Source organism: Polyodon spathula, chromosome 1 (assembly GCF_017654505.1).
Source record: "Polyodon spathula isolate WHYD16114869_AA chromosome 1, ASM1765450v1, whole genome shotgun sequence".
Classification (NCBI taxonomy): Eukaryota; Metazoa; Chordata; class Actinopteri; order Acipenseriformes; family Polyodontidae; genus Polyodon; species Polyodon spathula.
Genome location: NC_054534.1, coordinates 101770165 through 101914343, shown reverse-complemented (window position 1 = coordinate 101914343; position 144179 = coordinate 101770165). Strand labels below are relative to the sequence as shown.

The following is a 144179-nucleotide window of genomic DNA, read 5'->3' as shown; positions in this document are numbered from 1 at the left end:
CTGTTATGGATACCTCCTGTTACTACCCCTGATAACAAAGGATTATTAAAAAAAAAACTCTCACCTGATACTATTGCAGGTCTTGTGAGGAAGGGTCTGCGTGATTTAAAGACAGTCTTATTTGTGCTGCATGATTTAAAGCAGACTCATTTGTGCTGTGTCATGATGAAAATGGGCAGTAATATTTTACTTTAAAATGTAACGAATAAACCAAGAATTACAAGAAGTGTAACGAATCAAAACTGCACTTTCAATGGCAATGTTCAATTCAGCATCTGAAATTATCTTTTAATTAATGCATTTTTGGTTTTATTTTTTTATGTTTTAAGGGATTATTTTTTCTATGTTCAGGCAGCGGTGGAAGGATATTTAAAAATTACTAGTTAATTAAAACATTATTAGAGTATATCCCACACCCTGTCATGCCTTACTGCTTACCTAATAGAGGAAGTCAATATACATTAATATTGTGGCAGTGACACAACAATACAAAGGACTTGTGACTATATTGTGCTAATTGAACACTTGAACTTTTAAAGTAAAAATCTGAAGTTTCAGTGGATTATCTTTTGTTTAGAAAAGATCATCCCTTTTAGTCTGCCTATTAAAGATGGTCAATCAGGAGTTAATATTATATGACTTCTCTTCATCCTGGATTAAATCTAATTGATGGCGCTGCTATAACCATTATGGCGATATGGAAACGTGCAATTTTAAAGCCGCAACTATTATTTTTATTTTTTTAATTTGGCAGAAGAGGGGCAGCTCCCCTGCCTTAAACAGTTAGAATCAATTGCTGGTTTCCTCCCATATATGTCACAGTATGCCAGGATTTCATAAAAAAAAATGTTTACTGCCTTATTATCTCATACTAGATAAAGCTACCTCACAGCCACTTGTCTTCCCACCTCTCCTTGTTCATGGTCCAGCACTCCGGACATTTTGACAGGACGTTTGATTAATAGAATGGGATTCCACAGACCTATCTAACAAAGCTGGATTGCTATTCCCCTACATTTCACTTCATGTTATGTTATTTTATGTAATGTTTAATGCACTACAGAATGTCAGCCATAATTTCCATTGATCCCAGATGGAGGTATTTCATTTTTCCCGCAATAAATCCATATACAGTGTTTCAAAATCCACATGCTCTTTGCTTTGACATATTGATGTCTCCTCTGTCTTCCTGGTAGCCCGTTCCTTATTAAATTTAATGACCCTTGAAAAAGCAGAAGGGCTTATGAAAGCTAATAGCAGTAAAATGTAGAGAATGACGCCGTGGGGAAGGCTGTCATAAAAAGATTTCATAATCCCTTTTTCAACATTGGATACTTACCAGAATATCTATCAGTTTAACTACAATAACAAAAACCCTCACCTGTAATCTATTGTGCTCCTGTGTAAGAATTTTGAAGTCATCTAGTAATTAAATTCATATTTTCAGTTAAATAACAATCCCTATTCATGGAACCTTTAAGGACTGTTTTTTTAAGTGCTCTTTTTTGAAGAGTTGTGTGATAGGGGGTTGTGAGTAATTCACTGACGGATGTGGAGAGACGGGGAAGTTGGCGTGGAAAACAAAACATGCCTTGAAGATAGCGAGCGCTACCCCCACCCTACAAGTAGGTCCCACTGACATACCACTATGGGATTTAAAATCCATAAATGAACCCTTACTCCGTATAAGTGAAACCCTGATCCCATTTCCACACACGGTAGTCAGTGGTTTGGTTTCTTCACAAAGACTGGTTTCTTGTTATCCTGTCCTTGGCCGCAGTCCAGAGGTGTGTCAGCGGTTCCCTTCCTCGTGAGATGCTCAACCAATAACCAGCTGCTTTTCCCAGCAACCAAAACACAGCAGGTAGCAAGGTCAGACAAAGAAGCTGACTAATAAACAAAAACAAACCCAAACTCGCCCAACACAAATAAGCAAAACAAAAAGCTCACTTTTCATGTGCAGGGCCTCAGCCCAGCCATATACCATCCCCCTTAGAATGGCTTCCTCAGTCCATTTTATATCCAATCCCTACCCAAGTAAGCACACAGGTGAGAAGGAGGGAACGTTGGGGCTCAGTCAGCCTCGGTTGAAGACTAGATGGACAGGGCTGCTCTTAACCACTCAAGCACCCTTCCAGCCGTTTGTCTGCTAGTACTTTTCCAGTGGCATCAGCCCAAGTCTTTGTAAAATGGAGCTCACTTCAAATGGTTCAAACTGGAACTTTTTCCTGTCTGAAAAGGATCACATGGGCATAAAAACTTAGCAGCCCTTTCTCCCCCCAGTAGGGCTGGTGCCCTTCAGGCAGCAATTGAGGTACACTAACTGGTCATAGTGAAGAGGATTGCACTGAACACACCTGTGCTGTACTACAATGTGGATCAATAGAGACCTTTATGCCCAACTGCTATAAATACGACTACTGTTAGGAAGGGAAATAAACAACTTGCCATTAGCTTAACTATTACAAACATTGGCATAATGGAAAAATGAAAGACCAGAAAGAGACGCCCAACACAAATATTAAGTACAATTGCGAATGCAAGGTTACTCAAAAGAGCAGTAAATATTTAAGGTCGCTAACCAAAGAAGGGTAAATGAAAGCTCTCAGTGAACGTTAGCCCTGATATACTAGCAGTAGCTATGCCTGCTTCAAAGCATTGTTGTAAAAACTGTTAGGGAAAATGCACTTATATATCTTATGTGCACGTCATAATATTGGGCCCATATCATTAATCATATCATGAAAAGTTTCTCTTTAAACATATTTAAAATAAATACAAGGATATAAAGACTGACGCATTCTAATGCTAACTAATGAATTCAAAAACACTGGGGGCCAACCTCGACCAAGAATACAGTGTGCTTGCAACCCACAGTACTATATTTATACTGTCTGCTGTGCAACAGTGGGGTCATTTATTGAACCTCCTGGAACAAGGAGGGGATTCAGGGTTCTAGGAGAGCACAAGGAACTCTGCTTAAACTTGGAAATGTAATAAACTTACTTTTATACTTCTGAGGCAACTGATCCCTGCTTAGTAGCCATGACTGTCTAGAGGTTAGGAACAGAAAAACACATACCAAAAAAATGCCAGCTAATCAGTTTAATATTACAATTATTTTTTCTCTTGATGGTTTTCCTTTTTGAAAAATGCAAGTTTGAATACTGTTTGTAACTATCCTCCAGGGCTACTTTGTAAAGTAAACATGACATCTCTACAATGCCCCCCTGGTTAATAAATGTAATTTTTTTGACTATGTCGAAACTTGCTCGTCTGCTTTAACCTGAAGTTAATATCTGGAATTGTGGGGTTCACCAGGTAGAAGTGCAGCCATGTGGTGTGCAAGGTGAGTCATACACATAGGTTTGTGTCCTGGCTGCTCGAAGTAGCCAGGCTTCGCTGGCGATTCCAAAGGGAGCGTGGCATTGGCTCTGGCGCTACCGTGGGGTAGGGAGGCAAAACTCACAGAGACTGTTTCGCCTCATCATGCTACAGCGAACCCTGCCTGCAGGGCTGGCCCATGTCTTCCAGAGTTCGGTAGCTAGCTAACATCTGCTCTCGAGTTCCTTGGTGTAAAAGAGGAAGCTAACGCGTTGTGGGATCGGAGGACGCCCATTGAATCTTCAGTTCCCCTGAGCTGTGTGAGGAATTGCTGCAGTAAGGGGAAACATTATTGGGCATTTCAAATTGGGAGAAAATCAGTGTAAAATAATTGGACACACTAAAAAAACTGAAATATGTTGATTGCATAAGTATTCTGACCCATCAACTCAATATTTGGTGGAAGCACCTTTGGCAGCAATTACAGCAGCAAGTCTTTTTGGGGAAGTCTCTATCAACTTTGCTTCAGCTTGGTGCAATTTGTGCCCATTCTTCTTGGCAGATTTGCTCAGGCTCTCTCAAGTTGGGGATCACTTATGGACAGCAGTTTTCAAATCTTTCCATAGATTCTCAATTCAGATTCAAGTCAGGACTTTGACTGGGCCACTCAAGGACATTCACTTTCTTATTCTTAAGTCACTCCAATGTAGCTTTGACCTTGTGCTTTGGATCATTGTCGGGATAGTGTTGACTGGGAGATGTGCTGTGCTGGGTCTGCGCCAAACGTAACGCTTGGCATTTAGACCAAAAAGTTCCAATTTGGTCTTGTCTGACCACAACACCTTTTGCCACATTTTTGCATATTGCAAACTGCATGCAGGCTTTGAGATGGCTTATTTTTAGTAATGGCTTTCTTCTTGCCACCTTGCCATACAGGCTACTTTTGCGAAGTGTTCTGGATATAGTTGACTGATGCATATTTTCTCCCATCTCAGCCATTGAACTCTGTAGCTCTTTCAAAGTTGTCATTGGCCTCACAGTGGCATCCCTCTGCAGTTTCCTCCTTGCCTGGCTGCTCAGTTTGGAGGGACGGCCTGATCTAGGCAGTGTGTGGGTGATACAATGCACCTTCCATTTCTTGATGATTGAGTAGACTGTGCTCACAGGGGTATTCAGAGACTTCAATATTTTTTTACCCTTCTCCTGATCTTTGCTTTTCAATGAATTTATCCCTGACTTGCTTTGAAAGCTCCTTGGTCTTCATGGTTGAGTCTTTACTTGAAATTCACTGCGTGGCCAAGGAATCTCACAGAGGCAGATGTTTTTATTCCACTAATATTGCACACAGACAAAGGCTATTCAATTAATTGTTTGGCTCGTTAAGGTAATTGTGTGCACCTGAATTAATTTAGGTTTGCCAAAGCAAAGGGTTTGAATACTTATGCTGTCATGACTTTTCCATGTTTATTTCATATTAAATATCTATTTACTTCTTTCTTTTTGTTTTTGCTTTGAATGTGTGGAGTAGGTTGTGTATATAATACATATTAATTCCTATTTCAAAGTGTCATGACTGCAAGCTTTAAAGGAATAAAATGTGAAAACTTTGAGAGGGTATGAGTACTTTTGCAAGTATTATAGCAAACAATTGTGGTCCTGCATTTTGATATGATAGAAATGAAATGATTCCCTCATAATGCAGTGACATCATTGCTTCATAATAACCAGACACTATACTTCTCTACGATATTGACACCTGACTGATTTGTTAATTATATCTTCCTCATGAACCCCTCTGCTTATTTTATTAACATTCGCTCATTCGTTCATTCGCTCATTCGCTCTTGCCTTTTGCTTTTCTTAATATGCACAGCTTGCACTTACTTTGTGCTCTATATCTTCTGTGTGGTGACACATCTAATAACTCCAAAGTCCCAAGCTAATCCAAAGCAGCTGGCAATTAACAATAGCAACTTAGCTGAAGCTGATTTCCTGTGTACCTATCAAAAAGGTAGGATAGGCAAGCCTAAAAGGATGGCACGTTCTTGTGTGCGCTTTTCACATATTGTGTGATCAGTGTGTTCCAATAATGGGAAGCTGTACAATCATACTGTTATCCCACTTTAAATTAGTCGAAAGATCACAGCTTTGATACATGAATAGATTAAAATAGCACAGAATGAATGGCCCAGGATCTCTCCTTGTGGTCCAGCAGGACCCGTTCTCTAATGAGCTGAGGCCGCAGACATCAGTCAGGGGTCAGACAAGGTTTCCAATTGGAAACATAGTTGCAAAGGAGATGATGAGAAGAAATACTTTGTAAGCTGTTGGTGCACACAGAGGATTGCAGGTCATCGCCATTCATGTAGCACTTATTTAATATCTTCTGAACTATGCAAATTTCAGCATCAACCCACATGGCGTGCATAAGACTAAATGAACAGTGCTTGTTAAAGCACCATAGTTTAATTTTACCCTTTTCCTCCCTTATCCAAGGCGACTTATAGAGAATAGGATGTGTGAACTGTGCACCAGCTGCAGTGTCACTTACAACGTCTCACCGAAAAGATGGAGCACAAGGAGGTTAAGTGACCTGCTCAGGGTCACACACAGTGAGTAAGTAGCTAAGCTGGGTTTTGAACCAGGGACCTCCTGGTTACAAGCTGTGGACTTTAACCACTGGACCGAGTGGTGCTATTATGTGGAGAATGAGTAGATGCAATTGTATTTGTTTCTCATTGATTCTTCTGTTTTCCTGACCTTAGTATGTAATAAGATTGAAACAATTTGAGAGTTGGTTTCAGAGATTTACAGAGGTATGAAATGTGTTTCTGCTCTTCTACCTGTTTTCATTTGTTTTAGTTGGATATGTGTGACAGCCCTAGGCTCCATTGCTGTAATGTTTGCACCTCATTTTGAGTGACACATCACATATTTTCCCACAGGAAAGTAATTTTAAATAAGCACCCTGTGTATCTGTTAGCCTGGTGATGCAACTGTTGGAATGTGGTTAGTGATTCTTCACGTGCATGGCTTTCAAACTATGAAATAAGCCAGTGGTTCACATCGTTGAAAAGCACATGTTTAGACAAATCACAAAAGCTGTTTACACAGTCTAGTTCTTCCTTCATTGCTTTGGTCAAGAAGGTTTTCAGGGATATTTACTATGTGATTTACCTTGGTTAACCCTGGTTAACATATCCACAATTGCCTGTGCTTTCCCTGGTTTCACTAGGCTTTAGCTGTGCTTTATTACACTTTGCTATTATTTAAAAGTTTACAACAAGGTCCTAAATGACCACAAAACAAACCATTGACTCCCTCACCCAACAGATCAGTACCCCATCAAAATCCCACATAGCAAGCAACTGACCAACCCGTCCAAACATGCAACTACTGCTATTCTTACACATTTTCAGCCAGATTATTTTTCTGCTGTGTCATGCAATTCTTTCTTGTACTGATGTAATCTTTTTTTTTTTTTTTAAAGTGCAACACCTTGTCTAATAGATTTCTCTCACCCAGCTCAGTCTGGGCGTGCCTTGACAAACCCTTAGAGATTGTGCTTTTCAGAGATGTTTTAAACAAGGCTCACTTACATTGCTGCTTTTACTGGATTCAATGCTACTTACCTGGTTGTTTGCCCTCAATCACACACTGTCAATTGAACATTTGAGAAGCCAATGTCTATGAAGAAATGAACAGACAAGTGTAACATAAAGCTCCTATAAGGCATGGCTCTATATAACTGTGTTAGTTAATACTGTTTGTAGTAAATCATAGGCATTGAACAGAATAAAGCAGAGTTCATTCAATTGGATCATAGAGCAATATTTCTTCTCCTATTTACAGAGCCACATTGACCTTGTTTCCTGGTGTAGTTCTCTTTTCCAGTAATCCTTTCAACCATCCACTTATCTCTGAAGAAAATTATTTTCCCTCTAAAAAGGGTGCCACTAACACCATATTTTGCAACTTATGGCTTTCTGTTCTTTGTTTATTGAAAATGTAGTGTATAATTTTCGTTAAACCACTCTTCCCTTATTTTTTCCGACCACAAATTAATTTGCTCCGGATAAATGCAGTGAGGCCAATGCGAATCAAGGATATATAAAAATAAAACAGCAGAGAGGATGCATGTATTATTTACAGAAAAAAAAAAAACACGCCCCAGTGAAACAAAGAACCAATGAAAAGAAAATTCCTTCGGTCATACAACCAATAGTAAGACACTGTCGTACCAATACCTCACTGCAAACTATGGAAAGACACAACACAGTCACCATTTTAAATAAGAAAAAAATACCTTAAGCTACTCAATAGAAATGTTATATAATTCAAATATGTGAACAAACTGAAAATACCGAATTAATTTTTTCTAGTTTACCTGACATCTTTGACGTCCACTTCGCTCCCCCACTCATGAAGGTGAAGAGGCCACGGTTAAAATATCCTCTTTATTTACATTTTTCTTTTTTTTTTTATGTGTACCGTCCCAGAGACAGCTGTTAACCTTAAAAATGGCTATCATTGCGCGCTGCTATCTTGGAATGTTGATGAAAATTACATCACAGCCGGAACAATTCCTAGCAATTTTGCTTTCAAATCAGACCCTCTGTCACCCTCACAACAAGACTGCCAGGCAATTCAGTGGCAGCAATTGCCAGCAATTTTATTTCCTAGCATAAATTGGCATTTGACAATGTGCAGAGCTTTCATTGTCAAATTCATTGTATAAGGGGGTTTTGGGGAGTCAGAAAATAAGACATGCGCGGTTCGAGGGGTGTCTGAAGTATTACATAAACACCCCTGTTTATACACAGTTTTCAGCTGGGTTGGAGAGTAAGTCAGTAGAAGCCTTAATTTAAATCAATTTTGGTTTTCAATGGTGATGTGAAAGACAGAAAGCTCCCTATGAATCTCTTACTGTTTTGTGTAAGAGGGTGCTTTAAGCTAGTGTACATTTAACACAGTACAGTTCCACATTTATTCTCTTCACGGCTGCATTAAACAGAAGAGTTCTTACAGAAAGAAAACAGACTGCTAGTGTGTGTATCTGTTTTTTTTTTAATGCTTTGCAGAACTGTTTAATGTTTAATATCTTTTACAGATGGCCTTGGAATCATCTCACCAGAAGGGCTCAGTTTGTGCTGACAAAATGTGCTGCCCCCCCCGCCCCAACACTCAATAAGCACAGAGTGTAGTAAATCTGTCTCACTGAGATGTTGGCAGCCTCACCATACGCTGCTTGGGAAAATGAAACTTCACCTCACCGTCTTCCCTGAGTCGGGACCGGGTTGGCGGGCTTTATAGATTAAACTATGTTGGGATTGGGCATGGTTAATAAAGCCTGTTTGTCAAAACTCAAGTAGTTCGATCACTCCTTTGGGAAATCAAAAACTGGATATGTGACATTCACCTAATGAAGGGACAGTCACAAAAAACTCATGAAACTGTTCTAGACTAGCATAAGTAAGTTTAGAACAGATGCAGGTATACAAGATACATGTACACAAAATGTATTTAACACATCAAAACTAACTCTGAAGCAACATTCCTGAAAATGAGTTAACACTAGGCTGGCAGATGAGCTGCCATTCCCCACCCCAACCCCCACCCCCCTCTCTAGCTAGCCAATTACACACCAAAGATGGACTTGAATGCCCAAGGTAAAAATGTGTATCCCATATGTACTGTCAAATAAATAACCAAAAGCTTATGAAAAGATGGGTTCAAATGCTGAACTGGCATTCGTGCCACTGCAAGAGATTCTTTTATATCAGCAACAACTGTCAGATGATTTTAACGCAGGGATTTTAAAGCTTTACAGGGCTCATTCTGAAGGCAAAAGCAGCACCTTTTCTTAAAACTGTAATGGAATAAAACTAACAAGGAACAGCATTGTCTTTGCATAGTTTCCACTTCACAGTCATCCAGCTGTGAGTTAGAAACCCAAAAATATGTGGGTGGTCCTGGAAAGTCTAAGGGGTCTCAGGCTATCCAATCCATTTATTATTATTATTATTATTATTATTATTATTATTATTATTATTATTATTATTATTATTGTACAGAAGAAAACAAAATTAAATGCATGAGAAATAGAATATGTTCATAAGATGGAAATGTCTATAAATGTATTTTCAATTATTTAATGCATGTGTGCTGTCTACATATTTCAAAGGTCTACATTGCTACTGAATTACTTTTTATGTGCTCTGTCTATCAAAGGACTTGAGTTGTTTGCAAAACCTGAGCGTTTCTTCACCCTTTATCAACAGTTAAAAAGCTTTTAACCTCTTCTCACCATCAGGGGGCAGAATCTTTAGTGGCAGTGCATCATGGTCCTGATTTTGCTGCATTTCCCTAGGTTGTGCGACCCCAAGGCAAACTCTCCCTAATACTCTGCCATGCTTGCGGCTTTATCGGTACATGCCCTCGTGGCAAAACCTATAAACGCTTTGAATACAAATGTGGTGAGAATTAAGCAAGTGTACATAGTTACATATTTATATTTATCAATTCCTCACAGTGTTGCATTTAATTGGCAAATGCTTGAAGCATATTGAGGTTGATTACATATGAGATTTCCATATTCCTGCCAGAGTTTGGAATGGGATCCAGCAGTTAGCTGCTAAATCCCAATTGAACTGTTATTATTATTATTACTATTATTATATTATTATTATTATTATTATTATTATTATTATTATTATTATTATTATTATTATTGATTTATTTATTTAGCAGATGCTCTTATCCAGGGCGACTTACAAAATATCACCTTCCAAAATATCACATTATAAAATATTACAGTACAGAATATCACGTTGCAGAAAGAAACACCTTATCCTCAGCCTCTCGGCTCCTCAAGGCCAGGCCACCAGTAGTATTAATACTGATTCCTCTGGACCAGTTTTCCCTGCATCACCCTTACAGATGCCATCAAATTCATCAAGATGGCAGGCCACAGAGCTTGGCTTTCAAAGGCTGATATCACAGATGCCTTTAAAGTTATGCCAATTCATCCCTCCTTCCATCATCTATTTGGGATACCCTGGCAAGATCATATTTCTTCGCCACTCAACTCACTTTTGGCTGCTGCAGTAGGCTGAAAATCTTTGACACCCTGTCAGAAGCTTTATGCTGGATCCACCTAAACTGATACCATGTTCTTACTCCATCTCCTGGACGATTTCCTCCTCATGTCTCCCGCCTCTCATCCTCCAGACCAAAGCATTAACCCTTTGCGGTCCTATGTCGGACCAGTTCGATAGGAGCCGAATGAAGCCAAAAAAAAAAGGCAATACAGATAGCCCCATGCACCACAGAGATATCACGGACACAAACAAAGGAGATAGCTCTTCCGCATCCAGCGCTCAAAATATCACAGACTTTTTAGATGTTATAGTAATAAATTAATGACTTGGAGTTTAGTGATAAAACGAGGGATCAGGAGAGGATTTATCAGTATCCATGTCTATAAAGAGGTATGTGAAAAATACAGTGAACAAGGGGTGGGGCTTGGCTGGTGTACTGATGTCTTTTTGCCATGCAGTGCCTTCTAAACCTGTTTTACCTTGAAAAAAAAATTAAACAGCGCATGTAAAATAAACAGCCAGGCCTCCTTCTTTTGGGGGAGAAGTGAGTCTCACTCCACCGACCATCCGGGTCGGCCTCCTGCCCAAGTCACTGCCATCCCCGGTGGTTCCTGGCTGGTCAGAGGGGACCCCCGGCCACATCTGTACTTTTGCAGCTTATGCGCTAGCCTCATGGCGGCCACAACCTGCTATCACTCTCCCTAGTTTCTTTTCTAGTTCCGAGCACCTTTCTTGCCTCCTCTGAGGTAGGCCGAGTCCCCCACCCGCCAAGTTGGGCCCTGCATAGGGGGGTTCTCTTCCTTCATCTCTCCTATATGGACCAGAGACACTTTTCCCTAACTCGCCTCTTGTCCTGGCCCTTACTAGTCTCAAGCTGCCCAGCAACCAGTGGATGCTGCCTGACCCGGTCCTTTGAGTACAGGGACCTGTCCAGCCTGTCCTATGTCTAACACCATCGTCACTCAAGCATTAGCACGCTTCAAGCTCGCTGCCCCTCACGCCTTTCTTTACTCTCAAGCCCTCATAGGCACCCAGTGAATTAACAGTAAAACCCAGAGATGCAATCCAATGTATTTCAAATGATTTTGAAAAAACATATTTAAGTAATTTGATATCACACTTTTTAATTTACAAAAAAAGAAAAGAACATCTATTAAAGAAATAATAATAAATAAATAAATTTAAAAAAACTCTTTGACCATTCTATTTTTAAAAAAGCAGCCAATTAAATAAAGGGGGTCAAATATCGAGACTTGGGTTTTGGGTGTGTTTCTTCTGTGCTTTGTGGTAAGAACTGCTCCGAAGCCAGTGTTTCATTTGTTAATGCTTTGTACAGTGTACATTCCAGAACTTCAGCACATTCAAAGACGTCCCAGTCCCTTTTAAAGATTTAAATATGCCTTTCAAGTTCGCCATAAACTTTTATTGGGACAGAAAAAAGTATATATTTTTTTACCCATTCATTACAACAAAGATATCTTTGTATCAATCACATTTCACAGGCTGTCTATCCTTTTCAGGAGCTCCCTAAAAGTCTTTTCTTTTTTGTCTGACGTCGAAACAATAGGGTTAAAGGTTAGGTTCACAAACTGAGTATGATTCAGTTGTTTAACTCTTTAAATCTGATGCAAATAAGAGGCAAATAAGAGGCTTTCCCTCAAAGATAACAGCTGTATACAGCTACATAGTAGCTAAAAGCCATCAGAGGCCTTTTCCTTTTCTTGCAGCCTGTTGTCACGGTTACAGATTGATTTGTAGGTTGTCAATAGTCCTAAACATCAATGTTTGGTGGCACCCAGGGGGTGAAGGGGCTCAGATATGAAAACAAGATTTCCTAAAGTCTCAAAAAATTAACGAGACTTATGAGGAAACTATTTCTGTTTATTACTTTGTTTTACCAACATTTTTTTTTTTTTAAGTCTCTTATAAAATGTGAAAGATCTTTAATTAAAACAACTTAATTTTTTTTAGCAACAAAACAGGTCTCACTAAACAAAATGCTCCATCTAACTTGGACTACCTTGGGGGGAAAAAATCCAAACAACTACTTGCCTACATATAAATAAAAATAAGTAAATCACATGTTATTACTCTTTGTCACTATGAAACAACATTTATATCCATGTACTCTGAGTGCCCTTCAAGCAGGACTCTTGGATATGATTGAATGTGCTCCCTGCTGGATGCTAAGCAAATATAGATTTTTACATTCCCTGTGGAAGGGTGGTGGGTAATTCACTGACACAGGAGACAGACAGGTGAATTTGGCAACACCACACAGGTGCCCAGTTTTATTTCAGGGTGCTATTTTTTCTTTAATCCCGCAGAATACGCTGTATGTCCGTGGTCTGATTTACCAACGATGGTAAACCGAACCACGGGCATACCAAGCGATGGTACACAATACAGGCGCCCTTGCAGGTGCTTCGAAACAATAATTCAAAACAGAAGGCACAAAGAAACAGGGAAAATAAAACAGTAACAAAAACTACAAAGAAAAGGTGCTGCACTTTGCAGCGATATCGCGGTCGCCTCTGCCCGTGCGATCCGGATCACCATCCTACGCTGCCGGCTAACTAGCCTGCTCTGATATACTAATCAGGGGTCTGCCCAAGGGTTCCCCGCCCTCAATGTCTCGCTCTGAACCTCCGATTCTTTCTCTCCCACTGGTTCTCGGTCGTGGACCAGCGCTTCCGCACTCTCAGCACGTTTAACAGGGCAGACCTGAGGAAACAACAGAGCGTTAATTTATAGGGCTAACAATCTCCCAAAACTCGCCTCTCAGCCATTCAGAGAGGGGGAAAGTCCACACACCCACTTTCCCACCTCCCCGTGTCACTGCCATGACTCACAGGCGTTTGTTGGACGACTGCCGCCCTCTTCCTGCAGCCCTGTGAACACGCCAGCAGAGTCAGCACAGATCTCCCTGGCTACATTGCCCCAAATGGCCTCCTCTTGTTCATAAACATTAGTAAGCTAGTTGGGGGTACAGTTTAGTCAGTGATTGCATATATCTCAGGATACCGTGAATGTTTATCTTTTGCATCCAGCATCTTGCAAAACCCTTTCTGGCAATGAAAAGCACTTTATTGGATCTTGTTTTTCATTTTTAAGTGCTTGAACTGAATGAATTGTAAAACCCTGGCAAACCCTAGAACTTTTAGAGGAGGACTGGGAATTGGGTCATATGATTTAAAATAAAACATCCTGACCTTCACACACAAGCGGCTGATCATTGGCCAATTTGTGGTCAGTGTAATGACCTATTCTGTCCCCAATTCCCCAAAAGTTCTTCAACCATTAAAACCAGTGACAGCAACATTCGAACCATGGTTTAAATGACTACAATATTCTCCACTCATGTTTGAAGATTGTTGCTGGGAGGAGGGTTTAAATCACCTCCTGTATCTTTGCTGCTTTGTGCTTTAATTTGCCAAAAGTCATGTTTTTTTGAAAACCACAAAAAATGTTTTTTTGTTTTTGCAGTTAAGCAAATTAATTGGCATTGGATTGCAAACAGAACAACTTCTGGGTGTGGTGTCTAAATTATAGCCTATAGAGTGGAATACAAATCATCTTGGCCCATCTAGTCCAGGTCTTTGTTCCAACCATGTCCTTAATTAACTTCTCCAGATCCTAAACACGTTTATACCTGCTGGAAGAATATTTGCTTACCCCAATCCACAAACAAACATTCTACACAATACAAATGGGTCTGCACTGGTATTTTACTCTGCTTTATCACAGTATCTCACTTGCAAGGATTAATGTTATCCATATTAGTAGAACTTCACCTGACAAGGCTTGACGTGTTATAAATATTGGGCTACATTCTAAATGGTATTTACTTCAAGTCGTCATGTGCTCAATTGGTTTCTTAACGAAAAGAAAAAAAAACATCAAATGCAGTTCTAAAATGAACAAGAACAACATGTGATGGTTTACATTACATTTTTTATTTCTGGTTTGGTAACATTATTGGGAGCGTTTGTGCTAGTTTTTGCAGAAAAGAACTGTAGAAAAATTTGTAGAAAAGAACTTTGAACATGTAACGCATTGTTTTCACATCCATTTTAGCGCTGTATATTTCAAGTGTTTGCACTAGTTCACTACTGTTTGTGGAAAGGACATAAATCCAGGTGAATATTACGGGAACAAATAACTTTATGGAACTTAAGAGACTGTGAATAATATAACTTATTTGGTTTGTTCTAGTTATTAATAAACAGGTGTTTTTGTCCTTTTAAATAAATAGGAGTTAATTTAAGACTGCTGTGAACACTTTGAAAATATACTGTATGCCATGCATCTCCTCTTCATCGAATGCTAAAGAAACATCAGCATGTTTAAACCAAGTATAACCAAATGATATAAATTACCTTCATTAGTGGAATACCACTGCATCAAATTTGTGATTTTGGGGGTTGGTGGGATTCTTGTTGCTATGCCCAGCAGACGAGCCATACAAAATGCAAGCCCCAACAGACAACATTGGAGGCAATTAATGTCTTCTGTGTTATGCTGGGAACCTCCTTTCAACCTAGTAAAATAAATTGCTTTGTATAAAAAAAAAAAACTGACAATAGCCATTACCCTGGTAGCGAGAAAAATATTCTTAAAATAGAGTATCTCACATTCTGCCCATTGGCTTGGTAGATGGGGACCCTCCTATAATCCTATACAGGAACTCCATTTGTTCATGTGCTTGAGGGACATAGGTCCACGGATGAGTGAAATCCACGGATGAATGAGGTGTCGTTTGCGTGTGACTAGAATTCCTGAAGAAAATACAGACTAGTAATGTAAACCAAAGATGCGTTTACTGGAGAGGTATGCAATACAATATATTACAAAGACAGAAGAACCTTTTAAAATGAGTTTACTTTGACAGTGATACTCCTAGCAAAATCTTTTAAAAATGCGACCCACCTCCAACATTGTTTACATAGCTTTCGATGTTTTACCAGCATTGTTTTTATATTGGTCGGTTATATATATATATATATATATATATATATATATATATATATATATATATATATATATATATACATATAATATACAAAGCTAAAAGGCCATGAGGCATTTTGACTGGAATAAGTGGTTCAGCCCATCAGAGCTCACAATTCTCCTGTTAACTAAGTGTGTAGCAGCTAGAAACATCACAAGGGATTCTATTATTGCTCATTTATTCCACACGTTAATATTAAATAATGGCAGCTAAGTGTTGCTATTTTGCTGGGATTTCAAACAAAAAATACAACTATTATTTTTTTTAACCACTGATGTATAATTAAACTTGTTTTACATTTCAACAAAATATATGTACCAACAGAATTATTATTTTTTTCTTTCTGTAAACAGCTTTTTTTGAACAATTCACAACAGCAAGTCATTTTTTTGAATCTTGACAAAGTCCATCATAGTCTTTTGTTTCAGTGAGGCAAAATGTGTTGACTGGGATAAGGAGTACTAATTTTACAGAACCTTTCTGCTGTTTTTACCAAGACAAGAATCTCGCATCTGTAGAGCGGCTGTCATGGTGCCGTCTCTACAGCGTTTAGACAGATGCATGTGTCTTTATGTGTGTGGGGGTGTTTGTGAATAATGGTTTTATTTCAGAGATTAAACTAAAAAATAAAGAAATAAATAAAAAGATTAAACTGATCAGGGGACTGTGGATAATTGAAGTTGCAGGTGAATGGGGCCCAGGTAAATGAGGTTCTATTTATTTTGTCAATTACTTCTCCTTCCCTCATGGGAATTTCATCCTGTGAGTGTGTTTGTCTTTGACCTGAACCAAGGTGCCTGTAGTTCAATGGTTAGAGCACTAAGCTGCAGAAGACAGTGTTGGAGCATTGCAGCTGGCTCTTACTAGCATTCACTCCCGGGAATCCATTTACTAAAATGTAAGACCTGAGAACGGGTTAAGGCCGCAACAGCCTCAGAAATGTATTTTTTTACATTTCTTTTTCTAAATACTTTTGAAATTCTAACTTTCACTGAGGGTATCACATAAGAGAAACAATAAGAAATGAAACAGTGAAAAGTACAAACAACATAATGAAAATATGTTCCCAAATACAATCTTTAAAACCAGAGAAAGAAAGATTATCAAATTCCATCTTCATTCAATGATGGAATTTGCCACCTGTATTATGCAATACATTTCAGACTTTTTACAAACAAACTGGTAAATAAAACCACAAGTTATTCATTCAGGGCAGTTTTTGACTTGATTTGGGCTCCTTTCGGGGCACTTGGTGCTACTTGGAAATTTCTCAGAATATAAATAAGAGCCGAAACATACAAAACTATACAAATCAAGTGTGCTGATGTAGATGAGTACAGCAGGGTACTGTACAACAAAGACGTATCTGGGGAAAAAAGTTGTGAAAGTAAGTTAAAATATGACCATGTAATTGGAGATTGACATAATTGTTGTAGCGTTTCTTCAACAAAGTGCACCATTTCAGTTCAGGCACTGTCTGCACCAGTGTGTCTGTTCCAGCCTCTATTCACACTCTTCTCAATATGTCTGGTCTCAGCAATTACAATGATACAAAAGCATACAGATCTACCAGTCATTACATTTTCCAAATTACAGCACAATTAATGCATGCAATAAAATCCCTCCTTTTGTAAATGTTTACTGGGTGTGTTTTTTTTTTTACTGCCAAGATCATACTGGCTCGTTCCCCAATAAATAAACTTATGGGAGTACAATATTATTTACTTATTTGTTTACTCTTAAATGCAAACATATTTTGTGTTTTAATTTAAACTCCCAGCTGAATCAGAAACCTTGTTAGCTATAATGAATTATCTAATTATCTTTAGGAAAGATGCAACCTTATTAGTGTTAGAATTTTAATTTTGAAGGACAAAGCTCAATACACAGACAAGATACTCAAGTATCCTCAAGCTAATTGAACGATGTACTGTATTTCCACTGGGGCTAATAAACTGTATTTACAGCCCTTTCCACTTGTTAACAAGCACGCTGCATGAGCATTAACGCCTGAAAAGCTCAGTGTGGTGACTTTAAAATCGAACCGACTAATTGTGATTAGACAGCTTGGTCCCAGATGTCTCACACTTATATACGTATACAGTAAATGCAGTGACAGTGTCAGCACCTGGGATCTCAGTGTGTTGTACAACAATAGACAATAGTGCTGAAGATTGCAATCATTATTGCTTAGATTAGTTAAATACAGTACCAGTGCTGGGGTCCTAAATGTACCGGAACGCCACTAAAATATAGATTTTCATTGCATCGAATCAGACAGTTGTGCGGGACATCGGAGTCATGTGACTTAGCTTGCCTAGTAAAAGGCAAGTTCCTGCCCAGATACTCCACTGCTGCCTATAGAAAATAGTACATGGCTCGACTACGCAATTGTACAGTCTCACTAATCCTGTACAGGTTCCTGTTCAGATCAGTGATTTGTTCACAGTGCTGGTGGTAATCTGTGCCGCGTCCTTTATTTGTTTTATGTTTTTGATATTGCCATCAAAAATCAGTAACAACCATTTGAATAAAACATCATATCATAGGCATGCAGACAACACAGCAGGAAGCAATGGCAACTAATATATATTGTTGTAACACTTTAATTAGTGTCTCACCACACTATATATATATATATATATATATATATATATATATATATATATATATATATATATATATATATATAGTAACAATTATTTTGTATTCATTTTCAAATTTTCTCCGAATTTTGAAATGTCCAATTATTATTCAGCCTGGCTCATTTTGCTGCAACCCTAGAACTGACTCGGGAGAGACGAAGACGATCACTGGCGTCCTCCGAAACAAGTTCTGTCAGCTTTTTTTCACCCTGCAAGCCTGCCTTGCAGCCATATCCAGAACTTAGTGTCGGAGGAGCACACAGATCTGAATTGTGTACAGTCCGGCCTGCAGGCGCCCGGCCAGCAACAGGGGTCACTGGTGTGCGGTGAGCCAAAGACTCCCCAGCTGACCTAACCGTTACACCGTCCGGATAGCACTTGGCCAATTGTGCCACACCCTGGAAACTCACATCCATGGTCGGCAGTGGCATAGCTTGGATTCGAACCGGCAATCTCCTGCACTCTAGGTGGAGTACCTTTACCGGATGTGCCACTCCGGGATATGAAACCTTTCAAGTCTTAGGTCATCAGTAAGTACCCACTGAAGGGGGGCTGTCAAGGGCATGGATGAAAATCATTTTGCATGTCTCAGCCTGGTTCCTGACAAACAGCTTTCTCCTCTTAACAAAATCAAATCACAAGCTGCAATAACTGCTTGACACTGGGTTGCAAAGTGCATGAACACAGAAGCAAACACTGACCCCCACAGACAGTGGTCCTTCTGGGGCAGGGTTGAGAACCATTGGAGTAGTTGAACTTTCTTGGCCAGTTCTGTATCAACGCTTCTTCTGAGAACATTACCCCCCTTAAAATTCACAGTTATTATTAAAGCCAGCAGATACTGTTGTCTAGTCCAAGTATTTTTAAGGCAGTAAAATGCTGTATTTCTCTTTTTTAAAACAAATGTAATACTCTAACAATTTTATGTTTATATATACAGAACTCTATTTCCTGGTACAATGAGCTTGTCTCAGTTATGTGGGCCCCCTGTACGTATTATAAATTATTTTGTTCACATAGAGCTCTACAAAAATAAATACTTATACAAAAGCATATTGGTTAAATTCTGCAGCAACATGCAAATTGTCACCTGCAAATATACACGGTCATCTTCTCAGTTGTCATCCTGAAGTTGTGTTTGAGCGTCATACACCAGCACTGTAATTTACTCTTCAGCACAGCACTCCCCCATTCATCGGGACAACAATCAGCGAGTATTTAAACTCCAATTGAGTAAGCACACAGTTTAGCTTGGCCGTGGCCATCGCTATGTGAATAATGGGAGCCTGGAACAGGGGACATTGGAGCAGGGGCCCCCCAGTGAGGAGAGCAGAGGCTTTCCCCAGCGCATTCCTGTCTCCCTGGAGATGGAAATCGGGGGAAACGAAGGGAGGGATAGGTGTTTACAGAGAGGAAGAAAAATGGATTGAGTTGTGCTGAATTCTAAAGACAGGATCAGCCGACACAAGAAGGCTTTTGAGCAGTGGACGAGAGCTGGACTGGAGCCATCCTTGAGCAACGGTCGCCTGAAAATTAGCCTGATTGTCACCTGATTCTTTTTTTTCTCGCAGATTGCATGCTTAGCCTTGCAATGCAAACACTACTGCTGATGTCCTAATTAAGTATTTGTTGCCTCTCTCTCTCTCTCTCTCTCTCTCTCTCTCTCTCTATATATATATATATATATATATATATATATATATATATATATATATATATATATATATATATATATATTAAAAGGGAAGTTTGTGCCCTGTTTTTTGTTTTTTTGTTGTTTTCTTTAGACTCTCCATTTTTCTTATCAAACAAGCATTAGTTAGGTTTACAGTTGCCTGAGCAAAAACTGGAGCTAGAGAGAGGCGGGGTAAGGAATTTAGCATCCTGCTGTTGCCCGCTGAGACTCTTGTCTTGATACTTACTTTTGTGTTCCTTGTGTATTTACATTCCGCAACATACAGGGGTTCAATCTGTTCTTTATTTCCCTTCTTCTTGAGTTCGAGCCGAGTTGATAGGATTATGTCTCTGGATGGGAGGACTCTTTTTAGCTAGTTTTGTTTAGTTCTTGCGCTTCTTGCGAAGTACAATTTAAGTGCAGTGAACAAATAGTAAATTTGACTAAATAACTGGAGCGTGGTTACAGTGCAATTAAGCGCACTGTAGCTACAGTTAACTGCATTATCACTGCAGAGTGACTGCAGCACCCTCTCACTTTTACAACATTCTCCTTATTTGTCTGTTTTGGCCTCCTGTGTACGTAGGCAATAACACTCAACAGTGTGCCTGGCTGTGCTGAGATATAGGGGTGCCTCATATGACTTTACTTTAAAAATACATAAATAAATACTAGAAACAACCATGACCAGACCCCAGTTTGTACTCTTTGATAAAAGATGTGGACCTCTGGAATGTTTCTCCTTAATCTAAGGACTTTAATTTCCTGAAATTAACCAAGCCTTTTCTACACTATATGTTTGTTTGTGATATGTTTTGGGGGGGCGGGCGGGGGGGGGGGGGGGGGGGTGGGGTGAAGGGTAATTGTTTTGTCTTGCTATCACAATCACTTTACTGCGTCAAAGTAAAGGAACACCCTATTCCTACACAGTTCTGTCTAAATAAAAGTCCTCCTTCAACTTCATTGCATTTTTGTTTGGTGCTTCAATAATAGTACTGGTTGAGGAGTACTTTTATTTGGACAGACTCTTCTGTCTATGACATGGGAAACGAAAGATGTTCTCTGAAGAATTGTTGGGGTGGAGGGTGGTGGAGATTGATGCAATACATCATGCACAGGATGAAGCAACAAAAGCAAGTATTGACAGTGTAGTTCGCTAATGCCCAAGATCAATATACAGTAATGTTAATCACATTGTCAGTGGAGTTTAACAATGCTGGAACACCATCATAAAGTGCTATTAGCTGTCATTAAACTTCAGTTAAACTGCAATGTATTTACAGTCTTCATTGTTTTGTTCCAACAGTTGAAAGTTGTCCTCATTCACTTAATAGATGGCATAAAAACAAATAATCAACAATTATATTCCAACATAATTAAGAAATGACTGTGGAAGAAAAGCATGATTAGCCAAGGATGTAGTCCCCTTTTTGGCTAAATTCTCTTTTGGCTAATTGCTTTCTCCCCAGCTATCTCTATCCTCTTTCTCAACATAACCCTTCCCTGGTAACTTATTTCATATGGTCATTTTCATTAAAAAAATTGGTATTAGTATCCTAAACTGTATAATACCATATTGTTATTCCACTTTTGCCAACTAGAACCATTTGTCTGGATCATTAATCTGCACAAAACTCGGGGGCCATATATTGTATACTCACAAAGCATTACGTTATTGCTATTTTTCCTAGAATAATTCAAACTATGGTGGTAGAGTCAGACAGGTTTGTTGTTGCTCAGTTCTGCTCATAGAAACACCTGACAGCTTGGTTTTCAGTTGATGGGTTTGTGTGATGCAATATCCCATGGTAACCAGGCCACAGTTGATAGCTCATGTTTATTCTTCATTGCCCTTCCAGAATGTTGATGAACAGTGGTACAGTGCCTTAGACATGTACACTGTACATTTGAATAGTATAACAAACTTTCACATATTTTAGGTGTAATTTATACAAGCTGCATGTTATACATGAGGTTATGGTGTTGCATACCGCAGTGCTTTTGCTAGGGTAGTGTACAGGAGCTGTGCGTTATACAAAGGTTTAACACAAATGTAATCATACAGTATATCAACATATACGTTCCTAATAATTACAATAATACCTGGAAAGTGCTACACTTCACAGGGCATTGAGTCATTTGTTTTATTTATACATGTCTGGAATGAAAGGCTGCATTCACACTGGGTCCATTTCAGACAGACTTGGTCTGGTTTGTTTTGTTTGAAACAGTGTATCAATGCGCTTGCTGTTCACACTTATCTGCAAGCAAAGGGACCAAGTTCTTTTGGATGCGAACTAAAGTTGTTTTTTTGTTTTTTTGGTCCTTTTCCATTTTTCTTCAGGACCAAGTCTGTGTTCACAATGTAGTTTTCAAGTGAACTTGGTTCGTTTATATGGTGTGTGAAGCGAATTTTGGCAGGATGGCAGCTATTGATATATTTCTGGTTTTTTGATATAGCATGTTTTAGATTCTAACATATTGCTGTGGAAGAAAGCACTGAGGGAGCACTTTGCTAATTAAATACATGTATTGAATGCCTACACGACGAGAATAATGCATGGTTCTTCTAATGTCTGCATTAAATAAAGCAATTTAAGAAAAGATTGAATATATTTTAATATTTTTCTTAGTTCTGTCCAGTACAGCTTGGATTTTAGTATCTCTACCAAATTTCTATTAGACCTTCAGTTTCTCTCACTGACCAGATTTTCACAGTGAAAAACTGATGTTCATTTTCTCTTCAATTCACTAGCGCTGTAGCAACTCTGAAGCCGTTATAATAACAGTATATAATAACACAACAAATCATTATTTTCTTTAGATTGTGGCCAAGCTCTGATCCCACGAGCAGGAGCTTCTCACAGGTGGAGGTGGGACATGAAACCAGGACCCTCAGCTTTGAAGCATAGCACTAATACCACTGTACAAATGAACCGTTCTCCCTTGCAGGAGCACATATCAGGCTTATGTCATCATAGTTAGAATGCATCATCTACCAGCCCCGACCCCTACCCCCATGGATGCTACGATATTGTTATGTAGTCAACACATGTTAAATGTACAAAAAGCCAGATTTTAAAAATAGATCAGCTGTTACCATTTAAACATATAATCAGAACGATTAAACAAATAATCCATATAACTGTTAATTTTATTTTTGAATGGAACTACACAATCTAATACAGTACATTACTATGCTTGTAGAGCACACTGATGCAGTTTTGTACTTAATAGTAAAAAAAAAAACAATAGCAAATCCGGGACGATGAACAATTTTACTGTTTCTGACCGGGGCAACAAATAAGGCTGAAAATGTGACAATCGCAGTTTTCACAGGATTTCCCAAATGTAGTTCCCAAAGACATTTTACTTTTTTGCTCTACTTGTTTCCTCAGAATAGGAACTAAACTATGTGTAAAATGTTTACTTCCAAGTCAGATTACCTTGTATAGTTAATTTCTATGTGCAAAAGGACCGATTCCAGCAGTTGTTCACATTGAGGTTTAGCAAGCGAACGATGCGTTTGTTAAAATGGACTAAACCCTCTAAACAATACATTGGAATCAGAACATATTTTTTTATATACATACAGTTTATGCAATTTTAATCATGCTTTGTTTTTACTTTAGGAATACAGGGAGTTCATAGCCTGGTTCTGGTGTCAAAGAATGTATGTCGTCCCGTCCCGTGTCCACCACCCCCCCTGAATTTACCCAAGGAACCAATGTTCTTGAATATTTGTATTCCTTTTTTTTGTAACAAACGTCTATATCCAACCACTTTCAACTAAAACCTTAATTTTAAGAGCACTTTCAATAACCCCAACCCCACTCATACTATCCAGTCCCCCCTGACAGGTCCAGTCTCACCTACCATACTAGATGACAGCAGCAGCAAACCTTACCCCCATTTACTTGCATTACACATGAATCATTTACAGAAACACAGGATAAATAACAAATGTGCACGTAGAGGGGAACAAATGTTCGTTGGGGGGAACAAATGTTAGTTGGGAACCAATATTTGTTTACGCCACTACAAAATCTGTTTGCATTTGCTAATGGAAATGGGGTGTTGGGGTTACATCAGATTCCCTCCAGGTGAATGACTTCAAAAGAGCAAATACTAAAGCAAAAGAAATGTCATGATGAACGATGTCAAGGGGAACTGGCAAGGATGGTTCTTGCTGCAGGCTCTTGACAGCCCTATGCCACTGGAAAGGTATTTGTTCAAGTTGTCGAAGCAGGTTCTGTGAGGTTCTTTTCAAAGAGCTGGCAGGCGCATTACTCCTGTTTAAGGAGAGGCCTGTTGCTATAAATGAAAAAAGCACTCTGGGTTCAAATGATAATTGCTCATGAGTGAAACTTTGTTTCAAGTTTCTACAACGTGATGCTCCACTGACTAAAGATTAAAATCAATAACTTGTTTATTATTATTATTATTATTATTATTATTATTATTATTATTATTATTATTATTATTTTAATTTCTACATGCAGATGCTTTTCAATATCACTTCAGAAAACAGACAATAAGCAGAGCTGACTTTATGAGAAATTCACCACTACCCTGGCAACATTCACATTAAAACATGCAATAAATAAAACACATGCCAGTTTTGCTGTGGAAAATAATGCTAGGTATTGAATTGATTACAATAGTGTAGATTAAATCTCTTCATACCCCACATTGTAATAATGAAAAACCAAGGACCAAATGACTGCTCCTAATTGAACAACTGGTGCAGACATATCTTATAAATGGAGAGCACAGGGCACAGGGAGAGGGAGTTGGTGAGTGAACATTGTGTTGTTTGGTTGATATGTATAGTGATCAGTGAAGGTGAATGCCCAGCCTGACAGAAGTGTTTTTGTTTCATTGTTTACTTTGGCCCTTGAGCCCTTGTGTTTCTCTTTGGTTTGGGTTATTTTCGTGTAAACTTTTTATTTAGTTTATTTGTAAATTAACCTCGCGAATCAGCGCTTCTCTGTGTCTGAGTCTCCTTCCCTGCCGGTAACATCTGTGCCCACAGTGCTATCCTGTCACAACCACTCTCATCTGTCTGTTTTTGGAAGGGTTAAATAGAAAAAGTTAGTTTTATCTCTGTCATTCTGGTGCACTGTTATCAGTATAGCAGCACAGTATATACCATGAGAGAAACCACATCTGTTGAAATAGCAACACCGCCTTGTGACCTTTCTTTCGGCACTCCTCTGACATCTGACCTTGTGACCTCTACAGTAAGCTGGTAAAGAAGCAGGGATTGAGGGAAAGTAATTATCACCTGACACTGAAAGCGCCAGAGACTGTGTCCCTGTATCAACAGCTGTCCTGCTAGCACTAACAGCAACGCTTTCAAAAGCATGGTTTCTTTTTTTTTTTTTTTTTCTCCAGGCTGTTATTTTTTTTGTATTTTATTTTTTAAAATATTGCTAAAGAACCAAGTAATACTATTAAGCAATTTGCTAATAAGGGGGGTTCATCTGTGGAACTGTGAAGGAGTGTATGTTCCAGAATGGAAAGTGAGGTCTTAGGACCCTGGGGGTAATCTGTAAACTGTAGTCATCTTGGCTCAAACACAGTAGCCAGGATAAAGCCAACATGACTGCCACTTTTACTATAATGAGAAACACCTGGATGTTATTAATCATTTGCTATGTAAACTCACCTGGGGAAGGATAAGGGTAAGGGTGAAAAGCTCTGAATTGTCTGCCTTGGTTTTGAACTCTGTATTGGGGATTTTGTGCAATTGTACCTTTTCAGTGGAGAAAAAGGTCTTGGCCTTCTCCACTTGAGTTAGAGGCAGTTTCTTTATTTTTGTTATACTAGTACAGGCTTGAAAAGGAGCAAAGTTTTTGTTTACTTTTTTGTTTGTATTGTTCGTTGAAAGAAAGTAAAAGTGCTTCACCACTTTCTTCACTGATGCCTTTTTTAACCCAGTGTTTAGTTGGCTTCTATCCTGACTGGAGAGCCCAGAAGCCCACTAACCCACAGGAGTCATATTATCATTGGCAAATGCCTATTATTTCCTAAATGATTGTTGGACTAGCAAATCAAAGGGTTCTGCAAGCCTGAATAGCAACACTTTCAAATGCTTGGATTTTTTTTTTCTCTCTTTAAAAAACAAAAACAAAAAAACATGTTGTTAAAAAACCATATTACTATGAAAAATGCAATATCTGTTTAACAGTTGTGGTACAAAAATGTATATTATCTCAGGGGCACTATTTAAACGTGTTGCTGTTTATTTGATTTGATAAATGGTAAAAGTAATGTGTACTATGTTTAATATTTGTTAACAAACACTAAATCAATGTCTCTCTTGTGTAATGTTGTACTGCTCTTCGGGTTCCTTGACACCTCATTACAAATGTAAAGTGCCCCTGTTGCTCTCTGAAGCACATGGTGCTCAGGTGTCAATTGTGGCATGCTAGATTTGTTTTTAAATGTCTGTGGGAGCACAGTCAGGAGCAATGGGTACGAGTGCTCATGTCTGAACACAGTCAGGGACAGTGGGTACGAGTGCTCATGTCTGAACACAGTCAGGGACAGCGGGTACGAGTGCTCATGTCTGAACACAGTCAGGGACAGCGGGTACGAGTGCTCATGTCTGAACACAGTCAGGGACAGCGGGTACTAGTGCTCATGTCTGAACACAGTCAGGGACAGCGGGTACGAGTGCTCATGTCTGAACACAGTCAGGGACAGCGGGTACGAATGCTCATGTCTGAACACAGTCAGGGACAGCGAGTACGAGTGCTCATGTCTGAACACAGTCAGGGACAGCGGGTACGAGTGCTCATGTCTGAACACAGTCAGGGACAGCGGGTACGAGTGCTCATGTCTGAACACGGTCAGGGACAGTGGGTACGAGTGCTCATGTCTGAACACAGTCAGGAGCAACTCTTTCTCTTACTCTTTCAAAATCCTTAAATGTCAGTTTTACAGCCTGTGGAATTTAGTGTGTATTTAACGTAAATAATTTGAAGGTGTTTATATAGACTATTCAGTGCATTCAGTGACGTTCTGAGTGCATAATAATTATTGGCTGCTACTGTGGGACCAGCGTAAAGAAGGGTCTAAGTGTTTAACCTGGGTGTATGCAACATGTGGTAGCAGTATGTATTGGTTACCAGTAATACAAAATGATGATGTTTTAATGTGAGATTCAAATGTTTTTATTACTAGCTTTCCCTGTTATTGTGATTGGTATTGTATTCATGAAAATTTTAAGACAATTGTTGTTTTCTGTATGTTCCAGGCTGAATTACAACATGTTTAATTTTCTTCCAGAATACACAATGCCTTTTTAATAAGTATTGTCTAATGTTTGCATTTTGTTCAACTCTCACAAAGCACATAAAACCTGTCAGTCAACAGGACAGAAGCAATACAAACCTAAAGTATTGTTTTTTGTTTTAAATATGCGTTGTTGAAACAGACCATATCTGCCAGGATCACAGCTGTGGCAATGTTTTAGCTGTTACCAGAATTCTCATATTACCATATATATCAATATATATATATATATATATATATATATATATATATATATATATATATATATATAATATATATATATATATATATATATATATATATATATATTTTAAATCAAATACAGTTCTAAAGTTAATGGACGCATCTGCACCACTGCCACGCAAATACAGCCTTGTCCTTATATAATTTACACAACACTTTTTATGACCTCAATGACTTCATGATTATATCTTGTGTATGAGCATGTTTCCATGGAAACCAGATAAGGATTCAATTACAGTAATAAAAAAGAAATACACATAAAAAACATAATTATAAACTGTGGTAGAATAAAAGCAAGTGTTATTCACACAACAGGAGAACAAGCAAATTGCAATATGTTACATAACAAAGGAAATACTGTAAATAAAACAAAATTCTAAAGCAAAGCCTTTTTGGCAGATATGAGGAGTATTCTGAGATTATCTGTTCTGGAACTTTTACATGGAATTCCCCAACCCTAACTAGGCAGAGCCAAGTTCTAGTGAGCGTTCAAATAGTATGAGGTATGTTATGTTGCATTTTAAATGTTCAATGTAATCTGTGTACCAGTACTAACTGTACCAGACTATTACAATCAATACAGGATTTACAAAATCATAACAAGTACATATTTACACATCGTGAAGTACTGCACTGTACACTGTAACTTTGCATACATTGTGTATTGACAAAGACAACACATGTTTGCATTTTTTGATACACAAAGTTACTGTATGATCAGCAGAGATGAAACAATTCTGCTGTTCCCATACGGTAACAATAAAGCAGAGAAGCAACTGAAAGGAGCTGCCCTCCCTTTACACACACACCCCACCCTATTTGTTGAATTAGCTGATCAAATTTGGTTCCTTTGAAACTTTGAGATTATTAAATCAGATTTTTTTTTCTTCTTGCCTTTGAGGTGTACTCTAGTAAAGACAAGAACCGTTCATATTGTTTTCAATACACATTACAAAAGCAATGCGCTACATTCAATTGCATCACGCATAATTCCCTTCGGTGAGTCAGCATTTTTAATGGCAATTTACAAATCAACAATATAAATCTTCAGCCTGCAAGTGGATGCGGGGACATTCTCTCAAAAATGGTTAAGTAAAATATTTTTTAAACAATTCTGCCTTTTTCTAAGTGATACATTTGTAAATTCTGGAACTAAAAAGTTTCTTTAAAAAAAAAACTTACTTTAAGTAATTTTCCATCATAGAAAAACTTTTTATCTATAATTCATGTATTTCAATTGGAGGGGTCAATGGGTAGATAATGTGGAATACGGTAACCTTTTTAAAACTGGGTAACCTTTTTGAGTATAAGCGTATGCTCATGTGTGGTAATTATTACATAAATCATATTAAAAAATACATTTACCTTTCTCCTTAAGATCTGTAAATTAATCTTGTTTCATAACGAATTTAGTATTGGAAACCATACAGAAGAAAAGGGCCAACAAATTACAGTTCAGGCACAAATGGCTGTTAATGAGTTAACAATTAATAGCTACCTAAGATCTAGATGTTCCCCTATAATGGACAGATTACCCTTTCCCACCTTAAAAATAAAGCTCTTGCGTTATCATAAAAAAAAAAATTAACTTGCTTAACCCTTCACAGTATTTTGATTCTGCATTCTGCACAAACACAATTATTAATGAAAAGTATAATTTAAAAAAAATAAATAAATAGCAAGCATATGGAGTCCTACTGGCATATGAAATACTGTAGTAAGCCATAAGTCCCTCTATGTGACTCTGAACATCATCTTTATGATATAGTCCTACATATATTCTGATGCCATCAGTTTCTCAGAAGGGACTGTGATTGCAGACGCGAATAGAAATGCAACATTGACCCACTCTATTTGACCCTGGTGGACGGGGTCCTGAAGGGATCCTCTCCCTGATAAAACAGAACATGCGTTATGTGTTTGCTGTGCATGCCGAGGGTGAAAAGTGTTAAAACAGATGGATGTTCTCTCTGTACTGTATATCTTTAGATGTCTTTTAAGATGTCCCTTTCTATATGATGGTGTTTGTGATCAGTCTCAGAGGTTCTAGGTTCTGTGGCTCCCACACTGAGTTTTTATTACCTTTCTCAAAACCTGCATTTACCTGTTTTTGAGCTTGCTTGTCAAACCCTGAATATCTGGTGCAAACGGACTTCCCCGTTACATTCAAACCATGTGACAATCTGACCTTTTCAACTCTTCCAACCTTGTCCTTGACCTTGCAGTCACTTAGGCTCTGCAGACAAGAATAAATAATAATTGCAAAGTACCTAAATGATAGAATAAACATTAAAACAAAAATAAAAGATATTTGAAGCTCATTTTAATGTGAAGCGTACTGTGGGCTCACAAAAACCTCCCACATAATTCATAATTATTTATAAATAATGTATTCATTTTATAGAGCAATTTAGAAACTAAATGTTGCTAAATCTTTATTTTTACTTTTTGTGGGGACACATTTATCAAAATGTATTGTGGTAGTTCAAGCTTTACAGTGGGGTTGTTGCGCCCTACCACCCCACTGTAACACACCCTTGTTTAATTAGAGAGCCTTAATTCTTTGTGGTTGGAGACAGTCTCATAGCATATTGAAAAAGCTCAGTTTACCTCTTAATAGTTGGGGGCTGCATGCTTTGCCACAAACCACACTGTAAAAAGGGCAACAGCTAAATGCAAATATTTCCCTAATTACTGGTGGGAACCTGTAAAGTAATTACAGGCCCCACCAAGCACTGAAAACAGTAACTTAATACCTCAATCTTGACTCATTGCAGCCTTACTGAGGGTGGGCTAGAAGTGGCTGCAGTGAGCAGGAGTTAAGAGGATATTATCAAGGTCTCATTTGTTTTAATACACTTACAGTATTATCTTCATACAATGCTAAATTAAGCACAGACCATGCAGTCATTGGTGAATAACAGTTTAACAGAATTGTAGTGCTCTAACATGTAAGTCATTATGAACTAGCACACAGTTTCCTAAAGAAAGTTTTTTATTTGGGTTATTTCTGTTGGAGGGTAAACAGCTTCTGGAATAACAATCCACCAGTTGGTTTCACGGTCCCCCGTTAACATTAATCTCGGACTGCCTTACCTAAAGTAACATGAGATAGTCCAAGATTAGTCCTAATAGGGGTCTATGAAGCAACCTGTATAAGTGCTGGAAATCTCTCCACCTTCTGAAATAGTTACAAAAAAAAGAGGGTGACTCTGCTCAAGGTGCTCGCTAAATGACTAGCAGGCTTTGCTTCTTGGTATATTTAGACAATTATCAATTCCTGCACTGTGCCACTCCATATTCCAATCATTACAAAAGTTACTGGCTTGTTGACTTGTTGACACCACTACGTTGGATGGTGGGTTTGTGTGAAGATGAATTAAGAGCAGCGCTAACTTTTCATTATTTCTATCTGTTGGTATTTGACACCTGCTGGAGAATGTCGGCTGTTTTCCATCGAAGAGCAGCTGAAAGTGCTGGTGATTGATAACTGTGTGGCTATTCCACTCAGTACTTTAGCTCCGGGCACTGAAACAGTGAACAATGAGCTGTTTTATGTTTTGGGCAGAGCAGAACATTTTGTGGTGAGGGCTTATGATTTCTAATTAAACTGTTTGTAAAACACACACATATTTCAGATTTCCATAATCTGCCTTCATTCTTAAGTGTCATTTTGATGTAAACACTATGAGATATCTTTTAATCTCAGTAATGCTGTCATAAATCCACGCGATTCTGCAGAAGTGTGATAAAATGATTTTAAATAAATTGTGAATGAGGCCCTTGTATCTGAATAGGCTTGCTGTACTTATGTACATCATTTCTGGACCTTTGTAGACTTGTAATATTGTTTATGTATGTACTTACCTCACTTTGGAGTTCTGCCTATAGCTAGGGACTCAGCTCAAAGACTGGTTCCCATACTACCCACACACCCGTATGGTGCAAAGTTTATAACATCGCTATGTCCTTCAGTTGGTCATAATCAAACACTGCAAATGAAGACCCTTTTTGTCCTGTGTGCAGCCAAGTAAACCATACGGCAAAGATACAGCTATTTAACTCTGATTACTAAGAGTAAACAAATATTCCAAAATCAGAAAAGAGTGCTGTCATAATTACTGCAGCTTCCTTTTCTCATACTATATTAATTAAAAAATGTACATGTTACATATTCATAGTCTTTAAGGGGGGGGGGGGGGGGGGGTAGTGCTATAAACTCAGAAGAGTAACAAAATTCTGCAAGCTCTAAAGTTCTAAAGTTATTCTAAAGTTATCTGCGTTGAAGATGCTGAGGTATGCTCCTTGTGAGGCGTAGGTATAAGCATTTGCATGCCTGTATTTTATGATTGACAATACAGTATTAGAAAGCCCTGCTGGTTCACTGCTAATAACTAAGACGTAAGTGCAAGTGCATGTTATCTTGTGTCAAGGTTTCAACCCCCCCCCCCCGTATTCCTAACACAGAAGGAAGATTAGATGTCGGTTCCTGATGTGTTTGGTATTATTGCAGTTATATGACAATGATTAAACTGCATGTAATGAAGGAATATACATTTTGTTTTTGCTTAGTTTTGATTTTTGATGAAATTTAGTTGTTTTTTCTTTGGAGGGAAAGTAGTTCCTTAAAAAGAAGATCTCAGAAAGAAATTACAAGTTTTCTGGACTGTTTTTAATTGTTATCTATTTTCAAACCCATGACATATAATGACCACGATGCAGTGGGCAACCTTATAACTTGCTCCTGAATAAAACTTCATACATGTAACAATGCTTACCAAAAATACTCTCCTCTACATGTTAATCTGCTAATCTTAGAATACTAGACTACATTTGTGTATATCTGAGAATCCCATCATGCTCACTTTTTTTTTTTTTGTTACTGAATGACATTGGTTTCAAAGTTATAAAACAATAGAGATGTGTACATTTATGTACAGTATGGGTTTTTATTTGTTTTAATTCTATAGTGAAGTCATATATTTTATGAATCTTGTAAATGGGGGATACAATTTAAAAATGCAAAGTGTTAAAAAAAACAACTATATATCATAGAAATATGCAGAATGAGCAAGCTTTAAATTCCACATCAGCGGCTGCCTGCACACTCCCCATGTGAAGAGTTAGCCCAGCCTAGAATGAACTGATGACCTGGTGCATTCTCATTAATGTCTTCATCAAGGGAACCATTGAGATCACTGAATACCAGGACCTCTAGTGATATAATGTAAATATAACAAGGCCGGTGTGAGATTCTACAAAAGGCTCCACAGCTTCACACTCAACAGACAGAAAATGCTTACAAGTGCTAGTCAAACGGCAAAACACATGTATTCATGACAGCAAGTGGGAATACAAACACATGGAAAACTTCTAGGTTACTGTTGGCTGCTCCAACAACCAACTGCGTGGTTAACATCTAGGCTATGAAAGGGGAATGGGATGCAACATTACATGGTTATTTGGACTATTTTTACAAAGGGGAGGATAAAATTCAAACACAAGGAAACCAAGTGATTCAAGTCAGCTGCTGAACTAGGACTGTTAAAAAAACTGACTTTTTAATGTTCGCTCACACACATTTAGCCTCGGTTCAGGCCACCTCCAAGCACACACTAGAAAATAAAACCCAACGCACCAAAAAGTCGAGCAACGCTATTCCATTTATTCACTTATCACAATTAGTGCACACATAGAATCTTATAGCATGCAAGTCAATAGGTTTTATACTTAATATCATTGCATGCTTGGTCCTGATTGAGACCCTGAATACACAGTTCCATTAACTCAAATGTCTGTCTGATACAGTGTAGTAGTCCTATACGAGACTGTCACAGAGACAGCCGAAGTGGGCAGCTTCAGAACCAGGAAGGATGAACACAACAGACAGGACAGATGAAATGAATAATGATGACGCCTGCTGGTGCCGGTTTATTGAAAAATAAACAGTTTAAACAAACAGAAACAGGACACGGCACTCCACACCAAAATAAAGAGACAAACAAAAACGACTAACACTTAACAAAACGCGGTGCATGGACAGACACACTAACAAACACGGTGAGCAGATAAATACAAGTATCGTGCTGGTCCCACCAGCATACAATAGCAATTGAAATTATAATGCTCCTACTCTCTCTCCCGTTCTCCAGTCACCGAACACACAACCCCGAGTGGGTGAAAACATGCTGTTTTTATGCAGCTGTAACAAGACTCGATTGCTAATCAATCATCCAATTGGAGTCGCGGTACAACTGCACGTGAATTAATAAAGTGCAATTCCCCGTGCTCACATATTATTACTTTTTACTTGCATGTGAAGTGCTGTGCAATCCTCGTGCCCAAATACAAATATACATTTTAAACACTCGTGTTATACAGACCCGTTTATATCCCGTGTACCAATATCTATACACCAACATTTAACACACCACACGCAAACATATAACCGAAAATACACACAGGGGCGGGCACTTCGTCACAGAGACGCAGGATGAGCAGACCTATCCCGGGATGAAGCAGCTCAGCCCAGCGTCTGGATACACCTGGTCTGGTCTTTCCCTCTCCACTAACTTCATTCATTCCTAACCCAGTCTCCTTTGCGATCCTCTCTTGCCAATGGCTTGTTAATGTAGAGTCTAGGCTCTATGCTTTATGCAAAACAATATGCTCCTGTGGTTTCTGAACCCCAACCATCATTTTAGCTCCTCTAAAGTAGTTCCAATTTTATCAGTCAAATTATAACTGCTTCTCTCTTTACCTATTTTTGCAGCTCAAGCTCAAAGTCTGCCCAATGTACTATGAAACTTTTTTTTCTTCTGTTGAAGCAAATACAAATTAAAATACAAAAACCTTGTAGAACCTTTTCAGAAGCTGACGACAGGTCCGTACCAACAGGGGTGCGAGCAGAGCGGCTGCACAGGGCGTTGACCTGAGGGAGGCGCAGATTGGCTGATGAATAATGAGTAAAAACAAATTGTGCAATAACAATTCAAAACAAAAGTAACACAATGAAAGAAATGAAAGCGCTGAGGGCGCCGATTGGCTGATGAATAAGTACTAAAGGTAGAATTTAACTTTTTTTTCTGTTTGTTACAAAATAATGAAATTTATTAGGAAGAGTCCTCAAAATAACAGATTATATATTTAAGAAATAAATGAGGATACTGCAAGAATCAAGAAACCAATGATAACTCTTCTCAAAAATACATTATAAAATGTACAACTGAAAAACAAGTGAGCGATTGTTTTAGGATGAGAGCTGCAAAAAGTGTAATTTGAATCAATATCTGAATATAATTTATTCCTATAACAATGAACTGGGTAAACCCTATGTATGGCGAGATCTCGATCGATTATGAAATGTAATTTCTTCCAAAAGCATAAACAAAAACACAGCCTCCCTGCTGCCACCACAGAAACCTAATGAATGTTGTGTAATGGTGGTCTGAGTTCAGTTGTTTGTTTAAACAGGGACAGCACTCACTGCAGTAATGAAAGGGTGTGTGGACAACAAACAACCGCAGCGAGTGCAGTTTGTTAGTACGGTTGTCGCGCCAACAGCAGTGTGTGTTTATGAGGCCTTAAGTGTACTAGTAATGTTTTTCTCATACTATTTATGTAGATAAAAAAAAAAAACATTACGAACAACTATATTAAACATACATTAAATTAAACTTATAAATCAACGAATGAATACATTACAAACATACTTACTTTAACTTAGCCTAAAGTTAAAAAATAAGCTATTGTACATTGCAAAATAATTAAAATAAACACTAGTCTGCATGAAATAAGTGTTGGGAGTTTGCAAATTCCATTCTCTATAGGTGCTGTATTTATATCTTAAGGAGGCAGTGTGGTCCAGTGGTTAAAGCCCAGGGCTTAAAGTGTGACAACTGAGCAAATCACTTAACTGTACTCCATCCTGCGGATGAGATGTTAAATCAACGTCCTATTGTAAGTCACTTTGCATATAATGCACAGTTCACACCCTACCTCTGTAAAGTGCTTTGTGATGGTGGTCCACTATGAAAGGCGCTATATCAAAATAAAGACATTATTTTGTATCTCACACAGGGCGTCATCAAGGATCGGTACAGCTCTAGCTGACAACTCCACAATCTTTACACCTTGTATAAATATTATTGTTACTTATCAGTCTAATCACAACTCTGCTGAGATAACTCTTTACCATGATAAAGTGCAAGTGCTTAGGTAGCTCTCTCCAATCACCAGCTTGTGGAAGTGCTGGAGACCCAGGTTTCATGTTTCACCTAGAAGCTCAAATATATATATCACAACTCACTCTTATATGTAACAGCAGTTCATGTGTCATTCAGTTTCAATTCTTTTTTTTTTTTTTTAATCACAAAATTGTCAAGACATAAAAGTATATTCTTATGGCAACCTTACCTAAACAAATTCATGGGAATTACTTTTCTATGCAATTTAAAGCAGGACTAGAAACAAAAATCAGTTTTAATGGCAACATATTTTATCCTTTAAACATTGATCCAAAATAAAGAGAAGCACTGTCCCTGTAAGAATTATATGAATACTGTCCATTTGTTTTACAAGTGACAATTGCTGAAATCACTAGCTGCTTGTAACAAAAACAAATTTCATGGAGAAACAAATGGGGGCCATACAAAGAAAGTGTTTATTTAATATATATAACAAAGGCTGGGATTAAATATGCATGTTGTACAGAGATTGTAGCCTTGCAACTGGATCTATGTTGTAAGTATAAAGGAATCACCTATACTGGTAATTAAGGACTGTGACCCCCCTAAAATCACCGGGTGTATCTTGTGACATTAATGACAGTATTGGAGGTCAGAACTGTTGTTAAAGTTTTTTCTTTATTTCTCTGAAGCTGCAAATCTGACTCAAGGGGTGTGGTGAGTTGACACGTTTAATGTAAGATGTGCTGGTTGGGTGTTTCTAGCCCAGAGGTGAATGGCACACACTATTTTCAGCTGGAATGCTAAAACTGTCACAGTACAGGTTGACTCTGTAGCCCAGACAGTAAAAGCGCCTGTCAATTGAAGTTAACCATAACTGAATTTAACACTGTCACTGCTTTATCTTGCTTCTTCTAAATTAAAGGAGTGCGAACTAAGGAATTGAAATCAATTTTCTTAACTCTTATTAGCTTTATTATTAGTACCTGTATCACTGTTGTCCCTTTAATTGTGCAGAGAATCATTTAGCTTTGCACTAACTCTATTCCAGAAATACAGATTAGCTGCTGCATCCTTGCAAACTTTTTTCTATAAATCACGGTCTGATTGCAGACCATTGCAGTGAGTTTGAAGTTCAACACATGACATGATTAGGCACCAAGAAGCAGCAGCAACTTTTCATCCCTGCCACTATTTTTTATATCTGCACTTTCCAAACTCAAGTACAAGCAAAAGAACCAAGCGATGATATTGTTAAAGTCAGGAACATAGATTTAAAATGTTGCTATAGTCAGGAACGTTGATTTAAGCCCTTGGTAAGCACATCTTTAAGAAGTCTGGAATTCGCTGTTGATTGAAACAACAGTTTCTTATAATCATTATAGATTGCATGGGCTTTTCCCTTGTAAGGGAAAGCAGTGAGTCTGTGCTGTGTGTTGTTTGCAGACTAGCTCAGAACCCACGTTGAAAGAAGTGTTTTCTCTGCTTCGTCTGAAATGCTTCATCACCTGCATGTAAAAGAGACACATGTAGTTGATTAGGCAATAGCTCTTGTCATTCTGGCTGAGTTAGGTTTGGTTCCAAGAAAAAGCACCACATGTTCTAAATGTTTAGGTGTAAGTAGCTCTTAGAGATTCTTAACATGTAATTAACTTCCAATTACTGTTTTCCTACCTTTTGTGATGTTTTCAATCTTTATTGGAATTAATGAAATGTTCAGAGTTCAGAGCCTGTTCTTCAGTTCTAGTTGCCATGGATGAACTTGGTACGCGAGAAACAATAATAAGGTATAGGGACAGTAAAGAAAAAAAGAAGAAAGTAAGCTACATACTGTTTTATTGTTTATTTCGGGTTCTAAAACACTTCTTTTACTTTTTTCAATTTAGTGTGCCCAATTATTTTACCCCGGATTTTCTCCCTAATTTGGATTGTCCAATAATGTTTTCACTTCATCACAGCAATTCCATACACAGCTCAGGAGAGCTGAAGGTTCAGTGGGTATTCTCCAATCCCACGACCAAGCCAGCTTCCTCTTTTACACCCAGGGACTCAAGAGCAGATGTCAGCGAGCTACTGGCCTTTGGAAGACAAAGGCCAGCCTGGCAGGTGTCCGCTCTGAGCTACTGGGCCCATGGCCAACAGGGTTCACTGTAGCCAACAGGAGCATCAGAGCCAATGTGGAGGTTCCTTTGGAATCCCCAGTGAAGACCGCTGACTCCATACAACCAGGTGAATCACTCGGGGACCCCCTTCTTTTCACTTAAAAAAATAATAATAACAATCTTAACAAGCAGCTTTCTGACTATTTCTCTTGTTTGCAAGGGAATTTAAAAGCAAATCCGTGTTAATTGTCATCAGATTTGCAATGCATCCTTGGCTTTTAACAGCTGTTTCTTATCCACACAAGAACGAAGAACAGGCGTCAAGGACACACAGTGATGCACTAGGAATGTGATTGAGATCATTATTGTGATCATAATGTTGTCAGACTTCCCCCACACTTTATGTTCAATGTACACTTTCACCTTCACACGTTTGTATGCATCTTGATATTTCTAATTAAAGTTCGGGAGGAGGGTCAGACACCAATCTCAGCATCACCAAAATGAATCATTCAATTTACATATTAGCTAGTTAAGATTGTTAGCACTATAAATATCCTCTTCACTTTCCTCTCAGTTGCATTTCGATTTCATCATAAATGAACGTGTCACAGTCAATATTCTGGATTATTCCGTTTCGTCGAATGATGATCTGTTTGCAGTTTTCCCAGAGCCGAGACCTACTCAACCAGTTCAACCAGCCCTTCCCGGGCCAACTCCCCGACAACTTCGATCGGCGGTATTTACCACTCCGAACTTCTCTGCCCAGATGTCTGCTTCTCCTGTCTGCCGTAGCTCCCGCCTGGCCACTTGTTCCTCCGCACCTCCTGACATCACAGACTGGACGATCCCCAGGCTCCAGCATGATCTTCGTAGCAACAACATCACTTTGAAATCTACAGCATGTAAGGAGAATTTGTTTACTTTATTTCTCTCCACTCTGCAGAATCATTCCCATCGCAGGTGCTATGACGTCAGCTCAGATCGATGCTTTACAGCTCGCTCCCAGTGTTGAGAAGTATAACAGGGAGGGGATCTGTAGTGGCTCTTTGGTGCATGCATGATCCTGCAGGGGGAGCTCGGGAGCCATGAAGGGCCCGTCTGTCAATCATGGCAATGACACGGGGACACTGGGAAAGAGCTCGCTCTTTCTATTTCTCTCTGAGTGGTTGAGAGGCGGGTCATGAGCGGTGCTTGACCTATAATAATAATGCTCTGCTACTCCTCAGGTTGGCCTTTCTGGGAGAAGGACAGAGGGACTGCTGGTCAGATATAAACAGAGACCCAACAGAACGCCAGGGTCGGGAGCTACCAAGCGTTCTATACCGACGCAAGGATATAGCCTGGAATCGGGAGGAAAAACAGGATTCTTCTATTACAGTCCCAAGAGGGAATGTGGGTAGTTAGTGGGAAATTTTAGGCATCCCCACACAGTGTTAGGTAGAGGAGTAGCGAGCAGGCACAGGCTGAAGACCCGTGCCGTACGGGTAGCGACGGTGGGTGAACGCTGCTGTAGCGGCAACCTTTTGTTGCTAGTTTTATTATTGTGTTTTATTTTCTCTTTTTGCTTTCACATTTTGTTTGGACTATTATTTTAACGCACCTGTGTGTGTTTGTGTCTTCTCCATTGGCCCCCCGTTTACCATCGCTGGTATTCGGGTGAGGTAGCAGTGCAGTGCCACCTTGAAACTTTGTTTGTGTTCAGTGAATTCGACCACCGTGTCACACAAAATTTAATGACAAAACAAGCCCAACCCATGCCAGTGTGGGTGTTTCTACAAATTCCAACCCATGACTCAGAAGAAACAAGCCCAATTCCACTTAAGCGGACTTGAAATACCTCGCCCCACAACGACTGCATCTCCACGAAGCGCGTGTACATCCGGAAAACTCTGAAGGCGGGACCACAGTGCCTGTCAATCAAAGGCTCATTCAGCAGTTACTGAGCATTCTGGCTCCAACTATAACCTTTCAGGTTACCTCCCCTCATAGGTTTACCATATTACAGATCCTCAAAAAGAGGACACTGCCCAAGGGGGTCGCTAATGAGCGACCAATTTTTATTTAAGATTCATTGTGCAAAATGAACACGGAAAAACTAAATTTATACTAAATACTTTGAACATCTGAAAATGATTTTTTTTTCTAAGCATCAAACATTTTTACAGTCAGTACTTTATTGATTGGCAATCAAAAAATTATTTGCAAGATAACTGTCAAATCTGTGCACCAAACATCCGTTTCATACTGTGCTTTTTGTGCCCATGCATATTTCTCTGCAGAGAGTATCTTTCTCAGCAGTGGTTGAAGTAGCTCTAAAAGGCTTTGCAAGATGTGTGCCTGAAGTTGTGCTGTACGAGCAGGATCCCTTTCAGAGACTCAACAGTCAACTTGTTTCTTTCCTTTGTCCACTGGCTTTGCATCAGTGAAAAAAAACTCTCTCTATATTTGCATTGTGAGAGGGAACAGCAAAGAACTGTGCAATACAGTAGATAACAGTGCTGAATGACATTCAATGTTTGGACTTGTTTTATACAAAAAAGAAGGGCTTTTATCCTTTTTCATTTTACTATATTTTATATTGCACAGTGCATTTATTTGAAGCAAATCTAAAGTATTGCAGAGCACACTATAACGCAATAAACCCAAGAGGGTTTTTTTTTTTTTTTGCAAAATACGCACTCCCATCAGTCTATGATTGACCAGCTGGCTTTCCTCCATTTAAATATGTTCGATCAAGCTCTGATCCGATTGTAATTCTGCTCTGAAGCAAGACTGTGTTAGGATCAGATTTTGGGCTCAAACTGAGCTCAGGATCAACCCTGATTCTTTTAGTACAACCTAGTACGTCACAGGAGCAAGATCAAATCTTGGATCCAGTACAACCGGTCCCAGTGAACAATACAGTCGTCTGCGCAGGCGCTGCGCTATCAGAACATGCCAGGAATTGCAACTCTGCAAGCATAAGCTTCAGCAAAGGGGCAAGCAAGTGAAATCCTGGACATTCGTTCATGTCCGGGGAAAAAAAAAAAAATGAACGTATGGTAACCCTATCCCCTCACTGCAGGCGTCCAGCTGACCCCTGCAGTGACCTCCCTGGCCACTGTGGGCGTCCAGCAGGCCCCCATAGCGGTCCCTTCTCCTTCCCCCTCACTGCAGGAGTCCAGCAGGCCCCATAGCTGCCCCTTCTCTGTGAGATGCTTTTCTTCTTTTAGCTCATACAGCAGTTTATTCAAAACACTTACCATTTCCGAGTTCATTCTAGTTCTCGGTCATTTCAGGGACATCATGTGCAAGTTTTATCCCAGTCGCCGGTGCAAGTTGGTTATTGTATGGTGATCATTTTAGACTTCTCAGTTAGATTCGGACGTTCCCATTTCTTTGAATACTACAAAGTATTTTCTGCCAAAGCCACTGCCCATCTCCAACAATGGAACCAGAGCATCTACTGGGGCGCACTGGACCAATACATATTCTCCCGTTTTTCACAGGTCTTCAGCTTCTAATATGCTTGGCATGTGGTTCAACTGCTCACCCCACTGACCCTCCACCCTGTCCCTCAGAATTCTCCTCATCTTTTCATCCACTCCAGATCAAAAGATGATCAGGGCTACAATATTGCATTCTCTGAAGGCTGTCAGATTTGTAATAACTTCAGAAAGGAACATGTCCTATTCCGCATGTAACTTCCTTCATTTCTGTTCACCATAACTCCACCACATCCAGCATCAATAGTTTTAATCCCTCTCAAAGATTTCTCCTTGCAATATGCAAAATTCGACCATGCCATGTTCTTAATCAAAATTGTTGGGAAAGCCAGCCATGGGTTTAAAGCCGATATATCAAACACATGTTTTAATCCTGCCCATTGAGCCTGCACCTCTTCAGAGCACAGTGGCTTTTTACACTTTCTGTTCACCTGATGTTTGGCTGAAAAAACAGCCCATAGATATTCAATAGTCTGTCAGATCGCTGTGCTGGATCCTTCTTAATAACTACTGCATCTCCTGGATGATTTTCTTCAATTTGATTTTCCCCATGCTTTCCCTGCCCAGAAAATAATGATCCTCAAATCATTATTTTCAAATCTCGGCATCCTCCTAATCAGAAAATACCTTCCATCGAGTTTCTAGGCTTCATCCTGGATTCTCAATCTTTTTCAACCTCAGGGAGCAATCGTATTTTTTCTATTTCCACTTTTCTGTCCGGTCGGCCCTCCTACCAAACGCAATCTTCTATCTCTCCTAGGCCATTTAAACTATGCAATGAGGATAATTCCTCAAGAAAGAGCTGTCTCCTACCTTCTCTTGATCCCTTTTCTTGATTCTCTCAACAATATCATACTCGTGGGTCCTTTTTGCTCATCCTCATTATCATTCCTATCCCCAATCACTCCTTTTGGGGGTCTTCCTGGGCCCAAAAAATCAATTCTTCTCCACTCAGATAATTCAGCTACAGTCCAAATTAACAAAGGTAATATAAAGATAATATTCAGAAGGATTATTTGGTTACCTGTTACTCATCAGTTCATTCTCAGAGTTCAACACATTCTCGACCACCTGAATGTAATCGCCGATTCTCTTTCTCATTTCCAAATGTAGAGATCCAGAGCATCTGCTCCTGAAGATGACCTCCTGCCAACTCAGTTTCCTCCCTTTTCAGACCTGACATTCATGCGAAACACCCGCTGCATTCCCTAATTTTACAGGTTCAAGAAACAACTCTTCTCAGCATCACTCCCTGCTCACTGCAAATATACTGGTCATCTTGGAATTGCATTCTGTTCCCTTCATTTTCAATACCTGTAGTATCATCCTATATTATGCCCCTTAAGAATGGAGCTATAAGAGTTTCCTCAATCAATATTTCAATTTCTGGCATCCAGTTTTTCTACAAACTCATTTTCGGCATCCCATCTCTACACTCGGGAACTCGCACATTTCTCTAATCCTGAAAGGGCTTCAATGACCAAAATCTCTTTCTCCCCCTGCTTGCTTACCTATCACCATCAATGTACTCTCTTGGTGCCTCTTCTCCGCTCCGGCTACTCCTCCCAGTTTTAGATAAACCGCAAAGCCCTTTTCTCTTAGCCTTCTTGGATTCCTTAGGTGCTCCAGCGTTTACATCGCTCTCAAATTCAACCCCCAGATTCATCCCTGTATCTCAGACCTCGCAATGACCGCATCTGATACCTTTTCCTTCCTGCTCAAAAGAAGTAACATTGTCCAGGAAGATTAGGGAACCCTTTCTATTTTGTTTATAAACAAAACTCCCATGTTAGCCCATATGACCCCTTTCTCTCTTATCCACCTCCATCTTTCTCAGAGCGCATCACCCTCAGACCCGCTGTTTATTAATGAAAATGAAACAATCGTCACCCGCCATTGGTGGTTCTTTCACCTTCTCCAGAGTCTTTCCAGGTCCGGATTCACAGCTCAGCAGTTCTCCAGTCATTCCTTCAGAATCGTAGCAGCTTCTTGCCACGGAGTTCCAGGCTCCCTTATCAAATGGTTAGGTTGTTGGTCATTCAGTGCTTACTAAGTCTACATTAGAACAAATTATGGATCCTAAAAATGCTTTTACAAAAATGTACTCTTAAGCATTAGTAGCCTGCCCGGAGGAAGAGCAATCGAATCAGCCATGGACTGGCAGAGGGTTATTTCCCAAAAATGGGTTTTGTTAAAGGTTGGCTAAACCTTCAAGTGGGCTAAATTTAATACTAATTTTGGCATTGAGACCAGCTTGTTCTTTTTGGGGATCTAAACCTCGTCCATTCGGCCAGGCAGCAATCCCTCAAACCAAGTTAGGTTTGATGCCAAATTAAAGCGTATACAACATAATTCTCCACAATAAATAGATGTACTAAAACATTTTGTGATTGGTGTTTGCCCCAAACTACTGAATAAAATGTTATTATAATACTGTAAGTGTTCAGTGACTAATCATGTTGAGTTTATTTACCAAAAAGTAACAGAGAAGATGCATGATTAGAGGAATTGACCAAACAATTAATTATAAACAAATTGTGTATTGGGTTACAGAGTTCTATCGGAATTTTAAAAGCTTAAGAAATATATAATGAAGTGTTACATACTGTACATGGTATACATATATAATAATTAACAACTACAAGCATCAATGGCACTTGAAACGTGCCAAACATTTAACACCTGTCGAAGTGAGAAAACTGGAGCACATGATCGAATTTCATCTACTGCCGCCTTATTATTGCAGTTGCTATTCATAAGAGATAATTCCGATGTGTCGTTAAGCTCCAACGATTTTCGTCTATGAATGTATGTTTTTAATGAATTGAGACAAAGGTTAACGATTACCTCATTAGCATAAAGTTTTCATGAGTCCTGAGTGCCAACCTGCTGTTCATAAGAGTGAACAGCAGCAAAATGCTGTCGATAACTAGGAGTTATTGAACAGTCAAGCCTAAACTAACGACAGCCTCGGCAGACAATTTTTTTAAAGACATATTTTATTACTACACTTGCTCTGTTATACAGTTTGACATACCCGTGATAAACACTGCCTATTTTAAAAAATAAAAAAAAATGTAGCTTTATAAGAAGAAAAATGTTAAATATAAATATATACTCCCATAGGAATATATTCTTGGGTATCAGAGGAGAGGAAGAGAGAGACTGAGAATAGACAGTTATTTTATTGTTATTATTTCTTTGCTCTGATCCGGTCCTTTTCTTTTTATTTCATTTACCTGTGTTCACAATTTTGTGCACAGTGTCTGATTCATAAACATAATCCTGCCCCTGATTGATTCCCTGCTTTAAGATGGGTTTATTAATAATAATAATAATAATAATAATAATAATAATAATAATAATAAATAATAATAATATTATTTTTTGGTCCTGCAGTTAAGAATGGAAATCTTATGTGTGTGTATGGAAATGTGTTTACCAGCGTTGCCAAACAAAACAAAAATAGAAAGCACTTATTTTAAAAAAAAAAAATTCTAAGTTATGACTTTTGGCAGACATGATCGGGGCAGCGGAATCAGGTTTTGCAGACTGGCCGTGACCGAAAGCTGCAGACTCGGGTTTCGGTAGGAGCCTATTGTCGGTGGATTCGGTTTTCTTTTTGCAACAAATACCGAACATTACCAATGGTGATGATGTCATCAAAAAGAGGTAGATTTTCGTTCTTGAACGACTGTATACCCATTCATAGAGTGCTTTACGACAGTCGCTCATTTGTTCATTTTATGAATAGCAATATGGATGGCTTTCGTTAGTTTTAAACAAAATTTGTTTTATTACAGCAGTCGGCAAGTACTTTTATGAATAGGGCCCTTAGTTTGATAATCACTTGTTACTAAAGCTCTCGTTACTATACTGTAAATAACACTGGTTTTTGAAAATCCTGCCCAGAGTCTTATTATGAATGGTCTTTTATTTGAAGAGTTTAAGATTGTTTTCCTCTTTCTGTTATTTATAAGATCTACTGTAGCATGAAACTAATAATAATAATAATAATAATAATAATAATAATAATAATAATAATAATAATTTTGAATAAGTTACTGTGACGGAAAGATGAGTTCTGGTGATGAATCTTCCTCCCGACCTGTGAGGGCGCTAAAGAACGGGAGGAGAAGTATCTGGAAGGGCTGGCCTGACAGTTCGTTTCCGGATCAGGGAAGTGGGTCAGCCTGGAGGGAAGCGCGACTCTGTTGTAAGACTGTATTGATTTGAAAGGTAAACGAGAGGCAGCTGCAAGTAATAAGGCAGCTGCAACCGTTTATCTCGATATCATGCGGGATTACATATAGGGGCCAGGGTAACGCTGATCTTCTCCTTCGTTTGGGTTAACGTTAGGAGAGAAGGACTGAGAGAGGAGCTCTCAGAGTATTTGTGAAGAGTGTTTTACGTGCTGTGTGTTATTTTCTGTCTGTCTGTAATTGTCTGTCTTTGTCGCACTAATAGACAGTTAACGCACATCTCCGGAGCTGTCGAAAGGAGAGCACTATCCGGAGCACCACTGCACTGAGCACCTGCACGTTTTCGATCACCCAGGACTGGTGACCGTTGTTTTTGTTCGGGACTGTGCCCTTGTTTTCATTATCCCCGTGCTTTACACATTGTTGTGTATTGCCGGGGATTTATTATTTTTGACGGTCGCCAGACCTGGAAAAGAGCAATAAAGCACTTATTCACTGAATCACTGTTGTCTGTTCATCACTCCTGCACCGCATCACCGCGACATCTGTTCCCCTTACCAACCACTTTGCCACAGTTACTAACCTTCCTCTTTGTATTAGTGCTTGCACTATTGAGATGTACCTGTGCTGGCCCTGCAGGCACAAAGTGAAGAAATTAAGCTAAATGCATTTTAAGTATGTGGGGAGTGTTCAGTCATCGACTTACACACATGATTCATCTGTTGTTTCATGATAAAAGAGGGTGCAGCACACTTGAAAAATGTCATTATGTAAGACCATGTTTCCACTAATAACAATAACAAGGGACAATGTTTTAAATCCAGTAGAATGGATAGATTTAGATATTTGACTACCAGCGTTTACTTTTGTTTTAAAGAATCTATTTCAGATTCACAAAGCTTTAACTTTTAAAGAAAGAACGTTTTTGAATTAAATACAGTTTGGTATTCATTAAGCTGCTATAGACAATTATTAGATTCTTTAAGAACAGTATTGAACATTTTCATGAATATCAGATTTATTAAAATAAGCATTGAAAAAACATTATTTAAATTAAAAAAATAAGTGGTTAACCCTTTCTGAATAGAGCACTGTATTACCCTGTCCTCCATCCAGTCCATAATCCTAATCATTGCAAAAACAATACAATTTTGTGTGTGTCTGATTTCAGTCGAGACTGCAAGATGTGTAAGTTGTTCTGTTGGTATATGGCCACTTTAAGAACAGCATTTAGCACAAGTAATGTAGCTTAATATATAGAAAACAATCCCTCCCTGAATTCAGCTGTTTAATTTAAACACACTTTATTCTCCAGGCATTGTGCTTGTTAAATACACAGAATACTTCAGGGGCTCTTTGCTTAACCATTCTCATTCATGGAAGAACTATAGATCACCACAAACGTTCATGGAGTATCAACTATATACAAAGGATAAAAAAGGACCTTCTCCAATACTGGGATAAAGGAGAGAAGCATTTTGGTGGAATTTCACCAATATATTAAGGGGGAATAAGAGGCATCAGTTAATAGAAATAATGGTTACTATTTAAAGTATGAATAGGAGCTGCAGAAACCATCTCTTGTTGAAAAATAAACTTTTGGTTTGATTTTCAAGTCATGTGTCAAAACGCTTGAGCTGCACAAAGAGTTTCGGAGGGGGGATATGTACTGGTAACCAGTGGCGCCCATCTCCCATTGTCTTTTCTACGCTTTTGGCTGAATCTTTTCTATGTCAGTGTAACAGGGCAATGTTACATATGTGGGTCATCACTGAGTAATACTGAGGCAGACACAGAGCAGTGGGAGTCACAAGTGCAGCAACTCTATGGTACCAACAATGGTAATCCTAGCGCCAGATTTAATAAAGAAAAGAAAAGAAAACAAAGCTAAAAACAACATTTTATCACAAATGATGAGCGCTATTCCCACGAAAAGGAGCGTCCCGCTATGCAAACCCTTTCTATACTGTTTGAGATCAACATCCTCTAAATTGACCTGCTTCTGGGCTCCCAGAGTATACACGGTGACTCCGGCCTTTTCAAACAGCCTGGGCTGTGCAATGCCTTCATGAGCACCCTCTTGGAGTGGAAGAGTTTTATGTACTAGTTCTCACCATGGAGCAGACTCTCTCCTCCTCAATGCAACAGAACAAGCTTTCATTCAGCACCCGTCTGTATGGCTATGGCAGTGAAGTAGCCACGAACTATGGTGCAGACGACTTTTGAGCTGTCGCAAGCTCCCCAGGCACGTTACCAGCCAATCTGGACCACTCAATAAGCTCAGCGCCGGGCTGCACACATCCATGTCAGAACCAGCGACAAGTCTCTCCGTCACACTCAGGTAGCAACGATCCAGGACTGAGGGCATTGCATGAAAATATATGACACAACCACAGAAAAAAAACTGCAACAGTTAAAAGGATTAAATATTATACAAACAGGTTTGATCAGCCCTATGTCTACCTCTTGTTTTTATCTCTCCTAAAATCATATGTTTCATAACAAGCATCATTACAAGTGAGCTGTATAGCTAACATCATCTGGGCCTTAATGCAGTCTACCATCTGCAGGGTTGCATGACTGAGTGTTCTAAAGAACATATAGCTTAACTTTGTGAGCAACAAGGTCTGTTTCTTCCTGTTGTAATATATACTGTATAAAAAGCATTTCCACTGAGACATTAGAGAAGCAGAGGGTCTGCTCTCAATCTTTTATATCTGCTGTTTAGAAAGGTTACTCAAAGGGTCCTGGCTTCTGTATGTAATAATAATAATAATAATAATAATAATAATAACTGCCAGGCAGTTTTACGGCTTCCAAGCTCAGTACCAGTTCAATATTTTAGCAAGCTGTAGCATTGCAGCAGTGTCAGCAACAGATCAGTTTTACAGAGCAGTTTCAATTTAAAATACTGTATTAGTTCATTATCTCACGATGCTTTATAACTTTAAACACCACAGTAACCATGACCCTGCCTACACACTGTAAGGAGTTATAAGCTAATTTTACATTTAATCTTAAGGAGAGGGCAAAGGCAAGACCAAGATCATTTTTTAATAGAGTATATATGGGTTCCTAAATGTGTTATATAGTAATCATAACCCTATGTGCACTGTAAGGTGCTATAATCTAGTTTTACATTTGACCTTAGAGAGGTCAAAGGTCACAGGCAAGGTGATTTTTGGATAGAGTATACATGGGTTCCTATCTGTGTTCTATAGTAACCATTAAACTCTATACACTGTGTAAGGAATTTTAATCTAGTCTTACATTTTCACTTAAGGAGAGGTCAAAGGTTGCATTGGTTTCCTATATGTGTTCCATATGGACCATTAGCCTGTCTGCACTATGTAAGGAGTTATAAGCTAGTTTTACATTTGACCAAAGATTCTGAAAGGTTTTTAAAGAAATGTGTCAGGTGGCCATATTGGTTTACACACAAACACCATTTTTGAAAAAGTATTTACACAGGGATAATGCTTGTCAACTTTGGAGTTAATCAAATAAGCCATTTTTCAACTGAAGAGGTTTTACATTTAAGAAGAAAATGTAGATCTGGCAGCCATCTTATTTTACAAAACAACCTAATTCTCCCTATTTGAATTCCATTGTCCCCAGGATGATGTCTACCAAGTTCAGAGTTAGTTAAATGGTTTTCAAACAAAAGCAGTTTGATGTTTGGGGTGCGTTTCAGTGAATTTGCTGGCAGCCATTTTGATATTAAAATATCGCTGCAGCTTATGCTTCACAATTTGAAGCGGGTTTGGTTGCTGATGACGTATGTAAAGTTTTAGATCAATCAGTTCACCAGTTCCCAAGAAAAAGATTCTGGAAGGTTTTTCCATGGCTGTGGACATTTAGCAATGTGGCCTTATTTGTGACCCCATTTACAAGCGCGGAGACATATGTGAACTGATAAAACTAGCAAGAGAAAACTTGTAGGAAAGAGCATTTCAATGTATTGTTCTGAGTAGTTTATTTCTGCTTTTATACAGTTCAAATTGTATTCCACTGTGAAATGTTCCCTTTGAATTTGCACCTACTTCAATATACAGTCCTAATTGGTAATCAATATGCATATGCAATGCTTGGTGCCAGCATGTTAGTGAAGCACATTGTGATGGTCCCCAGTACAGCAGTATACTGTAAATGCAAGTTACTTAGGTAAACACTCTCCTGAAGGAAAATGATCCTTGGTGGGCATCGTAGCTGGGGTTCCCAACTTAGGGAAAACAATAGGATTGTTGTGTAGCTACTTGATTAAGATTGTTAACTGGTAAAGAGCTTTCAGTGTTATCACTGAATTACAGACAGACCGAGTTAAGATTACTGGTAAGTGGTACAAATGTATATTTATACCTGATTACACCACAGTACATCTCAGATTTGATACCAGTTCCACAAGGCACAAAACGTGTTTTCAATTCCTGTAAGGCGATACTGTTGATGTCAACTTTTTTTCTTAAGCATAATGGTCTCTTAAAGTAATTTTGTTCGCCTAACTGTTTTGTGTTTTGATAATGACTCCATGTCAGTCAGGCATAATACTAGCAAGCACCATGAGAACTGAGCACCTCAATCCAGGGCCTCCCTTAAACAGAGATTCAGATTGCACATGTAAACCGCATTCAAACCCAGGCCTCCAGTCAGATTAAGATATGAGGTCAATAATGAATGCTGGTACTGACGTGAGGTTACACAAGCTATCCTCACATCGGCATACAAATCTGACCACATTGTTTTGGTAGGTATACTGTAGAGACATTTTTTTTCTTTTATGTACATAAATCAAGGTAAAGCATTCACACATCTGTATATAGTTCATTAGTTCATATTGTAAAGTCCTCAGTTCACTTTATTGCAGCTTTCCAGCTCAAAATGCTACCACATACTTCCATTGCCTTCAAATGAAAACTAGATGATCCCAAATCCCGGTAACCCATCCCTTGGTTTTGGTTAATCAAAACCAGATTGGTTTTAGTGAAGTTAATGATCCCTATTTTAGCTCTGTTGTTGTCATCCAATTGTCCGAATATTACTAGACTGAATTCCTCCCTGAAGGCAGAGTAACAGCCGCTACAGAACAAATAAAAAGGTGAGTGGTCAAAGCCATCAATTTGGAGAGTCTAGTTCTTGAGACAGGATTATCACACCCAGGCAAGCTCAGACCACACAGCACTGCCGTGGGGGCAGCAGCCTTTGAACACGAAACTCTATCCCAAACTATTTTACTCCCAGGTTTATGAATTCTCTATTAAAATTCTTATATGGTGTCCAGTCTCAAAAGCAGGGGCATTGTGAAGGGAGAGTCTGCGAGCTGTAAAAGAGGGGAAGTGGGGAAATTAGATTCAGATGCATTTGTTATTATAGTAAGCTTGCTTATGAACATATTGCTTTGTTGGGATATGATAGATTTATTTAATCAAAATTGTCAAAAAGCACCCAATAAACATACCAAAGCAGGAAAACAACTCAATCTTTTAATTTGGAGAGTGTGTATGTATTTATTTATTTGCGCTAATTTTGAGTGAAGCTTTGAGAATCAGGACTTGAGTATTAAGAGAATACATTTGTATCGGTGTTATCTTTTTGCATTCTTTAGATATGTGGCGGCTTATTTTCAAAGTGTTTCCTATTCTTTAATTGACTCCTATTTTTTGAAAGGAGAAAAAAAATCATTTTAACATCGCAAAACACACACTAAGAGTGCTAAAGAGGAGTTGAAATATATAACTGATTTGTTTGGTTTTAGTTTTGTAAATTGTTTACCTCTTTCAAAAAATGTTAGTTAATTAAAGACTGGAGTAAACGCTTAAAATATATGACCCTTACCATTTCACCTTATTTTAATAAAGTACAATTCCATATCTGTTTAATCCAGTCAGTGATAATGCTTTTTTTCATGTTATCATTATTATTATTATCAAATTAAAATAGTCTAACAATCATGTCCAATTTTCTAGTACAAAGTAGTTATTTGGTGACTGTTTAATACGCTGTACATTTTCTTTCAGAATGCAGCCCATTATATACATTCCTTAACGGTACTGTAGTTTTACTATGGACACAAGCTGTCAACCCCATTGAAAAACAAGCTGCCACTTTCCATACAGCAGCAGGAGGTTATAAAATAACATTTCCAAACTGGAAGAAGTTTTTTTCTTTTTTAAAAGAGAGGTTGTCTTTTCCAAATGGTTTCTCAAATTGTTTTCATTTTAAGCAGCGTTTATATTTCCAACATTTATAACTTTCAAGCAGGCAGCAAAATAAAAAAATAAATAAACATAAATAGCATTTAGACCTAACAACATTTTGGCATTCAAACTTGCCTTGGAAAAACCAACAAGAATACTCAACTAAGACAAGGGGGCTGTGTGATTGCCACCCCCCACCCTGGCCCCCGTCCGACGCCAAGCAATTCATCCATAACTTTAAACACTTAATCATGCAATCTGAGCGAAAACTGTAAGGAACACAAGCTGACAACCACCCTGGCTAGTGCACTTGTCAGAGTTAGTTTAAAATGTGACCCTGTATAATGTGTATATTTATTTATGTATATTTTAACATGCCAAACAAGGTGGCCAGTAGTATTCAATGGTCTGAGGGTGTGAACAGAGGCATGGGTAACGTACTGTAACTTTTCCGGTGTCACTAAACTGCTGTTGGTGAAAATTCCCTTAATGTGGGAGGAGTTGTTTTATTAATATAAACTGGCAAATCAGAATACTGCTGCAGTATACATTTTTAAAATTTCCTTAAAAAGAACGCTTTTTTAATTGAAGCCTCCATTATTGTTGTGTATTATACTAAACCTCACTAACCCTACAATGCACTCATTGCGTCTGCTCAGAATACTTTCAGTCCTGTCTATAAGATACATGAGATGCTTGGTACATTTGTACTGTGTGTGTGTGTGTGTGTGTGTGTGTGTGTGTGTGTGTGTGTGTGTTTTAATTATTATTATATATTTCTATTATTCAGAAGATTACAATTGTTTTCATTGCATGCTTGTATACATTTTAAACTTGAAGGTAAAAAAATGTAATACTAACATGAAATACTAAGACAAGTGTATTCCACCAGCATTTTAATGAGGGGGTTTGGTTTTTTAAAACCATCCATCCAGAGTTGATGAAGTAGACTGGAATCAAGTCCAAAGTGACAGCAGTAAAAGGCTGTTCTGTGAAATTTATTCTGTCACATAATGTGACCCTTTTTTTTCTCTTTAAAACATCTTGCAACAGACAGATTAGGCTCCCTGGGATGGGCAGACGAGCCATCATAATACTCCACTAGCATTGTTGTATCCCCATTTAAAAGTCTAACATGATAAGTGTGCATGGTGATCTTGATTTATCCAAGTTGATAGAATACATTACTATGCTTTAATCACAGTTTACCACACTTTTTACAAGGCTTTACTGTTCATTAGTGTGCTTCACAGCTTTTTCTGTTCTTTTACTGAATATCCCCTTGAATCAAAATTTTTTTAATTAAATCTTCAGAAAATTTTAAAGCAGTTTGTGTGAACTCTATGCAGTTTGAGATGCTGCCCTGCCAAAACATATATGCTTTGTAAAAGGTGATATGCTTGAACTGTGCTCTAGGAGAATGTACTGTGGTTTTATCATGGTATAACACTGTAGCGCTAAGAAGGGACCTACGAACTATATAAATTGGGTCCTTTATAAATATAAAAATACCCCATAATATGACTTAGCTCTAATCACCAGAAAAGACCAACATCTGGAGCATTGTAACCCAACAGCCTCCATGCATTTTTTTTTTAGGCACAACTATAGAATATCTAAGCATGTAATGTTCTAAGAGTGTAATGTTCCACCATTAATTAATTGATTGCCTAGCAACACAAGCCAATGTTCCAGACAATATATTGGTATGTTAAAAAAAAGTGTTATCCAGTGCTAAGCCACAATTATTTTAAAAGGAAAAAAACATGTATGAAAGAAACAATCCACAGCTGTAACAAGAAAAAAGATAGACCCATCAGTAACACAGCAAGGTAGATTGCCATGACTAGGGCTGTATTTTTTTTTCACTGCATTTCAAGGTCTAAAATAGGTATTGTATTGCAAGATATTTCACGATTAAACATTTATTAAAGCAGAAAAAAATTGCAATGTCATATTAAAAATCGATAGTATTCTCCAGTTATTATACAAGTGCTCCTAAATATTTAAATACTAACCTAAAAACCAGTAGATGCTAAATTTATATTTACACTATTCTTTCAGAAGTGGGGATTTTTACGGGGAACAACAGATTACACGGCAATAGGGAAATTTCACAAAAAACGTGAAATCCATGATGAAGAATGTTCAAACCAAGCTTGCAGTGTTTCTGGGAAAAGGGTCACATTCAAAAGCAAAAAACTAAATCCATGCACCAAGTGTTTCTGAGCCTTAACTTATTCACTGAATATACTTTCATTTTTATTTAAATTTAACACAAAAAGGAAGTTAGCATTATTCAGAATGCTCAGGGACTTTTCCAAATGCCATTATAACATTTTAGCACCAAAAGGTTAGCAAGGTCTGCACCTTTGGGATCTGACTGACAAACAAACTGGCTTTCTAAAAAGGACTGTGAAAATTATCTGTTCCTCAAAACCATAGAAGGGTACATTAAGAAAAAAAATACACTTCTAAAAATCTATAAGCAAATACTTAGTCTTAGTTTAATGGACTAACGTCATAAGATCAATACAACCCCTCTGTCACAGTTACTGCCTTCTGGCATGACCCTCTGCTCTGTTGCTCTCTGTATCCCCAAGAATGCTCAATTGTGCTTTGTAGTGATTGGAAGACAATGGGGAATGCCTTAATGAAGTCTTACTGCTGAATTAAAAACACTCACGGAAGCACTGTTAGATTCTGGCTTTTGTTTCTCTTCTTCCATCTCTCCTAAAATACTTAAGAAAGTGCAAATATGTCTGTCAGGTACAGCAAGTTGTCAGTAGGTCAGTCTGTCATGAGCTGTACATTTATAATTGAGAGAATAAGACTTAGAAATGAAATGTTTATTCACAATTTTATAAGCAATTCTCCAAATACTTGCAAAAACTGAACTGTGTGATACAGATTCTGGATGAACTGATAGAAACCTCTATGTATCCCAAGAATCTGAAGCACTCAGTAACTTGGGATAAGTAATGTTTACACCATGTTTCCTGACAATTGGATGAGCGATCCTCCGGATATATACGGAAAAGATGAAAGTGTGACATGCAGGCGGATGGATGTGTGAACAGACAGACACCCAGAAGATTGTATCGACTGACATTTGAATTGCCCAGGAAAACTGCACATCAAACAAGGTATCTATGCCTTTGTGTTATTTTGAGGCTTCAGAAAGGCAGGTGAGCAACGGATATTTTACTGACCCAAAAAACACTCTCATTTTGGCTCAAATGAAGCCTTGAGGTGAATTTTCCCCTTGAGCTCCAGACTCAATCATGATGCAGTGGCATGTTTCTTTTAACTTAAGAGTAAGTCCCCTTCTGAAATATCAACAGCTGTTCTGAAGTTTTAGCCCACCCTTAAACATTTCTAACAGTAAACACAGTGGTAAGGAACGTTTTCCCAGAGAAATGTCTGACTTTGCTATTTCTGTGGCCTCTTAGTTGTTTTTTGCAGAATGTCACATTTTTGGCACTGCCAATCAGCGAGTTATGATGTCATTGCTGGTTAGATATAACTAAATAATTATCTTATGTGATAAACGTTTCCTTTTTCATTTCATTGCATGCAGATTCCCAACACATTCACTGCCATTGTAATTAACGTTGTGCTACAGTTCCCACAATTATTTTAAATAAGACCCATGCCTAAGCTTCTAAAGACAGTAAAACTATAAGATCAGTATGCAAGCCTGAATTTACATCTTTTCCTACAAACAGAGTTCCAGTCACCCACGTTTGTATTGCTGTCTTTACAAACTCCAGGATGCAGTTTTATAACCAGTTCCATTTTCTCTTAAAATGTAGAATCCCACAGCAGACAGGCTAACCCCCAAGTGTTTCTTGAGATGCTACATTTACCAAGCATTAGAGACCTTTCTAACAATAGATGAAAAGGGTTAAAGAGCAACTGATTATGGGTGTAACATATCCCAGTTATTTTAACAAATGTATTCTTTTTGCTCAGTATAGTCACTTTGTAGGTAATTTTCTATATCAGTTGTCGCATCCTGGTGACCAGTCCAGTGTAACCATTAATCTGTCCCCCATCAACATGTTTTTTCTTACATCCACTTAATGTTTGAGATCCATTTTGACGCCACGGAACTGTATTAAACTTCTGAGTTTGCAGGAGGAGGGCCCCACAGTGGCTCCCTGGTAAAAGTACAGCTGCATGGTGTGCAGAGTGAGTTCTACAGTCAGGGGAGTCACTGCTCTTCATTGGGGATTCTGGAGGGCGCACCCATGGGTTAGGCAGGCAAAATTGGTAGGGAGTAGGGGCTGCTTTTTGTCATTGCACTACAGTCGACCCTACTGGCCAGGCACCCAATGAGCTCAGTCAAACACCTGCAGGGCTGGCTCTTGTCCTCCAGAGGCCGGTAGTTTGCTGACATTTGCTCCTGGGTGTAAAAGAGGAAGCTGGCTTGGTTGTGGGCTGTTAGGACGCCCACTGACCCTTCAGTTCTCTTGAGCTGTGTGGGGAATTGCTGCGAAGAGGGAACATAATTGGACATTCTAAATTGGGGAGCAAATCAGTTGTTTCCAGGATGTGATGACTGAAACAGAAAACTCATATTTACAAAGTGATTTGAAACAACAGGGAGAAGAATACATTATTTAAGATAACTGTGGTGTTTCGTACCTATAACAAGCTCTTCATTAAGTATGCAGATAAAGAGAATGTGTTGAATTAAGGCCATTGTTTGGTTTGACAGGATTACTCTGATATGGTGGTGAAAAATACAACACTTAACACAACAGGAGATTTAATGTGAGCTTATTATAACTTTGGAGTTGGGCTCTGCAAACATGCAGCCGGCTTGTATTCTGACTCTTGAATTAAAGAATTGGAGCGCTGTCCAATAGGCCTCTCTGTGTTTATATAACTGCCCAAAACTGTGTGCACTTTGCAGCTGTTGGTTTCACACTTCAACTACCCAGACTTCTCAGACACACTTTTTGTTTCCGCTATCTCAGTGTTTCGAAAAGGTTGTATTGAATGTTATTGGATTGTCTAAGGATACATTTTACAAATCAAACACAGTATTATTCAGTAAATATTTTCAATAAATTAAAAACAGTAGTAAGAATTGTACCATAACAAGTGATATAAAAGTCAGTTTTGGACCTTATTTTATTCATATTCACTGCAGTATGTAGTAGTCTCCAGAACCTCAAACTAATTAACTAAAATATTACTTTCATGTTCCTTATAGTTTTGATTGCATAATTATTCTACTGAGTGACATGTAGCCCAGCTTAGCCCTTTATAACAAGAGTTGTGCTTAACATATTCTGTGTAAATACATTGAACAGAACCAGCGAAGCGTAGAAATAACTCTATCAGTAATTCCCATTCTTTTTTCCTCATCCGATAGCATAAAAAAACAGTAGACAATTTTAATTGAGAACTCAAAAAGACAGGCCCACTGAAAAGGTGCTGATAATTACATCTGCGGTCCTTGAGCTCTTCATCCCTGTGCAAGATAATAGAAACGCCTCAGCCCATCCCCCTGGGATTAGATCCCAGCTGAGAAGGAGGGGACTTCAGTCAAAGACGTGTAATTTGTATTTTGCCAACAAAGGCTGCCTAATCCTCCAGAAAGGCTTCCCTGAGAGAGGCGACTCTTTGTCCCCCAGAGTTTTCAGTGGAGAGAGAGAGAGAGAGAGAGAGAGAGAGAGAGAGAGAGAGAGAGAGAGAGAGAGAGAGAGAGAGAGAGAGGGAAGAAAATAGAAAGAATTCCTCACCTCATGCTATTTATGCTTGGAAAGGTTTGTTTATAGCTGTCCCACAGTTATATGCTTAGGCCGACACCCCCTCTGGCGTTTTGCACACTTGCTGGGTGCAGTTTCTCTTGTGTCGCTATTGAGGGTAATAGTTCGGAAGGAAAGTTGGCACGGTTGTTGGAGTCATTTAGCCTCTGATTAGTTGACTTTTTGATGACTTTTTTTTTTTTTTTTACATGTACAAATTAAGTTGCCAGTGCCTTGACAATGTATGTGGTGTGCTACTTTAAAATATTTACAGTTCATTCATGCTCTCTCGGTGAATTAGTGCAGTGTTCCAACTTAATTAAAAATATAAATAAATAAACTTTCCCTTACCCCCTAACAAATAATAAAACACATCTTTGTTGGTTGAGTTGGGATATACTATCTAAACCCATGTGCAATTCCCAAGTGACGCACAATGAAAAAAAAAAGAAATGGAAAAATAAACCTCCTTGTTGGTTAAACAGTTCTCCACTCACTCTAGAAATAGTGGGCTGATTCATTTACTGGCTCCTAGTAGGTAAACCTTGCGCAGAGGCACTATGCTTCTCCACACCAAATATTTATTAAAATATATCATTTCCAAGCTGAATTGGGTTCAAAGACATGCATTGTTCAGTAATCCTTGTGCATTAACAGTGTTTTCAACAGAATATTCCTAAACCAGGGGGAAACTGATACAAATGGTGCAAAATGTGTTTGCTGCTCTTAATAAAACTTTATTTAGATACACAGCTGTTGCATCAAACTTCCCTTTGTGATGCCTAACTTTGGAATTCATAGGGATACTGTAGGAGTTTACAATGTCTCTGTGATATTCTCCATAGCGGTACTTAGAGAAGTTATTTTACGAGAATTCTGGCACACAAAAGTCCCTATTTTATTTCTCGAAAGGGTGGTGATATTTAGATTTGCCACTGTTTAGATCAACCTCCTCAACAGAGCCTAGCGCCCCCTTAAAGGTGTAATAAATTAAGCTGCAAACAGTGGAAAGAGCAGGAGTAAGGCAATGCTCAAGAATGGTAAAAGCATGGTCATGCAAAGTGAAAGCATGGTAAAGGCGTGTAAGACCTGGTCATGCATTGTAATAGTTCCCTAAAAGCACTGGAAAATCATACTGGACATGGTCAAATTAAGTAAAGTATGAAAATGCATTAATAATGTGTGCAAAATACCCATACTGTAACATGCAGTTTTATAATTGGAAAGTTTCCAAAATGATGAGTCCATTGATTTTCTAAAGAATGGATGACATGTGTCATTGAATTCTAGCACAAGAAACTAAAATTCAATGACAACTGTTTAGACTAGAAGTGTTTTTCAATGTCAATTCATCACTATTGAGTGGCTAATATTTGGATGATTTTTAACTTCAATTTCAGACCACATTGCTAGGTATTAACAGAAGTGAAAAAAACTTGCTGTAACCCCATATAGTTACACATCTGGGTTCAGAAAACTTATTTTTACTCAGTAATCTACTAAAGTAATTTGTTTAGAACAGGGGTGCAGAACTAAAAAAGTGGTGCTTTTTTAAAAATCTTAGATATGTGTTAGAGAACATTATGATTCGCTTTCAAACAAGAAAACAGGGAAAAAGTATTATCAGTAAATGCAACAGTGGTTGGAACTAAATGAAACTGGTTTGACAAGATGTAATCAACTTGGCTAGCTTGTCAAGGCAAGGTAAACAATTATCTTACTACTGTATCAAACAAAAATGCCCCCTGTCATTAAAAACTGAAGCATAGGAACAATATTTAACTTGTGTCACCAATTACTTCTGAATTTCTGAAACACAGACATTTAAATACATTTTGTATTCTATGAAAATAACTCTAGTTTATAATTAGCTGTAGTGAGCAACAATTTAATTACATGCAGCAAAGAGAACGCAATAAACCCATTGTATTATAATTAGATAAACCTGGAGCAGAAGGCAACTTCATTGACCCTGAAACCCTATCTGGGTTTATATTATACTATTTCTGTGGATATCCAACGTGGTTGTCATCATCATTATCATCCTGTTCAGGTATTTTATGTCAAATCTGTGCAGGAATAGCACTGCTTAAAATATCATTAATTGACTCATTTAAAATAGAATGCTGTTCATCTTTTTGCAGTTCTCTGCAATGGGATCTAGACGAAGACAATAGGAAAATCCTGATGTGTAAATATGCATAAAAATATCCATAGCATTAATTCTGGAAGAAATGATCCCCCCCCAATTCTCTCTGTTTTGAAGACTAGCATTCTTCTGCTCATTTCTGGCTTGGCAGATGTTTTCTCCAGTCACACTATAAAGGCTGGTTACTTTCACTTGATGAAGAAACTGCAAACAGGTTTTTAAGCTCGTTTGACAAGCACACGCAATGAAACTGTCCCAACATTACGGGACATACTTGTCATTGTTTAGGCTGAAACGTTTAACTAGCAAAGGGGCATTAAATCAGGCTGGAGCAGCTTCATTGTTTTGATACCGTGGGGAGCTCCATTATCACTGAAAAGGAACATTTGTAAGAGACACATACGACATTTGTTATGTATAAAGCAGAGGTTTTCTTTAAACAGACTTGAAGACTGTTTATCCAGTCTGCACTCTGCTTCAGTGTTTTTGTGCTCATTCAGCAAGTTACATGTTTAAACACTTACAGTAAAAAACATAATTTTGTTTATTTGACAGCGCAGTCAGCAATAAATGACTCAAGAGACATCAAGTGGTTTCTTTTGATAAAGTTCACCTTTAATCTGTTAGACTACAGAATTTGGGAGCTTTCCTTGTGTATCGTTAAGAATAAATATTAACCAATGTCATTGTTTAATTGTGTTCAATGATAGTGAAAAATCAACAAAATTGAGATAAGGATAACTAACGTCAAGGGCATCAATATTTTATTACAAACAAGGTCCCTGGTTAATATGTTATTCTATACAGGACCCCTAGCAATTACTCTACAATTACTGTGTGGTAGTGACATCAAGCACAGATTGATTTTTTTCTTTCTTCCATTAGAAGTGTATGTAAACCATTCCAAAACCTTGACAAAAAGGAAACAACAAAACACAAAAGCATGATACCATCAATTAAAATAATGATAATAATAAAATTAACTAGCTTACTGCTATTTTAAATACTTACATATGTGTGCTTATGAATGGACCATTAACCTTGAGCTATATAGTTTTTATTAGTAAGGAAAAAATCATATTTACTAGCGCTGGGTTGAGCATGTCTAAATATCTTAAAATGTGAAATTAGCAAGAAAAAAGTATATTTTGTACCAAAATGCATTTAATAAAAACTCTATCAGGAGTAAAATAAATGCGGTACCCCACCAAATACATTTCAAGCAGCTTTTATTGAAATATTCAAAAAATAATAATAAAGTCCCAGTTAAAGACATCGCCAAGCCTCACCCATTTTGGATTTATTCTGGTGTAAAGAAACACAGGGGGTTGTAGTTTTCTACAAAGGGAACCTGGATGCTCATCATGGGCCCTGGCTTTGATCCACATTTACATTATTTATGTACAAGGGTGTGAAAAAAAAAAATCACCTATTTTTTTAATGGCCATCTGGCCTCCCCATGTCAAAATATTCAGTGGCCAATGTAAACATGTTTCTTTTAGATAACACCAAATCCCACGGGACAGAGGCAGCACACCGATGGCTTTGGATATTTATATAAATAAGGACATCATTGATTCTGCCATCACTGCTTAGTGCAACCCGCCATGTTGGGATATCTGTACTTTGCTGTTCCCAGCCTCTGCTGGTCACTCACAATGCTGCAATGCTTCCAAATCTACATAGATCATTTGGTTACCAATGGATGACCAGGTGTTTTGTTTTTTTTCATATGCTGTAGTTTTAACCGTGATTAGTGATTAAAGATAATGAATGCAGCTTGGATTTAAGTCCCAGAGACCTATGTGTTGTTCCCACTCCAGTATCAGTTTTTGGTTATCAACCTACACAATGCACTTCCTGCCAACCATTTTAGTTGGCAACCTATCAGTATTGCTAAAACTGGATATCGGCCATGTGTTTTATCATTGTGTTTCAAAATAAGAAATCCATATCTGCTGAAGGCAGTAATCTTGCAACTGAATGCTAATGATGCACAGTGTAACTTGTACCCACAGTATCTCAATAACTAGCAATGTTGTTTTTACCGTTGCTGCAGAAAAAGTGTTGGGCGAAGTTTGATTTTAAAATATTTTTATTTTCTTATTATTGTTCATGATCCTATTACATGTGTTCTGTATTATTCTCTTGTTGTTTCTGTACTGATACAAAAAATAATAAAACTACAAGGTTGAAATAAATCTTGCAGCAAGGATATTCAGCTAAAAATATTTCACTGTTGGGTTGTTGATTCAGTTTCCCGTTTCAGCCCAGAGTAAATAATGATCAGAAGGTATTTTTGGGCCCAGGTAGCTGGTGGAGTCCATATGTGGTCTAGCACAGGGGACAGGTGACTCTCGGCGTGGTGTGTAAGTTTACACTGATGTTGCTGATCCTACAGCTACTCTGCGGGTAAGTGGAGAGGTTCAGCCACCGATGCTGTTAACCCACCAGTCTTCAACAGCACTACTGTACAGTTCGAAAAATATCTTAGACAAAACAAATAAATAATGAATGTCATCACCGGAAACCGGAAGACTGCATTCTTTAAAGTAAACTTAACAAATTCTAAGAAATTCTAATTAACCCAAATGAAATAACTCCTTACCTGTCTTTTTTATAGACTGTAATTATTTTAACCTGCCCTTGTTGTTCAGTTTATTAAGACTTGATGTAGGTGCCACTCATTTCTTTCTTTTTTTACCTGAACTGGACACAGTAACCCAGCTAGAGAATGATAATATGTTAGCAGCATTTTTTACTGTGTTTGCATTTTTTATTTCATCTCCACATCGACTAGACATTGTTAAAGTGGAGTCCACTCTCAGACCTATTTCAAACTTTACCAGCATTTAATACTTGTATCCTAAATTTATGAGCCAAATATGCAGTACTTACACATACTGTCCAGCTACAGTGCAGGTCTGATTCCCTTGAATACATTCCCTACTTCCTGGTTTAGTGTCCTTGCAGTTTGTATCCAACTCATTTCTTTAAATCGTAAAGGTTCAATGAGGAATGGAATTGACTATTTCTGATGTTGCTCAGTGGCCCTTTCAAAACCACTGAAGCTGAGACTTAATCACCTTGTTGTTTTGTCAAAATAGTAGTGCTTATGTTTTTTTGTGTGATTTTTTCCCATAAAATTGTTTACTAGATTGTTTTACCAAACAGGCTTAGCACTTGAGTCTACAGTGCCCATATTGACTGTAGAGTACACAGAAACCAACCACCTTTATCTGATAAAAAGTAGATTTTTGGGCTGTGTAGATTCAATAAAAAGCAGGCAGCCAGCCACTACATACTCTCACGCCTGATTTTAAACTCTATGGCAAGCATTCATGTATCGCTGTTTACCTGAGATGTTTCTTGATGATTAGACTGTTGAACCAGTTGTGTTTGTACAACCAAAGGCTTAACGTGTCTATAATGAACTATGAGGTTTAAAAGGTGAACGAAAGACAGCCAAGTTTCATTATTTTGTCCTCACCCTCTAACTCTGTTTCCATGTACAGCGATGGGCAAAAGTTTTGCATCAATTAACTAATTTTGCTTCATAAAGTCGAATGAAACCTGCTAAATAATGTTACATACTGCTTTGTAGTTTTCCATATACTTAACGAAAAACTGACAAAAAATAAAATATTGTACTACTAATATGGCTTTCAGTAGACATTTGCTATATTATTTTGTAGTTTTCTTGATTAGATCAGTGGTCCTCAAAGTCCTCAATTTCGGTACGGGCATAAATTGATTGTACTTGGCTGTTTGTGGGCATGCTGACTATTGCATAGATTATTATCTTAAACACTGCCTTCCCACATAAATATATAAATTCAAATCACAGAGAGTATAACATTATATATATATATATATATATATATAATATATATATATATATATATATATATATATATATATATATAGTGGGAGTTATTCTTGTCTCACTCTGATAAGGCCAAGTCTCAGGCAGTAATTGTGCGTGCTGTGCTTATTCTTTTAAATAATTTATATAATGTACGCAATGCAAATATTTTTAAATAGCATGTTTACACAAATAACCATGAATAAACTAAAATAAAAGAGGATAGATAGTGTCTCGCTTTGTTTCAATGTGGCATATATATCAACACTGTTTTAAAGATCACTGATCTCCAGTACGATTATTCAGAGAAAGTGGATTTGTAACTAAATCTACTATGGTGTTTCCCTTGTCTGGTGAAATTAAAAATATATATATAGAGAAAATGTAATTCTAAATACTGAAATGTATTATTTTCCTCAATAACTGTCAGTGAAATTTAGTGATTTCCTGGCATATTAACACCCCACCTCTGCTTGCTTATGATTGGACAGCTGCGTAAAACTTGGCAGATATTTGACTCTCCTATTGGTTAAACTTACTGTCAGTACCTGCAACTAAAACAGACACAGCTTATGACCCACCTAGCTAACTTATGATTGGGCTACCGCAGAGAAAATGCAGATATTCTGTTGGTTGATCGTATCGCAGAGTTTCTTCAGGAAAAAAAAAAAAAATGTTGAGTACGTACAACAAGCACAGCATAAGCTTTATTTATTTTCCCACGCTACAACCCATAATTTAAGAACAGCTGCCGCGGGCACAATGGCCTGGCTTCGCGGGCACGAATTTGCCACCATTTTGAGGACCACTGGATTACATGATGTAAATAAAAGATCAAAATTATGTTCCTATTGGGGTTTTTTTTGGTTTTTTTTAATGATTTCAATAGTAAAATACTAGGTGATGCAAAACTTTTGGCCACAGCTGTAGAGTCTTGACAAGGGATGCCCAAGAGAGGGTCTAGTTAAAGATCATTAATCCTGTCATTATCTGGCTTGGACCAAAGTTGTAAATTGCATTGTTACACCACACGACCATCCTTCATGACATCAGTGGGGTCTGTTTGGGGTTTTCTTTGTTTTTGTTTCACCAAAGATATTCTGATCTGGGGACATGAACTTTGAAATAGATTAATGCTTTATTTTTTTATACTCATCAAGATTAAGGTTTTTTCTTTTTCTTTTCCTCGCTGTGTTTAATTGGTTGCACTGACTTAAAACTGTTATTGTAAATACAGCTGACCTATTTTAATCAGGTTGCTTTCATTCTTTTCCAAATTGTCTCTGAAACGGCAGGAGGCTAACATAAACAGAGCCAAAGCAGCTTCTACCAAACCTGATTGGGCAGGGGGGGGGGGGGGGGGGGGGGGGGGGGGGGGGGGGTACTTTTTTCTTCAGTCCAAGTTAATGAATTACTTTTACCCATTGTACATGCTGATACTTGAAGAAAGTTTATAGACCCCCCCCCCCCCCCCCCCCCGGTTAGTTGTTTCTTTTTTTACACATTTTTTGTAATGCCCAGGTGAATTTACTGCTTTTGTGGTATTCTTGGGTGTCCCTGAAATATTAAGAAACATATCAGTACATGTTTTTGATGGATATCAGTACATGATAAGTGAATCCACTTGAGCTGAAAAGGCTGCTAGTATAAACATGTACTCTTACAGATAACATCTTTGTAAACCACTGTACCTAGACTAAAAGACTTCAGCTTTCTCCAGCATGTACTGCAGACTGACTAAAAGACACAACCACCCCACAGTTATCCCTATGCTAATTCCTTTACTCAATAGAAGCCCCTTATTTATTTTGCAGGATGATTGCGACAAGTGTGTTCTAAAACATGAAAATTGTACCTTTGTTAAGTCTTCAATATCAGATTAATGGCAAGCCCCAAGATTTTTGTAGATAATCTCCTGCTTATCCAGTGTAAATGTTAAGTTTCCATGAAATGGCTGCATGGCTTTAATATATGAGTATAGATTAAATTCACCTCGCTGAAACATTGCAATTATTTCAACTGTTCAAACAACAGTTTGGAATGTACTCCTTATAATAATAATAATAATAATAATAATAATAATAATAATAATAATAATAATAATAATAATAATAATTAGAGGTTGCAAGCAACTTTACCGCTTCCAAGGAGTTATTATGAAATGTAAGCATTTTGATTGGTTACTATCCCATTGGTTGTCATTCACTCAGTTGTAGACACTACCCTGTGCCTTTTCAAGAGTTTTTGTTCAATGTTCATTTTAAGCACAATATATGCAACTAGAGCAATTCTGAAATTTGACTGGCCTATGGCAGTCATGTTTTTTTTTTTTTTTTTTTGCTTCACTGAACTAATAATCTTCATTGTGAGCACAGTGCATCTTGGACAGTCCCTGGCCACGTATACCAAGTTTCAGAACTCTGCAATAAGTGGTTTCCGACAAGAAGATGTTTGTAAATTGTCCAAAATGTGTCGTAAAAGCCAATATGGCTGCCAAACCATGTAATGAGTGCTTAATTTGTAAAGAAAGAGGTGCCGGGTCGCAAGCAGTGACAATAATACCATCCTTAAGAACCGCACATTCAAAATCATAACACGTTTATTTGAAAGAGTACTGAACGTAGGCTACTGTAGATGTCTACATTCACGCATTCTACATCATATACAAAATAGTAGTAGTACGTTTAGAAAAAATAATTAAAGGCAACTGCAGGACAAATGATAAATAATAAATGGTTTTAAAAAACTCATTAAATTCTGAGGACTACAGAAGGACGACATTGATTTAAAAAAAAAAAAAAAACACGCACCCTCCGCTATTATCAGCAATGTGTATGCAGCAGAAACCGCTGGTAGATTAGAAAAACGATTAAATTTAGTCTATGTATTTGTTATCTTAGTATGTTTTTATTCTCTATGAATTACATTATATTCATTGAAAAAGGCAAGCGAGAACCACTGTTATTATTTTTTATTGTTTTGGTTTAGTATTATATAGCAGGCTATGTTCCTATTAAAGTAGGCTCCAATAATTTTTTTTCATTAAAAAGATGTTGTTGTTCTTTGTTGAAATTAATGTTCAGCTTTCATATTTTGTTGGGTACTACTCATTTAGTCAAACCAAGCAGTATATCATTCATGACGTTTTTCAAATCAAGTAAGCTTATTTGTGTATAGAGTTGCAGCCAATGGCATTTTACTTAAAGGCACTCAAGCTGAAATAGTAAAATAATTTAACACAGGCCCAGACGTGGCAGTGGACTGTCTCTCTTTAGCGCACACAAGCATTTGCAGACTTGATGCAACTGTGTTGAGAATTTAAAAAGAAAGCATTTTATGAGATTTTTAACTAGAGGTACCGGGAATATGACGCCCAGAGGTCCCGGGCTGTGCCCCAGAAAACCCCAGCACAAATTAAGTACTGCATGTAACCAACTGCGTTCATTCAGCTGTGGACATAAGTTCCCATTGGCGTCTACAACATTGTGAAATTTCAAGAGTTCTCGTGCAACGGTTTTCATTTTATGCAATTTTCAAGGTTTTGTTGACGGAAAGAAAAATAATAGTAATAATCTTACAACAACAATAAGCTCCCCAGCCACGTACAGCTGTTTACAGCAGAAAACAAAGTGTGCAGTCCTAGTGTACTTTATCAACGACATCAAAAGAAACACATGCACACAAGTGAACCGCATCGTTTGAGGTATAGAGTACTGTAGGCCTTAGCTGGCTATGGTTATGAATTCTGCTTTATCCTGGGATTTCCATGTCTGCAATCTGGCTATACTGGAACACTCAGAAGATTCTGCTTCTGAACTCCCTAACATGACTAATACTAATGTGCTCAATTATATCAGCTGAAGAGGTTGTCTTAAGAGAAGTCAAAGTAGTGGGATCACAGTAATGCGCTCCCAGGCTGTCGTAAGCTTCCTGAACTGCAAAGAATTTCAAACCTTGTGCCACTTGGCGCAGCTTCCGAAAGTCGTTTGCCTGTTTCTTAAACATTTATCGTCGGGCTATTGGGGTAATCTTAGTAACACAATGCCCGTTTGGACAATATCTGGGTTTATCCATTGTGCCAGGGGTCAACTGGCATAAGTTTACCTGCTTGCAGTGCAGGGAAATCTGTATCATATCTCACAAGAAAAAGATCCATTGATGTCTGAAATCAGTGCATTCCAGAACTCTGTCCTGATAGTAAAAATAAAAATGGTAATACTGTATAGTAATGTTTTTAGCCCCTTGTAAATCAATACGCAGTTACAATGTGTGCTGTGTTTTTTTTTTTTTTACTTGTAACTCAGTAGCCAACAAAGCACTGATAAGACCAGCTGTCTGCTTAAAGCTTTGGTACTGAGCTTTCGGTACTTGGAGAAATTAACCAATTATATCTTCTGATATCATGCCACAACACAACATCAAAGGTTGGTAACAACATGGCACTTTGATGATGCTATTTAATAATAGCCCATCATTGTCCGGTACTGTTTATACTTCATCTAGTAAATTAAAGGGGACATGTTTAAATGTTGCCATACCAAACCCATTATATATTATGTTAATGTGCTGTAAATATCCAGATTCTCATAAACAGATAAAGTTACCCCCACCCTCCTTCCTTATGCAACCAACTCTCAATTAAGGTCACTATTAATAAACAATGTAAAGATCACCCATCTCTATTTAGGACCATTATAAGAAAATGTGTTATTCCTTTTCTCACTGTACTTTTTATTTTCCAGCAAACTGATTCTGGAAAAAAGTTTATTTACAGTTGCTTTACATCACTGGCCATTAGAAGTGGGCTTCTTTGCAGAATCAGCATGTTGATTTACAAGGGGCTAAAGGTCAGTCATGTGAGCAGCTGCCCAACAACATTAAAAGCAGTGGGGGTGGGGAGGTTCTACTTTTGTCTATCTGTTCAACATCATAATGCCACATTCTCGTTACTGGTTTATCTGATCTGTGCCATATATGACCTTTTCTGGTTTCAGTGTCTGCTAAAGACTTTTCTTTTCTCCTCTAAAAGTGACTGTTGCGATTACACTAAACCTCGAAGTTGATCACTTTTAATTAGTTATTTACATCTGGTTTTGAAGCTTAATATAGATATGTATTATGAAGTAGCAAAATTAACATTAGAATGTTTTTAATAATAGATGCACTGATTCATTAACTAACCATAATTAACTAAACATTTCGGGGTTTTGTTTTTAGTTTTTTTTAAAGTGGCTGTTAGAATATTTTTGTCATTTTGAAATAAAGAGCATTCATTAATATCACTTAGCCAGCAGAGAGTAACCAATGTTTCATTCTTTCCACGATACAGACATAGGTTCAAATCAAGTTTAATTATCAAGACACATGACTACAAAAGCCTATAAGCTTTGTCCTCAGTGACACCACTAAATAGGAGGTGTATTTCTGCTGCTAGGTGGTATTTGTAGCTTTTTTATATTGCCATACTGACAACAAAATATTGTATTAAGCTGTATATGTATGTATATTCTAATAAAAATGTAATACTGTTTGATTTGTAGGAAAAGTCATCTGTAGGACATGCCTTGGTAGCAATTCTGTTTGAAGAGAAAGGCGCTGGGGGACGGTGAGATAGCGCAGTTCGCATGCTTACAGGTAGCCCCTTCAATCTTCGAGTGAAGAAGCAAGACAGGCACTTTCAAAATAAACTTAACAGAGAAAGTAACTGGACCTGAACTCTGCAAGGCGGGGGGTTGACTTCGCGACCTTTGAGGAGGTAACGATTTGAGAGACAGCAGGTAAGGAAATGCATCCAACAGGTTAAACTGGGTCGTTTTCTCTAAGTGTGGTTTACAGGTAGGCTACAACCATTACTAAGTTGTATTCTGTTAAATATATAAACACACGTGTCACCTTCAGAAAGATTAGATTCCCGTGGCTTTATTAAATTGGTACCGTATTATTATTATTATTATTATTATTATTATTATTATTATTATTATTATTATTTGTAATGAGTATCCCAAGTCGTGTGTCTAAAAGCCTTTTTATATTCATATTTATACGCCGTTTTTGTTAAATAAACGTATTATTTTCTTACTACCCAAAGTACAATTTTCTGGCAGTTGTATAACACAAAACGTTTAAATGCGCATACGTAAAGCGTGGGCGGTTTTTATTGCAAATAATTACCTAAATTAAGTCTCCGTAGTTTACGATGCCATTAAGTTGCCCTGTCAAAACAGCCTAGAGAAATGACACTCATTGACGCGCTTTTACAGCTTATTTTACTAAATTAGTGACACGATCCTACCACTTTTACACCACTAATTGGCTCGTAAGCTAAATGAGGACATGATAGGAGGTTTATACAAACAAGCAATCATTAGGCCATAAAGCCCTCAAGTCTCCTTATTCTGAGCATATGCAACATTTCTATTGCCTACCTTCGTGTTATTTAAAAGAAACATCCATTCTGAGATTGTTTACACACTTTGTAAAAGTGCCCTCCCCTTATCCCATTCATTATTAAAGCGTGTCTATATTTGTTTCACTGCGTTCATAATTCTTTTTTTTTTTCGTTTTAAACTCAAGCTTAAAAATACTTTTAAAAAACGTAATGATTTAATGATAAGCGCTGTAAGTTTCGTTTTCGTTCACATTAATGTTTGAAAAAGATTATTTTCGTATTTTTAGAATGAATTGGGTTTAGCCTGTTGAGACAAACTGCAACATAACTATCAAACAAGTATTTTCACACTGGAAAAGGATGCCGATTTGAACGTGGACAACACGGTTTACAGTTACAAACAAAAACGTCATTGTGAGGTAACCAAATACTGTCAAATAAAAAAAAAATGTGTTTGGGCTTATCAATAAAGTATAATGTCATCAATCTATACTAATGTATCCACCGCATGTACACTGCATTTCCTGACTGGCAGTACTTTTTTTGATTTGTTGTTTTCAGTTCTCAATATGACGGAGTGTGGGTTCTTGACTATCACGTGCGAGTCAGTCAGAAAAAAAAGTACTGTAAATAAGAACATAAGAAAGTTTACAAACGAGAGGAGGCCATTCGGCCCATCTTGCTCGTTTGGTTCTTAGTAACTTATCGATCCCAGAATCTCATCAAGCAGCTTCTTGAAGGATCCCAGGGTGTCAGCTTCAACAACATTACTGGGGAGTTGATTGTGAAGGAAAATACTCGCGTATTTACAAGGGGCTTGGCGGTGATGTCATCATTTTTCCCAATGCAATGTCTTAATGAGATATGGTGACACGGTTAGATTTATTTTTCATAGCATGGTCTTTGTGCCACAAAGGTGTATGGTAGATAGATTGTTTCCTTCGAATGGAACTGGTGTTATAAAACAAAGGGGGTCGAGATTGAGCTAAAGTTCGTTGAAGCGTCTTGGGGGTCAGCGGGGTCCCAAGCATGCTAAATTAGTCTCATCAGTACTTCGATTCTGTCCATTGTCTGGCGGGCTGTAAACCTGACATGGTTTGGCATTTAGGAGTTTGCTTCCCAAGCCTCTCTCCAAGAGCATTCACCCCAGTGCCACTGCAGATGCCATTGTCTGCATCGGGCCCCTGAAAAATGCCCCCGTTGTAAAAGTTTAAATTGTTAACCTTAAATGGTATGGGGAAGCCTATTTAAAATGTATAAATAGCAAGCAGATCGATTTAACTAAATGTGAATGCTAGCTGATGTTGCTCAGAAAAACAGAGCTAGTAACTGTAGTCATTTTGAACACCCTGTCAATTAAACTCGGTGCCCCTAGTTTTTAGTTTATATACCCAAGTACAACTAGAATGTGTTATTCTTATATATTTTCCCACGTTATGCTCTTATACCGCTTGGTTATCCCTTTTGCATCTGAGCAAATAAGCGTGTATGGGAGAGCTGATGTAATGTACCCATGCAATGTTACTGCTACTGTGGTATGATCATCTCAGATAATATTATAAATCTATTTAAGCCCCCACACACTCACACACTCACCAATCCACACAGACACTTGCGCACCCCCTACAGCCCAGTGAACAAAAAGCATGGTCAAAATAATTACACAGTGCAGCTTGCATGGACACATTGCCTTGTATTTATTACCAGGGCGTGCTCTCATTATAATTACACTGGAGAACAGCCAATCAGTGCTCAGGAGGTTACACATTGCTATTTAACTATGTATACTACGTGCTTTTTTAACTCGGCTACTAATTGTTTTACACGTATTAATTTCTTGTTATATATATATATGAGCTGTAATTTTGTAGGCTACATACCCATATTTTAATATTAGTCTGTGGGGGGAAAGCATCCAATTCAATGATTTCACATTAACCTAAACAACGGAAGGTGCATGGGAATGTATTTATGGAAAGCTGATTAACAACATAATCTGTTCTTTAAAGGGTTTTGGAGCTCACATTTCATGGCCGTGCAATCCCGTTAATGTTCTGCCGACAGTAATTGTTGATAAGAACTCCACTGAAAATCTAACTCGCATATAAGTAATTTTCCGTCCGCACATTTTACATAAAGAGAAGTGCCTTCAGCCAAAACGACACAATAAAATCGTGTAATCAAATAATCAAATAATAATGAAAAAACAAACATACCACTTGCTAAAATAGAAATTAATAACTGCGTGTTTGGCGTTATTCTGTGTATTGTGCATCACCATTGTGGCCATGTCTGTTACTTGCTAAGAGCAGAGTAGGGAACGGTTTGTTTGAAAGGGACCCCGCTGAAGTGCTGTGTATTCCCTTTGGTGCTGCACAGAGCGAATTTCATCAGGACAGAGGTTTGTGTGTTTGCAGAGTGACGTGAGCCATCTGTCCTGTGCCTGAGAAAAGGAGGGCTCTCGCTTCCAAAATATGTTAATCAGCAAACTCATTGCTTTGTGTTCACACTCTGACCCACTGTGGATTAATTCACATTCCCGATTATTACACGTGTCATTAGTTCTATTAAAAATAATTAAAAATTAACTCTCAAAGACGGAAGGTATATATATAGAATACTAAACTCAAGAAAAAAAAGGGATAATAGTTATTATTTCTGTCAATGCTATAATGATTACATTTAAGGTTGCCTATAGCGTTGCGTTAACCATGGGTTATTTATGCTTCTCATCTCATGCCCTTGATTAGCCCCCTTTAAAGCGTGTTTGATATGCACAGTAGAAGGCATGTAGGCCTATATTATATAAAGTGGATTTTTCTCTATTTAGTTTAGCCTACAGTTTATATGGGGCTGAGGTAAATCCAGGTCTTTACAGCGGAGATTAATGAGCAGCATGCCAGGGTAAATCATTTCTTTATTGTAATATAATCAGCTTTAGGTTTGTTCAAATCTTGCTAATATAAGCAGAATGCAAGTATAATATAAATAAGGGTTTGAATTATACAAACGACAGGTCGATTTTAAGTTGTGAAATGTGCAAATCTTACAAGAATGTATAAAAAGGAGAATCGATGACGAGTCTCTTTTCATAACAAATGCCACGATTAAGTGTGATAAAATAAATGTGCTCCGAACTGCCTGAGTAAGTGGGATACATGGATATACAAATTGTTTTAATCCTAACGTGTTACTTCTGATCTTATATTGTACTTTAATAGTATTTGCGCTTACTGTATTTAAATATTGATTTTGCACTGTACCCTGTATTTCCCTGTAATATATGGACATTTAGCTGACATATTTCTGCAAATGGTTTATTTAATTATTATTATTAATAATATTATCATCATTATATGACTCAACATTGACTGTTAGTCAGCGGAGATACTTACACACACATATATATATATATATATATATATATATATATATAATATATATATATGATATATATTATATGTCACACACACACACTATCCGATATGTAGCCTATACAAAAATTATTTTTTGTGCCGCTTAATTTAGATAATCATATAAAATAGACCGTTTACAACTTTCTCCTATATCAGGAAGGAATGAGTTAAAGCTTTTAAATCTAAACATTTATTTAAAGAGTGATTTAATTATTCGAAGTCGTAGCGAGGGAGGGAGGCGCTAGGTAGTCCCCGCCCATTCTTCTCCCAAATGTTCTCTCGCTTGCTCCCTTAACTCACAAGGGGGCTGGGACAACTAGGGCACTCTGTGCTGAGCGGGTCTGGAGCCTGAAATCTGATCGTTATTATAAAAAAAAAAAAAAGATTCTGCTGCCTGAAGTACAGCGTTGCCAGTTCAGGTCTTCAAGCCAGTATTTCACACACCAATCAATAGCAGTGCACTCTCACACTTTCCAAGGAGCTATAGCAAGGCAAGCGGGCATTCAGAGAGAGACAGAGAGAGAGCCGCGGCACAGGCAGGAGGCTTCAGCACTGGACTTTATACAGCCACATCTCTGAATCAAAAAGAGGGACCTCGGTACAGCTGCAGCAGGAATTGTTTTATACAAATAAAAGAAACGGGTACACGTAGACATCAGTTAATTAAGTTGTAGGGTTTGTTTGCGTAGCCTCTGAGTTTTTGGAAGCTCGGAACAAAAACTGAAGAAGAAGAAGAAGAAGAAGAAGAAGAAGAAGAAGAAGAAGAAGAAGAAGCGCTTATTGGATATATTTCTTAAAATTGTCTTTTTATAATTGGTTTATTTGTATTTATTTTTAGAAGGAAAGGATTTTACAACAATTACAAAATTGGCACAGAGACGATTTCAACGTCTTTTGAAAGCACCTTGGGAGGAATTCTGTCAGAAACTGTATACAGTATTGTGCTTAAACTAAAGTGGATCTAGCCGAGATTATTCTGGTCAACTGCAGGTCAGTATGCTTATTCAACCTTTCCCATTTTACATGTCATTTATAAAGGTCAATTTGCATCTCTGGAAATTACCTCTTTATCCCTATATGATGGCTAATTGTTCATTGGTCGTTTTATTACTAAAATGGCTCGAGCATATATGTCATCTGCTGTGAGTAAAATGTTCAACTAAATAACGTGCGTTGCAATAAGCGGGCCAGACACGTAGATCAACACTTTCTTAATACTTTTAAGTTAAAACGTCGTAATGGCCAAATGGCATGAAGATGTCACCCACCACATCTTTGTGGTTCGTAATGATTTTTACTTTAACCACACGTGTGGCGCCAATGCTAGCAAAGAGGGCATCAGTCAAAGCATAGTCTATCAGTTAACATTTGTCTTTCTGTTTGGATATTCCTTCCTTGGACTTCGGTTCTCCAGTGTAATTAGTTCAGCGTGTGCCGTGTACAATTGTCGATGTTACTGTCATATGATGTTGTAGACTTCGTGTGAAATTCGGTGTACTATCCCGTGTAAACAACACGCAACTAAAGTTGATTTTATAATCGCGTGCCTGTGAGAAGCACTACGATGGAGAAGAATTGGTTGTGAGCCGGTCTGTTCTGAACATGGACAGCACTGTCTGCTATATATGGGTTTTTTTTGTTTGTTTAGGGTTTTTTTTAAGTGCATGCTTTGGATGTATTTCAGATCTTTTTAAATCAGTAGTCAGACATTCTTCAGCAGTGGGGTGAATGTAATTCACAAACATTTCGATTTTAGGAATTCACTGATGTCGCCTAATGAGCAAATCAATGTAAATAAATTATGGTAATAAAAGCTGTGGAAATTAATTTGTTTTTGCACATATCTGTTTTATAGTCAGAAGGAAAAAAACAGCTGCTCACTCATATTGTTTTCTTGCGTCTATCTAATCTTTACATGTATGTAAGGAGGATCGTGGCTGCAGTGCGTACAGTATATGCTGTGTGAGAGCTGGGTGATTAGGACTATACACGGCTTCCAGCTTGTGTGCTTCAGTACGCATTACATTAGGAGGCGCACTCACACGAAACGTTTTTCAAAGTGGGTTTTATAACATTGTGTAGACATATGCTAAAAAGACTTTCCCACAGGTATCTTAAGAATGTTTTATCAATCACTAAAAATTGAAAAATCGTTGCCGTGGGAAGAAGGAAGTGAATTAAAAATACAGATTCGTGCAGGACTGTAACGGAAGATTTCAAAGGAACTTTGTGAAGCAGTGTTGAAGGCAGAATGAAAGTGTGATGTATTGTTATAGTACAAAGCTTTTAGAAAGATATAAATAATAGGCACATATTTTAAATCTCAAAGAAGTTGTGATATTTTTCATGATTTAGATTTGCCAGACAGAAAATAATTGACAGCATTGTTTATTCAATAGCATTTAACATAGCCTACACTTCTAATGTAGTACAGCAGTATACGGTATTATGACAAGGCGATAATTTGGCTACTGTAGTTAAGTTTTCATAAGGATTTATTCTTCTAGTGCAGTATAGTATCACCTCGTTGAAACAGCACTGACAAGTGTATTTTAATACACAGTGGTGTTTCTAGAGGCATCATCAGAAACCAGTTGCTTTCAAGAAAGCTAGTAACACCAGGAGACAGAAGGGTGTTTAGGGGAAACTAACAAGAGTAATTACCTTGAGAGTAGGCTAATGCAATAATGAAGGCATGGTCCCAGCTTAAAAAAAAACTAAACAAAAGCAAATTATTTCACAATGTAGCTAGAGGAGTATTACAATCTAAAAATGAAGTAAACTTGGCTTCAGAAACAGTACTTATTGGAAACTAGTTGCTTTGTGTCGCAAGCACAGTGAAAATTATAGGCAACAGTGAAAGTGTTAATGTATGCACTCGTTTAGTACTCGGTTTGTCATTGACATAACCCTTAACCCATAACACAGATATATTGTTTTGTTAAAAAGTTATCATTCTGAATTTTGCTTTTTTTATTTGTTGCTATTTGCCCATAGTAATGCAATGGTGGTTACAATCTCATCTTGTTAAGACATTATTGTGATTCAAAGCACTTGTTAAAACCAGGTGTTTATATTTCACAGTATTCTTGGCACACAAAGAAATCTTTGTTTTGGGGTAAACTTTTTACTAAGCCATGAAGCAGTCTTTGGTGTATGAAAGTATTATTCGCATAAGAAAATCCATCATAGGATGAAATGACCAGTACAGACCAAAACTAATTGAGGCAGTAATCACACATCTAATTTCAGTCATTAATCCATGTTTAATCCATGCTTTTCACGACTTTAATTCAGAATTGCTATTTCAAGCGCTTACTCCATGACCAACCCCCAGATCTGAAAAGGAAATCATAAATCCTCAAAATATAACAAGGTTATCAAATAGTATTTGCTATAGTATAAAGGTGTATCATATCATCTTAAATCTAGCTGAATTGGAATGTTTCATTTGTGTGTGTATGATTGTTACTTGGAATGTGCAGATGTGTTTCATTGATCACTTAAGATTGATTAGCAATATCCCAGATTTAAGTAGTGACATCCTCTGCTAATTCAATTATTTCTCTTCTTGATCAAAGTTGAGAGTTAGATCCACTCCCTGCGTCCTACAAAATGCATTGTTCTTAACACACACATTTATTTAGTCCGAAATATTGATCCTAGAATCGAGTCTATTAACCCATCCTTTGTGGCGTTGTAGATTTTAAAAATATATTTTTATAACCATGTGTGATATAATATTGAAGATATTCATAGTAAATTGGCCAGTGTTAAATCAATGTAGGAGTCATATTTTAACATGTTTCCGTGTACATATGCTCCCAGACTCCACAATGTAAAAGTGACACTTGAAAATTAAAAAAAAAAAAAAAACTTTCATTGTGTAAAACATTAAACTATGGAAGTTAAATTTACATCTCTTTCAAGTGTATAACGAGCACCCCTTTATTGTAAGAGTAACTACCTACGTGTTCGGAAATAACAGTGGGAGAGTGATATTAACACTGCTGTAGTGTCAGTTTAACTCATGAGTACACAATTGTACTCTCTGTACATAAACTATCTACACTTAAGAAGTGTAAACTAATGTCTTCATAATTTATCAAATGTTTCTTTACATCAAAAGTAAATGAAAATGTTGTAGGAAGCACATAAATGATTGGGAAACACATACCAAGGCTCACAGATACAGCACAGTTTATTTAACCAGCCAAAAATCAAATCAGCACCATCAAAACACACAAGCACAACACAAACAGCCCTTTCCCCACCCCAGAACACCACCCTGCCTCTCAAGGTGACATTCACTTAGTACATAAAACAACACAGGAGGGTTTAAACAGTTACAGGGTATGGCATAATAACTAATACGGATGCTTACAATAATCACAAATTTATAACAACAGTATTTCCCTTACCCTATTTCCCACTCCTAGCGTCCTCTGCTTCTAATTAACATATTTGTGGAGGCCGGCTCCGAGCACGGCACACAGTTAGCCAACAGGTGGCAACGGCGAGTCAGTCCAGACGTGCCCGTTACAATATATATTATCCTACCTTGAACTTCTCCAGCAAGGACAGAAGCGGCACCATTACAGAAACCTGCGACTAAAATCCCAAATGTTGGATGAATGTACTTTATTTTACACTGTGAAACGTACCTTGGCTTAGGTATGAAAGAACACTGCGTGGTGTTAGGTGTGAAAATAAAACACTAACGGTTAACGCTGGGATTTCAACACTGGCCAATTTGCTGTGTTTGAAAGAAAAAAACCTTTAGCGGAAACAGTTTTCATTAAATGTCATTATTTGAGGTATAATGTAATGAGTCAGCTAGAAAAACATTTGCTTAATACATATACTGCAGCTCTGTATGCAGGATAATCGGTTTTCATTTGCTGTGACAACAGTGGAGTAACAGTAAAGCCTATGAGAAAAATCAGTTTCCATGGAACTGTAATCATAATGCAAAGTGATTACAAGATTTCTAAATTAATTATTTCCCCATATTGATTCCTAAAATAAATAGTGTGATGTTTGTTCGTGTAGGCATTTTGTTTCCTTCTTATCAAGGCAATGCAAAGTTCACAGTGTCAAACATGATTGTGAAAAAACATGGCAACAGTTTGACTCTGTCAGTTCAACCATTATAAAATAAGCCTCCTATAGATTTCTGGTTATTTTCTTCTCTTCATTTCACTTGGGCTGTAAATCAAAAGCCACCGTTAACAACTAGTGGGATACATGCTGTTTGAACATGTATGTTAGAACATGTGCATAGTTAATTCATTTGTAGCTAGTTTGTAAATATATTTAGGTTATCAGCTTTGACAGGCACTGTGCTTATTAGTACCTGTGCATAGTGATGGTTTGTCTGTGTACACAAAAACATTTGAAACAGCAAAAATATTTCAAACAGCACCAAGCTGGCCAAACAAGTATTCTCCACAGTACGTATTTTATGACCAGAGGTTTTTAAGTTTTATGAGTAGTGAAAACATACAGTATATTTCAGAACATAACAATGTGGTTTTTAATATACAAAACATGCAAAAGATTGAATATAATATTTTTTTATATATAAAAATAATAATAATCATAATATGTAACAGTTTGCTGTTGACAAGTTTTGTTACCAATCCTACTCCAGTTAAATGCAGTAAAAACTTATATCACTTCTTATCACACTTATATCTTCTAATCATCCCAGCTCAGTTTTCTACTTTGACATGGTGAACAATTTGTTTTATACCCCTGAAGGAAAAATCACAGTTAACTTTCACTATTAGCTTATATTTTGCTTGCTCAGTCAAAAGGTGAGTTGAGGCCAGAGAGGTAGAGGGAGAGAGGGAGAGGGAGAGAGAGAGAGAGAGAGAGAGAGAGAGAGAGAGAGAGAGAGAGAGAGAGAGAGATAAGGAGTTTCATCTTTGTCGGTACCTGGTACAGTTTGTGCTGTGTGTGTTATAGGTCTCTCCAGCATTCTCATTAATCTGTAGGGATCCTCCTTCCTCTGTGAAGGGAATCTGTCAGAATGACCCCCGCCCCTGGGGTTCCTGACCTCACTTGCTGGGGGCGCTTTGGGTGGGAGGCTGATTAGAGGACAAAGCCAGCCCCACTGCATGGATCCTGGAAAGGCAGATGGTCCTTTTCGGACACAACTACGAAAGACAAATGGTGCTCCTTGACAAATGGTGCTCCTTGCTGTGTGTGTGTGTGTGTGTGTGTGTGTGTGTGTGTGTGTGTGTGTGTGTGTGTGTGTGTGTCACCGAAAACGTTTATTTCAGCGAAAGCCCACGTAAGCTGTTTGTTCTCAGTTTTTTGGGACATAGCAAATACATACCCTACTACAAAACAACATTATTATTATTATTATAATAATTATTATTATTATTATTATTTAGTACTATTTAATCATTTAGCAGACACTTTTTTTATCCAAAGGGACTTACACATACTTGGAGGCAGGGTTGGCTGATTTAAATCAAGTCGATTTAAATCACTTGATTTTATAAAAAATAACAATTTATTTAAATCTATTTTATAGTTTCACAAGGAAAAGACATGAAAAGTATGTTTTAAAAACATTCATTAACACAAACATCTTAAACTCTTACTGTCTATAAACTATAACTCTTAGGGCTGTATTGTGATCACAGCGCAAAACGTTCCTTGCCCCCGATTCTGTGAAGCATAAATGGAGCAACGACGCCTCGTCATGGAGCACCTGCCCCATCATTAACATATTCGCCGAATTCTGATGACAGTGCAGTGGGGTCACAGATAGACATTGAGCTCTGTGTTAAGACCCGCTGAAATCAGATTTATTTAGTGGTGCAATCAGGAACTTTAACAACTGAACACACTATAAAAAGCAAAGTAGTCCTGAGTAACACTGCGTGTGTTTGGACTGACACAGAAAGGGGGGATAGGTGAGGGGGATTTTTCTGTGGCATACTCCATCGCTAAATTCTTGTAGTTCACATTGTAGAGGATGCCACAATGATAAATAATTCTTTTTTTTTTTTTACGTATTCATTTAAGATTGAGTAATTTAGTTTGGTATGTAACTATTCACAAACCACCATTTCCAACATCCTTAAATTTACAGTTTGGAGGTACTGTAGAGCTACAACTACGGTACTACAAAATAAAAATACATTTTAAAAAATTGATCTAAATCAAATAAATCAGATTTTATTATTATTATTATTATTATTATTATTATTATTATTATTATTATTTATTATTATTATTATTATTTTGTAATATAAAAATCGCCATCCCTGCTTGAGGGTGAGTCACTGTATCATCAACAATTTCTGCTGCAGAGCCATTTACAATAGGACCTTTGTTTTATGTCTCATCCAAAGGACGGAGCACAAGGAGGTTAAGTGACTTGCTCAGGGTAACACAGCGAGTCAGTGGCTGAGCTGGGATTTAACCTGGAACCTCCTGGTAACAAGTCCCTTTTCTATAACCACTGCACCAAAAATCTAACAACAGCAGCAATATTAATTTTTACAGTGAGGCTTTATATTTTTTTTTCTGGATCCTGCTCTTAGTTTTCCAGAAAATGTAATCAAAAAGCAAACTTGTGAATTATATTAGTGATTAATTAATCTCTATTGATCTCTGGACAAGCCTTTACTGTGTCTTATTTTTGGGGGTAATGGTCCCCTTGCTTTGTTTTCAAAAGCACAGCACTTTTTCACTGTCATTTCTTTTAGTAATACATTTTTTGTAACTTTTACCTCCTTTGTTAAAACAGACCATATATTGTGAAAATAGAATATTTAGTCCAGAATTTATATTTGACCAGCAGTAGTTTATTTGCCTAAAATGAAAGCAACAAGGTTTGGATCATTCTTGGTTTTGTTTAAGAAAACAAACAAAAACAGATGAAACATTTAACTGTTGATTTGTTATAAAACTGAAGCAGGCCAATCCATCAGTCCAGAAGTTTTGGAGCAGGAGAAATGTATCCTGTTATTCCTTGAAAATCCAGATTGTGTTATAATGTAGCATGAATGTGTGTTGCAGATTAAAGTGTTCTGTGAAGATAAGGTGTCCCAAGCATAGACTCCCCTTGGGTGCAGTCGTCTGCCGAAAAAAAGGCGAAAAAAAAACACTACTTGACTCGTCATGGAGTGATGCAATTGATAAAGCATTTGGAAACTGTTCGGCGGGACACTCATCCCCTGGGGGGGGTTGTTATGGTCCAGTGGTTAAAGAAACAGGCTTGTAACCAGGAAGTCCCCAGTTCAAATCCCAGCTCAGCCACTGACTCATTGTGTGACCCTGAGCAAGTCACTTAACCTCCTTGTGCTCCGTCTTTCAGGTGAGATGTTGTTGTAAGTGACTCTGCAGCTGATGCATAGTTCACACATTCTAGTCTTGTATCTTGTAAAGCACTTTGTGATGGTGGTCCACTATGAAAGGTGCTATATTATTATACGCATCATACACAGGGGTCATACGCAAAAAACACTCTATTATATAATAATAGACATATCCCCTCAACTCAACTCCACATGACCATCATGACAGTAAACACAGACACAATGAAGCATTCTTACCTTTATATACCAGTAAGTTAGTGATCAGCAGATGTGTCAGCTGCACAAAGAGCACACCGTGTGGTTTTCACTAACTCTACTGTGCAGAATAAATGAATTTCTTTCTATGTGCAAATATCGTGACTTTCTTCCTATGCATCAGGACGTGGGACATTTACTAGGAAATCGGTACTGTCCCGACCATGTAGGGACTGTTGGCATGTATGATAAGCAAATGTGTAACATCCAGGACCCGCTGTGAAAACAACCAGGAGAGACAGAGACGTTTGTTACACTAAGTGCTCTGTCTAGTTTGATAAACCTGGTTAGGATCTGTGATTGCTTTAATGCAGATGGGTAAGTCTGTAAATAAGAGCTGAAGTTTTGGAAAATTATAGTCGCAAAATGTTATCCTTATTAGGTCATCCTAGAAATACATTTTACTGAATGCATTTGCCTCAAATACAAGTTTTTTCACTTTAGCTTCTTCAGCCTGAAGAATAGCAGTGATGTGCTTTGGGTTGGGCTCTTGAATTCATGAGGCAAGGCCTAATCTATCAACAATTATACCTTCCACAAGACAGAAGCCTTTGCAAAGAATTGTTCAATATAAACAATGCCTGCTTGCAGAGCTATAAGAAGTAGCCTTGCGTTCATCCTCCGTTTTAAATGCTAAAAAAGAAAAATTATTTGGCAAAAGGTAAAATCGCTGTCTCCATTAAAAAAAGCTAATTTTAAAACAACAGTAGAAGAACTGGTTATAAACTGTTTGAAATGTGGCATGAGGTAGTTTTATTGCTACAGAGTTCAGCCTTAGTATAACTTTCATGTGCAGTGTCTGGGCTGCTCTGATTCTGATTTAGAGCTGACCACTATCTCCCTTCCTGCCTGGTCTCTTACAGGAAAGCGTGTGAGAAGAGCGAGGGGTGAAAGTGTTCCTCCCACCCGCGAGAAGCATGCGGCCGGAGGATGTTTGAAGCTGGATGGGGCTGTAGCAGTCAACTTCACTCCACCATCTCCAGAGGAATGATTGCTTTGTGGTTCACCCTCTGCTTTTACCTAGTGACTGTCAACAGCATACCTGCAGCCAGGCTGCCCATCGCCCAGCCTGAGGAGAGGACGACAAACAGACCCTCAGGTAAGACTGGAGGAGCCTTTCAAGGGAGGTTGCAGTCTCCCTTGCCATGCAACAGTTGTCTTTTTACTCAGAGAGCACCTGTCCAGGTCCAGGTTAATGCAGGGGCTTTAGGGGCTGCATCCCAGGGTTTCTAATTTTGAGGGGACCCCAAAATATTATTTGGAATACAATATGTAAAATAAATAAGTAGCATGTGATTGTATGGATCGGGCTGTAGAGTTAGAGCAGAAACTGCCTGATCATATGACTTGACCTTTTGTTTGTTTCAACTTTGGTTCAGCTTTACAATTGGTATATGACATTTAAAAACTGGAACTGAAATAACCTAGGTTAATTAACAATAGAGTGTTTGGCATTGGGCATGGGTGGTGGTAAAACAATAAGGGGAAGGAATTAAATATGCAAAGAGGGGCCCCCCAAAACATAGCAGCCCTGGGCCCCCATCTGCCCTACACATGTCACACGAAAAGATGCAGGGGTAGGAAAAGACTCCCATTGCACAAATAATTAAATTTGTTACAGCGTAGTGGTATAGCTAATGAATGGGGCTTTGAGTTGGTATCCTAATATAACACATTACCCCAGGGATGGAAATAAGATTATCATTGCATAGCAGTTTGATCTGTTCCTGGTTATATAAGACACACCTTCGCTTGTTACCTATACACTGGGGCTAGTCAAGTTTGTAGTAAAACCTGGAATGGGGAAAACTGCTATGTAATAGGAGTCTTATTTCCATCCCTGAGGTGATGTATGTTCCAGAATTCCAACCCAAAGTATTGTGCATTATCTGTACCACTATAAAAAGTTCTTAAAATAACTTGTTAAATATAATTATTTATGTACAGGGCCAATTATTTCCAAACAGGTCCTTGTAGGTTTGCTTGGTTAAGTTAGCATAGCGTTTAATAATGCTTTGTGCAAACACCCCTCCACTGGATTGCAAGCCCTTCTGGCTTTTGCCCCAGATTTTTTTATCGTGTTGCTCCTTTTTTCAAATCCTGCTTTTCGCTGCTCTACAACAGTGATGTGTAAAAACGCCCAGTGATTTGCATTAGGAACCTCGGAATAGTGCCCCTCTTCTGTTTATGTGAAGCACAGTGAAAAGTTATTTTACTGGTAGCAGAACGAGATCAAATTATCTTTTAATCTCTATCAGATGACAGTCTCGCTACATCAACAGGTAAGTGAAGCAGTGCCAGTTTGTAGATTCTTTGACCATTAGGTTATTTGTAATGGGGTCTTGACCTTTATTGCTAATAGTACGTAGCGTTGCTCCTCAGACAAGACCAATCCGGAACCTGAACGGGTGTGAGAAATCTTACCATGTATGTGACACCCGAAATCGAACCACTCTATCTGAATTGGACTGTATGCCCTGCCTTTGCGATACATTATCCATCAGAATAAACGGTATTCTCGACTCCATACAAGGTCTTGTGTATCGTTTCATACCAACGTAGGTTCCCGGGTAATTTTCAATAATGGTTATTGTGACAACATGGACGATCCGACACAACTCTTTTCCTGAGGGTAACGAACCAATTAAATCTGAATAACAAATTACACGACAACCACCCAATGGGAGGTGACCTAACGTTCATAAGACGTCAACTACGGGGTCTATAATCTGCCATATAGCACAACGAGGAACAAAGTTTATACTAAAAAGTGCGATGTCCATATTGCACTACATAAACTATGTTTGCAGACTGGTCACATCGAAAAATCCTGTGTGGAGCTTTGTCTAACTCACATGGGTAGAAGACCACGTCGGTATCCCACTTTTATATCGTCTCCACTCTACTTTACGGTGAAAAGATAGAGATGTAGTCTCACTTTCGAGAGCTTAAAGGTAGTTTGTCCATTACACTCGTCACTGCAGTGATTAGGGACCTTTTTTTCTACAGGGTGATTCATATCTTGTGTTTGAAGAAGAAGGGGGGGGGGGGGGGGGGGGGGGGGGGGGGGGGGGGGGGGGGGGGGCTGCCAGACATGGCAGAACATTTAGAAGGCTATATGACACACACAGGAACATTTGTAAGCCTTTCCCCAATGACACCAGTATTGCAGTCATAGAGTAAAAACAATCTCTTTAACTTTGGCCACTTACTGCTGTCTCCAAATTTAGTGTTCTTCTTAACCTGTGATCTGGAGCAGGGAAAAGGTAGCTGGTTGGCAGGTGCTTGATAATGTGCAGATTTTGTCTTACAATAGGAAAGGTGACCGTTTGCAAGGTAGAGAGAGTATAAACATGGCGACAGCACACTAGTTTAATGACAGCAGTGCACTAGTTTCATGAGCCATACTAAATCGGCTATATTAATTAGGAAGCAAAAGGCAGTAAAACGGTCATTGATTTTAAGAAGTGTTGTTAAGTATTCAAGAAAATAAGGTCACAGAGTGAAATTAAAGTCTTTCAGTCTAAACGGTGTGCTGTCAGAGGCGTCTTTTTGAAGCTATTTAGTTATTTTTAGTTAAACAAATTGCAATTTTTAGTTAAAGGGTATACTGAATGAAACTGAAATAGGTTTGCAGGCTTCTATGTATATCTATCTATCTATCTATCTATCTATCTATCTATCTATCTATCTATCTATATATCTATACTCTATATATCTATATATATATATATATATATATATATATATATATATATATATATATATATTTATTTATTTATTATATATTTATTTTTATATATATATATATATATTTTTTTTTTTTTTTTAAGGCCAATGTTTGGATAGAGAGGGGAGATTAAGCCCTGGGTGACAGTATGTGTTTGTGGTTTAGGAGGAGAGGGCATCACCTCAGCACCCCCCCCACTTCTTTAACACTATAAATCACACCAGGGGGTGTTTTTGTCATTAAAGGAACTGTAATAAAACACCAGTTTCTGAATGTAACTCACCATGGCTCATTTTTCACAGCCCAAATGAGCTGATTTATGGGGAGACTTCTGAGCCCTGCTCATGTGGCCTGTGCTGATGAGTTGGTTTTTTATAACATACACTCCATATTCTGTCCTGAAATGCCTTTTCTGCCCAGCTTCTGTTGCATGTTTTCAGTAATTTTTTTTTTTTAATTGTGTTTCTGGAATAGCATTCTTTGGTTTTGTTCGTATATTATTATTATTTGGTTTTTTATATATAAAGTAGTTAACTTCAAATCAGTTCTGGGTTTAAATTGAGAATTAGAATTAACTTATAAGTATATATATATATTATATATATAATATATAATATATATGTATATATATATATATATATATATATATATATATATATATATGGTATATGTATATATAAATATATATATATATATCTATAGATATTATATATTAATTTGATATATATATATATATATAATATATATTAATATAAATGTCCAAACCACAATTAATTAACTGTTCCATAGATGTCTTGTACTTTAAAGTAAGGACATCTCTTCTGCATACAGCTGCTGTATTTATGACGGTATAATTTCTGATTGAAATCCTGTCCAACTATCTATATGAAGTGTAAATCATTGTCCTTATTTGTGGATTGTTATGATACCATTTTAATGAGTGTAGAATGTGTCATGCATTGAACACAGCCAAGGTGAAATTCAATCTCAAATCATGTTCGATGTTTGTGTGTAATTATAGTCAACGCCCACCACTTTATGTAGACTTTGTTACCAAGTGTTGTCAGCACATTCTGTAACCTCGCCACCCTCTGCTGAAGTGGAAATCCAATACACTGTCAAAGTATAAACCAGGTCATTAATGAGTTTTAAATTCCCTTGATGCCTCGTACTGAAGCATTCTTTCATTACCATGCAATGTGATTAGAACTGGCATTCAAAAGGACATGCAATTGAAACACACCTAAACAGAGACATTATTTAGAGTTACTTTAAAACATTAGCCTTGCCATAAACAAAGAAAATTCATTTACAAGAAAAGCCTGGGGCGATTTCCTCCAACAGCATTTGGCCTGCAGGGAAGGTAAAGACCTTGTGCCCTTTCAGCAAGGAGTTATATGATTTTTTCAAAGGTGTGTCATCTGGGCTTCGCCGCCCTAAGCTCCCCCCTCCTCTGACTCTCTAGCTCTCATTCTCATGACCTGCTGCAGAGTGAACAATGTCATTTTCTTATTTTGTATGAATGAAAGTATGAAAGTAGGGATGCAGGGCAGAACTGAATTTGGATATCATTCACACACAGACCTGCATTTGATTGGGGGAGCTGAATAAAGCTTTTTTTCTTTTATTTCTTTCCATCTCAAGCTCATGATTGAACATTTTAATCAGCTCAAGAATAAACAATCTATACACAACGAGAAACTTCCATTGCTAATTATTGTTATTAATCAAATTAATCAAATCAGGTAGGCACTGTACACTGTAGAGATCTCTCTCTCTCTCTCTCTCTCTCTCTCTCTCTCTCTCTCTCTCTCACTCTCTCTCTCGGGCAGTAATTAAATACAGATGGGGAATTAAACTCCCAAATGCATAACAAACCAAAAAAAACTATGAATGTTGTGTGAGGAGAGGGCTAGGTCTGACAGTATGATAAACTGTGTTGTATGTCCTTTTCACATAATATGCCTCCTGACACTAATGTCAGCCAACTATTGGACACTTCGGGTTCCAATGTTAATAAAACCGGGAGGAAAAAAATTACAGAAAGCAAGCATCTGTCTTGCTCACGAGATATAGCTATATCTGCCCCCACCCCCCCCACCCCCCCCACCCCCACCCCCCTTAAATTGTAGGGAGGGAGTTCCTCAAACATTCCTTGAAACTTAACTGACAAATAAAGTCATTTAGCCGGTAGGTAGGTTGGGGGGGGGTGGGGGGGGGGGGGGGGGGGGGGGGGGGGGGGGTCATTTTTTATAGATCCGGGTGGGTAGTGAATTGCACTTACTTCTTAATGACATCACTGAGGAAGAGGTAATGACTGGGTGTGGAACCGCCTGCTTTCCACTAACAGAGAAGAGGTTGCCATCCCAGGAATCTACAGCAAGAGTCCCATTGAGTTGCATTAAAGAAACCGTCAGAACGTACAATTTGAACACACAATTACAGTAGTATTAGTCAAAGTAGTGGTCGTAGTATACCAATAGTTGCATTTAACTGGTAAGAAATGTTTTTTTGGACTATTTTGTAATTTTCCCCCATGTTCTAGTGCCAGGATTCAATTGTGTCTTGCAAATCACTGATGCCAATGTCTTGTAATATATGTTCTACTATAGAAGGACATTGTTTTGCTGTGTTTGTGCTGAATGTCTGATCCCTAGGCTGTATGATCAGACTGACTCTCTGCAGCATTCCAGGGCTGCCCGGGGTATTTCTTCCTTCTCTGTGATTGTCAGCGTAGACTGAAAGTAAACACAAGTCTACAGATTGAAGCGCAAGTGTAATGAGACTGCAGAGCTCAGACCGGTGGGGGCGGGGTCCCATCACTGCGGATCCCAGCAGAGAAGCGTTTGCTATGACTTTCTCCTGGCTGATCTGTGTTCACAGCTACACTGCTCTCACTGAGTGAGTTTTCATTATTAGATTTTTCCTTGCCGTTTATGTCAACAAAGTAAAAGACTGAAATTGAAAGGTGTGTCAGTTGGTAGTGTCAAGATAAGTGTAAGCTGGGGAAAGCTATTGCAGGAGAGTTTTCTTATCTGAAGTGCTGCACAAATTGAATTGTAATGAAACTTTAAAATATTTTAACCATCAGATCATTTTTTTTATAAATAAAAATAATAATAATAAAAAGCTTTCCCAGGCTTATTTTAAAATGTGTTTTCATTTTAATTGTTGGTTGACCATAAAATATAAAACAAATTAAGGAACTAGAAACCAATTCCTACACATCACTGATTAAAATTGTTATTAACAGTATTCTGCTAAAAAGAGCCTCTCACTGTGGCAACTGATTTCACTGTTAGACTAGTCAATTAAATTAGCTTCAAATGACAGTCACAATAATTATTATGTTTCTGAAATATCAATTCCATTTCATATTCATTTGAAGGTATGGGATTTGGAATTGGGAATTGAATTTTAAAAGGAATTCGAAATAGAATTGCAATTGAAAAAAAAGGTAAGACTCCTTATTTGGTGGATATTTATCTTAAATAACAATGCCTTAAGTGCATTCCAGCACCATTGTTATTTCTTTTTTACCACCAGGCAGTAGTCCTCAGTTTGATCTACAGTTATATTAGATTAGAGAGAATCCAGAGCATCAATGTTTCCACTGAAGAGATAACCTCACATCTACATACCAGAGTGTGCAGTGTGGTACATTCTTTAAAAATCGTTTATTGACAGCAGCTCTGAAACTCCTGCGCGACCCAGTGGAATGCCGGATATTTGCATTCCGATCCGGTCTGTTTTCCTGCTTTCTGATTGGCTCAGGTTTGGGTTGCAGTGACAACTTTAGCATTAGACAGTGGGTGGGCACTGATTGGTTAATGGCTTTCACAACATCATTTCATATCTATATATATATATATATATATATATATATATATATATATATATATATATATATATATATATGTGTGTGTGTGTGTGTGTGTGTGTGTGTGTGTGTGTGTGTGTGTGACACACACACCATATTGATATAATAATATTATTTATATAAAAAAAACAACACCTTGTTGCATATTTCTACTTCTTAACTAGAAATGCCAGCAGTTACATTATTCAGATACTGTAATAGGAAAACTGAGCAAAATGCAAGAGAAATGGCAAGATGTCTATTTTTTTCCTCCCTTGAGAATGTTACAATGACAAATTACTTTGGATCCCGTGAGCAACAACCTTACTGTTACTTTGAATTATTTATGAACGCTAACGACCTACAGACCCACTTTCCTGACTTTGTTTTGAACCGAGTCTGAAGACTTGGTATCTCAGAACAATATATATATAATATATATATATATTATATATATATATATATATATATATAATATATCTATATCTATATATATATATATAAAATTTTTTAATTGTAACTATCTTTATCCCTATGCCCTATATAATGCAGTGTAACACAGACAACATACAAAACTCCTTCTCTTGCCCTTGCAAGATGCCTGGGATTACAAACTTTGTTCAGAGGTATTTACATCCGGACGAGGCGCATTAAATGGGGATTAGTGCGCACACACTAACAGTGACAGCAATCCAATAGGGATAGGATTAAAAATCTGCATTGCTGTGAAACGAAGAGGAAAAAAAAAGCTCTGTGGAGCATTCGTTTGAACGTCAGGTGATCCTGGAGCTCACTGACAGCGCAGGTCTTAGAAACTGCCTGTGGACGACTGGAGTTACTGGAATGGAGTGTGTGTGTGTGTGTGTGTGAGACTGTGAGTTCTTTACATTTATATGTGTGGGTTGTTGTACAGAAAACCATTAAAGTTGTGCAAAAGTGGTATGTTACTGCACAATTTGTTGTATATGCGCTTACCATTTTTATAGTATATTTTCAAAAAAAAAAAAAAAAAAACAATGTCATTTAAACATATGTTGTTATAAAGAGTAGCAGATTGTGATTAGGAAAATTAAAGTGTGCCTGCAAAGTAATTTTAATAACATCGTAGGCAGAACAGAAAGATAATTACCAGGGATGTGCAATGATTCGTATCAAATGTAGAACTTAACGTCTTTGTTTTTGCTGCTCTCCTTGCAGAATCACTGTGCAAAACAAGGCGATTTTGTTTTGTTCTCCTGTAATTCTCAGTTCCAAATTGTTTAGCCTTGTCTAAGAAAAAAAAAAAAAACATTTTAAGTAGCGGCCCATTTCCAAAAGGCTGAATAAGTAAGCTAGTCATGTCATATTAACTGAAGTGGATACCGTTTCTGAACTTTAATTGCTGAACCAATTTCTTTAAATAAGGTAGCTGCTAATTACTGTAATGTGTGTGTGATTGCATAATTAAATAATAATATTCATACACAATGGTCCCTGTTTATAAGAGCTTTTACTCCAGAGTGTAATTTGCATCGGTCTGAAAACAACGCTGGTATTTTACAAAGCTAGTAAGAAACCAATTTACCTTTGCATTTTGCTTTTTGTCAATAGTTCTCTACTGGTGCATAGAAAATGTTACAAGTGACATTATGGTGTTTGCACACAGTGAAGCTCATAAAATACAAAGCATAATTTGTTGATTATGGGTGGTTTCCACAAGGACTTATTTAGTCACTAAGACGGGGCATTGGAACCGTGACAGGATTAGATAAGACATCTGTTGGGGCTACAGATCAACGAGATTTTGAATTTGGGAACTATGTCCGAAAGCCCGGTCAATGACTATAAATCAGCTGATTTTCTTCTGGGGTAACATGTAACCTTGCGAAACTCCTGAAAGGTGAAAAGCATATTAATATACAACAGAAACTGGCACAAAGAGAAAGATGTTCTGTGTCTGGGCTGTTAGATAACACCACTCTGCCATACATGGCCCTTGCATAATAATGGATAGCTAAGGTCGTGCTCTGTTTCTTTCAAGTCTAAAATCTTTCACATAAGACTGCTTTAAAGACTGCTTACAACAGGGTAAACAAAGCTGCTTTCATAAAACAGCTAGGTGACTTTTAGTGTGGTGTCAGAGTTTTGCTTCTTGCTTTATTAAAGGCTTGTTTTTGTCTCGCACATGAAGTGCTTTGTAAGACTAAGTTTGTTGTAGTCGTTGTTGTTTATTCTTGCTTAAACCAAACACTGGCATCTCAATTGAAAGCAGCCTCTCGATTTCAGGAGTTGGGGTGGAGGGTGGGTTCTGCTGCATCCACCTCATTGTCCAGCTGGGGAGAATTGAGGCACAAGCCAGTCAAGTGACTTGCCCAGAGGTCATGCAATGGGTCAGTGTCTGAGCTGGGATTAGAACTGTCATCTGAGGTTAGTCAAACTCTGTGTGCGTGTTCATTAGTGGATCAGCTCTCTTAGGCTCCCCAGCAAGGTTCACTTCCAGCAGAGATCTTAAACTTCTGATGAGAACCCAGAGAGGTAGAGGTAAAACCAGAATGTGTAGTTTCATATTTGAATCTCTGGCATGCTGCTTAGCCCGTAGCTGTTTTTTTTTTTTTCTCTTAAGTCAGCAATGTAGTGTTAAAACTTAAACCAAGGTATCGGTTCTATAAAGTAATATACTGTGTGAATTAGTCACTGCTTTTCTAGTAAGAAACTATGCAGTAGTACCATAACCTGCTCACTCAAAAGGTTGTTTCAAACCTAAATCTCCAGGGCCTCTTTGATTCCAAAAATAAAACCGTCTGCATCTGTCTTTCTTCAAATGGCCAGGTGTCGCTGTTTATATACTGACCTTGGCACTGCTGAAGATGGATCGAATGTGCCAGGACTGGTGATAGCCCAACACACGCAGCCTCTCAGCCGCTTACAATTGCAAGCTCCTCGCTTCCAGCCACCTCTTCGTCCTTGGCAGCGTGGCTAAGTGGCTGATAACATTGATGAACACTGAACAAGATAACTGGCAGCCTGCTGCAGTTCCTTAAATAAAGTGCTGATTTTGGACAGCACTCAGAAGGCCGCAGGAAATGGGATGATAAAGGCAAGAAGCCAGCTTAGCTCCTTGTTTGCGGTGGGATGCTGTTTCATGAAATATCTGTGGAGGCACGTGTTGAGATTTGTGCAAGTATGCAGACAGATGGCAACATGGAGGGTGCCTGCTTCTAGGCTTTAGTGTCTCTTTCAGGGCAACAGATAAGCATCTGCCAGTGGTGACAGAAATGAATGAAGATCTTGCTTTGAAGTAATAGCTAGTGTAAACCAGGCTTGTTTTTATGATTGCTGAAGTGCATGTACATGGTGCAGGCTTCTGGTCTAATGCAATTGAGCCTTGTGACTTCTAGTAGTCTGGCATTGCACTTATAATAACCCTTAACTGTGAACGTAGAGGTCCTGTTTTTCAAATTCAAGACTATTTCAGCTTTTGTGAGGTTTTTTCGGTCCAGTCAGCGTTGTAATGAGAACTAGTTCTCAATGGTTTCTCGTCTGTGTATAAATAAAAGAATAGATTGATTGTGGTTGATTGAGACTCACTGATTTGTCGTGCTGGTAAGTTACTTTAAATATACAGTAAGTGCCACCTTGTAGGAAGATCTAGGACCCTACTGGAACTGGTTGATTTTCCAATGGTAACTGTTTCTGCATAGACTGGAAAATCAACTGTTACCTACAGCGAGCAAGTAAAAATGTGTGTGTAATTGCATTGCTGTCATTCACTGGATCTTACACACTCTTACCCTGGAGCATCCAGCTGATTAAAAAGGGGAAGGGGAAGGGAGGGGGGGGTTATATCAGTTTGTCAATGTTTAAGCAGCCAGACCCCAGGGAGCTCAAAGTGGTCTTAAGCAGTTTCGTTAATGAATTTCTATACAATGTAATTAGGAATGTTTGTTGAATCGGTTTCTTGTGACGGGGGAGGGGGGGAGATTATGTGCCTGGGGGGATTATGAGGGGCTGAGCTTCTTTCCTGGTGTTGAGTAGCTGCCTGATTGTCACTCACATCATTTATCTACATGTTTGTAAGAGTGCTTAACGTGCTTCTGTGTCAGGCGCATTCTTTGAGAGAGTGTGTGTGTATATGTGTGTACACGTGCATGTGCGTGTGTATGTGTGCACATGTGTATTTGTTAATATTTAATATATGGAAATCTGGAAATTGATACAGAATAAACACAAACCCTTTAAAATATCAGCAGTGAGGGGCTTCCGTGTGGCGCATCCAGTAAAGGTGCTCCGCTTGGAGTGCAGGATGCGCCCTGTAGCCTGGACGTTGCCAGTTCGAGTCCAGGCTATTCCACTGCCTACCATGGACGGGAGCTCCCAGGGGCCAACTCACAATTGGCTGAGCACCGCCCGAGGAGGGGGGGCGCTTAGGTCAGTCAGCTGACCAGTAAGCTGCCCAGAGCTGCCGACGCTGTAGCTCTGAGATGGCTGCTTGGTGGGTCTGCAGTGTGAAAAGAAGCGGTCGGCTGACGGCACACACATCAGAGGACAGTGTGTGTTTGTCTTCACCCTCCTGAGTCAGCGCGGGGGGGTGGTAGCAGTGAACTGAGCCTAAAAATAATTGGCTACGCTAAATTGGGAGAGAATGATTAAAAATAAACAAAAAGTAGCAACTACTAATTCTTTATTTAAAATAAATAAATATATATGTGTGTGTGTGTATATATATATATATATATGTGGGTGTATATATATATATATATATAAAAGAATGAAGTGGCTTTAACTTGGTTGCTTGAGTGAACTCTAAACAGATGTACATTGCATCAACTCCTTCAGCACTACCCTACTCACATAAGTCATACATGTAAGTACAAAGATATACAAAATGTAGTATGTAAAAAAAGTTGAGTGTTGAGTGGCGTTATGTATTATATATCTATTTTAGAGGTCAGCACAGTGTTGAAAGAGTTGACGTGTTTTATTGCTGTTGAAACCAACAGTATCAGAAATAACTGTGTTTCAGTTTGAAATTTAGATTTCTATTTGGTTTAGCTACTCCCAGTGCTTTGATCCTGCAGGGACTGGCGAGTTTTAAGCACAAGTTAATCCGTTTGGAGGGATGTTATGTCACTGGCAGGATTCTAACCCCTAGAGCTATTGTGCTGCATATTCAGGCTGTTTTTCATCAAAGTTAACACAAAGTGAATTAGTGTCTTGCCTGAACAAATAATATATGGACATGTGCAGTTAATGAAATCAAAAGACTTATGGAACAGATCTCAAAATAAGATTTGTTGTTATAGTAGACTATTTTTCTTAATAAATGAAAATAAAAAATAATATCTTCTACAAGTGACTCTAGGAGATTTTCTGCATATTCATCTGGCATTATTTGGTACAAAATATGTTTAAATTATGAAGCATTGAAACGTTTTTATTATTATTATTTATTTATTTATTTTAAAGCTTGCTGCTTTACTGGGCAAGCTTCATTAGTAACAAAGAAATAACAAAGTATTTGTAGAAAAAGTGTTGAGGAACATGTGACAGTGATTTCTGTTTCTCAAAGCCCTTTCTGGTGTTCAGACTGGCAGACCTTGTTTGTAAGAGCTGGTGTTAGTTTGTAAAGAGAGTAAACAGGGTTTTCTTTCCGCCATGGACCAGCTTGAACAAACTGAAGCCGGTCTGTGTGAGTAAAAGTTGACCCTGGTTGAACGCTGGCTTGAGATGCTGTTTGTTTAATAGATAAAAAAGGTGTTGTTGTGTAGGTCTGGAGGTAATATGTATGCTGCATGATTGTTTTATTTTTATTTATTTTATTTTTTTAACAAAGTTGGGTGCAACAATGAAACATTCCACAAACACTTTTCCATATTTTTCAGAAAGAAAAAAAGATGTATGAATGTATGTGTGTATGTATGTAATGTATGTATGTATGTATGTATGTATATATGTATGTGTATATATATGTAGGTTATGCAAAAGTCTTATTGGCAGTTTGGTCCTGATGACGATGAAGAACTGGCTGCATTCCCAACAGTTACACGGGGGAACATTTTCAAACAACCTTGGAGCAGGCTGCTTTCCCTCAGCTGAGACTCAGATTAGTGATAACTTCCATTAACAGGGGACTGAAATTCCACGTTGCCAGCACAGCATAACCAAAAGATTTCATACCAGAGTTTGTTCTTACTCCAGGGACAGAAAATTGGCCCATAAGTTGAATTGAACGATAGGCAGATTATAAGCCTCTAAGTAGAGTGACCAGACTTTCAAAGCTCAAAACTGGGACACTGGTTAAATTATTGATAAGACTAATTAAGCCATTTAAATATAGGCTATTTTAATGGTTATTTAAATTATCCTCTCACTCTTAGTATTATCTTTTTTTTTAAGCAACTAGCTAATTCCAGTACACTACCATGCCATATTTAACATGCCCTATTGTATACTTATTGCTTGTTTTATTTATTATTATTATTATTAGTCACTATTAAAAAATACATTTACGGCATGTTTCTGTCTTTCTGTCTTTACTCACTGTGTCAGGATGGCTCTATTTATTGACATTGTGGATGTGGTTTAACCTGCTGGATTCGGATGCCTCTGCGTGCTGCCTGGGCTAAATCCCGCCAGAACTGAACAGCTATGAAATTACTGTATTACACATAGTTGTAGATTCATATTGAATATAAACTAAATGAAAATGCAGGGCACACTGAGGAATAAGCACATATGTCTGTGTTAATCACTTTATAAAAGTAATGTTCTTGATTACCCTATTACCTTTTTTATTTTATTTACATAGTTTATGTGTCATGCTACAGGAAGTGGCTGAAAACCGGGACTGTCCCAGCTAAACTACCCTACCTCTAAGCAGAAGGGAAACAGGAGACAGTCTTATTAAAAGTATAATCAAATATTAGTCTGGCCTTTAATGCCACTGGCAGTTAGAAATTCATCTTCCATGAATAGCCCTACTAGGAATATTAGTGTGTCAGTTAACCACTGAGCCGTAGCCGTTTTCTAGCTCCATTGTGCTTGCCTGTGTCACACCCTGGCTTTGAAGTACAGCAGGTATTGTACCCCACTGGGAAGCAGTGGCTCAGTAAATAAATAAATCATTGAATACTAAACAAACACACCACATTACCCAAATGTTTTAGTTTTTTTCTGTAACGTTTATTTATTTGTGAGAGTGTTGGTAGGTACCGCAGAACTATGTACTGTGCTTCCAGTTTTCTTGATAGAAGAACATGCTATGGTACTGTAAGTTAAGTCATCCCTTTTGATGGATGCCCCAAAAGCCTAATAAATGGCCATGCCAAGACTATCATTTCAGGGTTAATTTATGATTGCATGTTTAATTGAGATTGCATTTTCAAGGGAAAGCCTTTACCATCAGCAGTGGCTACTGCGAAGCTGCCAGAAATGCCTAATGAGAAGGTGCCCATGTTTGTGGTCTCAGCCCACAATGCCCAGCTGTTCTCAGTCCAAAATTGACATTAGATGCTTTCTTCTTTGTTCTTTGTTTAAAGTAAACATACATATTTGAGAAACACTAGTTTCAAGATCATTGGATGTTTAACATTCCTCAGGCAAACACATTTCAGAAGCTGCTTTCTTTCACACACCAGTAGATGTGTATGCAGGGGCCTTCTTGCTCTTACCTGGGGATATTCCCATTTCTTAGAGGAGTTTCGTAATTTGAAACTTCATCTATGTTTTCTCGATGGTGATTTATCTTAAATACAATACTCTCTAAACCCTCCATGTAGCTTATTTTTTCTGATCCACATCGTAATGAATCATTTAATTCATCAAAGTAATAAAAGCAGTTCAGCTCAGAAAGTTCCAGAATCAAAGTTCCACCATCAACGCATGCGTGCACACGTACACACACAAGTCACATGCTCACACTCATCCACACACACTCACACAGAGTCACACGCTCACACTCATCCACACACACACACACACACTCACACACACACACACACACACACACACACACACACACACACACACACACACACACACACACATACACACACTCACACACTCATACACACACACACACACATGTACACACAGTCACACACTCATCCACACACACACAGTCACACACACTCATCCACACACACACAGATCCACACACACGCACACACACACACATCCCTGCAGTTGCTTAATGATAACAGGGCCTCTTTGGAAACAAGTATACCACTCATAGTCCTGCCCAGGGTTGCTGTGTATTAGCTGCTTGCATCTTTTCTTCCATGCTGAGAGATGCTGGGGAAATTAATACAGAATGCTTTGTATAAATATAAATTAAAATCCAGGTCATAACAACCACTAAGGGATCTCCCTAAAAAAGGGTCCTCATAGACACAGAGTTCTTGTGTTAAACAGGTCTGAGTGTAAAATAATAAAATGGCGCCAATTCCAGTTTGGTTTTCCACAGATTTCTAACATCAGGTTTTTGTTCATTTTGTTTCCTCTTGCTCAGATTCTTTGTCGAGCGAGACAGTGTTTCTAGAAGAGTTTGTTCTGGGAAATGGTGACACCCTCGACCTGTCCTGCAGTACACAAGGGTCCTCTGTGCCAGTTGTCTGGTTCAAGGATGGTGTTGTGGTCGTTCCAAGCAACAGGACCCGCGTCGGAGCAAGGCAGCTCAGAATCATCAACATCTCGTACGATGACTCGGGGGTTTACACCTGCAGGCTGGCGCACAGAAACACCCTCCTGAGCAACTTCACTGTCAAAGTAACAGGTGAGCTGATTCGATGCCACTTCATCCTATGCGCCTTTCAGTTCCCCTCAATTAGTTGTTTTGGTCTGCCACCCTTTGGATCAATTTAATCGGCCCATTGTGTGTTTAAAAACAGAGTCTAAATTTAGACTTGTTTATTCTTTAAATGCATATTTATCAAAACACAACTCAGAATATGTTGGCTCTTTCAGCATTAAATCATGTAAACTATATATAAATACTAAATAGTATATATTAGTACTGCCAAAAATATTCTAGACCCCCTTAACATACATAAAGTACTGGTACTGCTTTTGGGCTAAATGTTTTCCCAACCATTGTTTGACACTTTATTAGAATTGAATGCCCCTAATGATTTAACTTAATCAGCTGTGTTTGTTGAAGTTATCAATAAAATTAGCACCAATCCACTTAAATTGTGCTACTGCTGAAGACCCATGTGAATTGAATTAGAGACCACTAATGCACTTGAGACTGCCCTGGGGATGTATACCAATGCAGCTTGACATCCAATGCTGCTGTCTTCCTGCAACTACTCTATTTCACGCCACACCTTCCTGTAAACCAATATCCCAGAAGCCATTTTTCTGTCCAACAGCATTATTATTTGTAGTGAATCATGAAGAACTAGGAGAGTATCAGATGTTCGGATACTGTGAAACTATATCCTAGGAATCAAAGGTAGACACCGGTACAATACCGGCATATTTGTATTGTTTGCTTCTTTTCTGGTTTCTAATAATTGTGTAGGTCTTCCCACTAATGCTTATAAATGGTTTACATTTGCGAACTAATAGGTATTTTCCATACAAAGCCTGCATTCTCTGTTTGAAACTATCTACATAGATGTAAAAAAAAGTATTACAAATGATAGAGCTTTCTGCCATTGTATTCAAGGCCAGTTACAGTGATGTTTACTTAAGGAGTTTCACGTGGAGATTAAATACTCCTTTAGCTTTACCATTTTACAGTATATTTAAGGTACCAACTGAGCCCATTATTGACAACTAATTACAAAGCAATTAGCTGGAAACGCTTCATTATTGAAAACAGATGCAGTGTTGGGTACTTAGAAACTTTGCCTTCATTCATGATTTGGGAACGCTGCCAAAGCAAGTTAGGCTTTACCAACATTGATCAAAGACACCATGAACTCTTCAGCGTAGGACCAGTTGTATTATTTTTAAAAAGTATTTATATTAGAAATGTCCCCATGATGGAGGTTTTAATATACAGACATTTAATATTTCAATAGAATTGTTTTCTTTTTGTCTTGTTTTGTTTGTTTTTTGTTCTATAGTCTTTGAAGGATGTTTTAATTCTTTCCTGTTAAAGTCTGTGAAGGACCATATATTTACTACAACTGGGCAAGGAAACATATGTATCCAACCTCAAGGAACCAACAAGGAAGAGGACATTTGGCAAGTGGCCACATAAGAGATAAATATATATTGAAAACTTCTTTATTGAAAAAAGAAGATTTTTCTCCCCACAGAACAGGGTTTTTTTTAAAGAAAAAATGATAATAATCAAATATATCTTGTATAATAATCCCTCCTTCCAAGTCCAACAGAAAGATTTAAAAAAAGAACCGTCATACAATAAGTAAAATCCCAGTGTTTTACATTACCGTCACAGACATCTGGCTTTAATTAAACACAATGTAAAAGTGGAGTAGGATTTCAAAGGCCAGTTCAATTAAAATGTTTAAGTGTACTTGTCCCCTGACAGACATGTTATTATTATTGATAACGAGTCCTGAGTCTGCATTGGGACTGGAATTAAAATTGTGTGCGAGATTAAGTCTGGAGGTTTGAAAGGCTAAAGTGGGAATACAAAAGCAATTGGAAGTTAAGTGAGGGAGTATCGTTGCAAGTATTTTATAAGGCAAATTCAAGGTATAGCCCCCAGTAACTGTTTTCAGGGTCCTAAATCACTGAAAAGCGATTACATTTAAAATTACATTTATCTGTCATTTAGGTAGATTTTAGACGGTGCCACAGATGCGTTCGGACTTGTTGGTAATAATATACCTGTAGGACATACTTTACAATGCTATGATCTCCAAGAGATTTTATAAGAAACTAGCTCAAGCACACAAGCGTTTGAGCTAATGCTTTGGTCGGTGATAACATGATGTGATCTGGAAGACATGTGTGGTGATGTCAGACCAGGAAGTAATTGCAGCACAACACGGCAGACTAAGGATTAAGATGCTACGGCACTCAGCATTTTATTAACAAAAACAAATAAAAGATTTAAACAAAACACAAAACATTTTCAAAACCAAAAGGCACGAAGGCCAAAACAAACAAACAGACGGAACAAAACAAGTATCGTGCTGGTGTAGACCCAGCTTCGTTCTGCCTCTTGAACACAGTCAATGCGTTGCAGCCAAAGCTGCAGATCTTAATATTGGTGACCGAGGTATAACATTTTGCACAAATTTAATAAGATGCGTGACTGTCAGCTAATTATACACTTAGCAGCTGATCAGCTACATATTCTCACAAGGTTTCTAAAACAATAACAGATAATGGCGGCGGCTTTTTGTACACGTTGCAAACAATAACTTTTTTCCGTCATATAATACATTAAATCATAACAATAATAATAAACAAATACAAAATATGCACAGTGGCAGGGGGTACCCCGTCACATATAACTTTAGGTATTTTTTCCTGTAAATAATTGCCTGTTCTAACCATTTCTTTTTTTTTTTTTCATTACAGACTCGTTATCTTCAGGAGATGATGAAGATGATGACGAAGAATCAGAAGACTCAGATAATGGTGTGTTTATTAACATTTGGGGTTTTGGGGGTTTTTTTGTTCGTTTTTTTTAACGGGAAAACATTTCACTGCATTTCGGTGTTTTTTGTAAAGTTTTGAAAATTATAGTATAATCCATAACCTGCAACACTCTTTCAAAAGCTGGGCGGTTTCGTATTATATATCATCATAATCACATTTCCTCATTCTGCTTATTACAATTATTCACAAATTGGAAAAATAGGCACTTTTTTTGGGTGAGGACTGTAATAAGTAGGAAAAATCATCTACATTTGAATTACAGTAACATTAAAAGACCAGGTTAAAAGTACCCATATATATATATATATATATATATATATGGGTGTGTAGCAGCTGGAGGGTGAGTTGTTAAATGCTGGGTGGTGTGTAAGGTGAGGCTCCTTTGCCTGGAGGGCTTTGTAAAAGGGTGTGAAAGACATCACACACAAGCAGGTACATGGCTAGGAGAAACTGGGGGATTGATCTTTTTAATCAGAATAAAACTTTATTATTGAGTTTAGGAGTATACGTAAACATAATGTAGGAGTAAAACCTGTACAACACTCATAGCAAATACAATTTAGGTAAGGGTTTAATCTACAAAGCCAAATTATATATATATATATATATATATATATATATATATATATATATATATATATATATATATATATATATATATATATATATATTGTGATGTATTCTGACCTTTTCAGCCAGAGTCTGTGTTGTTCTTTCAAACAGGTGTCTGTCTCTTTAATTACACGCGATACAATGGAAGTGCTCTTTAAACGCCGTGGTGTACGTTTATTAGCAAACTGATATTTCAAACAAACAAAAACACAAAACAAAACCTAGCCCTTCTTTAGGCGCTAACTAAACTGGTTAATAGTAGTGCTATCTAATGCAGGGCAGGGTAAGCCTGTTCCCCTGTTTAAATTAATTCCATAAATCACCCAATCCAAATCACATTCAAGCACTTCTTTGTCAGAACCCGTACCTTTGTTTCGTTAACAGAAAACTCTTTCTTTGTCCGACACACCTTTCCACTGTTCAGTTTCTTTCCTCTCTCCACTTCAACCCTCTCCCCTGAACACACCAACTGAAACCTTTTTAACCCCGACTTGATCATTCGCATCTGATCAGCATTTGCCCATTAACTATACAATTAAGCAATTGTTAGATTAACTATACAATGTGTGTGGCTATCCCTAGGGTCCTAAAGCCTCCAAATTGACGTTTGGTACATACACATCATCACACATCATATATATCTAATATATATATATATATATCAATTGTCTTGTGTGCACGCACGAACAACACTCACAGTCGTTTGTCGCCCCTTTAAAAATGACCCAGCCCAGCACACAGAAATTAAGGTTTTAAAGAGCTGACACGCTACCTTTAATAAACAAATGAAACAAAAACGAAAACAAAATCCTAGTTCTAGCTTGGAGCGCTGACTACACACGTCAGGAACAGTCTTGTCTATCCCAGGACAGATAAGCTGTTTGCCCAACACAAAAACTAAACACACACACAGGTAACAAAAAACAAAAATACACACAGTACCTTTGATACGATTGAGCACACTTATCAATCGGGCTCCTTCACACAGCAGTAGCCCTGAGCAGACTGGCTGCTTTCTTCAGATTACATATTATGTATATTACAAATAAATACACCCATGAGAGTTAATGAGAAACAGATACTAACAGATATGTTTTTTTGTTTATAATTTACACGGATTTCATAAATCTTAAAGATAATAAGGTGGTATCTAATATGTTGCTCCAAACTGTTATGAATGCATATGATTTTTTGTAATTTATAATAATAATTTCTCCCATCTCAAAATTCAATTGAAAATGTGTCTCCGTAACTCAAATGATGGTGGACTGGTATTCTTTCGGTTCATTATTAGCCAGTAATAACAGGAGGATTTTTTCCTGGGACTCATTTAAAGGTACAGATGAAAGCTGTCCCAAAATAATTTGTTCAGGATCGTTCCTTAGGATCTTCTTTTTCTTTTTTTTTCTTCCTCTTAAGCACACTTTCACAAACACAATATGCTTCTCTAGTTTAGTGTTGACCTCTGGTCCTTTCTCTTGTCTGGCATCCATGCTTGCCTGTCCATCTGCTGCTTGTATCATATTTAGTCCTATTTAGTTGTGCAATTCATTATCTCTGTTTCCACACCTTCAGCAGGGCAGCTACAATAACAGGAGCAAATTAGTGAGAAGCTGTTGAATGTCACAGGAAAGGGTCAGGGAGACACCCCACATAAAGCTCCTTAAAAAAAAAAGTTAAAACCACTCAGTCCCATGTAAAAACACCAGACCTGTAGTAAATTCTCCACCCTAACTTGTCATTGGTATTTACAGACATCATGAATAGAAGTATCAGATGAAAGTTGAGATTTATGCTGAGACAGGCATGATTTATAATGGTCTGCACACCAAAACGCAGTTTGCTCCATCGATGTAAAGTAAAAGGTATACTATTGCTTACCAAGTGCAAATCCAAATGCAAAAAATAAATAAAATTGTGCAGCATAATATTATAAGCCATTATATTATGTGACAGTCGTTTCACTTCTGTCACAGGGTTGGCATTTTAAAAGAAGGGATTAGTAAAACTTAAAGCCTTTTGTGTTTGATGTCCACTCCTAATTAGTTTTCAGAAACAAGACCCTTCTGAGTAGGTTATGGTACATGTGACACAGAAGCTTTAATAAATGTGAATAAAGTGCTTCTTTTGCATAACACTGCAAAGGCGCCAGTTACTGCTGGCACAATGTGACACGCCATGGATGGTAGACAGGTGCCACCGATATCTTAACATTTATCTTTTGATTTATTGGATCATAAGTGACACTTTCATGCTAATCATCCTTGCAAATTCCACAGGTTTCTGAGAATTGAATTAAAATTAGTGCATTCTTTATTTCGGTCATTTACAAAATGTACTTTCTGTACATTAATGGAATGAAAAGGGGTGGTTTCATAGTAGTGATCGTGTGCACTCATTACAGTAACACTGTCTTGAAACAAACACACCTTACACGGCACACAAACTGTGGCTGTTTCACACACTCTAACTGCTTCTCTAGCTCTCAGCATCTCAAAAAAATAAATAGTTCTTGCTGAGCTTCCTCAAAGCCCCCTGTATATTTCCATCATTAAAATAGTTGGATCCCTAACTCTACTTTAATCTGTACTTCACTGTGCCTCAGCTTTGTACAGCTCTGTTTTTTCTGGCTGGAGAGAAAAAACAAAATGCTATATTTTTACTGAATCTGCTATTTACATTGTGTCCCTGCAGACCGGACTGTGCCCCTTCAAAGAGCCAATGTAATCTCTAATTAAATCTGGCTGTGTACTCACAGGCGTCAGCTAGGCAAATTACACAATTATTCTTGATTCTGTCTGCTGCAAAACTTCATGGTAAGGCCTAATCACGAAAAGAGTCCTTATACTGCTAATTAGTCCCACTAAATAACTATGAACTGCATAATTGGAGCAAGCCATCTATTGGACGCAAATACCCCAAAATAGAGCCAAGACATTATTATTACTGTGTTTCTGTGTTTCATTTAAGCTTCGCAGTTCACCTAAAGTTTGCAAAAAGCTTTTATTTATTTTATTCAGAAGCCACTTAACGGAATTTGTTTTTCTACAACAGAGACCTGTATACAGGTCGAGAAATGACAGCTCCACTCAAAACAGCAGGTTTTGTATTTAGATATGTATATCTAGGTCTAATTTTATTTGCACTGAATTATTTTCTGGAAAGTTACTCAGCTGGTGTCATGTGTCATGCCTGTTACTAATGCAATATGTTGTGTGCAACAAAAATGAGGCAGAGAAGTCCCTTGAGCTTTGACGAGCATCAGGCTTGTTAAGATGTGTCCACCCCTTGACTTGTCTGATGTGTCTCTTAATATATGGCAGAATAGACCAGTTCTGAAGAATGAGCTCATAGCTACTGTTCATGTGGTGAATACATTTTCCTAAATTGCTGCTATAGAAAAGCATCATCCGTATTGAATCAAGTGAAAGTATAGCCCAGAAGAATGTTAATGTGGCTGAGGTCAAACAACAGCTCCAACACTGAACCTGCTCAGACAAACTGCAACACAGCGGATTACAGCTGCACCCCTGCAGTATTGGCTATGCACCTTTCCAACCCCTATTGTATTGCATAACTATATAGAATACATCAGATACCAATGTGCATCCTTGAATTGACAATCACATATAAGAATGTAGTATCGACGATATTGTTTGCAATTCTTTATTTATTGATTTTTTTCTGAACTTTAACAAACCCTCGGACAAACAATACATTTAATTTCAATGCTCAACCATGATTTTGTCGCTCCTAAGCTTACATACACAATGACAGCTTTTTTTTCTTTTTAAGAGATTCACAACGTTTTATCTCTTTTAATCCGCAGCTTGTAGTGGTAGTTATAACAGTCTACAGGCATGTTGCCCACTAAGTGAACTGCCGTTTTTCATCCGTGTCTTCACGTCACATGGCGGACAAACAACGCTGATAGTTGATAAATATTTCCCTTTTAAGGGGATCGACTGTGGAAATTCCCGGTTCAGCTGTTTTATATTACCTTGCAGTGGAGTCCCTGACACTTTATTAGCAATTGCAGCACACACCCCCAGTTCAGCTTTAAAAATCCCCTTATTGTATTGGAGTGAAAAGAGAAACATTTGAAAGACACATGAAAAGAAGAACTTACACTTCATGTAAAACAGAGCATTTTCAGAAAGTTTTTTGGGGGAGATTGATTTAGGCACCGCTATGTAGAAAACCTCTTCAGTTTTTTATATAAGCAGGTAGAAATCATAAATGTTTGCAGCCTACCGAACAACACACAAAGTTGTTGTCAAAGCTACAGTACTACAAAAGACATTAACATTGTTGGTTTACTGCTGCAACATGTTGTGCAGCGAACACTTAGATGTTCCAACAACAATTTGGTTATTATTATTATTTATTTATTTATTAATTACCAGATGTCCTTATCCAGGGCAACTTTCAATTGTTATAAAGTATCACAGTGCAAAATATCACATTACAGGGTATCATATTACAGATAAGAGCATTTATAAAGTACAATAAAATCAGTAGCAAAAAAGATAAAATTCAAATGAGAGCAAAATAAAGAATACAGTAAATAATTACATTTAAGAGCGAGCTTGACTAGGAGCAGTTAACTGAAACTAAAAATTAAAAAAGTTAACTAAAAATATCCAGGAAGAGCACATGGTAAGTATGATAAATGTATGAGAATGATTTCAAATAAGAGCAATTACAAAAACAAAAAAACCTGAATACAGATATCTATGGTACATATTTTGTTTATAAAAATACCTTTTTTTCAGTGGTTATAAAACAAAATTCTGAAAAGAATGTCAGCAGTAAAATTACACAGTTCAACTAGAAGTCGTCATACCTTGTGATTCATTTTTAAGAAAATGATCATACTGTCTTGGCATTACTTAGTTTTGGCAATGAACTCTTTTTTCTGCTTTTAGGAGCTAAACCAATATCTGCGTGTAATGAGGGTATGTCACACTGGCTCTAGTGTGTGTGTGTGTGAGAGAGAGAGAGAGAGTGCCCTGTATTTTCTTTCTTAAACAAATCACAATTCAGAACTAAAATTAGGCTTTCTGCCCAGCACCTAGGAGTACGTAGTAAAAAGTCTTTCCAATTATGCCACAAAATAAACAATAAACCCTACCTCCAGATGTCAGCCTGAGCAGAAAAGGTCCTTGAGTTTACATTTACACTGGGCTTGTTGTATACACTTCACGTTACAGTGACCTGACGCAGGTCTGCTACCTTCACTGGCTTTATCAAGGAGGTCTCAGAGCTGTGAAAAATTCATTTGTTTTACACTGCTTCCCCCATGCCGGGTGAGAAAGACATCACATGACAGGACAACAGTTTATCAAGCTTTGCGGCAGTGTGTGAGTTCTCCTTTATAGTCACTACCAATTGCGAAAAATGAGACAACTTAATAAAGGCTACCATTAACCTAAGTGAGCTGGTATCACTTAATGCCAGTATACTGTCTAGCCTGGCTTGTAACCAAGGTAACCTAAGAGGATTTGTAGATGTATACAATTGAGGGACAAGGTGGGGCTGTGTGTTGGCAGCATGTAAAGTACTAAGGGAACAAGGTTGGTTTTATTTCACTCTACATATCTGGAAAGGAAAATGGGTAAAGTGCTGAAGCCCCTGGTCCAAAGTGTTGTCCTGAAAGAACAAACCTCCCATTATAGCCAAACGAGAGTGTGTTAGACATGGTCACAGAGTTCATGGTTCACTTCACTCTTTCAGATTGAATTGTGAATAAACCTTTAGACTTATGAAGCGCTGCTTTAATGTGGTGCTTGTTTTCTTTGCAGTTACTTGGTTTTATATAAGAGCGTGTTACTGACACCCTAGTATATGACGAGTTAGGAATAAATTGACTTTTGTTAGTTTAAATAAGCCAAAAAAAAAATCATTTTTCAGCCAACACCAATCATTCTCGATGAATGCCTGCACAGTGGGTGATCGCTTTCCAGACACCTTTATGTAGGGTATCTAATTAAAGTACTCTTTTCTCCCTTAACGGTAAGCTAACACTGTAAACATACAGTCGTTGGAGGAACTGTACTGAAGAGAGTTGTGTTGTTTCATTAAGTAAGACGTAAGCAAACCGACATCTGGCTTTATGTCAAAGAGGATGTTAAAGTGAGTTCTCTATCAATTCTTTAAAATCTGTCTGAGGTTTTGGAAACATTGATATTCGCATTCCACACTGACAGGCCGAATAGAAACACCAGTGAAAGATAAGCAATCCAAACATTTTGATCACTTAGGATTTTTTGTGCTTGATGTCTTTACAAAAGTAAACTATTTAATAGAAAGATATACAATAATACAAACTACGTTTCATGTGTACAATCTGGAATATAATAGAATAGAAAATAAAATAGAATGCAAAAGAACAGAATAAAGAACAGATACTGGACCTGCCATATATACTACTGTACATATTCTGACCCCGCTTGTTGTGAGAAACGTTTGTGGACTGATCCATGTTTCTTGCCCCAGAAGCTCCATATTGGACGCGCCCTGAACGAATGGAGAAGAGGCTCCTAGCAGTTCCCGCTGCCAACACAGTGCGATTCCGCTGCCAGGCCGCTGGGAACCCGATGCCCACAATCCACTGGCTAAAGAACGGCAAGGAGTTCAGAGGGGAGCACCGGATAGGAGGCATCAAGGTGAGAGGAGAGCAGGCTGCTGATAAACCCACCCCTGTGTCAGTGATCAGGAGTCGACAGGGGTCAAACCCAGTCACATGAAGGCTGAGAGTAAAGCCCACAAAGGATTAGAAGGCCAGACACTGAAGGATTTAAATATTCCTGGAATCAGACAGCCGCTCTAGGGGACCGACTTACAAACCTTGTGCTCTAGTTCACCTTTTTTTTTTTTTTTTTTTTTTTTTAATAAAAACTGGTATGACAAAAAAAAAAAAAAAAACACTTGCACCCATGTTGCGTGGGAGCCTTTAAACTCGCTTTCTGAATTATTCAGATGCTTAGTTTGCAGATGGAGATTGTCCTCGCTAACCAGGTGATACTCAGTTCAAGTTCAGGGCCATATTCTCACCATATTGTTTAGATAGTGTTTAACTGAACTGGTAAATTAAATAATTAAGGACTGGTCATGCTAAAGAGGGTGCGGTCCAAAAGACATTGTTATTAAGCCAGAGCAAATGTACGCATAAGCCCATTAGCTAAATACGACGCTAGGCGCAGTTTCACTAATTGGCATTGAGTCAACAGCCATCCTCATTAACCATGAATCTGCTATATGGCATTCACACGGGAAATTATTTCTAGTCCTGTCGCCACAAGCATATAAAAGGCGATCCTGATTTCTCATTATGTGGGTGTATTCATGTGGTTTCTTAGTGTGCACACACTCACGGTTTCCTTCACAGACATTTTCTAAAAGTACACAGTAGTAAAAATTGTAAATAAATATAAATAAATACATAATAAAAAGCAGCTGTCGGGGTGCATTGTTTATAACATCTTAGAAAGAAAGGAAAAAAGTTGCTGTTTTTAATTGTTTTTTTTTTTTTTTTTTATCGTGTGCAAAAGACCTCGAGTGGTTTCATGCATGTACAGAAAAAAAAAACAGAAAAAAACAGCACACATACATATACAAAAAACAGCATACAGGATCGACCAATCAAGAGTCGAGCTGATGCATTCTGAATGCCCTGGAGCAGTCTGGTTTGACACAGAGGCAGACCCACATACAGAGCGTTGCCATAGTCGAGACGAGATGTTAGGAGGGCATTCAGAACAGTAGCACAGTCTCTGTCAGAGAGAAATGGTTTGATCTTTTTGATTGTCCATAGGTGGAGCATGCAAGTGTTTACTACTTGTTTTATCTGAGGCAGAAATGACAGAGAATTGTCCAGCACAGACCCAGACTCTTAGTCCTATTCACTAATAAGGGAAAAGTTCCATTGACAGTTAATGACAATGCCATGTGCCTCAGATCACCAAGTTTAGCCTCCGACCCAACCAGCAAGTATTCTGTTTTGTCAGAGTTAAGTTTCAACCAGTTGCCAGATATCCAGCTATTAATATCAGACAGACAAGCAGACAGAGTGTTAAAGTCCTGTTCATCCCGAATTTCAAGTTATAGCTGAGTATCTTCGGCATACTGGTGGAAAGAAAGGCCATGGGCCCTGATCTGTTCCCCCAGCGGCTTGATATAGATATTAAACAGTAGGGGAGACAATACGGCCCCATTTGGGACTCCACATGTGGCTGGCCTGGCTGAAGAGGAATAGGGACCCATTGTTATTTTTGGGAGCGCTCAGTCAGAAACGACCTGATCCAGTCAAGTGTGGTCCAGCACATGCCCATATCCTGCTCCACCCTCTGCAATAAAAGGCCGTGTCTAACAAGATTAAAATGGCCGAACCCCCTTTATCCAGCACACTAAGTAACTCATCAACAACACACAAGGTAGCTATCTCAGTTCTATGGAAGGGTCAGAATCCAGACTGATTAGTGTCAAGGAGTCTACAGGAGGACAAATGTTCTTGCAGCTGCTGAGCAGCATGTTTTTCAGTGAGTTTGCCTAAAAACGGAAGATTTGATATGGGTTGATAATTATTAAACATATTATGGTTCAGATTAGCTTTCTTTAACAATGGGTAAACTGAGGGAAAGAGCCCTGATAAAGTGATTGATTAATGTTTTTTTGCAGAATAGGCCCAAGAATTGAACAGCTCTGTTTGACCAGTACTGAAGGACATGGGTCACTGTCACAAAAAGTAGGCATCATCTTATCAGTGTTTGCTGTGAGCTGAGACAGAGTAACTGTTGGTTCATAACTGTTAACATCCAGTAATTTACAAAAATAAATACAATTTGAAAAATTCTCCAAGGAACCCCCTTGAAGGAGTTAATCCACTACTTACCTCATTGCCACAGAGGTCTGCCCAGACCAGACAAAGCACGGCTGAAAGGACAGGGAAAGACATCTCTGAATACAGTTGCAGCCTGGACCTTCTCTGGGAAGCAGTTAAAGGAGAGATATCATTATCTTCAGCTGTCCAGAAGTGGTCAAGTAAGGTTGGGGATTCTTAAGTAAGCAATATACTGTAACTTTAGAAAGAAAAACAACCTTTCAGCAAGACAAGAGTTTCAGCAATAAATGTAATGTCTTCATGTGCCCTAGTCACATCACCATTGGCACCTGTTAGCAGCAGCTACACTTATACATTCACTGAAGGTGTAGCTCTCACACTCAGAATATCCACGACAACACATTCTAAATGTTTAAACCACAACAGGTTCTATATAAATGGATTGAGTATGTTAATATCAAGGTTTTCTGTTTTTTTCATTTTAATTTAATGACTACTAACATGTTGATAATTGTTTGGCGGCTCCCTCTAATAAAGTTGAGAGTATTCTTTCTCTTGCACTCTGTATGACAAAGCAAAGGGTGCGTGAGAAATACACTCTCAGCTTGGTGAGAGATAGCCACCGAACACTATAAACATAACATAAGAACAATTATTATGATTTTAGACAACTTTTATCATTTTTGTTTCTTTTATGTAGAAGAAAAATAAGTAGATGTTTGGCATAAGGTTTTCTGTGAATGTTAGAAAATTGTTTATATGCCTATTGGATCCTCCACCCACCCACACACGTGCACTGTTTTTAATCTGTTAGCATTCCCTGCATGCATGATGTTGACCTTGGGGGGAGTAATGAGTGCCCTTTGCCCTACGTTTTGTCATGGTGACAGATGAGCTAATGTGATTGGTTGACGAGGCCTGTGTCACACCAAAAGGATTAGGGTCACTCCACTAGCTGACAGGCTTCACTTTTCCTCGACAAAACTTGTCATCTTTGACGAATCAGACAATAGCTTTGGAGATCTTGAACAAAATATTCCACTTCTGGAAAAGTTTGTCTGTAGGACTTTGTTTCTTATATTTTTAACTATAATTTATGACTAAGGGTTGTATGCTGTGTGAGCTACTGACGTTAGCAGATCGGCTGATACTACTGTTTAGTAGCTCTACTAAGGATAATATCTGTAATATTTGTATCTGTCTCGCATGATTTATAAATTTCAATTACTTCATCAACTAAAACTTCATTTTACTTCTTGTGTGAAACTTTTTGATGGTTTCTTGGGTACTGTGGCAGAGTTCCCAGTCTCATTGTTGTTTGCCATTGTGCACAATAAAGACACACCTGTGGTTTTATATACAGTATATATCTGTTCTCAAATCAGTAACAGGTGCAGACGTCTGCATTTAGACAAATGCATCACTTCCTATCCATTGGTATACATTATAATCTACTAGATGGAGGGCAGACTAAAGTCTGTAACTCTGAAAACCCCATAGATTTCTGAGCATCTAAATCCAATTGTAACCTTATGGAGGGTTTTAGACATATGTGTGTGCAAATAGCGCACCTGCACATCTAGGAACATCAACTTACAGCAGCCACTGTTGAAAATCTGACATAAATGTAGTCACCTTTGAAAATGTACCCATTATGCCTAATGACCAGCCCAGCTCACTATCCATGAGTCACTTACTGTCATAGCTTGATTGATGAAGGGATGCTGAGAGCCTAATTATTTTGCCGACCATTCAGAGTCTAACATTCTTGAAAGCCTCAATACCCCACGTGTCCCATGGTACTTGATCGTAGTTCTTTAGTTTTAACCCTCTATAACTTGTACCACATACGCTCATTAACAATTGAACCCTTTTTGGAATCTTTAATATCATATAATGGCTGTTCACACATAAGGTAACCCGTGGGTGATGCAGTGGTGTGGAGTTATCCCTCTCAGAACACTGGGTTACAAGCTTGGCCTTGACGTTCAGGAGTGCTGGAAAGGGTGTACAAATGAGCCGAGAATTTTGGGAATTAAAACAGAAATTGAAGGCTTCCAGAACTAATACACTGAAATGGATGCATTCCCACTCATTGAAAATGTCTAGTTTGAAGTACTGCTTTAGCGAATAAGGGATTTGGTCTAGTTTCTTCTTTGGCCCAATTGTTTATACAGATATTGAAATTGTTTCTCAAGGAGATCCAACAGCCATTGGAAACAGTATTGTTGTTTAGCATGGAATAGTTTATTTTTAAAGTTTATTTGATAGCATGTTAGATTTTGATCAAGAAATATAGAAAGGCAGCCACACTAGTGTAATGCAGTCTCCTTCAAAAAGGATTTCGATTTCAAAAAGATCTTCAAGGGCAAATAAAATATTATTTTCAACAACTATAGAGATTTTGTTTTTTATTCCTATGTTTGGGTGCTCAATTAAATACATGTTTTCAGACTCAGACCAACTATGCAATTTATTATTCATTTATGAGAAGACATGGTCTGCATCCACAAACCAGAATATGGGTTGCTGCAGTATATTGCAACAGCGTAGCTTTAAGTAGAACAAACTTACGTTCAGTCAAATATTGAAATTGTGTTGTGGACTAAAATATAAAAAATCTGTTTTCTTTTTGGGTTGGAAATTGTGATAATGTTGACCGTTGTATTGATAATGCAACACTCTTTGCTCACTGTTTTCCTGATAATCAACTATAATAATAAATCATTGAATAACTTATCCAGTCGTAATAAACTATTTATATTTGTTCTGTACAGCTGAGGCACCAGCAGTGGAGCTTGGTGATGGAGAGCGTGGTTCCCTCGGACCGGGGAAACTACACCTGCATAGTGGAGAACAAGCAGGGCAGTATCAGCCACACATACCAGCTGGATGTCCTGGGTAAGACCAATACATCGCTGGATTGCATTTCCGCTTCAGGTTCATTTTGGTGCTGCACTCAAAAATCCAGTCTCAATATTTACATTCAGAGCAGGGAATAGCACATGCAGTTCTCTACATTGTCCAACATTGCCTTTCACGCCTACCCTTTTAACCCATTAAGCACCCAAGTCAGAACAAAGCTGCATTTGTGGAATTTAATACATTACATTTACACTTTTGCGGTTAACAAAATTAGAGTAAGTTTTCTTAACAATATAGTTATAAAGAAAACGAAAATTACAGGTAGATGCCAGTTTAAAATGCTCCAAAAAATTACAAAGTAGCCTGTCCTTAAATGAGGACAATGGCACTTGATGGTTTAATAGAAGCACTTTATACAAACAAACAGTGCTGCTGAGGACTGCTGACTTAACTCAGTCAAACCAGTTCCTTATCAGTGGAACTAGCGATCAAAACAATAGCATCACTCTTACCCAGATGAATGGACCAAGATAAAAATGTGTTTCTCTCTCTTTCTCTCTCTCTCTCTCTCTCTCTCTCTCTCTCTCTCTCTCTCTCTCTCTCTCTCTCTCTCCCAATAATCAGAGAGGTCGCCTCACAGGCCTATCCTACAGGCTGGTTTACCTGCTAACCAGTCGGTAGTGTTGGGCAGCAATGTGGAGTTCCATTGCAAAGTGTACAGCGACGCCCAGCCCCACATCCAGTGGCTCAAGCACATAGAGGTCAACGGCAGCAAATACGGGTCAGACGGAGTGCCCTATGTCACCGTACTGAAAGTAAGTGGCAAATAGTCCTCTCTGCTTAACATGTGCTGTGTTATATGACAATATGAAAAATGTAAACGTTGCCATCGTTTCTTTAAAATAAATACTACATTTAATCTGGGAGTGATTTGTTTTCCTCAACCTGGCTATTGGCAATTGATAATAACAACATAAATGTATTTTTTTGTAATATGAAGAGCTTTCTTTTTCATTTAGAAGGTTGAAACCAAGGTCCTTAACTAACTGTGACTGATAAATGTATAAAATGACATGGTTGAATATAAACTGGAATTGCCTGTCAGGGCAGGATAGAAAAACTTTTGGTTTTAAATAAAATAAACTAAACTATGTAATGTAATTGTAAATACCCAGGATAGTTTCTAAGCCATCGCGCTCTAAAGAAATGTCCTGCTGAGTTCGTTTTAGCCCCCAAGGTTGTAGGGTTCACATTCAGATCATTTCCGATACAGAAATGTGTCCAGTGTTTGTATAAACATCACTAGTGCAATATAGCTTTTGCCCTTTCAATCAATAAAGTCATTATGAGACTGCAGTGTCACTTTAATTATAGTGCTTGAAAACTCGTGCCCCCTGTAGCCTCCTGTTTGAAACAGAAAATAATGAAATCCTTTGTTTGTGGACTTTGTTGGAGTTCACGAGATAGATACCTGTAACCATGGGGTCAGAGAAGTAGGCCTAAGCTTTTCCCTTTGGTTGTACACAACAGGGATTAATCCTTTATCCGAGTGGACAATGCAGAACAATGGGCTAGGGATTTGAGCAGGATATGCAGAGGAATGTAATTTATGTGCCAGATTAGGATTTTTCAAACTCATGGAGCATTCCAGTGTAAACAGTGATTACTAGATTTACAATCATTCATAATGCGGCTTCACACTCAGGAACGAGAACTAGCATATTTTGTTTTGTGTCCCACTCTCAAATTTAGGTAATAAAGTGTTAAACGTTTGTTTTTTGGTTTTTTGTTTTGTTTTTGTTTTGTTTTTGTTTTTTTTAAGTGTACTCCTGTAACCATTCCCTGCCAAATGAAGATACTACCCAAAAGAGGCCATGTTAGTTTGTACAGATTCACTTGAATAAAAGTGTTAACATTAGCTTGTGTACTTTTGAAGTCTCAGATTGTTTTTGAATGGCTTGTAGATTAGAATATCGTGGGGGGGGGTATTCTTTTTTTTCTTATTACTTCTGTGCTTTTAAAGTAGTTCATGAGGGGAAGCAGGCCAGGCTTTCCAATCTGAAAAAAAATAAAAACATCTGGTTTTGGAAATAACTGAAACGCCTTGGTTACGGCTTTGAGCGACCCCATTAGCAGTCTGAAATTCATTTAATTCAGATGCACCGCTTAATTTAGTAGAGAAGACTCCCGAAAAGCTATGGAAAAAATTACTACCAATTCACAAAGGGCAGAGTCAGCAGCAGAGACAGACCACTGACTGCTCATATTTTGTCCCAGACTTTTATTTTGGACTCCCATTTAATTGAAACAACATTTGCTTGGAGCTTTTATTTGTTTAAACAGATCTTGTCGAGTTACAACATTTCGTGTGCGGTATACAAGCAACAAAGCTCTTTTTTAATGTAGGATTTTTGGCTAAGTCAGTTTGCACTAAACGTCTTGGAGCCAAACTTCTGCGAGGGGGGAAAAAAAAAAAAAAATCATAGCTTGCTTATCATCTGATGTTATATATGAATGTAAAATAATAATAAATAATAATAATAATAATAATAATAATAATAATAATAATAATAATAATAATAATGTGGTAATACAACATTTTAAGTGCTACAAATGTAGTCTGTTTTGGGATCAAAGCAGAATCAAGGGTGTTAAGCCAAAAGGAAAAAACCTACACATGCGACTGTTTTTGAGACTGTTGCATGCCAAAGGGGACCCACACAGCAATCCTATTATTTGGCATGATAAATGCAATTTATCCCTGTTTAAAAGCACCCGGAAAAAAAAAAAATTAAATGTTTCCTATTGCCTACGACAGCCAGGATACTTTGATATCCAATGGCAACAAACGTCTAGTGCATGTAGGTCTTCTTTCATAGGCACAACATCCTTGACAGTGATTACACAGAGTTAATGATGAACAGTTTGTTGTGCAGTATTATTCACTGAAATGTGTATCTGTTTCTGCAGTCCTGGATAAGTAAAAAGGCTGAAGCTGATGCTAAGCTGGCTCTGTACAATGTGACAGAGCAGGACGTGGGAGAGTATCACTGTAGAGCCTCCAATTTCGTAGGCTTCGCCGAAAAGCTTTTCTGGCTTCATATTCGCAAACCGACACCAGGTAAACACAGAACTCTGTCCCAGGCCCCATGCACGCACAGGCTGGAGAGTATGCCACACATTTCTAACAGCATATAAAAGGTATCATTCCTATATGCTCTATGTATATAGAATATACTGGATGTAATCCAACACTGTCATGTAAAACGGTATTCTTTCTTAAGCTTTGCGATGGATATAATTGCACATACATGGCAATGAAAAGAAAAATCCCACAATAACAAAAAAATAATTGCTATATCAAATTTGAGCCGCTTTATTGAAATTAGTTGGACTCTTATCTGATCCACTGCCCTTCCTCTTCTAAGATCAGACATATTCCTGCTTTACTATTCGTAACCCTTATACTTGCTTTCCTAATATTTATTCATATTGGGCATTTTACAGCAAAACACATTTTTGTTTCTTCAAACTTTTTTTTAATGTATATCTGGATAGCTGGACACTAAAAATAGCTCAGTTCAGTAAAACTTTGCTGCAGAAAGCCTATTTCTTCACCTAACCTATTCTCTGATTCTTTTAACCCTAACCTGCTTGTTCTGTAGTGCTTACCAACTATTCCAATGCAATTGGGCATATTGTGGGTTCATTTTTCATCCAGTGCTTTCGGCTTGCATGCCTTGTGATGGGACAGAGTGATAAAGACAGCCTGGTGAAGGGAACTTTTGCTTTACTGCAGGTGTCCTGGGAGAGGTGCACACACGAGTTTGCCAGCCGCATGGAGAGAAAGGGTCTTTTTTTTTTACAGGAGACAACATGCATTAAAAACAATCTGCTTCATTCTTGCTTTTTTGGGGGATCTGTGGTGTCAAAAAAGTTAAATTCTGGCTTACTTTTCTTTCGTATTTTCTTTCTTTCCTTGTACCCCTCCTCTTCTTCCTCCTACCCTTTTCATCTCTCCTAGACCGCAGGTATTAACACAACGGATAAGGAGCTAGAAATCCTGCTCTTGCCCAATGTTACTTATGAGGATGCGGGGAAGTATACCTGTCTGGCTGGGAATTCTATCGGGTACACACACCACTCTGCATGGCTGTCCGTTGTACCAGGTATTTCCTCTTGCCTGCCTGGGTCTCTCCTTTCAAGGGATTTTCATTTCTGAGGCTGTTTGGGGGTTCTTTTTACACGCATCAGGAGGGAGGTGATTAAAGACTCCCATTTGAATAGCATTTTGGTTCATTGCAGGTTTTACTGCAACTTAAATAGTCTCAAAAGTAGGTTCCAAATTAAAACCCGGATTTGATCGAAGTGCTATGCAATGGGAGTCTATTTTCCTTCTCTGGTTTTTCTTTTGGAATATGAAGATAGTAAATCATTTGGTAATGTCATATTTTTATTTATGTATGATTTCATCTTCAATTGATAAGGAGCAATTTGTATATTTTAGTAAAGCTATAATTGTTAAATTAATTAAAAAAATAAAAACAGAATGTGTTTGTTTTAATGCTATAATGTATTTTTATTACTGTTTAATAACAGTGTACCGAAAACATTTATTTATTTATTTATTTTTAAACAAAGTTGAAGCATTATCAGTCTTTCTTTACCTGGGCCATTGGATAACAAGGTCATAGATCTGTTTCTTAGATCAAGAAAATAAAAGGGTTGTTCAACCACCTGTGTTTGTCTACTGTTTAAGTGTTACTGCTATCAGAGTGTGATTTCAAAGCCATTTCAAATTGCAGTTCAGGACATGTCGACTCTTTAGACAGAAAGAAAAATGTAGCGTCATCCAAGCATGTGTTAGTATGCTGGAATTTATGATTAACACTATTCCTTTCTTCTGGCCGTGAAAACATCACTCCTGCCGACAGAAAGCAGAGTAGTGGTAACTGAATCTTATTGAGACAAATGGACACTGTTAAAGCACGATGTCCTTTTTTTTAAATTGTTTTCCAAATTCACAACATGCAGCTCACAGTCACTGTTATTTCATACTACATGGAACCACCTGCATTGCTCAATTGCCTATATTTTCTAATTGTAATCAATGCTGGGTCAAGGAATTAAGAGTACTCAGTACTGGGGTTGAAACACTATACAACACGATTCAAGATAGGCATTCAAAAACGTAAGCAACCTGGTACAACTGAGGTGTTGAGTTATTTAATTAAACTTGTATAATAGTAGCATTTAAATTTTTGCAACTCATTTTTGCACTGGAGCTAATGCCTAGTGAATCTTTCCATAAAGAGTTTGGTGCCGCTACAGGGGCTTAACCAAACTTGAGCCCATTTGCCAGACAGATAAATATAATATATACCAATGGTTCAAATTACAGTGTTGACAACTCGTAAAAAAAGGCACTTAACCACGAGGGATGCAATACAACTGCAGCCAAACTTGGAAATGAAAGGAATCCATAATCCGCAACCCATTAATTACTGCAGCTATTTTTTTATACAACCCAGTGAGTGGCATTGGAGCTTCAAATTCCACTGTTTGAGACAAAGTGTAAACAACAGCTTGACATCAATTAGAGTGGCATCGTTGAAATGTGCTGTTTTCTACACATGCATGTTTTAATGACTACACAGGGGTGTAGGTATAGCCTTGCCCTTATACCTGCTCATCTCATATGACACTGACTGTGACCTGCTAGGATTGTTTTTAATGGCTAGGGAAATTATGCATAACTGGGGACTGCATGGGGCTTATTCTACCTTTTGTGCAACATTTATTCTTTGACTGTCTCGTATTTGTCATAAATTGCATTTGTCGTTACTTGCAAGTTTTTGTGTGCATGTATTTTCACAGGTAGTAAACTAGTATAACCACAAAGTGACAACATCACAGCTGCAGTGTAGTACAGTTAACAATTTAAGATTAAAAACAAAGCTAGGCAGTTCAGCAAACTTCAGTATAAAGAGTCAGCGGCAGAACCTAAATTCCATGACACTGTGAAAAGCTAAAAATATCAGTTTCTGAAAGGCAGTGCCACTTATCTAAAATGCTATATAATAAGAACAAAGGGGCCTTATTTGCAAAGTGTTTCCTCCATTGCTTAATGAACTTGTTTTACCACAAAAAATAGGAGTTAATAAAAGACGACTGAATGCTTTGAAAACATGGCCCACTTCTTGTGATAACTGCACACCAGATTTCACTACCCTGCCAGTTCTGATACCGTAGCATCCTCTAGAACCGCGCTGCTTTTAAATAAAATGTATTCATGTCATCAATCACCTGATTAAAAATGTTCGTCAGCTATAGAGCTGTGAGCCTATACGTAGATTTGTGAGACTTGCTGCACTCAGGCAGTTTCGTATCAGTGCTCTGCGTTTACCTCTACGCCTATTCCACAGCGCAAGACACGGTCAAGGAGGATGACTCAGGCTCTGTCTACGCCGTTATCCTGATCTACGTGACAGGCTGCGTCCTCTTCATCCTGACCATCGTCATCGTCATCCTGTGCAGAATGAGAATGTCCACCAAGAAGACCCTCAGCGCTCCTACCATTCAGAAACTGTCCAAGTTCCCCCTCAAGAGACAGGTAACAGAAAGTAGATACAAGGTTACTGCAGACCTTCACTTCCTGTTTGCTGTGTGGCGTGTTGTTGTCTTTGTCTGCATGTGATTTTTTTTTTTTTTTCTCGCTGTGTTTTAGGAGGTCTGTCTTTCTGTCATTTCAGCTTTTTAACTGTTTTATTATTTCACTGTATAATAATACAACATGGTTCTGTTTAGACTTTGTCTTATTATTATCCAGATGCAGTACCTGGTCTTACACAGAGCATTCAGACCCGTCTATAGTCTATGGACCATGGGAACCTGTGTACCTCAAATCATTTCTTTTTAAATTCCATTAGTCCCTAAAATAAATCCAAGGTGATTTCAGCTGTTGTCCAAAAATAATATTTAAAGTAAAGTGTTGTTGTATTGTAATTGAAGTATGATATTTCTAATTTGATTTTCAAATAGTATGTTCATGAAGTTTTAAATACCAACCAGCAATGGAATACAATACTTAACTATAATCCAAGGATGTGACCTATAATCACGTTTGTATTAACATCAGGCACCAGATATAATTATGTAAAAGGTATTTGTACACCTTAACACCAGAGGGTCACAAATAAAAGGGAGAAACAGTTAAATAGTCTATACATTATATACTGTTTATAATGCGAGTGACTTTAGTGATAAGATCTCTTTGCTTGGCCAACATGGAAGCAGGTTGGCACTATCACTTTGACTCTCTGTAGCAGAAGCTTTGCAATCCCTGCTGTGCTGGGCAGAAGAGGTTGTGATCTTCAGGTGCAGTGAGAGTCTATAAGGGTCCCTCTCTAGCACATTAAGGGGGGCGCTCTGCCTGATGACTGTGGTAGATAGTTGTTTTCAGATGGTGGGTGGGGAGGGAGTGTTGACGAATTAATTAGAGATCCGGTACTAAGACGACATTCAGCGGATTTGGAGCGAACACTTGTAGGCACTACAATGTAGTGTGACGAGTGCGGCTATGGGAGCATTGCCTCTGTCAGTTAGTGTCACTTGGGATCTGAAACTGCAACATTAAAGAGCTCAAAATTCCTCCACATATTTTATCCATATGCATAACAGTTTATTTTTACACTGCTTCGTTTTGTTTTTCAGTAAAGCATTAATTATCTTGTTTCAGCCTTTAACTAAGGCCATTGGCAAGAACTGTTTACAAAAGGAGTTTGATTGCATGATATATAAATGTAAATAGTTTTTTTTTGCTTTTGTTTTTGTTTGTTTGGGTTTCTCAGTCAAGTTAGTTAAGCAAATCTGTCAGAGACTATAACAGTTTCTGTTCTTTGTATTCAAGCAGGTGTCCTTGGACTCCAACTCCTCCATGAATTCTAACACCCCATTGGTCAGAATCGCCCGCCTGTCATCCAGTGATGGACCAATGCTGGCGAACGTGTTGGAGCTGGAGCTGCCGGCTGATCCAAAGTGGGAATTTCAGCGTACAAGGTGCGGCACCACCACTGAGCTTTTCAAACCCTTTATTAGCTTGACCTAGCATTTCCACTTAACTGGAAGTTGAACTCACCTTTTGTAATGGATTTTCTTCCCTTGTAAAGTCTGTGAAGGTACAGCAATCTGCTGTCTTCTCTATGCTGGTTGAAACCTTTCCAGTTAGAACTCTGCTCGCTGTGTCACAAATTAATATTTACCCTGACAGATAGTCCAGCACAGAGTGTGTTCCGGGACTGTAATACCTGTTTATATATATATAAAACTACAAATGAAAATAAGGGTACTAAATACTGGTAGGATCATGGATTTAAAACATGTTTTCTACACCTTTAAACAATCAGTACGCTGCTTCTTGTACCATCATCTGAAATGTCCTGTTTACTGTTTTTTTTTTCCAGGCTGACATTAGGAAAGCCACTGGGAGAGGGCTGCTTTGGACAGGTGGTTATGGCAGAGGCTATTGGGATAGACAAAGACAAGCCAAACAAGCCTGCCACTGTTGCAGTGAAGATGCTTAAAGGTACATTTTTAAAAAAAGTGAATTTGTATGTTTTTTGGTTTTTTTTAAGAGATAACGTTTTACAGTTGCAATCACAGCATATTTCATTTCATCTTAGTAATGCTTTTTTTTCCTTTCCCTCCCCTCCCCTCTTTTTAGACGATGCCACAGATAAGGATCTTTCCGACCTCGTCTCTGAAATGGAAATGATGAAAATGATCGGAAAACACAAGAACATCATTAACCTTTTGGGAGCCTGTACTCAGGATGGTAGGTGCAAGGGGAACTTAAAACAGGCCATGTTGAACTGAAATTAACTGCAGTGTTTACAAGTCCCAACGGTGGGAACAAGTGCATGCTGGACTTAAAAACAAACATATTAACAACACAGTATTTAAAGCCTGATTCCTTTTTTTTACCAGGTCCGCTGTACGTCTTGGTTGAATACGCATCTAAAGGAAACTTGAGAGAGTATCTTAGAGCACGGCGCCCTCCTGGTATGGATTACTCCTTTGACACCTGCAAAATCCCAGATGAGCAGCTCACCTTCAAAGACTTGGTATCCTGCGCTTACCAGGTGGCCCGAGGCATGGAGTACCTGGCATCCCAAAAGGTAAATGACCATCAAGCCTACTCTCCCAATACAGCCTCCTTGCTTCCAGATCCTTAGACCTGAGCATGCAGCGGTTAGTAAATGTGTTAGTGTACACTGGAAGGGGTGAAGTGAATCAACTGTACTGTGTACTCCGTGCATGCTCAGCGCTGCTAAACTCTGTCTCGATTTACTTACAGTGCATTCATCGAGACCTGGCTGCCAGAAACGTGTTAGTAACAGATGATAATGTGATGAAGATTGCAGACTTTGGCCTGGCCAGGGATGTGCATAATATCGACTACTACAAAAAGACAACAAATGTAAGTACGGTTATTGGAGTGACAGTTCGCAATTAAACATTTCAGAGATAAATTCTCAGTGTTACAAAAGAAAAAGCTTATAACTGAACAAGCTACCAGTCAGAATATCTCCTCTTTTAGATCACATGAAAATGTATATTGAGGTATACTGTATAGCAAAGTGTAATACAGTCATCCATTGCATATCCGCCCTAACAGTTTATTCGCCATGATCAGTCTCTTCAGCAACATTACTTTATTATTGCACACAGAAGATTAGTTCATAGATTATAGATTCTACTAAAGTTTTCGCACACTGTGTTGTATGTGCTCTGTGCGCTGCCACTGCTGGTAGTGTCACGTGAGCTGTTCAGTGTGTTGATATGTAAATAAATCCTGTTCGTCTGCGGGGCGTGTCAACTTCAACCTCCGTCTAGATCTCCAGCTTGTCGCTCAGCAGCGGATGCACGCACCCACAAGCATTAATACCCTGTACCTTTCTAAACCAGGGATTTAGGGGAGCTGCCTAATAAAAGCTGAATCTCAAAACAATAATTGTGTGAATATAGTCATTGTTACAGCTGTGTATAATGGTATTATAAAACAGGATTCATTTATCCGCCTTTTTACATATCCACCCTTACTCACCGCAGTCGGATATGCGACAGATTACTGTAGTAGCAAAACCATGAAGATTTGCAGGCATACTTGGTACATTAACGTCACAGATAAGTATGATAAAGGAAGGTAAAGTCCACGGTTGACCTTGGTGAAGCATGGTAAATGCTTGCTATAAGCACAGTAGAAGCAAGGGAAAATGCAAAACCATGAACCTTCATAAAGACTAACACTTGGACAATGCACAAGAATTGAGGTTCCAATTCTTGGTCAGTTTGTTTTGTACATTGTAGTTTGCTAAAACCACTTAAGTGACTGAGTCAGGATTTTGGCATTCTAAAGTTTCTGAAGTGTCACACGGGGCGTTCCAATGCATTGTTTACTTTGTTAGCTGGTATTAAGGGTGCTGATCTGCTGTGGAAGGGAACGTGATTCTGGGCTAATACAGCTGCCCGGTGGATACATGTGGTCATTAGGAAGAGATATTAAAATAGGATTAGAGGAGGGGGATTGAGCTGGAGCCATGGAGGCTGGCTGAGCATGCTGATAGATCACTCCTTTTGTCATCCTAATTACAGGGTCGCCTGCCTGTGAAATGGATGGCCCCAGAAGCATTGTTCGACCGGGTCTACACCCACCAGAGTGATGTGTAAGTTTTGATTAAAACTTTTTAGAAGAATTTAAAAAAGAGGAAGGAGAGAATGTGTGGGTTTTTTGTGTGTTGGGTGGAGAGGTTCTGTGGGTGTCAACACCATTTTGTTTAACATTTTTCTAAAACATGGTAACTTAATGTTCATGGTAAACGGAATGTCTCTCTAGACAGGCCCTTTTTTATAACACCGTCATTGTAATAACCCTGGTGTTATTAAATAGGGTCCACCACTTGTTTGTAATCTAATTTTTTTGTAATGCGGAGAAGTAGGGTTTTCTGTTTCATGCCATGTCATGGACCGTCATTGCTATGTTACTTATTTGACAATGTGGGCAATAATCCTTACACTATCAGTGCACTAGAGCGGACATTTTGAAAACAGCTTTGAAACAGACTTCAAAGTTATAAGTGTAAAAAGTTGATGTTAACAATGAAAATAAAAATTACAGGTATGTTATTTAAACAGTTGTAGCAACACCTGGGGATGTGTAATGCAACTTACTCTTTAAGGGGCTTAATTAAGAGATCAAAAGTACCCACCCCTTTTATGACATTAACCTCCCAGTCCCCCAAAAACAGACACAGACGCAACTGTGTGTATTGGAAGGAGTACACTGAGAGCATTCGGGAATTACAAATAACCTGTATTGTGATGTCAAAAGAACTATGAGTAACATTCCAACTTCAAAATTAAATTGTATTGTCCCAGGATATTAACCCTTGCAGCATGGTGAATGTTTGGGGTTTTTTTTGGTTTTGTTTTTTTGGTTTTTTGGGGTTTTATATATATTATAGTATAGTAAAAATTAAATAGAGCATTACATGTAGACTATAAAAAATGAAACCTGCCTGTTTATGATGAATATTACAGACTGAACATATACTATGTTTGTATATTAAAAATAAGTTTAATAAGTATTTATACACACACAACGTACCACTGCAAATAATTACTAATTAAATACCAGTAGTTTTAGATTATATTGCAGTGGTAATGGTAATATCACTGAATAAAAGCTTGGATGTTGAGCAATAATTCATGTAAGCCTGGATGATTATTATTAAGCAATATTAGGTATCCATTTACAACAATTAGTGCTGCAGCCAGCCCGTGACTCCTGTTTGCTGGTCCACTGAAGCTGTGTGGATAATTCGATTAGCTCTGCTCAGCGGCACTGGTGTGGGGACCTAACAAAGACTTCACTAGTAATAGATGGGCCTGCCACCTATCTGATTAAATGCTCATTTCAATCCTAGACTTTGCTCTTTCATTGGTGGGAGAGTGGTGGAGGGTGGGGGTGGGGGGATTGAGCTCCAAAAAAACTTGAGCAATTAGTGACGCCATTGATAACTATGTTAGCCATGCACAGACACACAGGGAAGAAGAAATAAATAAATAAACACTGAATTTAAGGCTCCTGCTGTCTTTCATTCCCAGCTGGTCCTATGGAGTCATATTGTGGGAGATCTTTACTCTGGGGGGGTCCCCATACCCCGGCATCCCTGTTGAAGAGTTATTTAAGCTTTTGAAGGAAGGCCATCGGATGGACAAGCCTGCAAACTGCACACACGAGCTGTAAGTACTGCAGCTCCAGGTCATTACAGGACAAAGGAGGGTGTTTTACTTAGAATGGGTTTAATGTGTCAGCGCTGCTTGTAATGCAACAGTTCAGTGTTCAATTTGCAAAAGGGTTAGAAAAATACTGAAATATGAATCTGTATAATTTAATCTTGATACGAAGCATCCTATTTAGAATTGATCCAGGTAAAAAATCATGAAATTAGTGTTCCCTTTTTTTAACACAGTACCAAAGTACGAATTAATCATACGAAAACGTTACTACCCGCAGCTCTCAAAACAACCCTAAAGCTGTCCTGTTAAGTGCAGCTGTAGTGCCAAATAAGTTTATTTTTATTTATAATCCGCATTTTCTTATTGAAGACATTTACAGGTTCAGTGATAACATACTGGGATTGCTCTGGGAATGAAGTTGACTTAAAAAATACATTGTTTGCTTTTTGTTTTACTTTTTTGTGCCTTTTTTCTTGTATCAATTCAAGGACCTCTTGTTTTATCTTTTAGATATATGATAATGAGAGAATGTTGGCATGCAGTTCCCTCACAGAGACCAACCTTCAAACAGCTGGTGGAGGACCATGACAGGGTCCTGACAATGATGTCCACTGATGTAAGCACATGCTGTCCAGCACAAAGTGAAATGGATTAGCTGATTGACCACATGGATAGCAAACAGTTTATTTATTTATTTATTTATTCCTCCATTTTCTTGATAAAGTTCAGAAGAGAGTTGTTCGGTAGTAAAACTTGTGGTGGCCAATCTAAATTTAGAAACCATTATCATTTATTATTATTATTTGTATTTATTTTGTATTATGAATTTTCATCTGATGCTTGAATGATAACTAGATTTCTAACAGTAACCCTGTTAAAGCAAATATAGACCCAAGGATCTGAAGTTATCCGTAGACTGGTCCTAAAATTGCTAAATTCAATTAATAAAAACATATGTTCTATTTCAAAATGAAAAGGCCTGTTTAACCGGTTCTAGAACCATCTTTTTAAAAGTGGTCAGTATATTTGCAAGGTCTGTTTCTAAACATGCTAGCTCTCTGAGCATGCCTCTTAATGCAGTTGTTGGCAGACACTGGGGAGCCGTTGACGTTCGCTCCCTGCGTAGGGTCAAGCTACCACCACACTGCTATCAATGGCAATCTCGACTGTCTGATTTCTCCCCAAAAAACCTAATTAAAATCCTGTCCTGAGAGTGGGTTGTCCTTAGTATTACAGCTTTGACAAACCGTTTTTGAATACAAACCCTTCTGAGCATAATTATATCCCTGCATGGCAGCCCATTGTAATTTGGTTTGATCACCTTCACAGGGCTGGGCTGTCAGTTAATTAATGATTGAAATCAATCAATGTCTCTTTGTGTTTTCTGCAGGAGTACCTTGACTTATCGGTAGTGTTCGAGCAGTATTCACCCGCTGGCCAGGACACTCGCAGTACCTGCTCCTCGGGGGATGATTCCGTATTCACCCATGAGCCCTTGCCTGACGAGCCCTGTCTCCCCAAACGCCAGCAGTGTAACAGTGTCATCCGGGCATGAACACTTTGACAAATTCCAGATTGCAGGCCTGGTGCCTTTGGATCCATTACTATGAAGAAGAAAACAACAACAACAACAAAACATGGAACAGTAGTTTTAAAGAAATTTATTTGAGCCTTACCTTTTTTGCTATTTCTTTTTTTTTTTTCTAAATGCTGTATACAAAGTCGAAAAGCACTGTTTGGCTTGAAGGAACTATTTTGACCCTTTGCCATGATTTATTTAACAATATGTTGTTTTTGTTTTTGTTTTTTTTGTTTGTTTGTTTGATTTCAATATACTTCCCGCTTTTTAATGATAGTGTTAGAGCAAAACCATTATGTGCCTACAAACTCAACGAATGGACAGAAGTGAAACTACAAGAAATGATTCCTGAGTTTCAAAGCTAACTGTTTTTTTTGTTTGTTTGTTTGTTTTTAAATGTGTGACGGTGCAGTGGTGAGGGTGGACTTAACCCTCGTGGAATTTACAGAGACTTAAGAGCCAGTCAGTGGAAACAGTTTAAACATGGCATGCATGTATGTGCACACTGCTGCGGCGACCCAAGCCTGCACATACTGATCCGGGTTTAATGAAAAGCAGCGCAGACTTCATTTGAGTTCCTGCTGTTCTCTCCATCTCCTTACTCTTTATTATTTTATTTTATTTTGCTGACTTCCGTGAGTGTTCGACAGCTGCAGAATACTCTGCTAGGGAAGTGAAATCTTCTCAATATTACTGTGCAGTAATTAAGAAACAAAGTGAACGTTTATAACCCTCAGTGGTTAAAAACAAAACTCTTCTATTGTGCTGTTAACTTGAAACCTCGTTCAGAAGATTTTTTTTTTATTTTTTGTAATATTGCAGAAGAGCTTCTGATTGAGTGTTTTAGGTATGATGGAATTTTTGGGGGTTTTTTGTTTCTTTTAGTTCCAAGCATTTGGGAGGCTGTTACTATGAAATACAACAGGTTGCCTCCACCTAACAATGGTACACTAAGGCTGCTGCCTTTTAACTTATATCTGAAAGGTTTATATTGTAAATATATAAATACAAATATGTATCATATTGCTGAGAACAGCAGCATACTGAAAAAGAAATATACTTTTTTTTTTTTTAAATCACTTAAAAGCATTGCAATCTAGGATATACTGATGATGTGGTCATATAAAAACTAAATTTAATCTTCATTTTTTTTTAAGTTTATTTGAATAATTAACATGTATATTTGTAAAGGTATTTATAGACTTTTAACATATCTGTTCATAGGTTTAAATAACTAGCATAGAATTTTGGTACTGTAAACAACTTCACTTTTCAGATTTGATTTTTTTTTTTAACTTATTAACAAAGAACTGAGACAGGATTTTTTTTTTCTTCCCATTTTGTTTACAGGTAAGAAGAATGTATGAAAAAAATGTAAAATTACCTTTGTTGTTCCTTTATACAGATAAAAAAAAAAAAAAAAAAAAAAAAAAAAAAAAAGCAGGGAACTGAACTTTTGTTAGTGTTATCCTGGATTGCAGTGAATGGTGGAGTTTTGGATTTTGCAATGCAACAGCGGTGGTTAAATCTGTCAGAATAACAACAACCCATAAAATACAGTCACACAATAAATAGGTAGCCAAGGAAGAGAAAGGAGTTAGCATCCTAAAGCTGAGCAAACACGAAGCCACTTTGTGTCTTGGAACTTTGGTTTCAGGAAACTAGGTTTTAGGCCACTGCTTGGCACACCAGGGGAGACTTGGGGTTTGATACAGAAGTTGGCTGAAACTAGGTCTCCTTGTCTGCTGGAACCAGGTTTCAAGCCACTGTTCCTGAAAAAGGGGCCTTGTCTTCCTTCAGTTTAACAAGCACCAGACATGTGGAAAACTTCCTCGGCCCTTCAGCTTCGTACTTCCTTTGTGATTTAACCACTGTTCAATAGGGGTTCTCTTTAAAATGAAGGCAAGCTTTGAGGTTTGCGTTAAGCAAGTACTCTGCAAAGCAAAAAAACAACAACAACAACAACAACAAAAAAACAGCGACTCTGAATGATGCGTATATTTAAGAGTTATATTTTTAAAAGAATTACCGCAGAATCTGTTTTCCGGTTAACATAAAATGGGGTGCAATGATTTTGTTTTATTGGTGGGGTTTTTGGTTGTTTTTTTTATTTCTTTACGGCTCCAATAAGGGTCCTGCAAATGGCAACTGCAGGGAAACCAACGCAATTTCGAGAGATTTTCTTACTCCAGCGCCTTGCCAGAAATGTGATAATGTTTCAGCTGTGGTCACATCTGTCAAACCAAAATGCATATTTTTAGAAGTACAATAATAATAAAGTTCCACCAGAAAATGGCACACGAAAAATAGTGTCACAGTAAAACTATCCTGGAGACAAGCTGCTTTTAAAAAGTCTCTGCCATTTAAAAGTAATCCACTGCAATGCGCCCGTAGCAATCCCCATCAAATACAATTGAATTAGCCAATTTTCTTGCCTGTAAAGTGTCTGGGACTGATTTGATCTGGAGGAGGCAGAAGGGTGGTGGTTTAAATCCTTTTGAGGTAATTGTCTGCCAAACTTGGTACTCTCAAAAAACCTTTTAATTGAAGTATGAAATGTTTGGCACTTCTAGGGTTTCCTGTGGATTCAACAGGACCTTCTTTTGTTTTGTTTTGTTTTTTAAAGAACGGTAAAAGCTTAAGAGCCTGGAGGGCAGTCTTTAGTTTCAACGTTTTTTTTAGCCACCTCGATTTGGACCAGTTCAGTTTGGTGAGCATCTCTTACTTTGAATGCGCCATAAATATTTTGAAATTCTTTACAGTTTTTAGTTACCCCAAATGATGTTTTTAAACTAGCATTCACTGTTCATCGTACGTTGAAGCTAAGTGCCACTGGATCACAGTCAGTAACAAAGGTAATCCTTGCACCCTAGTTTTCCTCTGTCAAGTTTGTATATTAGCAATACTGGGATGCGAACCCATCTTCCATTTTTATTATTTTATTTTTTCTAAAAGTATTGTATTAGTTCCATGAAGCGCTTACTACTCAGACAGATTTAATTTATAGTTTGAAGTTAAGTGATTGATTTATATAGTGTAGATGTTATATAGCTGTGTGATTTTTGTTTGTTTGTTTTGTTTTGTAAAATTATAATAAAAAAAGATTCTTTACAGTATTTTCTTACGAAATCCAGCAAATGTACATTCCAAGTACCGAATGCATTCAAATGGTGTTTCCAATGCTGAAAATAAAGAAATTGCACATTTGTGCACACTTTTTCAGAAAATCAAAGTAGATATGCATCTAATTTATTGGTTTTGTTTTTTGTTTTTTTTACAAAATATGTGTTTTAAGCAAGCGAGCATTACATTTCATATTCATTGCTTATATAGTTTTTATAACTGTTATTTTCAGCAACTAAAAGTCTGCATAATGTTCTTACTGAATGCATCGTTTTTGTGTTTCCACAGAATTGCATAGCTCGATTTTGGGAACAGCTTTTGTGTTTTATTTTCATTTTCAATCTCTGTTCCTGAAAACTTATGCTGTTGGAAGTTTCAAATAAACACTAAACAAACCAGCCTGTTGTGTTATCTGTCCTTTTTTAATTGAAATACAGCAATGGTAGAATGAGGGGTTCATTGTGTGGTTATAAGCTTGCTGATGTGTCTGGAGCCGTCTCTAGTGAATGCTGACTCATACGTGCAGCAAGGTGTAACTGTTGAAATAATTGGGCAACAACTTTAAGAGTCTCTGCAGAAGAAAAGTATCGATGTAGACAGGTAATGCTTTGGTGATCAAATGAATGTCTAGATCGAGTTAACCATGCACATGAATTTGTATATTGTTGCGTTGTTTTTTGTTGTTTTTTTTATTTTTTTTGGGGGGGGGGGCTTGTTTATCCATAATTATAAAATCAAAGGTGAGCTGATTTATCCCCCTTATTGACATCACTAAATTCAATAGAAATGAAGTGGAATAAGATTTACATTGTTGATTATGGCAACAGTGCAGTGTTCCCCCTTTATAATGCTGTATTCAGGATCCATAGGTAAGAAACCATGCAATTTGTGTTCCGCCTTACAACAAGAACACAAGTGCTAGTGTAATGGCATTATGGGTCAAATAGGAGCCATTACCATGACGTCTTAAAACCTGTTCTGCAGTAAAAAGGCCCACCTTAAAACAAGTGTGCACTGTGTTCAGAATTCAGATGTCACTGTTTAGATCATTAAAGTAGATAACCATGTTTCTAAAACTTTGTTCTGCAAAGATGGCATTATCATTTTGCATTCCACAGTTCTCTGCCGGCGTGCACCAGATAGAAATACAAGATTAGAAATACAAAAATAACAAATGTCTGCTTATATTGTACAGCACACTGGTATTTCTGCATATGCATGCAACATAGTGAACATATTTATCTCAAAACAGTGCTGATATTTAAAATACAATGCAATAGACACACCCTGGAGCCTTTGCAGTAGGTTGCATCTCGACTAGATTAGGGATCCCTTGATTAGGGACCAGGAAGCAGCAGCAACTCTTTATCTATAGCACTGATATCCCAATTTAAAGTATAAAATGCAAAGAACCAAACAATCATCAGAAAAGAGTAATATTTATAATGTTAATGAGAGATAAGAGGTGGTTAGCACTCCTTTGAAAGATAAAAACAATTCCAGTCTGCATTAGAGCTGGGAGACTTGAGAAGTGGCCATTGTGGGTTATTTCACAGAGCCATGAAAGATTCCAGAGGTATGCCACTGCCTAATTAATGCACTATTATGAAAGATTCCAGAGGTATGCTACTGCCTAATCAATGCACTGTTATGAAAGATTCTAGAGGGGTGCCACTGCATAAACAATGCACTGTTATGAAAGATTCTAGAGGGGTGCCACTACATAAACAATGCACTGTTATGAAAGATTCTAGAGGGGTGCCACTGCATAAACAATGCACTGTTATGAAAGATTCTAGAGGGGTGCCACTGCATAAACAATGCACTGTTATGAAAGATTCTAGAGGGGTGCCACTACATAAACAATGCACTGTTATGAAAGATTCTAGAGGGGTGCCACTGCATAAACAATGCACTGTTATGGATCACAACATTCAAAGCCGAGGCAGGGTAGGGTTAACTCCAGTGGTTCCAGGGCTCAGTTTAATCCACGTGAACATAAGTACACCCTTTAGATGATATTACACAGTAGAGGACTGTTTGAGGGAACCTCCAAGTATGTAATTTAAGCTTTCACCAACTTAAATGAGATTAGGTACAGTGCTGTTCATTTAGGGGATAACATGTAATGCTGCAGCATTTTTATTGAGCTGTTATAATTTTTGGCAAAGCTAAGAGATATTGTATTGTTTATCTGAGAGCTGTGTAGACACTAATGCAGGACTAATTTAACACACAAAGAAGGTAAGTTGAATGTGCTGTACTTTGCTTAAATAACATATCACTTTCAAAAGCCATTGTGGTTTTTTGTACATGTGATACATACAGCACAGGGCATAGCAAAGTTAATAATGTGCTTATTGTAAACACTGCAGGAAGTTCTGAGGTTTCTAATACACAAGTTGGCAGGTGGAGCAGGCAGAGCAGGGCCACTGGGCTAGTGTTTTTACTGGCCCAGATGCAAGTTTAATTGGCCCAATATATTTATATATGTTTTCATGATGGTTTTTATTTTCAGTATGGTCCTAACTGTCTATGGTAACCAAAGATAGCCCACGTCTCAAAAGAAAGTCACTAAACAAAGCCTTCCAATATGTGTTACTCCAGCCATTTAACATGCACACATTTGTGTACATGTCAGAAAATGTAAATACTGTATTCAAGATTTGAAAATGTATGTGAACAAATAATAATAACTTTTTCACAAGCAAATCCGCAACCAAGCTGTTACCATGGTCATAGCAACGCTAACACTGAAGTATAATAATCCTAATTAGCATACTTGCCAACATTTGAAAACTGTTCAGCAGGACACTCGTCTCCGGGGGGGGGGCTGTCATAGACATCATACAAATGGGAGGGGTCATAATGAAGCGTTCTTACCTTTGTATAAGTTAGTGATCAGCAGATGTGTCAGCCGCATGAAGAGGGCAGCGTGTGGTTTTCACTAACTCTACTGTGCAGAATAAATGATTTTTTTTCTATGGGTAAATATTGGGACTTTCTTCCAATGCATCGGGACGCGGGACATTTGCTAGGAAATCGGGACTGTCCCAACCATATAGGGACTGTTGGCATGTATGAATTAGGGATGGGTCAGTGTAGTACACAATTACATGAAAATAAAATAAAAATATTCAAATGGCATATTACATATTCGAGTACACAACAAAAAAAAACCTTATACAGAGCTACTAGTAGAAGCAAACACGTCTTTCTTTTATTCACAACAAATAAAGCTGCTGTTTTATCTGCAAGTGATGCTAAACAAGTCAGAATGTTACTTTTTTTTTCACTGTCATAATGAAGCCAGGTGAAGCCTCCACTCTAAATGTTCCTCTTCATTTTTTTTTCATAATTACTTTCTTTATGATTTACTGATTCCAGCACTTTCCTTTTGGCTTATTGGTTGCTTAGTTGTAGAAAACCTTGTTTGTAAAAGATTTGCCATGTTGCGGGTACAAATTCCAACACAGCATTTCAGTATGCAGTCTCAGATTCTGTCTGTACAACAAATATGACGCACAGCGGGAAAGTTAGGATTAATTCGTAGTTATGTTTTTAAAAAATGGCTTGTAAATTAGTTTTCAGCTTTTTGGCACACTGCCAATTTTCCTGGATTCATGAAACGGAAGCTATGTGCACTATATATATATATATATATATATATATATATATATATATATATATATATATATATATATATATATACTATATATATATATATATATATATATATATAATTATATATATATATATATATATATATATATACATATATATATATATATATATATATATATATATATATATATATATATATATATTATATATATATATATGAGATACTAGTAATGTAACCGGGCAGGTCAGGCCTGTGGTGCTGCATAACTACCGGCCAAACTGCGCTCTACTGGCCCTGAGCCACAGGACCATGGTTAATGACGAACCCTGCAGAGTTGAAAGGTCACGGTGTCATGGTGTTCATAATGAGACTCCACACAGTAAGAAGTTTTATTTGGGTGTGCTCTTCCTAACTGATCAGTTGAACAACACTGACTGAAAAAGAGCATTCAAAACAGCAAGAGGCTGTTTAAAGATGAGAAACAGAGAAGGTCTGCAGATTCGCGAAGTTCTGGGGTTGGTGTGACCTCATTGTGGTGCTAAAAAATATAGTCATTATAATAGCTGTGGCTCATGACCATTTCAAGTGCTGCCAAGCTGGGTTTGAATTGTTTCTAGTCTTCTAACACACATGGGCTGTGTGGTTTTTTATTTACAAAGTGTCTCCATTTGGTGCATTTAATAGAGTAAAGCATTTCAATATGTATTTTAACTTCCCCATATAAAATGGGAAAACCCAGCGGGGAGCACGACAGACAAAATTGAAATGGTGGAAATGACAAATGACCGCTTCCTAACGCAATTTGTCAAGGCACCGACTAGAGGGGAGGCATGCCTGGATTTAGTCTTTTCAAATAACGAAGACAGAATAACTAAAACAGAGGTCAGAGAACGATTGGCAAACTCAGACCACAACATGGTCTCATTTGAAGTGCTTTTTAAAACCCAAAACTTAATGAATAAAGCTAAAGTTTACAATTTTAGAAAGTCAAATTATGAAGGTATGAAACTCAGACTAACAGAAGTAGATTGGGCAAAAAGGTTTTTTTCCAATTTTACAACAGCAAGAGAACATTCAAAGAGGTAAAATGTCTAAGATATGGCAAAATCATAGATGAAGAGAAATGATTTTTTTAACAAGTTTTTATAAAGGAAGATACATGTCAACCTGTTCCTATCCAGTCTTAAATAACTTTTGCATAAAAGAGGCAGAAGTGTTAAAGGGATTAGGAGCTCTTAAACAAACCCATTGGGCTAGATGAGATCCTCCCAATAGTAATCAAAGAAATGAAAGAAGTTATTTACAAACTGCTACCCAAGATCATGCAACAGTGTAAGGTACAGCATGCAGGCAATAAAAATGTGCATTATAAATATCTTATGGGAGATACTGAAATTGAAGAGGAATCTATGAAAAAGACATAAGAGTTTATGTTGACTGAGAAATGTGTAGACAATGTGGGGAAGCTATAAAAAAAGGCCAACAAGATGCTCAGATATATAGTGAAAAGTGTTGAATTTAAATCAAGGGAAGTAATGTTAAAACTGTACAATGCATTAGTAAGACCTCATTTAGAATGTTGTGTTCAGTTCTGGTTACCTTGCTACAAAAAGGATATTGCTGCTCTAAAAGAGTGCAAAGAAGACTGACTAGAATTATTTCGGGTTTAAAAGGCATGTCATATGCAGACAGGCTAAAAGAACAAAGAAGATTACGCAGCAACCAAATTCAAGCACTCAAAATTCTAAAAGGTATTGACAATGTTGACCCAAGGGACTTTTTTTGACCTGAAAAAAAGAAACAAGGACCAGGGGTCACAAATGGAGATTAGATAAAGGGGTATTCAGTACAGAAAATAGGAGGCACTTTTTCACACAGAGAATTGTGAGGGTCTGGAATCAACTCCCCAGTAATGTTGTTGAAGCTGACACCCTGGGATCCTTCAAGAAGCTGCTTGATGAGATTCTGGGATCAATAAGCTACTAACAACCAAACAAGCAAGATGGGCCGAAGGGCCCAAACGTCTACAACAAATTGCCATTCAGAATGTCTGGCAGGGGTGTGGTGGGGGTTGTACATTGGAACTGCAATTTGAGATCCCTCCCTGTAACATTACACTGTATCTAAGTGCATTCCATCAACATCATCCAGATGAGCTGTATACAGAGGGACATTAAAAGACAAATGACACTCTCTGATCTTGTCTGCAGAGATCACCAGGGTTTAACGGCTGTATTGCAAAACTGTAAAAGAATCATGACTTGGTTCTTATTGTGCAATAGATTATCAGTGTACAGTACTCAGCATGACTGTATGACTGTGTGTCTGTTCTGGTGGTCATTGAAGCTTTTCTCCTCAATAAAACTGACATTCACAGATTGACAGTCACAGTAGTTAATACAGGACCAAACTTTATAGGAAGTCCAGGGCCCAGTGGTATAAAGCACTACAGTCAAATCTCTGATGGTTATTAATGTATTTGTTCAAATCCCAGCGATGTCCCAAAACATTCACATGTATAAAAATAACCACGTTAGCATAAAGGGACCAGTCAGATAAATATATCTAACAAAGGGGCCTCGTTATAAACTTATTTTAAGCAGAAATCATTTTGTTGATGAATAACGCCCAGCTCTCTGGCGCACTTTGCTAAAAAAATTAAGTATTGCATTTTTTATTGGTTGCGTTTTAACCAATAAAAACTTATAAAACACCTGATACAAAAAATGAAATCAGTGTATAGCCAATAAACACCGGAAAACACCATGAGAAATACTTACTTAATTCACATTGACTTCCCATTAAAAAAAAAAAAAAACCCAAAATACCTTTTCCGTTCAGCTGGGCAATGTCCCTCCTTCTTGACTAGTATCTATCACTGATTCGTTCTGAATACTTTAAACCCACCCCAACTACTGAGTGGCTGCAAATTCTACATTCCTATTGGAGACTCCGCTTGCAAGATTTAAAACGAGATTACAATTACTGCAGACGGCTTGTTCGCGGGATTTAAAGCTATATTACAGTTAGATAGTGAGAACTTAAAACAGAATTGCAAATTGTGGTGAAACCTAAAAAAATGCCTAGATACGCAAAAACCCCTGAAGAATGTGCCTGTGACCAAAAGGATTGTCTTGTGGAAGACAAGCAAAGGAAAGAAGGTACAACTAAATGTTAAGTACTGTCTGTCGTGTTACCGCTATTGTAACACAAAAAACTGCATAAGCATTTTTGGAAAGTAACCGAAAACAATTTCATACAGTATGTAAAAAGCGAAAGCCCTGAAAAAAGAAAAAAAAAATATTCACATAAAAATGAAATTAACAAAACCCCAAAAAACAGAAGGCCTAAGTATGACATGGAATAGGGTTAAAAGTCTACCCCAAAACATGCTGTGAACAAAGAGCGTTTACATTAAAATTCAACACTGAAATACCAGGACACAGACAACTCTTTCTGTGATTTATAATTTTTAGACTGATATAAGACATTTGTTGAAAGTCCTTTTTTTTGTATTTATTGTTCACCATTTACTTTATACTTGTTCAGTTTCTTTCACTTTTTATTTTTTGAATGCTTGGAAACAAAGTTGTAACGGGATCAAATAAAGTGCTACTTTGCAAGAACTCTGTTCCGAGTAATACAGGAAAATGGAGGTTTAAATCTGAAACTGGATACAGACTGTAATCTCTTCCTTTAGCTTTCAAATGGAAAAGTAGCTCCTTTATTGCAGGGGAAAGTAAATTGATTTCACAGTGGCAGTCAGATTGGAAATTACCTTTCATCATTAACGTTCCCTGGGTTAGAGTTTCCTGGTTAATCCTTTAAATAAATCAACAAATCTCTTCGCCACAGCATGTAGACAGACTAGGCCTCATCGAAAGCAGGATGCCTTGCATCAGTGACCATCTTGCATAAAAAATCTTTAAAATAATAACATCAAATAGTATTAGGACTTTTATATAAAAAAATAATTAATAAATAAGCCATCTGTCCAAATAGCAGCTGGTTTGTTTAACAGTTTAATGAACGATTTCCTCTCAAGACTAATAGCAGTTTGCCCATTAGGGTTTCTACACTTACGCTAACCACATGGTTCTATAGCAAGCAGATCAACTATTTTTACTCAAGCTGGTTACCTGATTTTAAGAACATAAGAACATAAGAAAGTTTACAAACGAGAGGAGGCCATTCGGCCCATCTTGCTCGTTTGGTTGTTAGTAGCTTATTGATCCCAAAATCTCATCAAGCAGCTTCTTGAAGGATCCCAGGGTGTCAGCTTCAACAACATTACTGGGGAGTTGATTCCAGACCCTCACAATTCTCTGTGTAAAAAAGTGTCTCCTATTTTCTGTTCTGAATGCCCCTTTTTCTAAACTCCATTTGTGACCCCTGGTCCTTGTTTCTTTTTTCAGGCTGAAAAAGTCCCTTGCGTCGACACTGTCAATACCTTTTAGAATTTTGAATGCTTGAATTAGGTCGCCACGTAGTCTTCTTTGTTCAAGACTGAACAGATTCAATTCTTTTAGCCTGTCTGCATATGACATGCCTTTTAAGCCCGGAATAATTCTGGTCGCTCTTCTTTGCACTCTTTCTAGAGCAGCAATATCTTTTTTATAGCGAGGTGACCAGAACTGCACACAATATTCAAGATGAGGTCTTACAAGTGCATTGTACAGTTTTAACATTACTTCCCTTGATTTAAATTCAACACTTTTCACAATGTATCCGAGTATCTTGTTAGCCTTTTTTATAGCTTCCCCACATTGCCTAGATGAAGACATTTCTGAGTCAACAAAAACTCCTAGGTCTTTTTCATAGATTCCTTCTCCAATTTCAATATCTCCCATATGATATTTATAATGTACATTTTTATTTCCTGCGTGCAGTACCTTACACTTTTCTCTATTAAATGTCATTTGCCATGTATCTGCCCAGTTCTGAATCTTGTCTAGATCATTTTTGAATGACCTTTGCTGCTGCAACAGTGTCAGCAGCCCAGTGTTTCTAGGCACTGTGAAATAAAGTCTCAATGTCCTAATGATTGGAGTTGTGAACTGTGACAGAGATCGAATGATTCTTCATCGCTGTGTATTGCCAGCCCTCCTATTTGTTTTCTGTTTGGTCATCAGACCCCTGGACTAAAATAAACATAACTTATTTTCACCTGTACTTTGTTGTCTGTCTCTTCATTGTTGGATTCCCACAATGCACCTGCGCGTACCACTTGCCACTTTGCCACATGAACATTGAGATTTTGAAGTCACATGCAGCCCAGAATGCTTTTGAGGGGTTTATCTTAAGGAGTGGATGCAGAGTTTGTTAATACAACAGTTTTTAGTAGGAAAAGCATAGCATTTAATTGTCACCTGAAGATTTATACAGCACTATCCTCTTTATCTGGTTATAATACTGATTACACAGGCAGTAAAAGTGCAGAATCGATATCAGTTGAGGTTAAAAGAGAAGGAGAAAATGAAAATGTGGCAGAACCGCATTGAAATGCATCTCAATGGACATATTTCAGCTTTGCTACACCTGTTAGTACAGAAGTGAATCTTTCATATTAGTTATGAGTTCAAGCAGCGATACAGGATGTGATTTCACTTTTCCAAAAAACTACTGAGCCGAGCGAGGCGGCCTGGTTGGCACCAGATGTGCTAGTTCATGGTCTCAGTGCGTCCATGCAAGGACTGTTTAGTTTGATGTGTAAACCGGAAGTGAGACCTCACTGCACAATAATCTGAGCGAGCTCTAGTATAGCATAATTTGGAGGTGTTTGGAGGCTGTCTGTCTGTCTGCCCAGCCGCTTCTCTGTCTGTACAGTATGTCTGTTATTCAGACCTAGAGAAGCACTTATTCAATTCTGATAAAGCTTGGTCTCTTCTTTTTTTATGCTCCTGAAATCTATAATTTTTAAATGACAGGTGTGGCAGGAGGATGAATGCTTATTGTACTTGCTGCTGTACAGTGCCTAGCTTTAATTACTCGCTGCATTAACTTGTTAACTAGTTGTTTTTTTAATGAGTGAATAAATCCACCTTGGTCTTCTTCTATAGTACTGTACTTCCCAGGATACAGTCACCCATGTGAAAAATAAAATGCTTTTACTTTCAAGCTCCAGTTACCTGGAACAAATTGTCTCAACAGATTCAAAGTTGAGCAAGTGATGCTGCGGCTACTGATTATACAATAAACCACACAGCTACTTGTTTAAATTCTCGTTTTCAAGAGAGCCGTGTGATTGTGGCTGCAGTGTTTGGATGTATTTTTTCTTTTTGGGATATACAAGCATTGGTCGTTTTAATGCTTCTGCCAGATATACTGTACATTTCCAAAGCCTTTCAATGCAGTCTTTAATTAACTCCTATTTTTTTTTAAAGAGGAAAACATCTGCTCATGTTTTTTAAGGTCTCTTAAGCACTTTCTCAGTGCACATGCTGATTTTATTTGTGTTTGTTGTGGCATCTGGATGTTATATGAAGTCTTAAAAGGAGTTGATAAAGTTAAACTTTGCCAATACTTTGGTCACAACACAAAAACCAGGACCAGAGAACACAGTTAGAAAATTAGAGAAGACTCAGGACAGAGGGTCAGAGACACTTCGTTAGAGTGTTGAGGGTATGAAATAGGTTACCCCAAGGGTTACCAAGGGTTACCAATGGTAACCTAGTCATGTTGATGCTGAATACCTGGGAACCTTTAAGACCCAGATCGACAACGTTTTGGGATCTATTAAGAACCGGACGAGCGTAGAAGGGCCAGTTGGTCTCCTCTCATTCATAGATTTGCTTATGTTCTTATGTTCTTATGAAAGTTTGTATTCATAATGGTAAAGGAACAAAACTGGCAATCACAGATCTTGATAACAAAGTTCCTTCAAAACACCTCACAAACACCATCTTAATCAATTGCAAGCAAGAAGCCTTCTCATGTTAATAACATGGAATGTTCTCCTTCAGAAGCAACATACTGCAGGAGGTCATTAAAGAGTAGTCCTGTGGGCTTAAATTTACAAAGCATTAACACCAATGCTGTATTTGCACCAGTTGTATTTATTTATTTATTTATACATAAGAAGATGCACACAAGGACCCTTATCTTACCGTAAAACAGTGCAGTAGGCAGAACAGTAAAAGTAGTTGCCACGTGAGCTGGCCCACACTGACTTGCAGCCATGCCTCCAGCCTGTACAATACTTACCCCATTCTTGGCTACTTTTATTTTGTACATTATACCTTGAACATTACCATTAGTCCCTAACACAGTTTATTCTCTTATTCCAGAGGTACATGAAGTTCTGGACTTCCAGCACAGGGAAATTTTTGTCAATAGCCGAATGGACACCATGCACTAAATGCCTGACCTTGAAGGAACAGCAGGAGTCCTGGGCTGGGAGTTTGTACCATGTGAAGGCCCCCGCTAGTTCCAGTTGGGAGTGCATGGCTCCCAGTACCAACAGCCAAGTTTGGGATTATCGAGTTTGGGATTAAACACGTTTGGCACGGGCGCTCACCATAGGCAGCTCTGAATGACCTCAGGCAGGGATAAATGAACCTAAGATGAGACAAGACCAGAAAACTGAAAGTCAAACAAAGAACAGAACATGAGATCATTCCTTCCCCATTTATTTTTCTAAGCACCTTAAAAAAAGGCAACAAAGGTTAAAGTAATCCCAAATGTGAAATTCTTTAGATTTAAAAAGCATTACTGTTTTCCATTTTTGTATTCAAACTAAACGGAAAATGGATGCAAAAAAGATTAATAACTGCATTAAATAGAAGTGACTTTTGCGAATCTGCTTGAATGAATGCTTGATAATTGTGTCCATAGCACCTGCGTTGTTTCAATGAAAACTTATTTGGCTAAATTAATGTGGAATAAATAAAATAAAATAAACATTGTTTTCATTATTGTTCAGAATAATAATGACAGTCATGTGGTTTCCATGCAAGTTTTTTTTTTTTTTTTTAACTCTAGAACAATGTCTCATGTAAAATGCTTTTTTGGTTTACATTCGCTCAGTTTAAACGAGTAAACCAGGCTTTTCACCCGACGTCATGCAAATGAATGGGAAAGGTGGGGGTTGATATGTAAATTAGCTATGCGTAAAGTACTTGTGCTGTTTTTACTATAATGAAATGTTGTGAAAATGTCGTTTCTATGCGCTGAGAACTGGTGCACGAGTGAATCTAAGCTGCTGTAATAAAGCAAAATACCTCGTGCCTGGTTGGTTAATAATGTGTTTTGCTGCTCTTGCCAAATTGTTTTTCAAATGTCATTAGTGGGGTGTCACGTCGTTAGTAATAAATACTGTTTCTACTAATTTATCTTACGACTCATTAATTAAAAATGAACTCTGAGTATAAAATGAAACTGACCAACAGTTTTAACGATTGTGTTTGTAAAGTCGGTATTCATGTAGGGTTAAACAAATACGCAATTGTTTATTGTAAATGGGATGGATGTCAAATAAGTTGATTTTCTATAAAATGATTCCAGGTGTGACCAGTTATTGAATAAATAATTAATGCCATGTCTTTCCTTAAGGGAGCAGTAGTGCTATTAGGTGGTCAGTCATGAGCTTGTCTTGTGAATGTCAATCATGGTATGTACAACCTGTTAGTCATCATTTCCAATCTGAGTGAAGCATTCATTATGAAAATAAATATTTATACCTGTCAACACTAGCAGGTTGCTGTTTCCTGTGTTCTTGAGAGAATAATGTGATTGTGGGTGAGGGTAAGGTCTGACCGCCACCTAGGGCAGGCGTAATCATATAGATAGAACAGGCAGCCGTCTAGGGCGGTAAATTGAAGGGGGCAGCAAAAAAGGTACATAATTACATTTACACTTCACATTTCTTTAATCGTAAAATGTTCAACATCTTAGATCACTGTTTCTTGTTCTGCAAAACTACTTGCTGATGTTACAGGACCATATCATGAGCAGTGGTGTAGTTCTAAATCTGGAAGTACTGGCATGCTGTGGGGACGGGGTGATCATGCCAATCCAAATCTGGTCTCCCCTGGGAACAGGCTCGTAGTTGTTGAACCCGTTGCTAAGCAATGGACGTATTAAAGTTTCTTGCATATTCAAATGGGGCGGGGCATTATTGGATTTCATTTAATTACCCTGACAACGATTCTTATGAAACGACATTGCTAATTCAGGATAATCAAAACGTTTTAGTATTAGCACGCTTCCAGTATTAGCACCTATTCTAAAACACAACACGACGCCAGCTCCAGTGCTGGAGTACGCAGTCACAAATGTGTTTGCTCCAAATGTTGCTGTTGCACTTTGCATTTTACTGACTTTGTCAATCACTGTTGCATCAGGTGAGTGAAGTTTCTCCAAGCTGAACAATTAAAAATATTTACACTCTTCAATGTTGCAAGAAAGGCTGGTGGGGCTCGCTATGATTCCTATCAAGCAGGATATTGCCAAGGAAATTGACTGTAACACAGTACTTCACGACTTCGCTAATGTAAAAGCAATAGAAGTTAGATTTAATTAGACAGAAAGTGCACTGCCCTTACGAACTGGGAGTTATTTTAACGTTTATACTGTATTTGTATTATAATTGTATCATTCATATTGTTTCAAATGTCATACAAATAGCACTTACCAAGAGTGTCACACAGCAAACTCTACAGTGTTAAACTGAGAGAATCACACAGCAAATCCTACAGTGTTAAACTGAGAGAATCACACAGCAAATCCTACAGTGTTAAACTGAGAGAATCACACAGCAAATCCTACAGTGTTAAACTGAGAGAATCACACAGCAAATCCTACAGTGTTAAACTGAGAGAATCACACAGCAAATCCTACAGTGTTAAACTGAAAGAATCACACAGCAAATCCTACAGTGTTAAACTGAGATAATCACACAGCAAATCCTACAGTGTTAAACTGAGAGAATCACACATTAAAGAAAGCAATACGCTATTGTACAAATAAGGTACAATGAAAATATAATGTGTTTGAAGTAGCCTGCATCTCCTGTATCAATTGTTATTTATAACTCTAAGCTCATGCATGGTGGTAGAATCCATAGATCATAAATATTAGGAAAAGCACAGTTTACCCAAGTAAAATAAATTTGTAACTATGATGATTTTGTATATAGTTTTGTGATGATGCTTTGCTCGCTGGGCTCTTGGCCAGTAGGGGCTGCTGTTGTGCAGTGAGGTGACATGGTCCCCTACGATTTTGCACTAGAGTCATTGTGATGCTCCCTGTGGAATCCCAGTAAAGAACGGCAACATGGAGGGTAGTTTATTTATTTATATATATATATATATATATATATATATATATATATATATATATATATATATATATATATATATATATATATATATATATATATACAGGATAATATAGCTCTGGAAAAAATTAAGAGACCACTGCAAAATGATCAG

General features: G+C 37.9%; 1 protein-coding gene across 10 annotated transcripts; it reads left to right on the top strand.

Moving 5' to 3' along the window:
* The first annotated feature begins 73347 nt into the window (after window positions 1–73347).
* On the top strand, window positions 73348–128340 carry LOC121325532 (fibroblast growth factor receptor 3). 10 transcript variants are annotated; one of them, XM_041268216.1, is made up of 18 exons: window positions 73348–74042; window positions 82513–82748; window positions 97727–97990; window positions 100723–100782; window positions 107917–108083; window positions 113035–113158; window positions 113747–113937; window positions 117147–117291; window positions 119548–119735; window positions 121032–121180; window positions 121585–121706; window positions 121845–121955; window positions 122108–122298; window positions 122478–122600; window positions 123776–123846; window positions 125288–125425; window positions 125933–126038; window positions 126813–128340. In XM_041268216.1, exons 2-18 carry the CDS (start codon window positions 82580–82582, stop codon window positions 126975–126977), a joined length of 2484 nt encoding a protein of 827 aa, XP_041124150.1. In that variant the 5' UTR covers window positions 73348–74042; window positions 82513–82579; the 3' UTR covers window positions 126978–128340. The 10 variants fall into 10 exon arrangements, with proteins under 10 accessions (XP_041124150.1, XP_041124113.1, XP_041124104.1 ...); XM_041268179.1 differs by lacking the exon at window positions 117147–117291 and adding an exon at window positions 116093–116243; XM_041268170.1 differs by lacking the exon at window positions 117147–117291 and adding an exon at window positions 116093–116243 and having other exon boundaries at window positions 119548–119741; window positions 121035–121180.
* The last annotated feature ends 15839 nt before the right edge of the window (window positions 128341–144179 follow it).

What these genes read in the sequence shown, in the direction of transcription:
- LOC121325532 (XM_041268151.1), top strand. Translation starts at nt 82,580, where the DNA reads ATGTTTGAAGCTGGATGGGGCTGTAGCAGTCAACTTCACTCCACCATC. An exon ending in TATTCGCAAACCGACACCAG is followed by an intron (nt 116,244 to 119,547) that starts GTAAACACAGAA and finishes CCTATTCCACAG; the next exon opens with CGCAAGACACGGTCAAGGAG. An exon ending in TGGGAATTTCAGCGTACAAG is followed by an intron (nt 121,181 to 121,584) that starts GTGCGGCACCAC and finishes TTTTTTTTCCAG; the next exon opens with GCTGACATTAGGAAAGCCAC.